Source organism: Clupea harengus, chromosome 4, assembly GCF_900700415.2.
Source record: "Clupea harengus chromosome 4, Ch_v2.0.2, whole genome shotgun sequence".
Lineage (NCBI taxonomy): Eukaryota > Metazoa > Chordata > Actinopteri > Clupeiformes > Clupeidae > Clupea > Clupea harengus.
Genome location: NC_045155.1, coordinates 13,152,598 through 13,294,833, shown reverse-complemented (window position 1 = coordinate 13,294,833; position 142,236 = coordinate 13,152,598). Strand labels below are relative to the sequence as shown.

General features: G+C 44.6%; 7 protein-coding genes and 2 long non-coding RNA genes across 19 annotated transcripts in view; 4 read left to right on the top strand and 5 right to left on the bottom strand.

Annotated features, from left to right (window-relative positions):
- casz1 (castor zinc finger 1) overlaps positions 1-29,334 on the top strand; it is a 182,348-nt gene extending 153,014 nt beyond the window's left edge. For 4 of the 7 annotated variants that reach the window (XM_031566310.2, XM_031566309.2, XM_031566308.2 and 1 more), the window contains 18 exons: positions 456-1,449; positions 3,186-3,251; positions 5,103-5,171; positions 6,295-6,385; positions 9,577-9,741; positions 12,032-12,204; positions 12,977-13,911; positions 17,888-18,023; positions 18,623-18,686; positions 19,657-19,820; positions 20,051-20,173; positions 20,295-20,615; positions 20,719-20,917; positions 21,796-21,967; positions 24,017-24,165; positions 24,449-24,668; positions 25,802-26,167; positions 27,083-29,334. In XM_031566310.2, the coding sequence (XP_031422170.1) occupies positions 456-1,449; positions 3,186-3,251; positions 5,103-5,171; positions 6,295-6,385; positions 9,577-9,741; positions 12,032-12,204; positions 12,977-13,911; positions 17,888-18,023; positions 18,623-18,686; positions 19,657-19,820; positions 20,051-20,173; positions 20,295-20,615; positions 20,719-20,917; positions 21,796-21,967; positions 24,017-24,165; positions 24,449-24,668; positions 25,802-26,167; positions 27,083-28,377 (5,702 nt within the window). In that variant the 3' untranslated portion in view covers positions 28,378-29,334. The remainder of the gene's footprint in view (positions 1-455; positions 1,450-3,185; positions 3,252-5,102; positions 5,172-6,294; positions 6,386-9,576; positions 9,742-12,031; positions 12,205-12,976; positions 13,912-17,887; positions 18,024-18,622; positions 18,687-19,656; positions 19,821-20,050; positions 20,174-20,294; positions 20,616-20,718; positions 20,918-21,795; positions 21,968-24,016; positions 24,166-24,448; positions 24,669-25,801; positions 26,168-27,082) is intronic. The other 3 variants (XM_031566307.2, XM_031566311.2, XM_031566312.2) reach the window with 3 other exon arrangements.
- An 11,969-nt stretch (positions 29,335-41,303) lies between these two features.
- Positions 41,304-97,755, bottom strand: pex14 (peroxisomal biogenesis factor 14). Of its 2 annotated transcripts, XM_012826195.3 has the most exons (10): positions 97,666-97,755; positions 94,484-94,528; positions 71,958-72,042; positions 63,096-63,227; positions 59,477-59,562; positions 55,761-55,863; positions 51,297-51,394; positions 45,559-45,650; positions 43,688-44,156; positions 41,304-42,355 (listed from the first exon to the last, which is right to left on the bottom strand). In XM_012826195.3, the coding sequence occupies exons 1-10, from the start codon at positions 97,699-97,701 to the stop codon at positions 42,350-42,352; spliced, it is 1,152 nt and encodes a 383-aa protein (XP_012681649.2). In that variant the 5' UTR covers positions 97,702-97,755; the 3' UTR covers positions 41,304-42,349. The 2 variants fall into 2 exon arrangements, with proteins under 2 accessions (XP_012681649.2, XP_031422164.1); XM_031566304.2 differs by lacking the exon at positions 41,304-42,355 and having other exon boundaries at positions 43,679-44,156.
- A 309-nt stretch (positions 97,756-98,064) lies between these two features.
- On the top strand, positions 98,065-102,004 carry dffa (DNA fragmentation factor, alpha polypeptide). Its single transcript, XM_012826071.3, has 6 exons — positions 98,065-98,230; positions 98,880-99,038; positions 99,246-99,403; positions 99,762-99,957; positions 100,358-100,482; positions 100,923-102,004. Exons 1-6 carry the CDS (start codon positions 98,137-98,139, stop codon positions 101,133-101,135), a joined length of 945 nt encoding a protein of 314 aa, XP_012681525.2. The 5' UTR covers positions 98,065-98,136; the 3' UTR covers positions 101,136-102,004.
- A 1,295-nt stretch (positions 102,005-103,299) lies between these two features.
- masp2 (MBL associated serine protease 2) lies at positions 103,300-110,922 on the bottom strand. Of its 3 annotated transcripts, none has more exons than XM_012826070.3 (11): positions 110,818-110,922; positions 110,457-110,673; positions 110,176-110,353; positions 109,868-109,999; positions 108,207-108,403; positions 106,011-106,158; positions 105,651-105,769; positions 105,486-105,564; positions 105,211-105,336; positions 105,036-105,110; positions 103,300-104,665 (listed from the first exon to the last, which is right to left on the bottom strand). In XM_012826070.3, exons 1-11 carry the CDS (start codon positions 110,823-110,825, stop codon positions 103,899-103,901), a joined length of 2,046 nt encoding a protein of 681 aa, XP_012681524.1. In that variant the 5' UTR covers positions 110,826-110,922; the 3' UTR covers positions 103,300-103,898. The 3 variants fall into 3 exon arrangements, with proteins under 3 accessions (XP_012681524.1, XP_042563574.1, XP_031422163.1); XM_042707640.1 differs by having other exon boundaries at positions 110,457-110,564; positions 110,713-110,833; XM_031566303.2 differs by lacking the exon at positions 110,818-110,922 and having other exon boundaries at positions 110,160-110,353; positions 110,457-110,607.
- On the top strand, positions 108,484-118,785 carry LOC122132865. Its single transcript, XR_006152379.1, has 4 exons — positions 108,484-109,098; positions 116,562-116,608; positions 116,692-116,738; positions 118,559-118,785. It is a non-coding gene; the product is annotated as an uncharacterized LOC122132865 (long non-coding RNA).
- Positions 118,786-120,860: 2,075 nt separating this feature from the next.
- On the top strand, positions 120,861-123,167 carry LOC116220207. Its single transcript, XR_004163488.2, has 3 exons — positions 120,861-121,031; positions 121,399-121,461; positions 122,299-123,167. It is a non-coding gene; the product is annotated as an uncharacterized LOC116220207 (long non-coding RNA).
- Positions 123,028-124,338, bottom strand: sst7 (somatostatin family member 7). Its single transcript, XM_012826125.3, has 2 exons — positions 124,157-124,338; positions 123,028-123,552 (listed from the first exon to the last, which is right to left on the bottom strand). The coding sequence occupies exons 1-2, from the start codon at positions 124,256-124,258 to the stop codon at positions 123,325-123,327; spliced, it is 330 nt and encodes a 109-aa protein (XP_012681579.1). The 5' UTR covers positions 124,259-124,338; the 3' UTR covers positions 123,028-123,324.
- Positions 124,339-126,880: 2,542 nt separating this feature from the next.
- srm (spermidine synthase) lies at positions 126,881-131,568 on the bottom strand. The gene is made up of 8 exons (XM_012826124.3): positions 131,243-131,568; positions 130,262-130,382; positions 130,060-130,152; positions 129,779-129,932; positions 129,405-129,488; positions 129,064-129,209; positions 128,850-128,972; positions 126,881-128,751 (listed from the first exon to the last, which is right to left on the bottom strand). Exons 1-8 carry the CDS (start codon positions 131,371-131,373, stop codon positions 128,734-128,736), a joined length of 870 nt encoding a protein of 289 aa, XP_012681578.1. The 5' UTR covers positions 131,374-131,568; the 3' UTR covers positions 126,881-128,733.
- A 1,053-nt stretch (positions 131,569-132,621) lies between these two features.
- Positions 132,622-139,097, bottom strand: exosc10 (exosome component 10). 2 transcript variants are annotated; one of them, XM_031566302.2, is made up of 25 exons: positions 138,908-139,097; positions 138,415-138,551; positions 138,121-138,244; positions 137,887-137,991; positions 137,636-137,795; positions 137,440-137,548; positions 137,284-137,359; positions 136,783-136,893; positions 136,442-136,585; positions 136,127-136,317; positions 135,817-135,973; positions 135,545-135,693; positions 135,128-135,178; positions 134,933-135,044; positions 134,777-134,824; positions 134,613-134,691; positions 134,396-134,511; positions 134,214-134,303; positions 134,053-134,121; positions 133,824-133,917; positions 133,657-133,730; positions 133,266-133,503; positions 133,076-133,140; positions 132,902-132,975; positions 132,622-132,803 (listed from the first exon to the last, which is right to left on the bottom strand). In XM_031566302.2, the coding sequence occupies exons 1-25, from the start codon at positions 139,031-139,033 to the stop codon at positions 132,773-132,775; spliced, it is 2,730 nt and encodes a 909-aa protein (XP_031422162.1). In that variant the 5' UTR covers positions 139,034-139,097; the 3' UTR covers positions 132,622-132,772. The 2 variants fall into 2 exon arrangements, with proteins under 2 accessions (XP_031422162.1, XP_012681573.1); XM_012826119.3 differs by having other exon boundaries at positions 134,399-134,511.
- Between the last annotated feature and the right edge of the window lie 3,139 nt (positions 139,098-142,236).

Genomic DNA, 142,236 nt, shown 5'->3' with positions numbered 1-142,236 from the left:
TGACACTCTAAAATCTCCAACTTCATAATTGTTTGATATTAAAAACAGCTTTTAAACCTCACTATATACATGTGTGCAGTATGTGAACACACTGATGTGATACTGTGTGTATGTGTTACTATATTTTGTATAAATATGTATAAATATGGAAACGTTTTGGGAGAGTGAAAAAAAAAAAAAAAAGAACAACACTTAAATAGATGAAGAATAAGAACCTGATTTTCCACCATGTAGTGGGTGAACAGTTCACTGCATTACTGATTAACAGATTTATGAGAGTGATAAAATGTAAAGTATGTGTGTGCATTAATGTATGCATCAGTTGAGAGCCATCTACTTCCGTGATGCCTTAGGAACAAATGAACTCACAGTAGCATATGTTTCCTTTCCTCCCCCTCTCTCTCTCTCTTTCTCTCTCTCTCTCTCTCCGCCTCTCTCGCTTTCTGTGTGTGCAGGGGAGGCGTCCGCCCTCCGCGACTATGCAGCCAACACCATGAACGAGTTCTTGCACATGTTTGGGTATGACGACCAGGTGAGGGACGAGCTGGCCAAAAAGATTAGCTTCGAGAAGCTAAAAGCCGCTACCTCAGACGCCTCCTCCCTCAGCAGTGAGGAGGCCACGCGCCGGGCCCGCTTCTCCAAGTACGAGGAGTACATCCGCAAGCTGAAGGCCGGCGAGACGCTGCCCTGGTCCACGCACTCGCCCAAGCCCGACGAGCTCCACCCCAAGCTGGGGCAGGAGAAGGGGGGTGCCAGCGCCAGCGCCGCCCTTCTGGCCTCCTCCTCCAGCTGCCTCCTGGGCCCCGAGGCCCAGCTGTACCCGGCGAGCGTGGTGGAACCCAAGCAGAACCCGCTGGCGGCAGCGGTGGCTGCGGCGGCGGCCGGGCAGCAGCAGCAGGCCCCCAGCGCCGGTCACGGACACGTCCAGAGCCCGGCCTCGCGGGCCTCCAAATACGACTTCTTCATCCAGAAGCTGAAGATGGGCGAGAGCCTGAGGCAGCAGAATGGTGGTGGCGGCGGCGGCAGTGCTGGCGGAAGTGGCGGCGGCGGCAGCGGCGGAGCCTACAAGCGGCCTTCTAAGTACGACCTGGAGAACGTCAAGTTCCTGCACCTGTTCAAGCCCGGCGAGGGCGCCCAGGACATGGGCGGCGCCATCGCCTTCAAGACAGGCAAAGTGGGGCGCCCGTCCAAGTACGACGTCCGCAACATCCCCAAGCTCATCCCGGGCAAAGAGGGCCCGCCACTCATGCCCAGCATTCTCTCAGCCACGCCGGGAACCCCCGGCACCCCACTGGTCCCCGCGGCAGCAGCCGCCTCGGCAGGCGCGGTGGGCTCCACAGGCCTCTCCGGGGATCAGACAGCTCACCTGGGCTTCAGCACAGCCGACTACCTGAAGTCCAGCTTCTCTAAGACCGACTCCATCACCACTGGAACCATGTCCTCCGTCAAGTAATTATCTTTTTTTTATTATTATTATTTCCGGCCGCTACAGTGTCATAATGTGAGACCATTAGGGACCATAAAGAAACTTTAATTATTGAGTGGAGTTGGGCAAGACCAATTGTCGCTCTTGCACGATGTTAATACATTCATTGGACCGCGGTGCTTCAGCAGAGGGTAAACACATTAATTGGCCAAATATTTTTACTCTCCTCCTGCTCTGTGCAAACTTGAGTTCATAACTTACTCGCGCAACGTTCATTAATATTTTTCAGACACATCACGGTTCCCGGCTTCTCTTCTCTCTCTCTCTCTCTCTCTCTCTCTCTCTCTCTCTCTCTCTCTCTCTCGCTCTCTCATTTCTCCCTGTCTCACTCACTCTCTCTCTTTCTCTCTCTCTCACTCTTTGCCCTCCTGACAGTTTTTTGAGCTCTTTGTTTGCTATCTGGAATTTCCCAGAGTACAGCTAATTTCTCGGCGAGCCCTGCCTCGTGTGCGTGTGAAATGGGGCTCGGTGGCGGTGGAGGATTGGCTAAATGATAAGTTGCGGGGTGTGTGTGTGTATGTGTGCGTGCGGTGGGGGCTGTTTACTCGCCGCGCACCGTGGCAGCTGATTTAGCGTCAGCATCGCAAAGTGACAGACTTCCTCTTTTAGCTGAGGTGTGACAATTCTCCGGTTAATTGCTTTTGAGCCCATGACTGAACCAGTGTCTCTTCGGTGTCAGAGGAGCCTAGGCGAGGCTGCCGCCGCCGCCGCCTGCACTTTAGAAGGAAGTGAGTTTGGCTTAATGAGAAAGGGCTGGCATCGTACCGGAGTACCGCAGCTTCTCACCTCATCTAATGGCCGTCAAATGTCTTGTTCCTGTCATCCCTTTTTGGCCGTTGATTTTTAAGGCACTCGTCCTCGAGGATCACATCCCCCCTAGATCCCCAAAGGTGTACCTGTGTGGATCCATGCGAGGGACAAAAGAGAGACAAAGAACAGGCCAGAGAAAAAACGGGAAAGTGACCAAACGGGAAAGTGACAAAAGGGAGAGATGTTTAGAGCGAAAAAGAGATGGAGAGAATTGAAGGCGAGAGAGAGAGAGAGAGAGAGAGAGAGAGAGCACACGCGAGTCTCTGGCTGTCATAGTTGTGGCCCAAAGAGCCTGATTAACCTGGGGTCACACCCCCACACACCCCACCCCCCCTCCCCGCCGGCGCTGCTCACGTTTGGCCAGCAGTGTGTCAGCCCCCGGGGGATGACCCCTCTCCTCCCACTGCAAGCTGCTGCTCGTCTGCCCCTGTGACAGCGCCGGCTCCCCTGTCACTGCCCCGTGCTCCCGTGAGCCCAGACGGCTGCAGCAGCCACACCCCATCCACCCGTCGCCGTCAGGGCCCATCCCTCAAGCGCCCTGATGAAGGAGAGAGAGAGAGAAAAAAAAGAAAGATCCATTTTCTGGGCTTTTTACCACCCGCGCATATGTGAGCACCCGCAACAAAAGCACAATCCCCATGAATGATTAATAGATCCCCATGCCATTTTATACACCCCCCACTCATGCTTGTTGTGGGGCCATGCATCAAAGTGCCCTCCCCAGCCGCTATCCATTCCCACACGAAAAATATTGTTGCTTCGTGGGAAATGTATATTGATAGCGTGAAGTTTTGAGATGGCCCGTAAGTAAATACTGGTGTCAGTTTGTTTTTTATTAACGATGCCGTTCTCCGCCCTCCGCTATTAATTCTCTCCTCTCTTTTGTTAGGAATGGGCTGCCACCTGAGAAGCCTGTCACAGAGGACGTCAACGTCTACCAGAAATACATCGCCAGGTATGCAAATCCACCGCGGGAGAACATTCCAGAAGCATTTTCTTTTGCTGCCTTCTTTTTTATAATCGAGGATATGTTTTATGTACTGGTGAAGGTACGTGTCAATTTGTTGAGGGAAATTGGTGTGTGCGTGGTCCGTAAATTGTTCAAAACCAAAGGCTTTTACAGCGTGAAGGGAGGATTAGTGTAGTCTATGAAACGCGGAGCAACCAAGTCTCTGTTTTCAGTAAGTGTGTGTAGTGGCACTCCAATCCGTTCAGAAGTGGCCCCCAAAGTAATTTTACACACCATCTCTCACGAGGATGACACTCCCGTGCTAAACGTGCTCCTCACATGCCAAAAGTGTGCTCCTCAGAAGGTCCGTGAGTTTGGAGTCTCCACCACCACCACAAGTTCTTAGTTTTGATTAGCTGTGCTGCCGTGAACACAATCATCTCAATGACAAACCAGCCTTGACCCCCCCCCCCCCTCACACACAAACACACACACACACACATACACCACACCCTTACCATCAGCCCCTTCAGACAAAGGCCTGAGCATGGATCTGAAGTATCAATGGACTCCTCCAGTGTCACCCCCACCCCCACCCCTACCCCCACCCTCTCTATTCATGCCCAACCCCAGCAGAAAGGTGATTATCATTTGTTTATTTATTCGGCTTAAAAGAAAGAGAAACACAATTTGAAAAAAAGAAGGCAAAGTGGCTGTGCCGCTAATGATTACTTTCCCCAGCCGTAACATGAAGGCCACAAATCAAAGACCTGGCAATGACAGACACACACACACACACTTTTCCTTGTGTGTACACACATACACACACACACAAAAACCCCTCCTTGGACTGATTACATTTTGCAAGAAGATTTAATTAAGGAATTTTTAATGAGGCTTCTGCTGGCACTGCCAAGAACTGTTTTGATATTTGCACTGCATAATGCATAAAATTTGTCTAAACATCTCGGCGGTTGATGCGCAGGGAGGCAGTAGATAAGCCCAGATACAGTTTCAATTTCCGCGTTGGGGGGGAAAGAGAGAAGAGGAGAGGTTGGTGGAGGTGGTGGTCGGGGGGGCAGGGGGAGGTGAGGACTCATAAAAAGGGCAAATGTGGCTGAGTACATCTGGGGGGGGGGGGGGGGGGGATGAATAGGTAGGGGGAGGTTCATCAGTCTTCTCCGCTAATGAGCACACACTTATGCTAGAAGCCCATCTTTGTAAACTTGTCGACACCCACCCTTCTACACCCCATCTCCGATTCCCAACCCAACCCCATCATAACCCAACAACCAACCAACCCCCCCCCCCCCCTGAAAAAAAAAGGGGAAAAAGTTCTTTGTTGCCGCCCGCCATCGTAGTTTGATGGTTAAAGGCTCTTCCCCGGTAGTGTTTAGTAGCAGTTTTCCCCCCTTAAATGCTTTCATGCACCCACTACTGCTCTGCACTTTGATCAGCAGGGCCTCCACTGTAACGGGAGATGCGCAGCAATCCCCGTATCACGGCAATATTAATATTTAATCTGCCGCTGAATAGCAGTGGGCCATTAGCCCCCCGACGCGGCAAGTGGGAATTGTCCAGAGGCAAAGTGATACAGCTGGGTGATGAGCAAAGGGGTGGGCCTCAGTCCCAGGGGGTTTGGATGAGTGTGTGCACGAGTGTGTGTGTGTGTGTGTGTGTGTGTGTGGTTATGCAGGGGCTTAGAGGGACTGTACACATCTTGTAGTGTTTGTGTTTCTGTATGTGCGTGTGTGCGTGTGTATCACATCAGCTTTATGGTGGGTGGGGGTATTTTTTGTGTGTGTGTGTGTGTATTAGTGTTATACACTGTACTGGAGCTTCCTTTCTTTCTTTAAGAAGCTGGGAAAATCAACCGAAGCTCCCACTACTCCCCGAGCCTTTCACTACACCAGCAGCTTTTAAAAGGTAGTGGATTTGCCATTCAATTAGCCTAATGAAAAGTCCGTTCAGTGATCTGTTAACCAACAAAAAAAAAGAACAAAATCAAATCATAAAGGAGAAATAAGCCATGGGATAATCCTGGCTACAAGAGAGAACCAGCATGAACATCAGACACACACAAACTCACAAAAAAAATCTATTACTTAGCTGTTTCTTTTTTTTTTTTTTTTTTCCCCTTCCTGTCTGTAGTTCAGCAGATGGTGCTCTTGGCAGCAGCAGTGCAAATGTTTATTTGTATGTTTTTAGCTGTAATTGGAGGTTTTTAACAGTCATCATCGTCAGGGTTATAATCAGCCCTGCAAACACTCAGGAGATGTGCCTCTTTAAACTGCTGCCAATCTGGGGGAGCCCGAGCAAGCGAGTCAGACACCGAGTGGAAGCGATGGGGGATGGGGGGCGGATGTGTGTGTGTGGGAGAGTAGTGCGTGGGAGGGTAGGTGGGGGGGTTGAGCGGGATGAGGGGGGTGGGGGGTGGTGGGGTAGCATGGAGATACACTCAAAGCTCTCTATTAGGCCTCACCTCTCTCTGATTGAAGCAGCCACTGTTAACCTGAAGAGCCAGGCATTGATTTGGCTGAGGCTGACGCGCGGGGGGCCAAATGAATGAATTATGTCAGGGGTTACAGTTTAATAAGAGCCTGCCAAGCAACTGCTTTTGAAAGCCAACGGAACTAATTTGGGGGAGATTGCCGTGACTAGGGTAGAAATCGTAATGGTACGGGTGTTACAGGTGAGCGCGGAGCAGACGCACATACACTTAGTTGTGTATGTGTGTGACTGGGTTTTTTTTTTCTTTTTTTTTCTTTGTTTTCCACGAAAGGGAGGGAAAGTTTGCACGCCCCGAAATATAGAAAAGAACGCGTCACTATCCTTATCCTCCTATTTGGAGAATATTTATGCAGTGGCTATAAATTCAAAGCAGTCTGCTGTGTTACAGCTTATAAACAAAACAAAAAAAACTGTTTTCATTGAGGACTGACATTAGCTATGTTGTACAGTGTGCTGTATGTTTGTTTTATTTTTGTTTTGCTGTGTTCTGTTGCCATGGTACTTGTTAAACGCACATCTCCCTCGCCCTTCCCTCCAGGTTCTCTGGGAGTCAGCACTGCGGGCACGTGCACTGCGCCTACCAGTACAGGGAGCACTACCACTGCATGGACCCAGAGTGCAACTACCAGGTGAGTCTCCTCCACGCCCGGCAGCACACCCTGCTCCTGCCCCCCTGTTTTCAGTCCCAGTACCCCCCCCCCCCCCCGCCTGCTCAGCGCTGGGTCTGTGCTGCTGCTGGTTCCGGCAGCCTCCTCTCTCCTTGGCTCACGTCACCCGTGATAAATGAGATCGTGTCGGCCCGGTAATGCCGGAGTCTTAGCGGCCATGCTTCAGCACCCCTGAACACTTGTCTCCTCTCGCTAACGCTACACGGGCGAAAATTGGGGCGAGGTGTTTCTGCGTGTACCTGGATGATGTACAGACATCTCTATAACTCAGTGAGGGCCCCTGCTGCAGTGGGGAAGGGGAGAAAGAGATAGAGAGAAAGAATGGGAGAGAGAGAGAGAGAGAGAGAGAAAGGGACTTAGAGCACTGTACCAAACAATCCTGTATCATTATGGCACCTGAAGACACACCCTAAGACCTGTATAAAATAAGCACTCAAGGTCGTGTGTATGTGTGTGTGTGTGTGTGTGTGTGTGTGTGTGTGTGTGTGTGTGTGTGTGTGTTTGCCAAACAGGTTATGACTGCTGGCAGTAGGCCAGTCTATAGGCCGGAAAGCCGATTTAAGGCACAGTTGGAGTCAGTTGGACAATTGGCCTTTTATTGTGGGCTAATAGTAAATATGCTGAAAATATGGTTCCTATTCTGGGTAGGTTTTTTTTCTCTCAGAAGACATCTGCTCAAGATCCGGGGCCACCTTTAATCCCCTTTCACATTATTAATCTGCTGGCAGTCCCAGGAGTTGTCATGTAAGGCAGGCGAAAAAAAGCATTAGGCAGATCACAACATGGAGCCAATGTTTGCCTGCACATATGGTGTAAAAGAGCAGGCAAATACAGACAGATTTGTTGAAGAAGTCAAAAATCCTTACAAAACCAAGCGTGTGTGTGTGTGTGTGTGTGTGTGTGTGTGTGTGTGTGTGCGTGAACATGCTTGTGTTTTCTCTCTGTCACTCCTCCCATGTCTGAGCAAAAGCCTCTCTTGTCGTAATCTCCCACTTCAGTTTTTCTAATCATATGATTACATTCGGAGGGGAAGACACGGAGAGAATATTGCCGAGTAAGTCGCAGCAGCTGTCACACAAAATCTGGACAATATTTACTCCTCTCTTTCTGTCTCTCTCTATCTCTCTCTCTCTCTCCCTCAGTCTCTCTCTCTCTTTTTCTCTCTCGCTCTCTCTCATACGCATGCTTTATTTTCACTGAGCTGATGTTCCAGGCCCAATCAATGTGGATGAATGGAACAAATGAGCTCGCCTTCTTTTTTCTTTTTCTTTTTTTTGTTGCAATGGCTTTACTGGGTTTTGTGAATGTGACGTCTGTCCTCTAGTCACCTCCTTATTGACTTATTGAAGCACATGGTGACATGAAACACGTGGCCTAGGAGCCACAGAGGCAAGGCAGAGTTGGGGAGGGGGAGGAGGAGGAGGAGGGGGTTTAGCTGAGGGGAGGAGGGATCATAGAGAGAGGGGATGGGGGTGGGGGTGGGGGTGGTGTGGTGCAGGGGTCCTAGATCAGCAGGCTTTTGGAAGTGATAACTCATGAAATGTTACGTGACCCAGTCCCTGGAATATTATCCCGAGCTGCCAGGCTGTGCTGCGGTGTGGCACGGCATTCAGAGGGCCCCTCTCCTTTCATGGGCTTGTGTTCATCATAGCCACTCTGGTGAGAATCCTAAAATAAGAGTCGCAGGACACTCTTCGCTCTCTCTCCACTCTCCCTCTACTTACGTGGAGGGGAATCTGTCCTGTCCCCCCCCCCAGCCCCCCCCTGAGGTTTGTTCTGTTCTAGCTGAGAGGTTTGCTGATGGGGAGAAATCAAAGTTTAGCACTCCCACTTCTTTCCCACAGAGCTGTGCAAAAAAGAATGATCATACCTAATTTGAGAGATTTGTATTTACTGCTGTTTGTTTGTTTGTTTATTTTCCCACCCCTGCAGAGGTGCAAGATCAGCCCAGCAGCTAGCCAGTAGTTATGTGTGTGTGTATGTGTATTTGTGTGTGTTTTAGTGCCTCTTTTTAGACGTCTCATTTCAGTCATTTCTCTCATCTCCCACTGCAGAAAAAAATGACAGATTTAAGTCAGAATGGGCTCATTGATTTCTGCTTCTCCAGCTCTAGTTCCTGTAACATCAGCTCAAGCCCAATTACAGCAGATTTGGTTCCTCTGGACTCTCCAGAGTGAGATTTTTCATCCCTTTCTTCTCTCTCTCTCTCTCTCTCTCCCTCTCTCTCTTTCTCTTTTCCCAGTCGCCTTGCTTTGTGGTTGGGTTTTAATTTTGCAGAGGGTATCTTGGCGTATTCTCTCATTATTACAGTCTAACCCTGAACGGGGGGAAAAAAACGAAGCTTAATGCTTTAATTAAAAGTGGAATCATATCGCAGCCAGGGAATTAAAAAGAGAAACATTTTTGGTCGGCTTGTTTGTTTGTTGCCTTGTCTCTTTTCCCCCCTCCGCGCACGTTTGCTGAACCATCTGCATGGAACATAATTTTTCAGAAGCCAAGATCATCGAAACTGTGATCTTGCATGTCAAGTGATCCATCTTAATTAAAAGTGTGGGGGGAAAATACAAAATAATACAGATGAGGGCCTAGGATGTTTGTGTGTGTGTGTGTGTGTGTGTGTGTGTGTGTGTGTGTGTGTGTGTGTGTGTGTGTGTGTGTGTGTGTGTGTGTGTGTGTGTGTGAGCGTGTGCGTGTGTGTGTGTGCTTTGTGAGGACTCAGTGTGTGTGCTTTGTGAGGACGTGCTACATTGAGACTCTTTATGCCCAGTCATCTAGACAATATTAAACAGCAGTCATCCAGACTCGTTAAGATTCATATTTTGGGTTCAATAAGATTCATATTTTGGGTTCAATAAGAGACCATCGAGAGAGAGAGAGAGAAAGCGAGAGAGAGAACGAGAGAGAGAAAGAGAGAAGAGAAACACTAGTCACTAAAGAGAATAGGGACTTCTCCTCTGGCTCCCACACTGTGGCTCCATATTGCTGCCAGTTGGCTCCTGTGGTCTGCAGCTGTTGCCAGAGTGTGAAAAAAATCAACCCAAAAGACAATGTGTTGATTATTACCCCACAACTGACACAGATACACACATGCACACATGGATATCAACCTGTTGCTTGTGGTGTGCGTGTGTGTGCGTGTGTGTATTTGACAGAGATTCACCAGTAAGCAGGACGTCATCAGGCACTACAACATGCACAAGAAGCGGGACAACTCCCTGCAGCACGGCTTCATGCGCTTTAGCCCCCTGGACGACTGCAGCGTCTACTACCACGGCTGCCACCTCAACGGCAAGAGTACCCACTACCACTGCATGCAGGTCAGAATCCTGTCACCACACACACATTCCCACACACTTACACACACATACATACACACACACACACACACACACACACACACACACTTAAACACAGACACACAATCCCACACACTTACACACACATAAACACACACACTCATTTACCACCTTATCACTCCCAAAGTAAGTCAGAAATGCCTCCACGTACGTGGTCTCCTCAATTCAAGTTAACATAGTGTTTTGAAATAGGGACACACACTCTCTCAACCACAGTCCACACGCACACACACACACACACACACACACACACACACACACACACACACACACACACACACACACACACACACACACACACACACACTTCCCTGCATTAAAGATGTCAGGGAAGGTTCCACAGTGCAAGTTGCTGTGTCAGAGTGACGGTGCGTCTGGGGGCAAGCAAGGCAGCTTCCTGTCTCAGTGCACTGCTGAGTGCATTTCAAAGGCTTCACACAGGTGCAGCCCAGCTCAGAGTTCAGTGCCTTTACTAGTTGAGTCGTTTGATCTCCGGGCGCTTCACAATGTAGTGTCAAATCTAGTAGCGTCAAACCCGCGCTCAAGTCTGTGAAGATGATAGCGAAGTATCTATATAGGTAACAAGAGAACTGACTTAAAACGAATAAAAAGCTAAAAAAAAAAAAAACCTTTAAAGAGCGTTAAAGATGTTTGACACGGTAGAATCACTGTGTGCTGTTTCTGAGGCGTAGCAGCCCTGGGCAGAGGGGGAGAGAGAGGGAAGAGGGGGACAGGATCTCCTGATGCCAGCCATAAGGCAGGGCAGAGCTGAGCAGAGCACTCAGGCACCAAGAGACACTCTCCGAGGGGGCGCAGGCTCGAGCGAGAGCCCGGCGTTTTAACTGCGCCTATAAAAGGAAAATACAGTTCTTCCACTTTTTCCATTAAGGCTAAATTACCATTTAAGAGCAGTTTTCATTCGTTTGACAAAACGTGTCATAAAGTAAATAAAAGAAAAATTAAAAGGACAGACATAAAGCAGTGCCCTGCTCTCTCTTCTCACTCCCTCCTTCCCTCCCTCCCCTCCTACTCCCCCTCTCTCAGTCTCTCTCTCTCTCTCTCCTTAATTGGCATGGATAAAATTCAGTTAGTTGTTTATACAAACTTAACATTTTTCATCTTTTAGTACCAAGCAGCGAGTTGAAGATTATTTCCCCCACCAGATTTGTTTAATTTTTTTTCACATCTGCTTATTTTCAAGGTGTCATCGCGCCGAGTGCTTTCTCACCGGTGTGCAAAAGCTGCTGCCGCCGCAGATGGCTTGAGATATATTATTTTTTTAACCCCCCCACCCCCCCCAACAGCATAATTGTTATGAGACGTTTCAGCCCTTGTTTTAACGGCACTGAGAACCAGCAGATGTTGGCATCCCTTCTCCTCTGATTTACTAGGAAAGAAAAAAGAAAAAAAAAACTTACGGGAGCGGGTGGCATTTTTTTTGCATCGTTTGACTCAATATGGCCAAGTTGCCATGTTCACACGGTTGAAAAATGCCAGGAGTGATATACAATTGCCAGTTTTAATTCAAACATTTCGTGTGCTTTATTCCCCCACCCACCCACCCCTCCCCTTCTGCTCTTCAACTCTGAGAGCTCTGTTTCAGGCCTCGCAGGCTGCAGGCTCATGGAAGACTTTAAACAAGAGAAAGTGACAATCACTCTGCCCAGCTTCTGGCTCTCTCCTGGCTTGTATCTATCTGGCAAGCTAAGGCTAAAACACTCTTATGTAGCATAAATATGCTTTAAATGTTTTAGTTTAAATGGGGGGAAAAACTTGAACCTGTGTTGACTCCCTCAGTGCTTGCATAACCTGCCCTGGGGGATAAGGCAAGTGTCTTCTATCTTACCCATCAGGTGTATGTAAACGGAGAAAAGTTAAGGTGTAGTGTCTAATGTGTGGCCTGGCGTTCATGTTTCTCAACCTCAATGCCCCTAAAGGAGACAGTTTCGTGTTCATCATTTTATAGGTCACCTGAGACCCATGTTGCGGCACAGAGCTATTTTTGTGTCATTGTTGTGATGTTGTTGACAAGTCCTTGCAGTCTGCAGTCTCCTTCAGCTTCCTGTACCAAGCGCATACACACACACACACAAACACACACACACTCTCTCTCTCTCTCTCCTTCAGCTGTGTCATGGAAAAAACTGACATTCAGACGAACAAACAAACCGACAAACCAAAAAATGATTCTGTGTTGTCAGAGTCACACAGCCACACACTCATCCACACGCACGCTGGTTTTGTCTCCTAGGTGGGATGCAACAAGGTATACACCAGCACCTCTGACGTGATGACCCATGAGAACTTCCACAAGAAGAATGCGCAGCTGATCAACGATGGCTTCCAGAGGTTCCGTGCCACAGAGGACTGTGGGACAGTCCAGTGTCAGTTCTACGGCCAGAAGACCACTCATTTCCACTGCAGGTGAGGGTTGCGCACAAGCACACACACACACACACACACACAAACACACACACACACACACACATGCACAAAAACAGAAACACAAATACTTTATATATATATTCTTTTTATTTGATTTTATCAGAGCTCTTGCTTAAAACAGATCAAATCTGCCGGGGCAAGTACGGTTGTGGATCAGTTCAAGTACAAAGTAGGCTTTGAAACTCATCACCAAATAGATGAGTCACAGGCTGCTATGCTGTGAGAGCACTGCTATACTTAATTTGACCAGTAGTTGGTTGTTTAGGGTTCTCGTTTTTAACTCTCAACCCGAGTCCCCCTTTTTATAACTTCGCACCCCCCCCCTGGGGTGGCCCCCTGCACACTTTGGGAAGCACTGCTGTATGCTGTGCATATGGATCATTATTAGAAGACCCCCCCTAAAGAATATTTTAAAACCAGCTATCACAGTCTAATGCATAGGGCCTCTTTATTGTGTGAGTCTGTGAGGTTTTGTGTGTCTGTGTTGTGTGAGTCTGTGAACAGAAATGTTTGGGTTAGGGGATTGTTTTGATATGTTTATAAACCCAACAAGACCTCTGTGGTCTTTTCAAAATAAAGAGTTGGTTTTTAACAGCTAGTGTCCACTGACTTTGCTCAACCTCAAACTGACATCTTAAAGGAGGACATCTTGGTTGGTCTGGCTAAATAATCTTGAGTGTTGCCAATATGATTTTTTTTTTATCTGTTCTTCACACCAAATCACAACCACAATCCTTCTCTATCCATCCAGGCGTCCCGGCTGCACCTTCACCTTCAAGAACAAGTGTGACATAGAGAAGCACAAGAGCTATCACATCAAGGACGACGCCTACGCCAAGGACGGCTTTAAGAAGTTCTACAAGTACGAGGAGTGCAAGTACGAGGGCTGCGTCTACAGCAAGGCCACCAACCACTTCCACTGCATCCGCTCCGGCTGCGGCTTCACCTTCACCTCCACCAGCCAGATGACCTCGCACAAGCGCAAGCACGAGCGCCGCCACATCCGCTCGGGCGGCATGCTGGGCCTAGGCTCCTCGTCCTCCTTCCTGCTGCCCAAAGAGGAACACGACGACTCCAGCAACGACGACCTCATGGACTTCTCGGCCATCAGCAGCAAGAACTCCAGCCTGAGCGCCTCGCCCACCGCGCAGCAGCAGCAGCAGCAGCAGCAGCATCAGCAGCATCAGCAGCATCAGCAGTCGTCCACCGGCAGCTGCGGCGGTCACTTGATGATGGGGCCCACCACCACCACCGCCGCCTCGGGGGGCGGCGGCAGCATCTTCTCTACCGGGGGCCTGTCCGTCAAGCCCACCGCCTCGCTGCCGCCGGCCAGCCGCATGTCCAGCCTGCTCTCGCAGACGCTGCCCAGCAACATGCCGGTGGCACTGGCGCTGTCCAACCCCTTCTTCCAGCTCATGCCACGGCTGCCGCTGCAGCTACCGCCCTCGGCCGCCTCGAGCCTCATCGCAGCTGCCAGCTCCAGCGCGCACGCCCTGGTCAGTGACTCGCTCGCGCAGAGCTGCCCCGTCTCAGGTATGGATGGCAGCGTCGGAGCCTGCACCCCCACCTCCTCCTACGCCACCTCCTCCATCATGGAGAAGATCTCGGCCAGCAAGGGCCTCATCTCGCCCATGATGGCCCGCCTGGCTGCCGCCGCCCTCAGGCCTGGAGGCCACCCTGACGCAGGTGAGGAATAGGCACGGCACGGCACAACCTCACCAGTCAGCAAACACACACACACACACACACACACACACACACACACACACACACACGCAAACACATCAGCCAGAGTTCTCCACACCCGCAACACCATTCTCACATTGGGTGTTTCCTTACGCAACAGTGGAAGAGCACTCATTCATTCATCCACGTGAGAGAGAGAGAGAGAGAGGAAGAAAGAGATAGAGATAGCGAGAGAGAGAGAGAGATAGCAGCTGTATGTAAATTCACAAACGCTCCAGCAAATCGACCTGATAGAGCAGAACAAAGGAGCCGATGTGTGCCGGACTTTCACTTCACAGAGTGAGACCACAGCCACATCCTGCCCCGTATTCCCCTGCACCTCCCTCATTCCACTCCACTCTGTTGCGCTCACATAGTCTACGCACTGGGCATCAGGGCTATCATGTCAAAGGGGTCAACTACATCTACAATGCAAACACAGTGCTTTCTGAGGCCCGGGTAAGCAAAAGTGTGGTCAGTTCATTTCTTTGATAGACAAAATTCACTTGTTTAAAAAGCATTGTTTATAAAGCCATTTAATAGCATTTAGGACTCGGCAGCCTCTTATCTGGTGTTCAAGGCTTCCTTATGGCACAAAATAGTGGCCGAATAAAGTTACGGTCAGGAATTTGAAACTATACTTATATGTGTTTTATTGGTGACTTTAAACCGGCGAGTATAAAGGCATGAGTGAGAGTGTTTTAGCTGGTGTGTGTGTGTGTAGGGGGGGTGGCTGGTAATGAGATCTTCTTGGGGTGTGTGTCGGGGGGTGGGGGGTGGGGTTAGTCGGCAGCAGGTGGGCTGCAGATTGAGCGGGGATAAGCAGGAGAGTCTGCAGTGGGGTAAAGTGAGGGGGGATTAGGGCCCCGCTGGTATTTTTGGAGAAGGACAGGCCCTGGGAGAGCAGGGCAGCTGCTGAGGGAGGGAGGCGCAGGGCCCCAGCCGCAGCCTGCTCCAGCAGGTAGAGAGGCCTGGAGAGAAAGAGCCGGGGCTGGGGGAGACGGCAGGGAAGAGGCCGGGGTGGGGGGTGGGGACGGGTGTAGGCGCCTGGCGGGTGGGGAAGCAGGCCTGGTGGGAGGCGGTGAAGGTGGATGGTGGGGAGGTGTAGGGAGAGGGAGCGCAGATGGTGCCACTTCCCCTCAGTCGCACTGATCCAGCAGAGGGGGAGCGCAGCGTTCCGTCCCGGCTCCTCTCACAGCCCCTCCCGCTGCCACGCCTCATGTTTAATTTAGCGGCCTCTGAGAACCACCCCGCCTCTTTCCCCCCCCTCCACCTTCACACACACACACACACACACACACACACACACACACACACACACACACACACCTAACACTCAAAACAAACATTCACACGTAGTTAGTCAGAAACCGTCATGCGGCCATTTCTTGTTTTCGCTTGTTTGTCGAGAAAAAAACAGTGTGAACCTATTAGTGTGAATTTAAAGACAGGAAGTGGTTAGCGCATGCGAGGGTAGAGTGCACCAAGACTTCTGTGGGCTAGTTTCAAAGCTCAGGAGAACACGGCGGAGAGACTACAGGACTCAAACCTCGTATTTTTCTAAGTAAGGGGCCAGCGAGCGCGATAATCATCTGGAACTGAAACTATTTCACAAGATCGGCTCCGTCATGCGAGGAGGCTGATTGATGCCGCAGTGCATTGAGGTGTCTTTTTTTTCCCCACTCTTTATTTAATATTAACTGTTTTATCAGTTTCACACCAATTTCCCCTGGAGTGTTTTTTAAAGATTCCAGCTTCTGAAGGGTTGACTAATTGGCGCCACAGTACAAATGATCTTTCACAAGCGTTGCAACTTAGCGGGAGTAATTACACGCTACACTGTTACTCTTGGATAATTTCCAGAAAACGTTGCTTTGAGATCAAACCGCTCCCCCCCCCCCCCCTTTTCTCTCCCTCTCTCTCTTTTTTTTTAATCCCCACGTTTTTTACTTCTTTATTTATTTCATTTCTCCTCCAGCTGTAAGATCGCCAAAGTAGGACTGTGCGGAGGCAGATTGTTAGCCCTGATAAATGTTTTAATGACTTTCCCTCTGCGCGGGGCCGTCGCCTCACCTGCGCGTGGCCTCCGCGCCGTGAGCTGGAGTTGAGAGGCGAGACCAAGGGAGAGAGCTTGTGGGCTCGTGCTCAATTTGATCCCAGCAGTCACGCCGCTAGGGCCCTGGCCCTGCTGGGGATCGGGTGACGCGCGCACGCAGGCGATCTTACCCTGATAATTGGCAGTTCTCTCTGCTTCCATAAGGCTCTCCTCAAAAGGAAGGGTGGATGGGTTTCCGCTGACGTTTTCCTTTTTCTCTCTCTCTCTCTCTCTCTCGCGTTCTTCTTCTTTTTCTTCTTCTTCCTCTTTCTTCAGCTGGTGCTGGGGTGGGAAAGGGAGGGTAGGAGGGTGAAGAGGAGAGGAGGGGAGGGGAGGGGAAGGGAGGGGAAGGGAGGGGAGGAAGGGGAGGGGAGGGGTTGAGAGTGAATCATTAATCAGATGAGGATTACACACCAGACACACAATGGGACTAGCAGCCAGTCTGACACCGACAAAACCCCTCCGCCATTGTCAGGCCAATTTCAGCCCCGAGCTGTGACACCCCGGACACGTCCCCTTTGAGCCCAGATAAACACACACACACATACACACATTCAAAGCCTCTAGACGTGAGGCTTAGAGTCATCCAGCCAGCCAGCCTTCACCTCCTCCAGCAGCATGTGTGTGTGTGTGTGTGTGTGTGTGTGTGTGTGTGTGTGTGCAATCGCGAGCGGAAAAGGCTCCTTCCACACAGCCCCTGCAGGAGAAAGGCAGTGGCCCTCAGAGCCACAGGGGCCAAGGCCAGAGGAACTCTGCGGTGTCCTTGCCTGTCACTGCTCCTCAGCATATCAACCCCCCCCCCCACACACACACACATCCCACAAACAACACAGCCCTCCTATGAAACCAATCACTGCTGATGCACTCAGCACTCTCAGTAAGAGGTTATGCCAGGGACGCCCGTCCACATTCTTCCCCTTTCTTTTTTTAATAAAACACCACTTACTGTCTACCAAAAGCCCTAGCTTTCTCAGCGTAGCCTGAGGACAAATTAATATTTCAATCACTTGGGGATTGTGGAGAAAGCCAGGGAACACATTCCTGTCAGCATTTTTACCCCCTTCTTTATCTTTTCACTCCTCCCTCCCTCAACCCCCCCCCCCCCCCCCCCCCCCCCCCACACACACACACACACACACATACACACACACACACACTCAAATACACACACACTCTCCTGTCCTCACTCACCACATCCACTGAATACCTATTTTGAAAAATCCGATCGAGAGGTCACGCTATTTGAACTGATCTGATTGGCTGTCACCTCCAATCTGACCGACACTGCAGACGCTCCTCTTGGGCATGCTCAATGGCATTGGCCACCGTGCGTTGTCAGGCCAACAAGGACGTGGCGGGTGATGGGAAGGAGGATGGATGGATGGGGCAGGGGGGTGGTGTGTGTGTGTGTGTGTGTGTGTGTGTGTGTGTGTGTGTGTGTGTGTGTGTGTGTGTGTGTGTGTGTGTGTGTGTGTGTGTGTGTGTGTATGGGGGTGGGGGGTGGCCAGTATGAAGCTGCCACTTTCTCTCAGCATTAGCATCCTCTGTAATGGCCGCTTAAGAGGCAGGCCGGCAAATGAGTTGTGACAAGTGCCGCTGCAAAAGGAGTCTTTTTCCCCCATTCCACCCGCCTCTCAATCAAATTTAAAAGCCCTGATGGCCCGACATAATTCCGCCATAATTATCACTCCGAGTATTCCTTCGGCCGGGACAGAAGTCAGATTGGATCTCGTCACGGCGTAATAATGCTGACCAACAATAACTTTGTTGTCTCTGCCCTCTCTCTCTCCCTCCCTCCCTCCCTCCCTCTGTTCCCTCTCTCTCTTCTCTCTGTCTCCTCAGGGAATGGGCTGCCTGCCTTAGCCAACCAGTTCAATCTGGTTCAAGTGAAGCAGGAGCCGCTGGACGGGCCCTCAGGAGCCTCCCATGACTGTGTGCAGGAGCACAGCCTGGACCTGAGCAAGAAAGACCACCACAGGTATGGCCCGTGTTCTGGTGTGTGTATGTGTGTGTGTATGTGTGTGTGTGTGTGTGTGTGTGTGTGTGTGTGTGTGTGTGAGTGATGGGGTGTCCGGGCCAGAAAGATCAATGCCCTGTGTCACTGCTGAGAGCCCTAATGATGGGCCCTGTGTGTCAGCCGGCTGTGGCTCAGCCTGATTTACGGGTGGAATAATGCCGTGTTGTGTTAATTAGCGTGAGTGCTCTTGTTAAAAAACCTTCCCTGCACCAGGTCGGGTGTGCAACCACGGTCAAGGTGGCGGGGATCTGAACTGTGTGATCGGTACCCCAAAAATGTAAAATGTCACAGAATAATGAAAATAAATGAAAAAATAAGCACAATATATTTTTTTCTGTAGTTGCCTAAACAGCATTTGCATATACTGTGTATTTGGTTGTTTGTTTTAATCAGTATCCACCCTTTATATGCATATGGCCCTTCCAGTTCTATAACTGATTTTCAGCAAGCAGTCACTCCTGTTTTCATGTCTTGCATATTCACACACTCTGTGATAAATAATAATATTTACTATTCCCATGCAAATCTTGACTAAACATTGTTCATTTTCCTTGTTCCAGTAATGAATCAAACGGACACCCAGCACCGGCAAATACATCTCTTTTATCCTCACTTATGAATAAGGTAAGATCCATCCATCAAAATGCTTTTCATCCCCAGACAAATTAGCACGCCGTGTTGTGGGATGTGTTTTTTTGTTTATAATGTTTCGACCACTAATAAGATGAGTTTGTATCATTTAAATTTTCCAGCCATTTTTCACCCGCCGTAATTTTGGCCCGCTGCTCACAAATTAATATAATGAACCAGGAGCTGCACGCCATGCCAGATATATAGAGATGTTTGTTTTTTGATGAGCTGTTTTGAACTCAGCAGGCATTTTTTTTCCTCCCTCCCTCCCGTCTTCCCCTTTCTTTCGCCCGTTTGCTCTGTCTTTATTTATGGAGTTTGTAAATTATTTGATTAAAAAGTCAGGTGGGAGGAGGGAAAGAGCAACCGTCACCCTCATTTTTTACCGCGAGTAAACGTTACTGGACGGATATTTAAATGTTGTGTGTTTTGGTGCAGATTAAAATGGACATTGTTTTAATCATACATCTCCCCCCCCGCCCCAACCCTCTCTGACTAATACAAATGTGTGGTGCTGCCTTCCATTACCTTGATGATTTAAGGACGTCTCAGAATTCATTTTTCTTCCGGGTGCCTCACTTAGGCTCCTGGAGCCCTTTCTCTCCCCCTCTGCTCCTGTTGGATACACAGTCAGGAAGCACAAAACAGCTCCAGCGCTAAGCCTTGACAGTGTTCTGGCTTGTGGCATTATGCATCTCACTCAGGCTGTGTCAGTCTATTTGAGGGAGGGGGGGGGGGGGTCACTTGTTTGGAACAACCACATCACAAGAAAAGAAAGCCCGCGCAAGGGGCACATAAAGGACACTTGACGTGTGTGTGTCTGGCTTCAGCCCAGTGGGGCTGATAGGCTGTAAACTTAGGGGGCCTGTGTTTAGCTAAAGCGTCTACTCTGTGACGACAGTAGCAGTGGCAACACGACGAGTGCTAGCGGTAACCGTTGCCTCCTGTTCCCGACACTCTGCAGATGACGCAGGTCAACCCAGGCTTCTTCCACGCCCTGAACCTGAAGACAGAGCTGGAGAACAGCCATGGGACGGACACCTCGGAGGCAGCCCAGTACCTGAGCCGCGTGATGGGCAGGCCCATGCAAGAGAAGCCTGTGGAGCTGTGGAGGACCTACCTGCGCAGGTACAGGAGAGCACAGTGGTCAGGCTATAAGGCTTCACTAGAATGGGAGGAAACAAGACATGTCTTGCTAGAGTCATACATGGTGCAGAGCAAACCAGTAAAACACTGCATTTAGCCAGCAAGGATGTATATAACCTTAGGTGTTAAAACCACATTGTAACTACATTGTTCAGGGACATGGAAATTAGCTCATGATTGTTTTCGCTTGAATCCTCTCTCATATCCTTCAGGTTCGACACGGATGATTACTGTGAGACCCAGTGCGACTTCTTACACAAAGTTCACTTCCACTGCCTGGTGGAAGACTGTGGCGCTCTCTTTAGCACAGTGGATGGAGCCGTCAAGCATGCTAAGTAAGTACCCACCCCTCCACTGTGTTTAGAATATTTTCAACATTTCTAGTTATAATATAACTGTAACTGCAAGATGTAATTTCACTAAAACTAAGGGAACACTGTCCATTTCTTCCTTCAGCTTCCACTTCAGAGCCAACCTGAAGGTGAAGTCCGAGTACCCTTACAGCAACGGGAAGGAGGCCACCGAAGGACCTCAGAGTCAGCTGGCCACCTCCATCTCCATGGCCAACACTCCTCCCATGGATGTCTCGAGCATGGCCACCTCGGGCGGGTACAGCGCCACCACGCCCACCCTCCTGGCCTGGAAGCACCTGACGGGCTCCATCCCCCAGCTGCCCGCCTCCATGCCCAGCCTGCCCGCCTCCTCGCCCCTGGCCACCACCTCACTGGAGAACGCCAAGCCTCAGGTCAAGCCTGGATTCCTGCAGTTCCAGGACAAGTGAGTCACTACATCCAGATCCATATGAATCACTGTGCTGTCACGACGTTTCTTAAAAAACGCAAACCATTCTCGTCCACTGAATGTGCTCTCCTCATTCCAGTGACCCTTGCCTCGCTACGGACTGCAAGTACTCCAACAAGTTCCACTTCCACTGTCTGTTCGGGAACTGCAAGTATGTGTGCAAGACCTCTGGGAAGGCAGAATCCCACTGCTTGGACCACATCAACCCCAACAACAACCTGATCAACGTGCGAGACCAGTTCTCCTACTACTCGCTGCAGTGTCTGTGTCCAAACCAGGTGGGTTCAGGTCCAACCTGAGAGTTATGGCTTACATTTGAAACTTCCAACGAGGCAAGTTACACTTACAGTATAGACCAGGTGCCCTGAAATCATATATAAAAGACCATTTTTTAATTTTGGCTTCTTTAAAACAAATACAATTACCAGGCCCAAAAGTGGAAGGTTATCACATCTATAGTTGTCTATAGTGACAGTCAGGCTAGAAGGAGGGGGGGGGGGGGGGGGGGGGAACATCTAATCTCCACCCCCTTTGCTCCGTGGCCTCGTTTGCAGATAAATGTTTTAAATTAGTTCATCTAGCGCATATATCTCCCAGGATTCTCTCCTAAACATGCCCCGCCTCCCCTTGCCACTCTTGAGACGAGCTCATCCTGTTTGCTCCACTCCTGTGAGACTCTCTGCGTCTCAGCTAACAGATGGTGGTTTAGAGGCAGGTTACAAAGCAAGGAAGGAGCTATGCTCACACACACACACACACACGCAGGCACACGCGCACCGAGATGCCTAGCTAGGAATGAGTTGAGAGAAAGTAACGTTCAACTCTGTGCTTGAATGACTGCAATCACTGAAAGTGTCGTGTCGCAATGTCTTCGCGTTAATGTGCTCTGCAAATAAAACCGAAAAAGGGAGGTAGTCATTAGTAGGCCAGTGGTAATTTAACCTACTTTCACCCAAAGCTGTGCAGTGAAGTGCTAAAATGTGCCACAATGCAATGCATTCATGTCAAAAATCTTTTATTTTTTTTCCATTGGTTAATTTTTGAGGTTAGAAAACAGACGTATTCACTACATGCCTTAGCTGAGTGAGTTACACCCCAGTGGCCTGTTATTGTTAGAGTCCTCACTCATTTTTGGCCTCTCTTTCTTTCTCCACAGCATTGCGAGTTCCGCATGAGGGGCCACTACCACTGTCTGCGTACCGGCTGCTACTTTGTCACCAACATCACCACCAAGCTTCCCTGGCACGTCAAGAAGCACGAGAAGGCTGAGCGGCGGGCAGCCAACGGCTTTAAGTACTTTACCAAGAGAGAGGAGTGCGGCAGGCTAGGTGAGAACTACACCTCCCATAATGCATTATTCCCATCATTCACTTTGCTGTCTGATTGAAGTAGCCAGTCCAAACTCAGTAGCTCTTGCCACACAGCTCTTGTGCACAACGAACTGACCCCACACTGGAAAAGCTCAGAGGGGCATGAAATCAGCCGCGTTCTCACCGTTCCTTCCGACGTGGGAGGCGGAGCGGGAGATGAGCCAGACGAGCTGTGATTCTGGGGGAGGGATGTAAAGCGAACGAAGGAATAAACGAACGAACGAACGCACTCTTTCCACACGCTCCAACTGCCCTGTGAAGCGCTCGCACCCCCCCACACTGAGATGTTAATTGTCACACCCTCACAGACCAACGCACACGGCGCAAAGAAAAACACACCACACACTCACAAACACACACATACATCCACATGCACTTAGCATCTTTTTGCCAACTTTTTTTGGGGTCCCATGTATCCCATTAGTTGCTGACATCTGTTGGCTGGCATCACACCCTTTTAGTATTTAGTAACACCGAAAGTGACACAATCACATCAAACAATGACAGCGTTATTCCAGGTTTCCACTGATTACTGTTTGCGTGTCGCGTGGCCTGGTGGCCTCTGACTTTTAATTGTCAGGGAAGCTCCATTGCATTTCCTGTAAATTAAGTGTGGGGGGGGGGGGGGGTGGACTGGGCCCCGGCTTTTTTGTCATACATTAATACTTCTATATTTATAGTAGGCAATCAAACCAAAGTTGTTTTCTTGGGTATATTTAACCTGTCAGGAATGAGCAATTACACATGTTTGTTAATTACCCAGTCTGTCTGGCACTGTCTGTTTGTGTGCCTGCTCTTTCCCCATTCTCCATCAGCGTCACCACCCGCAAATCTTACAGTGGCGAAAATTAAAGGCTTTTTCTTTTCTTTCTTTTTTCATCCACTAGTTTTTTTTATAAAGAGGGTAGGAATATACGTAGATAAACTTCCTTGGAATCTGGGAATAAACTGCAACCGCAAGTGCAGAAATGGTCTCAAAGGTCTGTGCACTGGGAAGCTTTGCACACTGCTGCCAGTGGTGTCGTTGGAGCACGCTCACAAGAGTGAGAGAGAGAGAGAGAGTGAGAGTGAGAGAGAGAGAGGAGGGAGGAGGGTAAATTACAAAAGCAAGCACTCGAGTCATAAAGAATTGATGGTTCAGCTGGACTCCGACAGCGGTATCCATGGCAGCCACATTAAACAGAGCCCTGGTGATGATGTTACCTAGATCCGGTCTCTCGCACACAGGGCCCCTGATATTTCAGCAGTTACTGCTATTTGCCCAAGTTTGCATGCTGTCAAGTGCACCGACAGTGTGTACAAAAGCAATTTAATGACAACAAGCATTGTGCAGCGCCCCAGCTGCCATGGTAACTGACAAGCCAGCACCTGCCCCACATGTTACTCTTTCGGTTATTTTTAGTGTGCATTATTCATAATAAAATTATTACCAGCTTCCTACGATATTTGATTAGCCTCCACAAAAGCCGGCATTTAATTTGAAAACATATAGCAATTAAAATCTGTACAGCCTCTGCATTAAAAAAGGAGAAGTGGAAGAACAAAAAAGAACAGACGACAATAGATGGCTTTTGAAAAATGAATTTAATATACGAATAATTGTATGTTTACTTTGGTTTGCCTGGTTGTGCATTATTGCCTGGCTGAATGCGAGAATTTATTTATGTAAATTCCAAATTGAATAAAAGATGTCATTGTAATAAAAGAGCACCACAGGTCTAATCTTCAAAAAGTCTTCACTGGCTCAGTGTGACACCGGACTCATCCATATTCCTCCTACGGCCTGGTTCAAAAACCAAGCCAGCCTCGCCAGTGCACCCAGCGCTTATTGTTTTCTGACTACATTTTTGTTCACATCAAACAGGCTGTGCAGTAGGGAACGCATGATAAACTATGTCCTCTTTTGAAGAAGAGCATCTCTGACTGTCTTTTGTTGTTTGTGTGTGTGTGTGTGTGTGTGTGTGTGTGTGTGTGTGTGTGTGTGTGTTTTACATCCTCCTGCACCAGGCTGCAAGTATAACCAGGTGAACAGCCATTTCCACTGCATTCGCGACGGCTGCCAGTTCTCTTTCCTGCTCAAGCACCAGATGACCTCGCACGCCCGTAAGCACATGAGGAGGATGCTGGGAAAGAACTTCGACCGGGTTCCGTCCCAGGTGAGACACCAACGCAGCCATATTTACGGGCTCTTAACATACAGCTTGCCTGGATAAAGAAATGATTAATCAGTCATTCGTCATAGAGACAACTGCTCTCCTATTTTGCCAGATAAGGTGTTTTATAATCCAACCGTATAAGCCTCAAAGTGGCTTCGGTCAGCAGAGCCTCGAGCTCAACCTGTAGCCTCTGTGCCCTCTGATTACGTCTAAGTGTGTGTGACGACACTTGGCTGAAGGCCTCTCTCTGACATCTTCCCCTCCAACCACCACCCCCACATAGATGATGCCCCGGTCCCATCGTCCAGAGGATATGCAGCATATGGCCAACATGGCAATGGGCGGCCAGTCAGGCCTGAGCTCCAGCTTCTCCATGATGGAGGATGGCGACGACTACATGGACTACATGGGCGGAGGCAGCCCGCTGGGCCTCTCCTCCGAGTCGTCCAATCAGGACCGAAGCTGCTCAAGCACCCCTGTGGGCAACGAGAGCTCGCCAGCAGGTAGGTCCCCACACACGGAGCCAACATGGCCGCCAGTCGGCTCGCAGACAGATGCCGTGACTCAAGCGCTTTGCTTTGAGACTAGCCCAAAACGAGAGACTTCCTCGATGAAGCAAACTCCTAAATATTGACGCCCTCAGCATAATTAACATAGCACACAAGCACCGAATCCTTTCTTCAGAGCTTGTGATAAAGATGCAACATGACAGGCTGTCTAAATATACTTGTCATGTTGTTTAGTGGACTTACGTATACCCTCTTACCGGGCTTCTTGAGTGTACACACACACTATTGTAAGAAAGCAGCATCGAGTTTCCTCGGCCATTCCATTATGGATAAACACTCAGGAGTATTTGCTGACCTTCAGTCTTAGATCGGTTAGATATTCTTAAGTCACTATTGTGGTCTCCACTCATGCTAAGTGTTCAGGGCGAAGACGCGTCTTTGCGTTCGTTACCCCCCCTCTCCACTTCGCATTCATTCCCTTGTAGTCGAGAGTCTCATAAAAGTAACCACTTGTCCATGAAACATCAGACCCGCCAAATGTTTTCCACAGTAATGGCATTTATGAAATTATGGGGCAGTAAATTTATTATACGGTTCCCTCCACCTCCTCTCACACATTAATGTCATCCCCTTGGCAACTTCAGAGAGGAGGCTGAGCAGGCTGACAATGAGTGCAGAAAAAACACAGATCTGGTGCATTTCTTTCTCTCTCTCTTTGTGTGTCTTCTCTTTCATTGTTTTCCTCTGGTAAATGCAGATTGATGTGGTTAAACTCAGGGCTTTGATTCTTTGATTCTACTTTATGAAAAAGCAAATTCTAGTGAGCTAGTCTTCTTTCACTGAATGATTTTTTTTCTACACTGTCATCGTTTTGTTTCAAAATGTTGTTCTTCCATTCTCACCATTGTTGCTTTTGGCTGTTGCTTGGGTTTTGTTGTCATCTGGCTCGCTTTATTTCATTATTTTATCTTTCCCTCCCCTTTTTTACCTCCCATTCCTGTGTGTGTGTGTGTGTGTGTGTGTGTGTGTGTGTGTGTGTGTGTGTGTGTGTGTGTACACTGTGCACCTGTCTGTCTTGTGTCCCCTCCTCCTCCTCCTCCACCACCTGGACAACCTGTCTCCTGTAGGACCAGGCTGCCAGGCTCCTGCTTCCACTGCCCCAGCCGACACTTCCGCTCCCCCACACGCCCCTCAGCCACCTCCTCCACCTCCTCTTCCTCTTCCTCCGCTACCTCCTCCACTGCCCTCTCAGGCTTCTCAAGCCCCACTCCAGTCTCCGACGCTCTCCTCCTTCCCTCCGGCCCTGCTGCGGCCGCCCCTCCCCTCCCTTCCATACCTCCTGTCTCCATCCTGTCTGTCCTACTCTCTGCTCAGCGCCTCTCTTGGAGCCACACGGAGTGTTGTCATGCCAACCAACACACCAGCTTTCAGCCCCATCATTGCCACTCCGTCTCCGGTTAAAAATGACGTCCCTATAGTGCAGGATGCTGCAGGTACTTATGCCGTCAAAACTGACCCAAACACCGCAGCAGCCACTGTCAGATGTAGACTTTTCACTCCAGCCATGTTGACGCTTAGCGTAGCACCAGCACTGCCCTGAGTCATTTTACTTCTCATCTTTATAACGACAACAGTATGTTTTATTTGAAGTAACACATGAGCTGTCACATTCATAAACACTTTCATTTCTGGTGTAGGATTTTTTTTTGTAAGGGGGCTCCTAGACATCTGCACGTGCAGGCAATTTGTCTGTTTGTTTAGCTCGTATTTTCCTTTCCTCTCCAGGCGAGGTGACACCTTACCTTCCATTAAGCAAATGCCATTAGACCCAGTTAGTAATGGAAGGTAGTTACAGCACGGCGGTGATGAGGCAGTATATTACACACCTGCCATCAGGTCCCGGGCCCTTGGGTTAGCCTCCATTAGCCGCCTGCTTTAAAAGGGGCCCCTATTTTAATCATGCTAAAGTTTTATCGAGGCCTCGGATTCTCGCCGGGCCAGAACAAGGATCACATCATTAGCACTGACCTCAGGCTGTTCACTGAAGCGTGCCCTTCCCATAAAGCACTGGGGTTTAGAGGTGCGTCAGGTTCCAGGGCTACTCCTGCCTCTGTTGTGTAAGCTGTAGACACCCGTTAAAATGTCAAGCTCTTATTATCGTTATTATTACCAGTGACTAATATTCACTGAAGGTTTTGCTCCTGTGTCACTGTGGTATAAAAAATGTTAAAAGGCTTATGTCACAAACAGACCTAAGAAAGAGTCTGGATTAACCAGATTAATACGTGTGAGTGAGGCTATGCCTTACAGATCTAATTTGGGTGTTTTTGCTCACTTACTTGTAGTCTGCTTGGGTTGACTGACTGTTGGGTCATTATGTCTCTCTCTCCTTCTCACACCATCTCCAGGCAACACCATCTCCATCCCCACGGCGCAAGGCGCGAAGAAGCGCTTCTGGATCATCGAGGACATGTCGCCCTTTGGCAAGCGGCGCAAGACGGCCTCCTCGCGGAAGATGCTGGACGAGGGCATGATGCTGGAGGGCTTCCGCCGCTACGACTTGTACGAGGACTGCAAGGACCCCGGCTGCCAGTTCTCGCTGAAGGTCACGCACTACCACTGCACGCGCGAGAACTGCGGCTACAAGTTCTGCGGCCGCACGCACATGTACAAGCACGCGCAGCACCACGACCGCGTGGACAACCTGGTGCTGGACGACTTCAAGCGCTTCAAGTCGTCGCTCAGTTGCAACTTCGCCGACTGCCAGTTCTCCGGCAACAGCACGCACTTCCACTGCCTGCGCTGCGGCTTCCGCTGCACCGACAGCACCAAGGTGACGGCGCACCGCAAGCACCACGGCAAGCAGGACGTGATTACCGCCGCCGGCTTCTGCCAGTTCAGCTCCAGCGCCGACTGCGAGGTGGCCGACTGCAAGTACAAGCTCAAGTGCTCACACTTCCACTGCACCTACCCCGAGTGCAAGCACACCGTGGTGGGCATGTCGCAGATGGACTCCCACAAGCGCAAGCACGAGAAGCAGGAGCGAGGAGAGCTGCCCGCCGCCTCGCCTATCCAGGAGGTCAGCCACCACGCTGGAGCCGCAGGCGGGGGAATGGGAGGGCTGGCGATGCCCCCGGTGCCCGTCAGCATGCACTCTGCATCTTCAGGAATGCAGGGGCTGGCTCATGGCCCATCAGGCCCCATGTACCTCCCCTCAGCCGGGGCGGCCAGCGAGTACGAGCACCACCCCGGCTCCGGCATCAGCCTGGACGGCTCGCTCAACCTGGGCACAGACGCCAGCAGCTCGCTCTTCTTTCTGAAAAACGCTGTCGGCCTGGGTCTCAACGACTCGCTGGACCTGAGCAAGAAGATGAGCCACCACGAGAGCCTGGGCATGGCCCCTGGATCCAGCGCGGCGGCAGCAGCTGGCACCGGGCCAATGGGCCTCGGAGCCACCGCACGGGGCCAAGACGACACCTCCGGCATGTCCGGGGAGGCCGAGGACGACCTGTCTCCAGAGGAAGAGCCCATGGCAGAGGAAGAGGAGGAGGAGGAAGATGAGGAGGAACGGGAAGACGAACTGAACACCGACTCCTACGAAGACTCCATGCCGGGCCACGATGGCGAGAAGGACAACGGCGAGAGTTTTGCGGCTTCCACCAATCACGCCGAAAGTTCGCAGCAGGACAAGGATGAGCCATGAGACCCGCCGTACTGTACCAGCGCTGGGGAAGAGCCGCCTCGACAACTAACTATGAACAAACGAGAAACGCAAATGAAAGTGGCCTCATTTATCATGGTTAGCAACATTGCAGATGACAACAAAACAACTACATAAAAAACGTGAAGGCCTAAAAATGATTTATTATGATGTTTACAAGATGACCAATATTATTAATTTAATTATGCATTAAAAAATGAACACAGAAACAGGCAGATGAGGCCCTCTTTTACACATGGCTGGCAGTGTAAACCGTTTCCTACACATCAGTCTTTTTCGTGTGCGTGCATGTTTGACTAATTTATTTCTTTTCTTTTTTTTGTTTGTTTTGTTTTTTACTTTTTTTGTGTGTGGAAAAAATTAGGAAAAAGAAAACTAACAAAAACAAAATCTATCTATCTCTCTATATATATATATATATATCTATATACTGTAGTTGTGTGTGGACATTGATATACAATTTTTTGTGAAGCAGTCATCACATGAACTGCAGGACCCTTATACCTAATAAAAAAGGGAAATAACTCAGTACAAAAGTACAAAATACTGTACACTGACGGAAAATGAATTCAAGAGAATGTGCTCAAAAGAACTGATTTCAACTATTGTTGTTGTTATTCTATAATGACTTATTTATCAGTGAAGTTGCAGGGGCCTGCATGTGCGCTTTTGGCTCGTACATCTCTCCATTGACCCTTTTTGCAGGGGGACATTTTTTGTGTGTTTTTGTTTCTTTATTTGTTCCTGGTTCATTCACTCACACGCTCATAATGGTCAGTTGTTATACTGTAGGTTCCATTCCATGTGGACAGTTGACTCCCCGTCACCTTCAGTCCAAACAGAGACCAGTAACTGCGGCCAGGGAACTCAGACCTCAAAGCCCAGATGGCGGTGTATACAGCTTTCCAGCACATTATATTATGGTTGTACACACGAGAAGAAAAAAAGACAGACACCAAAAGCTCATTTTTCAACATTCAGATTTTAGTTTTTTGTTCATTCAGATTGTTATTGTTTTTTTTTTTGTTTGTTTCATTTTGTTTGTGTGTTTTTTAAAGATACTTTTTCTTGTGTTAAGGACCCTGTTGGCATTGCGTATGGTTAGTGCACTTTTATAGATGAGAAAAGCTAAAACAAAACGCATATTCAGACAAATGTTTTGTTACCATTTGCATTATTTGCTTTATTTTAATTTTTTTGTTTTCTTTCTCTTTTTTGGCGGCATTTTCCAGTTGCACATGCATGACCAGTTGATGCTGCAATTTTATCTTGCTGATTTGATGGGTGTGCGGACATGGGGTGAGCTAGCAGGGGTGGAGTGTAAAGGGAGAGAGAGAGAGAGAGAGAGAACACGTTGGTGCTACCTGCCCAGTCACTATAAACAGGGGGTTACTGGAGGCCTTGTGGTTTTCAGGATCCATGTGGACTCAAGTAGCCATCCGCATGAAGGACCTGTGAGGTCTGAATGTAGAGGAAGATAAGACAAGAGAGGGGAGGAGAAAAAAAAACGTAGACGGTGTTGTTTCTTTTCTTGTTCCTTTTTTAAAAATGAGATTTTGTAGCACGAGAGGAAAAAAAATGAAACAAACTGGAGGACATGGCTTCCTTTTTTCAGAAGCCTCATGTGATTACTTACAAGTGGACGAGGCTTCGCCACAGGACTGTCTTCGTGCGGCCCCAACTGACTAACTTGTGGAGAGACAGCACGTCTCAAAAGACATGCTAAAGGACACTCGAGCACGGGGGTTGGGAAAACATGTTTGAAATGTACAGACAGAAAACAATGTGTTGATGACAATTTTTGTTGTTTTCTCCTTACCATGGCTGTGGTTGAGCTCCAATTATAATGGTTTTATTTAATATTTATGTGACCTTGCAATGATAAAAAAAAAACAATTAGGGTGTTTTTTGCACTTTTTAGGTTCATTTTTACTTTATGAGAAAAAGAAATATGGCAAACATCTTTTAACAGGGAACTTTTTGCTTCATGATGTTGTTTTAGCTCACTTTGCGTTGATGCACAAATAGTTGTTAGTGTGACGAAGAACTCCTGTTCTGTGTTTTATTTAAAGAAAAAAAAATAAGGACTGATTTTATTTGCTTCCGTGATTGGATGAACTCAATAAGGAAAAAGGCACGCCAGAACCTGGGTGCCCTAATGACTAACACTAATGAGAGCTGTGATTGAAATGAGTTCTAGGCAGAGGAAATGATTACAGTGCTCAGATAGAACCAAATTACAACAAAAAATATTTGTAGCCCAGCCTCAGTTTGAAATGAATGACTGTATAAGATGAAGAAAAAGGGACAAAATAAATAAAAAATTGTGGCAAGGAAATTATGATTAATTATTTCTTAAACATGGCTTTGAAAAGAACTATCAGAATAGAGGTAATTAAATGTGTAGATGATTATCTTCAAGATACTGTTTCGAGAGGGGGAAAGGTTGTATAGTATTTTCTTCTGTAAAAACTATATATGAACAAAATGCTCTTTGATGAAAAGCTTCCTTTAAAATAATAAAAAGGAGAAATAAAGAATAAAAAGTCAAAAATGGAAAAAAAAGTACCAGTATAGTTTGCTTGTGTGTGTGAACTCTTTTTGTATCAATACTCCCAAAAACAGTGGAGCCCTTGACCCTGTAGCACTGACACACAGCAACGAGGCTCAGTTTATCCTCTACTGTTCATCATTTCCTCAGACCATTTTAATGTCACCTACACCATATGGGGTATATGGGGTCACTACTGGGTGGTTCTGGTTGGTTTAACACCATCAACACCATTTGGTTTTATTTGTCATTGTTTTGTGTGTGTTCTTTTTTTTTTCAATTATATTTAATTGGATTATTTGTTGACATTTCTCTCTGGCATGAATCCTTTCTAGGCGTTATTTTCGCTCTGTCCTTGAGTGCAAGACGGAGCTTTTGTTTGTTTTGTTTTTCAGATTCAAACAAAAAAAAACCTGTTGAAATGGCTATTTGGCTGGGAGATACGTTGTGCACTTGAATACAATTTATGTGTGTAAAATAGCAGGATTTGTAAAAAGTCAAAAAATAAAGAAAATCTAATTATTATAACAACCCATGTTCTCATGAATGTTTAGCCAAAGTGTGCCATGGTATTAAACCAGGGCTGCTACACACAGTTCCTCTATATGAAAACACAGGGGCCTAGACAACCCTCCCTCTCTCCAGGCTTAACCCGGCGTCAGAGTAGGTAGAGCCAACCCCAGTTCCTGCTGCTGCTGCTGCTGCTGGGTGACACTCACCAGGCCTTCCCCTGGGTGACAGAATAGAATGAGAGGGAGAGCAGTCCCCTCCACACTGAAGTGGCACAGACAGGAACAACAGAGTTCTGCTGCTACTGTAGCTAAGAGCATGTGTTAAAGAAGACTACTGGTGCTAGTCTCCACACAGAAGCCCTGTTAGCTCTCCCAGTTTTCCCTATTCACTACAGTGACTAACTCATGACATAACCTGGGTTTTCATTGTTGGGTTAAGCCTTTTGTGTGTGTTTTTGTGTATTCAGGGCAATTATAGTCTATTGAGGAACTGTGATATCTCTCAAGAGTATTGGCTAGGGTTACGTTTTTTTTCTTCTCTCTTTCAATCCTTAGCCTTTTCTCCCTTATCTATGGAGGTCAGGAGTGGAGATCATTTCTGGTGCAGGTTTAATCTGTTTATCTGGAGAGGGATGGTTGGATTTTGTCCATGCACTCCATGCACCCCCCCACCCCCACCCCCACCCCCCTCCCTCCAAGCCAGCCACTGAGAAACCACACAATGGCCAGAGTAGCCGTCTGCCTACAGCTGTTCATGTTCTCCCTCCTCCTCCGCTTCCTTCTGATGTTTTTTTAAAGAAAAAAAGAAAGGGGGAAAAAAAACGACTGAAGGCATCACCATCTGTCTGCCAGCTGGCATCCTGTATGTAATCTCACCAAGGGAAAAAAGTAGAAATAAATAAAAAATAAATAAAAACATGAAAATTATATTACACAAAAACCAGACGGACACGACCTCCAAATCCTTCTTAGACTGCTGCTGAAAGCCCTGATCATTTGACTATTTGAATTAATGAAGAGACAACAAAGATGACAAAAAGAAAAAACACCAGATTATCTGCACTCTATTAAGGCAAGGCAGGTTTATTTATATATCCCATACACATTGGTAATTCAAAGTGCTTTACAAATGAGCAGTAAAAAAAGAAAATACTTAATTAAAAAAGGTAAAGTGCATTAAAACAAGAAAACTATTTTTTTTTTTTAAAGAGTGCATTAGATCAGCTAAAAGAACAGAAAAAGTGGAGTGCATTTGATCAGATAATAAGCATCTGAGAACAGTCTAGATTTGAAACTGGCTACAGTTGGAGCACCTTTGATGTCATCAGGAAGTTGGTTCCAGAGCTGAGCTAGAAGCTGCTTCACCATGTTTAATTCTGACAGTGGGTACTACCAACAAATTTCTCTCCAGTGATCTGAGAGGTCTAGCAGTTGTCTACTGCTGAAACATATCTGAGAGGTCTTTTGGTCCTGTCCCATTTAGTGATTTAGAAACAAGCAGCAGTGCTTTCAAGTCAATTCTGTGACTTACTGTAAGTCAGTGTAAGTACTTAACTATCAGAGAAATGCGATCACTTCTTTTGGTTTTTGTAAGAACTCTAGCAGTTGCATTTTAAACAAGTTGGAGTTGTTTGATGACTTTTTAGGAAGTTCTGTGAAAAGACCTTTTGTGTCAAGATTATCAAAAAATAATAAGATTATTTCAGTTTTGTCCTTATTTAGGGGAAGGACATTTTGAGACCAGCTGCTAATTTGGTCAATACATTGACAAAGACATTCCAAGGGACCAAAGTCGTTAGGTGAGAGGGCTAGGCAAATGTGGGTGTCATTAGCATAGTTATGATAAGAAATCTTATTTTCTTTAATGATGGCATAGCAGAAGCATGTACAGGTTTAATAATAAAGGTCCCAAAATCGACCCCTGGGGTACACCAGCAGGGATCAAGGATGTTGGTGTTTATGTATAGTTTCCAATGGCTACATAGAAGCTAATGTTTTGGAAGTATAATCTGAGCCACTTGATAACCATACCTGAATATCCAAACAAATGTTCCAGGTTGTGTAGAAATATGTTATGATCAACAGTGTCGAAGGCTGCTCTAAGGTCCAATAACACTAGGACTGATGGTTTGCCTGAATCAGTCTTAACACGTATGTCATTTAAAGTCTTAATGAGGCCTGTTTCAGAGAAATGAAGACAGACTTTTTTATATGGAGTGTTTATATATCAGCATTTGAGACGTATATTGTTTTACATATTTCACAATGCCTACATAAAGGTTAAAACTTTCAGACAAAACACAAGCGTTTAACCATTCCTGTAATTTTGCCCATGAATAAGACAGCAAGTGAAGACCTTGTGATTCCTTACAACACATTTGCTACACGCTGCCACAATGCACCTGTTCTTCCAACATGATGAATGCGTCCAGATGGATGAAGTGCAGTTTTAGCCAGTCTCTCTGTGTTTTATTTACTGGTTTTCCTGCATGACTTGATTTCCACTCAATAAAACATGAGGGGGTGGGGGGGGGTTGTTGGCAACTAGGCCACAAGCCAGTTTGTCGACCAGTTTCTCATTTCCTTTCTCAATCTCAGCCATTAAATGACTTCTCCAAAGTCTTTCGTTAACAAAGGGGAGTTTGTTGCTTGCCGTTAAGACACACGAGGCTCTGAGCTCCCAGGGCTGCGTGCAGTGTGTGGCAGTGGGGAACGGGAGGGATCCGGCCCCGTCCTCACGTGTGCCAGGTTGACGTGCCAGGTTGACGTGCCAGGAACAGGTTGCGAGAGGGATGGCAGCAGTCAGCGCTGGGAGAAGGCGACAGGTGTGCGATGCATATGTTTGAGCCGCTGTAGTCACATGGCAGCTACATGGCAGACTAAGACACAAACAGACCAAGTGCTCGTTAATGGCATCTTATCTTGAGTCCACACTCAGTGGTGGGTTGGAAATGGGGGGGGGCTTCTTTGAAAAGTGACAGCAGACATTCCACAAAGTTTACCCAATCAAAGGACTCCGTGCAGGAGGCATTAACAGTTCTTTGAGGGAACAGCGCAGGCTACCAAAATAGAGTTTGATATTACTTAAAAGCTCAGTGGGCTGCTTTCGAAAAAGAAAAAAAATGGTTTGCTTTTTTTCCACCCCACACCGACTCCTTCTAATTCTTATTCATTTCCAGTCACTTCTATGGGGCATGTGGGTTCAGTTCAGGGAAGCCACGGTCACAGTACAAAAAAGGACACCTCGATACTATTGGCTGCAGCTGTTGTCTGAATGAAAAATTAACTTCAAGGACCTCAAAGGAAAAAAAAGCACATCGGACTCCCATGCAGCCAATTTAACATTAACAAGACTTTATTGGCTGTGTCACATTTAAGCACCACTACATGCTTGGCTTGTTGGGAAAATATTCATTCACTCTGACATACAATATCTTTAAATGTCAATTACTCTATATATGGGGGAAATCTATTATTAAAATGCACTGCCCGTCGAGAAAGTCATTGCTGTCTTGAAATAAATACGTTTGTTTGTCTCACTTAACCTAAAAGTTTAAAATCTGCTCATGACACAGTGTCAAATGTATTTATTTACACGGATGTCATGATAGGAGCTAAAACAAATGTGAGCTAGTAACTCTTTAAGAATTTCACAGCATGCCCAACTAGTGACACAAAGACACCATCACTGCCTCATGAAACACATATAATAGAATTTTGCGAGAATGTTTTTGATTGTGGTGGCTGACAGACTGGTTATTTCCATTTGTGGCATTCAGTTCAGACACAAAGCCATATATATGGATATATTTAGAATAATTTGGTAACCCTTTTTTCCAAAATAAATAAAGACCTTTTGTGGAAAGGAAAATCTGTAGATTATTTATATGAGCTTGTATTTAATTTGACTTTATTTACATGTAGTATTTATGATGGTGGTAAGTGCTTCCAAGAACTACTTCAAGCTTATGTTTAGACAGAAGTGTTTTAAAGGTGGCTGCTCTAGGAAGAGGTATTTTGAAGGGATACTTAATGACTGCACAACATTAATTTGTTCAGAGTTGGGTGGTGAGTTAGTCAACAAAGCCCAGACATAATTAAAGTTTGGTTTCAATAAATTTAATTAACAAGTTAGCAGTCATTAATAAACATTATACAATTCTCCATTGTATTTACTATACTGTTGTCTTTGTGGAATTGTACCTGTTAAGAATTGTATTATATCAGCTCTGTATTTCAAACACACACACACACACACACACACACTGTGTGTGTTTCCAGATCTTAATCCATACATGTCTATGGCAAAGGCTATATTCAACTTTTGTTGAAAACCTGTAGATATAATGTCTGAGGGTCTATCTAGGATCTAGGGATCTATGACCTCAATCATTTGATAACACCACTTTACAAGTTACGTGTTACTTTCACGTATACTTCAAGTTTTTAATATTTCTTGATAAATTCACAACTCCAAAAACAACTTGCTTTATTGCTCCAGCACGCATCAAGTTTACCTCCTTTTCTAAATGAGCCATCCACAGGCTTGGACAAGACCTTCCGGAAGCATACAAACAAGATGCGAGTGGCAACAAGCACTGAGCGCATAAAACTGTTAATCTGCTCTGGCCCACATCCAAGGGCCCATTACGATTCCAGCAGTTTGTTTAAAAACCCAACGAGTAGTCTCGGGAGCGAGAGATACAGAGATAGAGAGAGAGAGCGATGGTAGGGAAGAGAAGATTTCAGCACTTTACAGCCCACTCCAGAAGAGGAGCGCTGGGAGCGACGAGCACAGCGCTCTGGGGCTCCAGAGAGAGGAGAGGGGAGCTAGAGCAGGGCTGACTGCGCAGGCTCGTGTACAGCACACTCAAGCAGGGCCCATTTCTCTGGCATCAGAGGGGATTCTTAAGTGCGAGGCTGTAAATTTGGGTAATTTGACATGATTCATGGGGGCTTGGGGGGTGGGGTTGGATCATTGTTGAGTGAGGGGAAGCCAGGCAGATTTGCAGAGAATAAACTAAAATGGCGCGGCATGCTCTAAGGCAGGGTGATGGCGGAAGGCCTGACAGTGAGGGAAGAAGCTATTAGACACACACACACACACACACACGCATACATACATACACACACACTTGGCATCCAGGCTTGGTGAGGGACAAGTACGGAGGCTTGAGAGGCTCTGTGAAGTGCACGTGTGAACCTGAAATCCGATGTCATGTACCCAGCATGGGGGGAAAAAGCAATCCAACAGAGAGATGAGATGGCACGGAAGGAAAAGGTTTCAGAACCTCTCTTTAGGAGCACCTAGGACATACCGTACTACAGCACATTCCATTCTATTCGTGTGCTCCCTTAAATCCCATCTAAATGTTCAACGGAATGGTTATCAAACAGGAAAATGTTTATGTAGTGATCACACATTCCTATTTGAGTTTAATAGATGACTTTTAAAATCACAAGGGCAAAAGAACCTCCGGCTCCTACCCCACGGCAAGCCGAAGGGGCTCAGGCTTTAAAAGAACTCTTCTGTCAGAACTCCAGTGCTGTGGGGACATGCCGTCTCTCTCCCCCTCTCCACTTATCTCCTGTTATTGCCAGCAGCATTAACTGGAGAGAATGACTGAATGTCCAAAAGGAGCCCTGTGCACAGGGGTCATGCTAAATAAGGAGAGAGGCCCTTTAAAATGCCCCCTTTTGGGGGGCCACAGCTGTGCCTCCTTAACACACAAACACACACGAAAACAGAGCGCCAACAGGTGTGTTGGTGCTTGTGCTAATCTTCCACATTATGGTTGCCGATAGGACCCACCGGGCTGTCGTTCTCTCACTTAAAACTCAGTAAGTTAATAGGGAATACATCAGCAACGTGACATTTGCAGCATGGGAGGAAGGAAGGCGAGGGTTGGGAAGATTCTAGCGATGCTAATAATAGAAAATGTGCACCATTGACTGTGGTTTTCTGTTACCAGAGGAATTTTGCGAGTACTCCTCTCCTTCCAAAGTGGAGGTTAAGAGTGCACAGAGGGATTTTGGGATTGGGTTTTTTTTTTCCCCACTCTCCCTCTGAGGGCTCGGAAAATGTGGATTGTGTTTCGCTGTGACAATCCAGGCCATGTCCGGAGGACAAGGTCAACGAATGTGCATCCCCACCACCCCCGCAAAAACCTTAACCCAGCATTGCTCGCTCTCTCGCTCCGCCACCAAACCACCGCCTGACCATGCATGCTATCTCCACTACAGACAAGAGGCGGTTGAAACAGAGCGCAGCAGACGAGGGATTGCTCATTCTGTGCTCCTCTATCTCACGTCTCTCCTGTTCACATTCTTCACACTCGACAATTTAAAGGCAATTTTAAGAATGCAGGTCGTTTTAGCTGGCAACACAAATTGAAGGATCCCCCGACAGTCGTTTTGTCAGTCATATTTCACAGCCATTATCTGATCTAGTTCCCAGGATCTATTGGGAAACAAGTTAAGTGGAATTACACAGGTGTGTGGGAGAGGCAGTTGGTGACCATATACTGTACTTATTTCCTAAGGCTGAAACGACATTCCATTCGCTGATATGTGAAGTTTTTCTTCCATTTTGAGCAGCGTTGGAGCAGCATTACGAGCATAGATATTACTGTAATCCCACTATTAGACTCTCATTAGGCCTCATGGAAACGTAGGGCCTGTTGACTTCAGGGTTGTGCCTGAACAGTGGAGAAATATGGTTTGCTACCTTGAACACCACAAGTACTCTGGGGATACCTTTTTTACATGTGTGTAAATGTGGAGTTTGTGCAGGAAGTCAGAGAGAAAAAGAAAGATAATGTGACAGAGACAGAGGAGATTCAAAAGAGAGATGCACATTAATTTTAATCCCCTCAAGACACTTTCCTTTTTTTTCTGCCGTTCCCAGCAACCGCCACTATCCACCCAACCCCCTCCCTTTCCTTTCCTTCCCTTCACCTCCCTTTCCCTCCCCTCCTCTCCTGGCCGAAGGCATGCTTCAGGTGCTCCGCACATGGGCCCGCGATTTGTCTAATTTGCACAAAGACCGGCGAGCCTCGCACCTGTTGCCTCAGCGATGCCTGCAGTGGTGGGGCGCTCAACAGGCTGACGAGCGCCCTTGGATAATCCATTCTTCTCACAATGGCAACGGCGGCTGCTGCTGCTCTCCACCGGTGCGGGACAAGGGCATTTTTCTCCTGCCGAGTTTCTCATATCCGCCACGGCTCTGATGCCTCATTACTGGGGCAATTCATAAATATTGTCTCCAGTATTACCACTTCCAGGGGCTCTCAGCTTCCAGAGAGATTTATTAACCTCTTTTCACGGCCTGCTATTGTTTTTTTTCCCTCCACTCACCCTTCAACCACTATCCCTTCATCATTTTCTACTTTTCTTTTTTTAGCCCCCTCCGAACACTAGTACCATCTTTTTTCTCCCATTTCCACGCAAGTAGAAAAAAAAAAAGCACATCGCTTTGAATGGGGCAGCTATGCCACTGTTTCCTGTGCCACAACGGCAAGCACATATTTGTTCCATTTAGAGTTGAAATGGGGCCAGGAGGACATGGGGTGACAGAGGCGGCACTGTGGAGGAGAAATGTGATCCCACTTGATTGTGGAGAGTTTATGTAACGAGTGATGACAAAGTGCTTTATGACTTGTGTGGTGTTGCTGCCACTGAGGCCTGCCGAGGCCTTATATGGGCAAGCGCTGGTGACCTTGGCCCAAAGCGCTCTTGCATTCTCACCTCGGAGATGTCTGCAGGTCTGCTGCCTAGCCCCGATGGCAAAGCGAGCACCTTTCGTTCCAACAGCATAAAAATGGACTTCAATGCAGACGTCTGGTTAAGCGGTCACGGTCAAAGTTTGGCGTGACTTGCCTGTTTGCGGACCAGTGTTTTGAATTTTCCCTGTGGTTTCGATGATCGTATCTCAGGGTCTCCCCATGAGGTCAGCACAGGAAACACTGAGGTGCTCCACACACAGTCACACACACACACACAGTCACACACACACCAAGAGAGAGCCAAATCAGAGCCCTTCCAACTGAACTCAACACACCCGGTTCTTATCTCGACGCGGAAAGGGAAATGGTGTTTCACTAGCTCATTCCGCCAATGTCATCCCTGCCCTTTCCTATGCAAAGGCGCTCAGGCATAAGGAAACTGCCCAGGCTGTATGTCCTTAACCAGGTCTAGAGAATCACTGCTCTTCCAGAACCAGATGGTAAACATTGCTGAGGAACAGCGGGTCTACAGATTGAGGGCCCCAGATTCACTAATCCCGCCGCCCCAATCCCTTAAGGCTATGGCTGCATGTTGCCAACAAAGGCAGGTGGATAGGGGATGCCTGGGATAACCGCCCTCTGCATCGATCCAAGGGAGACACTCAGCCTCCCTAACCTGCTGAGTGCTCAGTTCGTGACTAACAATGGAGCTTCTCTGCCCCACGGCGTCAATACGCCAGGCGCTATCGAGTGCTCCTCGTTTAGCACGGCGATTGATGGGGCTAAAACGGCCCCGGCACCAGGAACATGGCAGTGCGCAAACACCGGCCTTCCCTCGCCTCAACTCGCCAAGTGAAGCTCACCTGCTAGTGCACTTCATTTCCGTTCGCTTCCCCATCAGTCTCACTCACTCGCCCTCCTGGTTAATTGTTAGGGCCAGCTGGAGATAGTATTGCCCAGATGACTGACTGAATGGCTGCTGGGCTGGCCGGCCTCCTCAAAATGGAGATAAGAATTGGAGATTAGGGCAGACAGGGCTTTCTGGGCAGGAGTGCACTGCTGGTCCCACAAGACACTAAATGATGTACAAGTGCATTTATTACAGCTGGGCCTATAAATCTCAGGTTGGCCTGAACTCCAGGGAGAGGTTAATGGATTACAAAGGGATGCGGTATCGAACCTTCAAGAAGTTTATACACACCATCAATATGTGCAACGCTATTGATCATTTGGACCTTGACAGACAAATTAAATTCATAAACATGATAATGCACTGGAATATTCGGACTGCTTACTACAGGGGATTGGTGTTTTTTTATTTTTTTTATTTTAAAGACTGCAGTTTTAGGATCAAGGTTTATCGATTGAAATTCTCTTAATAGAGATCCCACTGAAAACGCCACGAGGAGTGCTGATTCAGAGTAAACATGTGCGCGTTAAGGCGACAAAGTTAAAACATGCACAGCGAACGGCCCCTCTAAACAGGAGTCAATTCTGCTATCTGTGAAAATCTTGTTTTGGCTGCAGTGTTGCTAAATGGCGTACATTATTTTCGGCCTGTTTTTTCTCTCCCTGGATAAATATTCAGACATTAAAGATTCATGAATACTAATGCACAGAGCAAGATGATGGCTTTTTTTTTTCTTTTTCACTAGGTTGCATATGAGTGCATAAATGCAGTGCATATGATGCTTACGCCCACAGATACAAACACGCGCACACACACACACACACATGTAAAATTGTGTATACTGTGCACTACATAATGGCTGGTCCTGTATCTTTATTGTACATGAATAAATGGCAAACTGACAAACACACTGGTGTGCTTTGTGTTGAATTTATTACAAGTACATTATTTACATGTTTTCTGATATTTCGTAATTGCAGCACACATCAGCTGGGTACATTTTCTTGATAATGAACAGTAGCCAAATAGGCAATTTTAAGGGCGCCATTACAACATATAGAAGGTCTCACCCTACGATGCGAGAACAGACAAAAACACACACACACACACACACACACACACACACACACAACCAACCAACCAAGCAAGCATTCATTCATTCATTCACACGCAAATGCATACACACACAGTGACAATCATACATACACCCACTCACTCACTTACGCACAGTCTCTCTCTCTCACACACACACACACACACACACACACACACACACACACACACAAACACACAGTTCTCTCAGTCTCCCTCCATTCGGGGGTAAGAGTGATGGCTGGATCTTTACACCCCTCTCGAGTCATTGTGGTCCCCCACCTACGTCTCAGTCAAAATGATTTACCTTGGTCGCTTCATAATCTTTTACTATTTCGGATCAATAACAATCCATTAGAAAATTAAAACAACTTTCGCTGGCATTACTGTATGTCGTGAGCGTGCATGGCTTTATCCTCGTCACCGTGACAATGGGTCTGAGAGAGAGAGAGACAGAGAGAAAGAGAGAGAGAGAGTGGGAGAGGGGCTGTGTGGGATGAAGCTTCACCTGTCTCTGTCCTAATCGTGTTACTTTGAAGGCCATTTGTTAAAAGTGAAAATGCCACAACAGGGCCTACACGCCAATTCCTACTTGTGGAGCTTTCTCACTCACTCTCTCTCTCTTTCTCTCTCTCTCTCTCACACACTCTCTCTTCACCTTTCCTCTCCTTCACTCTTTCCTTCTTTTCTTTCTGTTCATCATCTGCTGAGGGGGGGGGGGGGGAGTAATTGGGTTAGTTAAGTATTCATACGTTAGCCTTCATTTACATCAGGGGGTGTCAACCCCCACGCCTACCCCTCCTGAACTCCTTTACGAGGCCCAAATCCGAGTGCGAGGAAAAGCAGAACTGTCAGCTCTGCCACAGCAAACATCCATTGTTTTACACGGTTTAATTACGAAACCCCAGCACTGTTTCATGTTAAGATTATTCACTGTGGGAGGCCCATATAATTTGGACTGGAGGGTTTGTCGTGTAATATAATATCATATAACAGGCTTTCGGTATTAGATTTCCGATTTGAGCCTCCTTGACATTTCAAGCTGCATGAACTAATACATCTGTTATTTGTTGATCATTTGATTATTAACAGACTTCATAAACCAAATCAGCCCGCCCTGCTGGAGACCGCCGGGACGCAGCGGAGCCGCCAGCCGCTGCTCTCCTCAGCCCTGTGTGCGGAGAGAGAGAGGGGGGAGAGAGAGAGGGAGGGAGGGAGAAAAAGGAGCCCATAAAAAATAGCATTTATCTTCGGCTCACTCCTACAGTGTGTGTGTCTGTGTGTGTGTATGCTCCAATTATTGTGGGGCGCACACACACACACACACACACACACACACACATACACAGTCAACCTGCCCCCATCATCCCCGCTCCCGCTCCCTACCTAAACAATAACACAAAAGACAAAACAAAAATCCCTGACGGAAATCTCTGGGATGTTATTTTTTGCGGTCCTCAGAAAGCGGAAAAATGCCTACTGGACTACAGACATTAGAGACAGTTCACTGCAGACTGGTGATGCAGGTCACCAACAATATGTGATGATATCTTTTGTATGTGTCCCACCCTTATGTTACTACTACAAGCGTTGAAAAAACAACCTGGGCTGTGTGCCCTTTCACGGAGCGAAGTGACATGTACATTTAATCTTTGGTGTCCATCTTTAGACGTTATATATATATATATATATATATATATATATATATATGTATATAGCCCCTTCAGTCTGTGTGAGACATTACAGTTGTTCTACTAGCAGAGTATAATTGTTACATTTCGAGTAGACAGCATTAGTAATTACAGATCATAAGGTGAGTCAAGATGGTAAGCAGTTCACACTCCAGGCACGTGCGCACCAAGAGCGATCAGTGAGACACTCAAACCACCGCGAAACTAAAAACAAACCGAGGGTTCAGTGTTGATCTGACTGTTGAACTGAAACATGTTCTTTTTTTTTTTTTCTCCAGTCTGTTTGTCTCTCTCTCTCATTCATACTCTGGGCTGAATTCCACAGTGTACGTTTCTTGCCCCAACTTGCAATAACTCTGTACTGTTATGGAAACAGCGTGACTTAATAATAATAATAATAATAAAAAAAAAGGATTTTAAAAGAAAAGAAAAGGAGAAGAGGATGTCGAGCCACGGCTCCTAAAAAGGACGGAAGGCGGGATTGGTTTCGCTGCTCTCTCTCCTCTGACACACTGAGTGTGTGAGGAGGACGAGGGTAGGCCAGTCTGGGAGACACACATACACACTTAAATCGAAAGCGGAGCAGAGGGGTGGGTAAACCGTCGCGTTATGGCATGTGTTCGTCTTTGAATGTGAGAATGCGAGAGTATGTATGTATGTATGTATGTATGTATGTATGTATGTATGTATGTATGTATGTATGTGTGTGTGTATGCGCGTGTGTGTGTGTGTGTGTGTGTGTGTGTGTGTGTGTGTGTGTGTGTGTGTGTGTGTGTGTGTGTGTGTGTGTGTGTGTGGGTGTTCTAGTCCACCTCGCTCTCGTTGCTGGCTCCCTCCGGGCGCCGGAGCTTGTCCACCTGCTCGTGGAACTGTCCGTCCCCTCCCCTCCTGTCCTCTGTCTGCACGTTCAGGCTCTCCTCTTCGTCGGCCCGGGTAACATCGTCCTCCTCCTCTTCATCATCCTCCTCCTCCTCTTCCTCCTCCTCCTCCCTCTTCTCCTCCTCACCCTGCACCTCCATGCGGACCTGGTCCTTGAGGTCCAGCGGGAGCATGGCGCCCAGGCCGGGCTCCCCGTTGAGGGCGTGGGAGCCCGAGGGGGTGGGCAGAGAGCTGTGGGGGTCTTTGACCGGGGAGGAGCCGGCAGACTCGTTGCTGACGGGGGAGATGTCGCTGCTGCTGTTGGTGTGGTTGGCCGACGTCGGGTTGGACATGGAGGCCTGCTTCAGCGGGATCTGCCAGGAGGGGATCTTCGGGACTGACGGGGACGCTGGGAACTGTCTCCTGGGGGGGGAGGGGGTAGAGAGGGGAGCGTTAGGATGAAAGGGATGAGAGAGACACACATCTCAACATGTTACTTCATTTTTTTTATAGTTGTATGTCTGTTATTTTATATGGAACTTGGCGTCTGAAATAAAGATTTATATATAACCCTCAGGTGCTGTCAATGGAATCGTGCCCCAAAAGAACTTAAAACATTCTGAATCGTCGGAAACATAAAGATCAGAGAAACAAACACAGCAAAAGTGGCAGGTGGATTTACAATCATGACACAACAGTGTGCCTTTCCCAGGAGATGAGGGCAGAGCTAACAGAAAAAACTCTTGGTTCTGTCCTGAGCATTGGTCAGAATAATAATCAAAGCTAAATCAGTGTGTAGTGTAAACCTTATCGCTAAACTCCAACTTCTGAAATTAGGAATTGTAGACATACGTCTTGAATTGTCACAATCTCTCCTTTTTAAGCCGACCTTTTATTTCATCTCTCCCATGTTGTTGGCAATTACAAGGGACTACACCAGATGCCTAATACACCTGGTGGAGATGTGAGGCCACATATAAGCAGCTAAAGTAAGTCTTCAACAAAGTTAGCATCACTCCTTAGAGATCAATAGCTAGATAGCGGTGTATTTGATTTGAAAAGCATGCTTGATAACAGATGGTGTTTCGTTGTCTGCATCTCACTATTTAACCCCTATGCAAAGGTATTAGACAAATAACAACGTTATTTAGAAAGGCAGAGACAGATTTGAAAAAATTCAGAGTACAAAATTGCACCAAATGAAGAGCTATTATCTGTGTGATTTTTTTTTTTTGCAGATGTATACAACTACTTAGATCTTAATTTGCATGACATACATAATCAAATGAATATTAATGACAGCGAGAGAGAAAATGTGTTTTCTAGCAGTGAGGGGACCTGTTGGGCGTACAGCAGGGCTCATTAACCAGTAATGAGCCGGTTCCACTGACATGACCTGCTGAAGGGGGAAATGTGACAGCTCCAGATCAAAATGTTTCAAACGCAGTTATCTGCTAAAACATCCATGAAGAAATACAAACACAGCCGCAGTGTGCCAAGATGGAAGTCACGTGACGTCGATTAAAGTCCCCGGCTATGCAAATTCCCCAACTGCAAAAAACAGCACCAGAACGCCACGGCACACAGCTTGACTTCTCAATTTGATCATTTTGTCCTTTTGACTGAGTATTTGAGAACTGCCTTTAATGCCTGCAGATAGTTTAGAGGTACATGGTGTTTGTTTAAAGACACTCACCATGGAATGAGTTGTTGTGGCACAGAGTGCGTGTACTTACAAGTGCAAATATGTTCCGCAAAGACTTTGACTCTTTCCCCCATTAAGGGTAAGCGGAGTAGACTACTGAATGTTGAATGGCCCTCATACCTGCTCAGGAGAAGGCCTTTGAGGGATACTATCTCGGACTTCAGCTCGCTAATGGTCTGGGACTCCAGCATGCGGTTAGTGGTGGAGGAGGCCTGCAGAGGAGGGAGAGAGGGAGAGAGACAGAGACAGAGAGAGATCTTCAAACAAACACATTTCTCTTCCACTTAAGTCATCAGCTCTTGTTCACAGTAATGAGTGAACGTTATATGGAAATAGGAAATCACATCATGATGGGAAGGAATAGCATTCACCTGAAGGGGGAACCTGTTTGTAAATCAGACGTGGTCACTTTGTACAGAAAGAGCCTTTGACTAAGTTGATGTGTAGCTATGGCGAAATGGTACAATGTTGAATGCATGTGGGGCTTCACAGCATGTGCTTAATGATGGCACGCTAATGGCAAAAGCTGATGCAACAATGCAAAAGGAGATGAACCCAACACACACATAGAAAAATTAGGCCGTTTTCCTCTGACATTCGCGGTGTCAAGCTCACTCTGTGTCATGGAAAAAAACAGGGAGAATACAATTGAGCCTTTCAGCTTGGTTTTCTGACGTGGAGGATCTTCCCATAAAAAGCACGGAGAAAGAGCCAAGTGGGCATTAATCATGACGCTTTTACATATTTTTCCATATTTCCGACTGCTGATTTGAGCAGGACAGGGGCGTTTGATAAGAGGTCTCCCTCACAACAATGGCAGCATTCATTTGGCACCTACAACTGAAAGGGGAGGGGGGAGGGTTATTAAAAGGGAACGTTATCACGTACTGCCTGGCATGGGATGAATTGCCAAAGGGAGTGATGGCCAATTGAAGTGGCCTCCAAACATTTGAATGGCAAATTACCTTTAAAAATCCATCTATGCATTTTTCCCATTCTTAACTGTATTTTTAAGGACAGATGGCCTAATGAGGTCATTGAACAATGACAGGTGACCACGATCAAGAAAAAACGAAGACGGCAAAAAAAAAAAACACACTGTCTGGCTCTTGATCTTGGTGAAGTGCAGCTCTTTTAGTGTCTGTTTCACCGGGTTGTCTTTTTCAGCCGTCTGCTCATAGCCAGGGATGGTCCACAGCGGCGCTTGTGTGTTTTTGAGAAACTACTCTTTAATTCAACGGCCCGGAGAGAGGCTAGCTCGCAGACAAACGTTTGCCAGGATTATGGGAAGGCTCTTGGGTGTGGCCCCGAGATCACTGCGAGAGTGTAAGTAAACCAACAACACCCCACTAGGGATACCTGATGTTTTGAACCGTCCGCGCATGAACAAACAAGCCTCCTCCCAACCCAAAGCCCCCCCCCCTGTGCTGTCGCAGGGCATCCAGGGGGATGAGAGAGAGAGAGAGACAAAAACAATGGAAGTGGGAGAAAGAAAAATAAAAGTGTAATTAAGAAACCCAGACTCACTAGAGGCAGCTAGTTAGGAACCACAGACCCCCCTATTGAGTGGAAGGGGGAGCTGGGGGGGGACTTGGACTCTTGTGCATGTAATTTAATCTAAAGGAAATTAATTGAATCACATCTGAAAGGGATCAGACTCATTTACAGTGGAAAGAGGGGGCTTTGGAGTGGGGTGTGTATGTGTGTTTGGGGTGGGGTGGAGAGAAAAGAGGTTGAAGTTTCACTTTCCTATCGGCTACTAAACCCCTTCTGATAAGGTCCTGTGTGTGAGAGCGTGAGTGTGTGTGTGTGTGTGTGTGTGTTGGGAGGGGCGGTCTCTTTCTTGGGCCCATCTGATCTAACCTGTGTGCATTACGCCTGATGAAGACACTCTTATTACAGGCTTCCCCTCATTACAGCCTTCTTAATCCCCCAACTCCCCAAGGCACCCACATAATACGGCTGGAATGTGCTTCTTACTCACTCCACCTTTGGATCCAAAAAAATTAATTGCTTCAGAGGCAGAGGCTTACACTTCCCGAACATAAAATCAAAATAAGAAAAGGGGAAAAGAAAGAGTAAAGATCTTAGACTGCAGGTACATCCCTCCATGGGTACTGCTGCTGCTCCTGCCACTTTCTCAGGTTCAGGTAACACCCTCTCTCCCAGTGCTGTCACTTGCGATCATGCAAACACACGGCGGGCCAACAGCCATTAAAGCCTCACAGGTTCTGAGCTCAAACCTTGGCCTGGCGCTAACGGGAGCATTCATCCGGTTGAGTGCGGTTACTGGTTTGTGCGATCGGGGGTGGTGGGGTGTTTGGTGGGGTCAACGGCGTTTGCCGCCCTGCACGCGGCTCCTGCTTGGCCTGGTAATTACTAAGGGAGACAGAGGACGGCCCTGTAGCGCGCGGGTGTAATCCAAACACGCACAGGCTTCAGAACAGGGCCCGGAGACAGCCAGACACCGAATACATTAAAGCCTTCCAACGCCTGCAGACCATTAGCGCCCCGATAATATCTTAACAAGCAGGAATAAAAAAAAAAAACGTCTGAATGCAAATTAATTCAGTTACTTGCACTGATAATATTCCCCACCACTTGTACAAGAAAAAAAAATGGAGCATGTATATTTATGGTGGAATCGGCTTCAAAATAAATCCCCCGGGAGGGTTTTGAGTGAAAACACTAGAACAATTTATTTCAGTCTATTTATTCGCCATCCCAGTGGCAGAGCTCTCCTACTACAAATTGAACAGTTCCTAATCTTTCATGTGCAGCCGCTAATAGAGCGGACTATCACTGAATTTAAACAGCGGAGCAATTAAAGCAAACGAGTCGAGATCTGTGAACGAGAGAAGGAAAAAAAAAACGGAAATGAACACTTTTTCCTTGCATGTATAACATCCTGAAATAAATTAATTTAGCCAGAACGACTGCAAACTCTGCCTCGGGAATTAACATTAACAAGTGATACTGAACCAGGGAATTCCACGATGCGAAGATTAGATGCTAACAGAAGATGTGACACAGCTTGGAGCCCATGCTATATGAGCATGTAAATGTCTCGTCGGCGATCCGGGTGCGTTTCACCACAGCTAACCCAGTGAACACACTGTAATTCGGTGGTTTGGGACTATAAGAAATGTTTACTTAGCTGCTGAGGAAACAGAAGTTGCCATGTGTTTTGGGTTAAAGGCACATTTCCGTGTTACAGGCTTTAATTGCCGAGAGCAGCGTGCTTTAGCACTGCAAGAAGGAGGGGGGAGAGAGAAAAAAAAACCAGAAAGCCAGAACAGAGAGAGAAAGAGAGAAAGAGAGAGAGAGAGAGAGAGAGAGAGAGAGGAAAAAACAGCAAATCAAAATGATAAGTAGCTCAGCGGCTCAACATATGTTTTTAATCGGTTGCCCTAGACCTGAAAACAATTTTCCAATTTCCCATATGGCTTGAGACAACAGAGGCCGGCATCTCACAGAAAATTTAAGATCAACAGTATGGCCATAAAGCAGAGTTTATGATTTGTTTAATGGGTGTTTTGATGTGAAGTATACTTTTTATAAACTAGTGCCGTCCAACAAGGCACTCATGGCAAATGAGAGTGACACGCTTTAATTCAATTTCTCCCTTTTTGTTTTTTTTGCTGTTTGTTGTTGATGGCCCTCTTTTGACTTTGAAGGGAGGCGATAGTCAAATAAGAAATAAGTTGGTGAAAACTAAAGTGTACTCAACAATAGACGGCTGAAGAACCCTGTTCCTTGACGTTTGATTAGAGGCCTGCCTTGTTCACTGATGCGGAGCGAGCTTTTTGCCGAGTCAGGGAGTACGGATAAAGGGACATAGGGAAAGGGACTAGGAGGAGGCGCTGAATAGTGAGTCGGCAGTTTTGATAAACTTCAGAGGGAACAGAAAAAAAAGAGAAAGAGGGTGGGGGAAGGATTCATATTTTTCTCCCGCAATTGCGCTTGAAGGCAGATGTGTTCGCATATGCTTTCCCGCAGGATCCAGATGCTACATTCAAACACCCATGTGCTTAACAAGCTGTGGACATAAAACATTATCTGAGTTGCAATTCAAAAGCCCCCCACCCCCGTTTTGCTGGCACCGATTACAATAAAACGATTTACCATGGTGTTAGAAGATACTAAGCGAGTAGGGCTTCAACACTAAAACGTACAGACACAAACCGTGATGCCCAATTTTTCCCTCAGATGCAGACAATGCTTTATGGATTACAGACACAGGCATTTAAAGAGGTAGTGAAGCACATATAGTCATGATGAGGACTGTAATGAGAGGTAATGAACAACCAAATGGCTGAACGGTGAAGCGGTGGCAGGAGAGAAACTTGATGTAGTGCCATGAATGACAAACACAACCAAGCAGATGATAGCACAACATGAAACAGGTGCTGTCTTAATCGGAGACAACTTTTTTTAAGAAAGACCTTATTTGAACACATTTTGGAAATCCCTGTTCTAACTCATTGTATTGTAGTGTTGTACATCTCTCTGACCCAGTGACTGGAGCAATTAGTACAATAACAGTGGAACCGCAGTGATACCTCAGTAACGTTGCTTTGGTCAACTGTGTTACATGTATAACTCCGAAGTGCCAATAGAACTAGTGAAGAACTACTCTTGATTACTGCCCTAAAGAGACAGAGAGACCGAGAAAACGAATGGTGGCTAAAGTGCACCCCGACAGCAGTAGCGATCACACTAGATGTTAGACAGCTTTGGGGATTGACAAGTCAAATTGATGGGTGAGGTGGAAACCAAGAGGAAGCCGAGGAAGGGGAGTCTCTAATCTCTGCAGTCTTAAACACACAGCAGCTGATATAAGAGATCAGATGTGTGGTTTCTATGGGAGACGAGTTTGCGAAAGGAGCCCTCAGATCCAAGCTGCCAGGCAGGAAACACGCTGGCCTCAAAGAGCCTCCTAAAAGACAAGCCTGCTGGTGGCTTGGGCCTGTTGCTGGGAAAGTCAGGCCCTTTCGGAAGCCAGCAACCACACCTACACGGAGTCCTCCATTCCATCCCCTCGCATATGATGCCTGGGCACAGGATCAGTGTTAATGCCACTTGCAGTGTGAAAGGGGAAATTGGCCAATCGCTTCAGCGATGTTGGGGCTTCTCGGAGGTCCTGCCTCAATTGGAGAGTGTGAGAGTGGAAAGAGCTCCAAAGGCAGAAAATATGAGATTCCTTCCAGCCAAGTCATGAATCTACTTTTACATAACAGAGCCAACAAAAAAAAAAAAAATAGGCGGTGGCAGGATGCAGCATGATGCCATCGGGGAATGTCTGAGATTAGCACAGTAAGGAATGTGACCGATCCATAGTGGGAGACTCGCTCACCTCAATAGAGCAGCCGTGACTTAAAACACACTGATTTTGATCATGAGAATGTGCAAGGAAAGGAATGCCTCTCATTTTTGTACTCTGGTGATACATATTTGTAAGGCAGGGCCAGTGTCATGTGCGAGACAGCAAGTGAAAATATGCAGACGTGTCAAGGAAAAAGGAACGAATATGATACAAATCTTCCTAGGCAAAGGCTCTTGCTGTATTTCAACCTGGCATCTCAGTTTTACAGACCAGACATGAAACTTCATGTTGCTCAAATGACGTCAGTCAGCATAGTCTAGATCAGGAAAATCTACCTGTAGTGAAGAGGTGTGTAGAACCATAGTATTGAGTGCAAAGTTTTTTCCTCTGAAAGCAAAGTGTAAAACTGTGTGAAGGATAATAGATACAACAAAAAAAGAATGAGGGTGTGTGTGCGTGTGTGTGTGTGCGTGTGTGTGGCAGCGGAGGGTCGTACAGTGAGTGTGTAATTGAGAGGGAGGGCCGTGGATACCTGACAGGTGGTCATCTCATTAGACAGCTCCTGGATCTTCTGTTGCTGCTGCACCAGCAGCTCCTGTACTGAGGCCAGGGTCATCTGCAGCTGGGTGACTGAACGAACACACATGCGAGCACACACGCACGCACACACACACACACACACGCATGCACACACAGGCACGCACGAACACATGCACACACACACACACACACACACACACAAACACGCACGCACGCACGGACAAGAGAGAGAGAAAACCAAGCATAAGGTGAATATGAGAGACCATATTAAAATCTGGATACAGACAAAGTTGTGAGCCACCTTAATGCTCATTTTGGACAAAAGCGTGATAAATGACCACACCGCTGATGAACTGAATCGCTCTAGCAGCTGCACCCTTGTCAACAGCAATCCAACAGAGCTCTGCTGTTTTGCTGCATCCAGAGTTATTCAGGTTTTCAAAAGGCACATTTTTCTCCAATTACCTTCAGCTCCAGCAAACTCCTGTGATTTGATTTGCACCTCTGTCAGTAATGTAATGGATACGTACATAGGCAACGGAACAGAGATTAATCACTACTGTCTGATCTTCTATTAAATCACAGTCTATAAACTTCCATTAGCTGTCTAAACATGGGTTTCAGATGCATCTCCAATGCTTCAAACAACCAACAAGGCAGAAAAAAATAAAAACCTGCCTCCCTCTTCTTTGGGGCGGAATGAGGGGGCCCAGACTAAGCGTCCTCGCTAATCTCAATAAATGCTGCCCTTCCATTTTGTTTTTCTTTCACTGACTCGCTTCCACTTTGAAGATTGAATTATATGTTTAAGGGTTGGGATGGCACTGCTGGGAGTGGAAGCAAAAGGCAATAAGATGGGGAGAACCCGGGCTATCGGGTGGGTGTATCATTTCAGATCGCGGGGAGCCTGTGGCCGGCTGGCTACTCTGGCCCCCCCGCCCCCCCACCCCACCTCCCCTACTGATTCCAGTCACACACGCATTCCCAAACAATGCATTAAGTTTCCCCTGCTGATTATGTTACAGAAAACCAATAAAAGGTGCCTATAAATCATGCTTGGCAAAAAGTGTTAAGTCTAATTGGATTAGCATCAACAGATATTAGAGCTGTCGACTGTTGGCTACGTAAACACTCTGTTACTGGCACGCCCCTCGACCCTTACAACCTCCCCCCCTGTTCCCTACCCCACGACTCCCAGGGTCTGCTGGGGGAGAATGGGGTCTTTCAAACACAAGGTAACACACATGAGGAACACTATCTGTCGGGCTGCTGCAGCCAGCTCATGCCACAGCTCGCCCCGTGGCAGCAGCGCCGTGACAGCTGTTGGGTAGGCAGGAGGGCTGAGCTGCAGAGTGGGTGGATGGAGGAGCAGGAGGAGCAGGAGGAGGACTCTGGGTCTGGCTAAGGGTGTGAGACACAGGGATAAGAGGGAGGGGATATTGGTCAGGCTGGTAACAGCTATCAGGAACTGACGGATCATTTTGTTTATTGTTGAAAGTGTGCGATCATCTTCAAATATCTTGGAAACCACAAGACACACACAGCATTAAACTAGTAATACTAGTTCATTTAACCCATCAGAATTGCTGCTGCCATAGATAGGCCGTTCAAATGCATGCGTGATGTTCTTCCAAGAACTAGGTGTGTGGTTCAATATTTACCCTGCTCCTTAGAGCAAAAAAAAAAAAAGAAAGAAAAAAGGTCCTGGAGACATGTTTTCAAACGCTCACCGTGAGTGACAGACACTGTCTGGCCCCTGGCCGCAGTTGAAACAAATGCTCTCTTTGTAGGAGCACGGAGGCAGAGGGTGAATTTGAGATGCTGTGTGAGTGGCCTCCCAGCTGCTGTGCGGTGGCTGTGTGTGTGAGTGAGTGTGTGAGTGTGTGTGTGTGTGTGTGTGTGTGTGTGTATGTGTGAGAGTGTGTGTGTGTGTGTGTGTGTGTATTTGTGTGAGAGAGTGTGTGTGTGTGTGAGTGAGTGAGTGTGTGTGTGTGTGTGTGTGTGTGTGTATGTGTGAGAGTGTGTGTGTGTGTGTGTGTGTATTTGTGTGAGAGAGTGAGTGTGTGTGTGTGTGTGAGAGCATGTGTGTGTGTGTGTGTGAGAGCATGTGTGTGTGTGTGTGTGTGTATTCAGTAAATTATTCAGTAAATACCACCACATAATGTACACTACATATGTCCGGGCCCTGTCTCTGTCTTTAATGGCCAGCTGGTCACCAATATGCTCCTTCAGGCCGACAAAAGGGGGCCCAGAACAGCCGCCGCAATTCCATCACGATCCAGTTTGTGCCGCTGAAGGGCTTCCAAGATCCATTCATTAGCTGTCTGTGTGTGAAGTTGGGGGTGGGGGGGGGGCCATAATGGGAGTCAAGGCCCACTCGGAGCCGGCCACCGCATTCAAAGGAATACATCACTTCAGTGCGTTCGGTGGCGGAAAAACACATGAACTTTAACAAGGGGCTCGGGCAATTGGCAGAGAGGCAGTCCGCGACTATTACTCACGTTGTGAGGAGAGGAGAGGGGAGAGGAGAGCCGAGGAGAGGAGGGGGTGTGGGGGGCTCTCACTGTAATTGCAACCCTCTCCCAACTGCTAACTGAAACAGTCATTAACTACAATAGCAGCCTTGGCTACTGCAGCCACAGCAAATTATATCAGCGGCGTGACGGACCGACTCAGGCAAGGTAGGCTTTTTCCGCGAGGAAATTCTCGCAGGGGAGTGACAGGGTTATTTTTTGTCCTCTGGGCAAGTTTGAGAGGTAGGGGGGAAAGGCCAAGAGAATTGGACAAAGAGTCGAGTGAGACAATAAACAATGCCCGAGGTTACACTCTTCAAAAGGTAATAAAGAGAGAAAGAGAGAACCATGTTCACAGAGGAAATCTCCCATTTTTTGCATATGTGGAACACAAAAAATAACAATGCTATGACTCAGTGTCTCATTTGTTAATCAGATAGTGGAAGCCACACCGAGCCTTGCACGCCATGCAACACACACACACACACACACACACACACACACACACAAATACCCTCTCCAAAGGCATCGCACAATAGACTTGTGAGATTAAATTCAAATACTGAAGATACTGAAATGCCACTTTATCTTCAGCTAGTCTGAAAACTCTCCCCCCCCCCCCCCCACCCCTCATAGAATGATGATTTAAAAGGTGTATTAAAACACGGCGGAATGGATGACTATGCTGGCAACTGGCAATGTCCTTTGCCAACTTAATTGTGCATTCGATTTGCTTATTTTGCAACCCAGGGCCTCGTAAAACAATGGCTGTGTTGTGAGCACACCAGAGAGAGCATGACGGACAACGATATTCACACAGCCTGGATAAAACATGGGGTTTGTTTCCTCTGTTCGCCAGTCTTATGAGTCAACAATTACCTTTGCATTCACAAACTGTGGCCAACTGTAGACAAAACACAAGGGCTTTTCTAGATCTCAATATAGATTCTACCATATTCCATGGAGTCGTTGACAACATGGGATTACAGTAATAAACATGAATAAATAGAAAACACAAAAGCAACACTTTGAATATTTCAATTCGTATTACAGTATTCTCTCTGTGAGTCACAAACTGAAGGGGTGGCTTAGCAAAGTGGCGTGTTGATATCCCTCTTGGCTGTGGCACAAGGCATACGCCAAGGCAAGGCAGGGGGTGGGGGTGGGGGGGTGGGGATGACGACACAGCAGTGTTTCTGTCCTCCGCTGCAGCACTAACGAGACAAAGTTTCTTTGGGTGAGAAATGTCCCGCGTTCAGCTTTCATGCTTCCCGGCTTGTTTAATTACAAGGCGGGGGAAGCAGAGGGGGGCCGGGGGGGGGAGGGATGCTGGGGGTGGCAGGGGGGGTTGGTGGCAGAGGAGGTGTGCGTCCCTCACAGTCAGGCGGGCTGAAATTCCTCACCTGTCCGACTACAGAAGACGCACCTGTCACCACACATACTTAATCACCACCACAATCCCAGCCCCTCTTGCACAAACATACACGCACGTGCGCCCACTAAGAGCGCGCACACACACAAACATGTCCAACATACACAAGTACAAGCACACACACACACACACACACACACACACACACACACACACACACACACACACACACACACACACACACACACACACACACACACACACACACACACACACACACTTCCACACCAGAAATTAAAATGAACTTTCTCGCCATGGAGTTTAGGGGGTGTGGGGGTGGTATATAAAAAAAAAAATGCTGTCATTTCTCTCGCCCTCATTAATATTCTGAGGTTAAGAGCTTTTCAGCGAAACGTAATTAATTGAGGCTGAGCTGACAGTAAACAACCAATTTCAAATTAAAGCAAAATGACAGCGGCGTCATTTGTAAAATGTGAGCAGATTTTGGCGACAGATAAATGAAGGAAAATGTTAAGGAGGGAGGAAAAGTGATGAAGATATTAATCTTCACCTGTCTGTGTCAGCGTGCCACTCATCTCCGCCATGCTGGCCTCCATGCGCTGCAGCTGCTTCTTGTCCTCGCGGCTGCCCATAATGAGGGGAAGGATGTACTTCTGCAATTAAAGACATGACACACCATTACAATTCCCCACAGAAAGCAGAGTGGAGGGGGGGGAGAGCTCGGTGAGGGGTGGAAGGAGGAAAGGAGGAGGAGGAGGAGGAGGGCATGGGTAGTCATCTCTGAAACGTCTGAGAAAAAGGGACAAAGGGGTTAAGACCAACAAGTGAGTGACCGGTTTTCCTCCGCCAACACACAGGACTGATAAATTAGGTACAAGGGTTTTGGGGAGGCGGGCGGCATATTTGGAACTAACTCACCCCAGTGGTAAAAAAACAAAGCAAAGCAAAACAAGGAGAGCTTTCCACAAGATCTGTGGCTCGCCGGAAAAACTGATTCAGTCTACATGATGTATTTATTCTGTGGAATATCAGAGACGGATGGGGAACGGACAACTGGAAGGGAATATGAGAGAGGGAGAAACCGCCAGAGTTTGGCTTCAGTGTGGAATTGTCTTAGATCCTTTTCGGATTTAAGACACAAAATCTGACAGACAGAATATTGGTCATGGTTAGTCTAACAACGATTTGACGTGACAGAATGGTTAGTGCGAGACTCTCTGTGTGTGTCTCTGTGTGTGTCTCTGTGTGTGTGTGTGTCTCTGTGTGTGTGTGTGTCTCTGTGTGTGTTTGTGTCTCTGTGTGTGTTTGTGTCTCTGTGTGTGTGTCTGTGTGTGTGTGTCTGTGTCTGTGTGTGTGTGTGTGTGTGTGTGTGTGTGTCTGTGTCTGTGTCTGTGTGTGTGTGTGTGTCTGTGTGTGTGTGTGTGTGTGTGTGTGTGTGTGTGTGTGTCTGTGTGGCTAGTACAATGCCAATGACCGAGAGTCAGGCCATGTCAGTCAACCTATCCTCTTGAAACTGAACCCAGAGAGGAAGGAGCCTAATGCTGAGGGTCTACCCCACCCAGGGTGGCTCAAACAGGGCAGAGTTCACAGGAGAATGTGGATTATGTGGTTTATTCAACAAAATAACCATGTCACCAGTAATGCAACTTGTGGGATCCACCACAATGGTGCTGACATGCATCGTATACTCTGAATAGCAGAGATGTTAGTTAGTGTTTACTGTCTGCTATAGAACTGCTGTCGAATATCATAAAGCTGCCGAAAAGATTCTGAAGTAGTGCATGTCTGTATGTCTTTCTCTCCTCGTCCTTCCCTTCTCCTCTTCTCCTTTTCTTCCTCCTCCTCCTCCTCCTCCTCCTCCTCCACCGCCTCATCTCAAGCCTTGGTGGCAAGTCTCGTGGTTTTCTCACTTCATTCAGCGCAATTTGACTCAATAGCTGCCATCCAGGCCAAGACTGAAGCAATGGGGCGTGACTCTGGGTTCAACTTCATTAGGCCTTTCTGCCCACAGCCTGGCGCATCCATTAGAACATGTCACCTTCTGCAGACAATTGCTTGTCAGAGCAAAGCCTTGAGCAACAACGCTTTCATACATGCAGTCTGAGTAGCCAGGTTGGCAGCCACTTCCACCCTTCTGCTCCTTAAAAATCGCCCACCACTTAAATAGTGTCTGTCAAGAAAAACACTAGACAGCCAAGCAGCCAAGTGTCTGGTTTTTGTTTGTTTGTTTGTTTATTTATTTTGTGGCACAAGGGACAGGGCAAAAACCAATGCAAGTCCTACTTAATGAGCCGCCCATCAGCTAGTTTTGCAGCTTCACCTTTTCCTAAAATCACAAAACACTCTCTAACGTTTCTTGTGACGTCGTCCGTACATTTTCGTTGTCGTTTGCTTTTTGTCTGTGCTTAAAGAGTGCATGTTAAAACAGCCACGACAACAGTCAAAACGTGGAGACACTGTGGCAGACAGACCCGTGGTATGAACAAACAACCCCGCGGGAGGCAGTCTCTCAGTGGAGCAGTTGGCCTGGGCAGCTTTTTCACAGCCAAGCCAGCGTTGTTAACACCAGGAGAAGTAATAAACACTTTTAAGTTGAAAAAGATTAAATAAGTGTCAACACCGTCATAATTAATAAGTTGGCCGCTGTGAGCGCGCTGGTGAACGGCGTCCCTATAGCATAAATAAAGTATGCGGGCGCGAGAGGGGGGCGAGCGGGGCATATGGCACGACCGGTGCCACTCTGGTGACATGACAGCAGCCAGTGGGTTCACGCCGGGGAATCCCACCTCCCATACCTCCACGGGCATGCGCCGACCACACCGCAGAGGGCTCAGGGGGACGGGACCCGGATGGAGGATGATAGACAGACAGGGTGTGAAAGAGAGTGCGAGAGAGAGAAAAGGGGAGTGAGAGTGAGAGAGAGAGAGTGTGAGTGAGTGAATGAATGAATGAATGAATGAACGGGTTGGTGATGAGCACAAGAGGACGAGATATAAAATATGAGAGATAAGGAAGGAATGCAAACTGATAGAAGCCAAAAATTGCTTTAAAAATGGATCTTAGAGAGAATACACAAAAAAAGGCCCAAAATGGTTCTCTAGGTTTGATTGTTTCTTCTTTTTTTTTGTAAACAATCATTGTTAAAATGATTTCCCCCCCATCCCGTCTCGCAGCGGGTCAGTGACAGCCGAGCCCAGCACTGGTCTCTGCGCTCTGGTGTTCCTGCCCCTGCCTCTGCCCGGCTACCGCCTCACTCTTGCCTGGCCAGGGCAGGCTGCCACGATGCCTTTACAGGCCAAGGCAGCAACAGCAGGCTGGGGGCCACAGCGACTGAAGTGGGTCGAGCGGCGGTTCTAGCAGGCACTCACCCGCAGCCTGACGCCAAGCCTGCCTGCACGCCCGCAATGCCACATAAAGCGCCAGGAGCCCGCTCCACTGCTCATGACGTCATGGGAGTGCTGTTATCCAGCGACAGTCTCAAACTCACACGCGCACACACACACACACACACACACACACACACACACACACACACACACACACACACACACACACACACACACACACACACACACGTTTGGTCATCTGAGGATAGGGGAGTTGCGGATGGTTAATACGCTCAACTCTGAGCCACCTATAAAACACACTAATCGACTCCACATGCCACTCTGCGGTCGGGGTGGGATTAGTGTCAGTGGGAAAGCAGGCCCAAGCGCGCACGGGGCCCAACGCACCGCACACCCGCTCAGGCCTGCTCGCCACTGCCTCCGGGCCTGACGAACGCACAGGCCAGCAGAAAAACATTCTACGTACATACATCAAAGGGACACGTGCCAGGGCTCTGACGGAAACTCTGCCTTTCTTCTTGTTTTTTCTTTAATTTTTTTTAAAGGGGGTGGGCAGAAAAAAAGTAAGGATTAGGGGTTTGTTGAGGAAAGGGAGTTAGGTTGGGATGAGGTCATGTTCATGACGCACACCAGCGTAGCCTTAGCTACCAGAGACGGGGGTGATCTTCACTGCACATTTGGACAAAAAAGCCGACTCTACTCGGTCAACTTTGGAGACACATACAGGCAGACACAACAACAATGAAAACATAACTTTCCTCAAGGGGGACAAAGACAGCATACTACTAAACTGTGTGGTGTAAAGCACGCTCCTCAACAGGCTACTGAGCACAGCTGCTAAAACTGACAAGCCTGTTCCCGTGTTACAATCTCTTGCGTGGACCCAGGAGACATTGATGGGAGGGGGGTGTTGACCTACCCGGTACAGGTGATGGAAGCCAAAGGCCATGCCAGCCATGATGATGGCCAGGGCCCCGTAGTCTCTCCATCTGTAGCCTGGAGCACCTGTAGGAGGACACAGACACAAACAACAACAGATGAGCACTACGCCTCATATTATTCCTTCTTAAAGATGACAAGAACTCAAGCAAGTTGTCAAACTTGCACCAGTTATTAAAACCGCTGCCAGCTAAACAGGATTCTACAGGGGGGGACAAGGGGGTTGGGTGTAAATGAAAAATGCAGATGCTACATTTATTTTACTCATAGTAGGCTGCGCTTTATACCGCACCGAGCAAGACCGTAACCTCCCTCCGAGAATGTCAAGAGGATTTAATTTGCGGTAGGTTTAAAAAAAAAAAAAAAAAGGTTTCTGTTCAAAACTGTCAAAACCGTTCGGTTGAAATTAATTGCAATGGATGTCAGATGAATCATGACAGGTTTTGCATTCAGACACAAAAAGCTGTTTGCAGACCAAAGAAAATAATGCCTGCGTGATGTACTGCATAAGGCTTTAGCTTCTTCTGCACCTGCTGTAAACGTTACGTGAGGAGGTTGCGTGTGTTTGAGTCAACATGAGGAGTTTAGTCATGGCCGTGGAAATCCCCTGCAAAAAAAAAAACTCCCATTTCATTTCATTTTTTTATTCTCTTTTCTTGTTCTCGTTTACTAGAGATGTCAGTAGCAGGTGTTAATGAAAGTTCAGTTAGAGAAGGTTATAGTCATGAGGATCGTCTCCACTTTAGCACAGTCACTAACAGCGTAGTACATGCTAGGAAATGCAAACCACATCAAAACCCTCTCACATCCCCTCTGCGCTCACCCTCATTCTCTATACAAGGTTTACCTAGCAAAAACAGAGAGAGAGAGAGACAGAGAGACAGAGAGAGAAAGAAAAAGAAAGAAAGAAAAAAAGAACCAAACCTGCCTTCAATATAAAAAAAAGTAAGCAACTCCCTGGGCACAAAGTGACAGCAGACATTTGCTTAACAGACAAGCCAGTCTGACTGGACTCACACGAGATACAAAGCAGGCCCTAACACCTGTGCATACCTTGCACCTGAACAGGGCACTGCCAGGAAACCAGAAATGATGTTGAGAAAAACAAATTAAGTGTGCTAAAACACACTTGTGTAGACAGTGTGAATGATGCTAATCAAGCTCAAAGGCTGTGTCCTGCTTGTTAGGAAATAAGCTGTTGTTTACCGACATTTTTGTCCAGACTATAAAACCTTACTAACTGAAGATTTCACACAGATCTGTTATGCAACATGCATTACTTAGCAACTAGTGAGAAATTAGGCAAGAGTATGTATGGTATGACAAAGCTCTTCAGGCCAGATACACTTTTTAAGTAGAAGAGCACTCGGAGAGCCCAGACCACCACCAAGGCCAAATGCCCCATATCGCAATGTTAACAAAAGTGAAAAATAATTTTGAGGATCCGCCCAATGATTCAGATCCGCTCCCAAACGTAATGGGTTCTTCCTTGGCCCATGGCAACACTCTTCCACTAAGTTTCATGGAAATCAGGTCAGTAGGTTTTGCCTAATCCTGCTGACAAGCAGACAGTCAAAAAGACAAACAAACTGCACCGAAAACATAACAGCCCTGGTGGAGGTAATAATGGTGTATCTAGACATTGGCCAAACTAAGATAATTTTTTTTTTCATTTCCTTTCATTGAGGCAAATCATGTTCCTTGCGCTTTGAGGAAAACAAGTCACCACGGTCGATTTAGCAGCTGATTAAATTTTTGAAGACACTCATGCGATTTGACACGCAAATAAAATTCTGAAGTCATTCCCTTCTCTGTACTTTCAAGGTGAGGCCAGGTGATGTTCCTTGCCTCGGGGCATTTGCACATCCACGGCATATTCAGGAATGAACTCCCAAATACTCCAACGCCAAGTTCCTCATCAGATTCTGTTATTTCAGACCAGACGGTAAACAAGCATTTACTGAATGTTTCAAGCTGCTCTGGAACGGCATGTTCAATACAGGATGAGCTCTGGCATGCGGAGGTTGAGGACTTTCACAGGACATTCCATTGATTCAGGCCTCAATTTTACTGTGGGCTTTGCTGCCATTTTATTACTTAAACATACACCAAGCTGGGAAGTAAACAGACTTGTAGGAAATAACACCTGCTTAAAGCCAAGATAAGCTGCAGGACCTAAAGAGGGTTTAAGACGATGATCGGCTTTAAGGTGTAATGCAAGTTTACAGCTAAGATGTGCCAATGTTTCCAGATCCTTTGGGGTGGTTGACAAGCTGCTACTGCTGCTGCTGCTGCTGCTGCTACTGGAGTGGCCTTGGGAGGAAAGCACAGTTGGGGGGGAGGTGTCCGAGTCCTTGAGGAGGATGGCCGTTACCCAGTACACCAGGAGGCCATCCTGGCCCAGCCTAGCCAAGCTCATCCCAGTCCAACTCCCATTTCCCCCCCCACCCCCACCAACCCCTCTCCATCTCGCCCCCTCTCGGGGGCTGCTTTTTATTTGGTCACTTAAGGTGTGAGGCTGGGCAGTCCATTCCCCCCGATTTTCCAATCTCCTCTCAAATTTATTGGGTTCAGAAGAGGCCTTACTGTCCTTCCGCGGGTTGAAAATAGAGATCAGAGTATCCATTACTCCGACAGAGATGGATGCGGGTCCCCGTGCATCGTCCCCGTAACAAGGACATCAAAGAGAGGTGGCCCCCTCTTTTCAGCGTGACCCCCGTACAAGAATCGCTGCACTCACCTCATTATGCACTTCTCTTATAGCCGTTTTGATATAAAACCCCCCACTATAGTCGGGCTGGAGCCTAACTACATGGCCATCCCATCAACATCACTTTCATTACAAAACATGAGATGCTGGGGAGTCAAGGACGGTGCAGTAATAAATGAGGGTGGAATACATCTGGAATCATTGTCATACGGGTTAAGCATTATGCGGACTTCATTCTGCATTGGTAAATCAGGCGGCAGTGCCGGCCGGGCGGCTCATAACCTGGCGTGGTAATAAAGATACTGGTCGGCCAGGCCCTTCTCTGTGTGGCCTCGAGAGAGAGAGAGAGAGAGAGAGAGAGAGAGAGAGAGAGAGAGAGAGAGAGAGAGAGAGAGAGAGAGAGAGAGAGAGAGAGAGGGGGGGGGGGGGGGGGGGGGGGGGGGGGGAGGGAGAGGGGATTGCTGCAGATCGGTGTGATGGAGTAGTCAGGATATCACATGGCCCACATTGTCATAGAGAGTCAGCCAGGAATTAATTACAGGCCACAGCGCTGGGGCTATGTGTTACAATAACCCCTGCTTTAGAAACTGGTAGGGAGAGAGTTACTGTATGCATTTACTGTAAATATGGCGATGAATCGAGAGACTGCGGAGCAGACTGAAGCAGTGAATTATAACCAGGGTTAGTCTGTTTAGTCTGTTCTAGGCTAAACTAAATGTGCGCAATTGCATACTTCCATTCATGGTGCTGGCAAAAATGACCTGTTCTAACGCATTAGGGGCTCTTTGGTGGAGGACCGCTTCTTTGGTCTCTCCCCACAGTCACAGTAAATCACTGGGGGAGGTGAAAGCGCTGGGGTGCAAGTGGAGTTGAGCAGAAGGGCACTCACTGTGTGGTATGGGGACCAGCTGGGAGGGGTGCAGGACGTGGGGGGGGCCCAGGGGGGAGGGGACCAGGGCCAGCGGCTCCTCCGTGAAGCCTGAGCGCTGGATGGCCACTTCCACCTCTTCATCCGTTAGACCTGCCCAGGGTGACAAAAAACAAGGAAGCATGCACCATCAGATACCACAGTACTTTACACAGTTTCACAGATGGTTTTATCAATAGAGTTGCACAGGGTTGACCAAAAAAAAGACTGCATTCTGTTACCGCAAAACACAGCAGATTGTTCGGTTGAAAAAAAAGTCAAATTAGTTCCAAGGGGGGCCTCCTATAGCTATGTGCACTCGGGCTACTATCCATCTGTCTTAATGAGAATGGAGGTTGATTGAAATATCCTGCCACTCCCTCGACCCGTAATAGAGCTTGTTTGCTCAGCACCTTACACTACGCATCAAGTGCTTACAGTAACAGAACAGTAACCGTCCCTGAGACAACAGAGGATGTGGTATGTGGACATCCAGGAAGCACACTTGTCTGAGACGATCTGAACGGAGCCCTCTGCTCCACGGGGCCAAGTCTAGCAGAATTGAGGCAGTCCACCTCCAACGCTATATTTCCCAGGTGGAGTGCTCATAAACCCAAGCCAGCAAAATGCATTATTTTAATTTCTTCATTGTAATGTAAATGTATTACATAATTTTGCAAATGCCAATATAATTTAATCTTCAGATCTTTTTTTTATAATGATTTTAGGGATGATTAAATTGCACAGAAGCTCCCTGCTGGAACATGAGAGAATGGGAGGGATCTAATATTAACATTTCCTTTTGTGCAAAGATGAGGCTTTATGTTTCCAAAGCCAGCGCTGAGTCACTGGTGTCTTTTTCTTCCTTATTTGACATCAGTAAGTAAACAAGTAATGATATCCACGGGTGACTGAAACAAACTCCATTACGGCTCTATTTCGCCGCTCCTAGCAAGAAAATCCTGAGAGGGAGCTTCAGATAGAAAGCAACACATTAAATGAACTACATTTCTCTGAGTATTTAGGAGTTAGCTGGCTTCAAAGCAGCCTTTTTTCTTCAGTATAATGCACCAGTTAAAGACGCATCACATCACATCAATTCTGCTGCCCTGACCTTCTGTTTGGCCAGGCGAGCGCTGGAGGTCTGTCACTTCAGCCTTTATTTATTTAGCTACACACCTAACTGAGTGGGCTTTCCCTCTTCATGCTGCCTTTCTCCTCTGTCAGAGACCCGCTAAAAGAGCTGTTTACTACAGACGCTCCCAAGGGCTTTCGGACCATTCAATTCAGGGCAGCTCTCAAGCTCAAGCGGGGGGAAAAAAGCTGAGGATTTGCTCAAATTGAGATGTTTAGAAGAAGCAGGGGAGAAAAAAAAAAAGACAAGACAGACGTTTCGCCTCACACACAGAGGTGCACAGGCGCGCGCACACACACACACACACACACACACACACACACACACACACACACACACACACACACACACACCTCCACCTGCCCACTGTAATAAACCCATCAGACACAGAGCAGCCGCTGGTGCCCATGTGTTTCAGCAGGCCGCAGGCAGCCCAGGGGAAGGCGAGGGGGGATTTCCAGGCTGAGCCTCCAGGCTGCCGAGACAGACACCTGAAGCACGCCACCGCCGGGTTTCCGGATCAGCACGCGTCCTCGGGGACACACACTGTTGAACTCCACCAAATGCCGATGTCGGTGATAATGATGACGGAACGTGGCGGTTGCTTGGTTAAACAAGGGTTAAAATGAGCGCCGTGGAGAAGGGAGAGCATGTGTTCCTGTAAAGGTGTGGAGGGGAGGGATCATTCCCTGTTCGGCTGTGGCCCGGCGCTCCAGCACAAGGGCATTAATGTAATTTATACACCTCCACCATTTTCATTAAAATGAGCATTTAGTCACTTTTATCACTCTGGCAGAAAAATCCTGAGGTTAAGGTCAAAGCCACAAGGAGGGTCCTTTTATAAGCCAGGGGAGAGGGGGAGAAAAAATACCGTTTTACAGTTACACACCAACCTGGAGGCCTCTCGGGGACTAAAATGGCCATGAAAATTGTTGAATAATTTAGGGCAAATATTGGCCAGCCTGTCTTGCATGGCAGTCAAGGGTGCCAGGAACCAGGCGAGTCCGTTTGCTGAGCTGGCGCAGTCGGTCTGCACTCGCCCGTCCAATAAGCAATAACGTGTCCCTGGACCCATCCATTCATCTCACCACAGTAGACTTGGTGGTGGCAGAGTATTGAGTGAGACATGGATGCTCCCCCGTTCTTACCGCATAGCAAACATACCCCTGGGAACTTCACATTTCCTACTTTCACCTTGCAATGTGAGAGCCCCTGTCTTTTTCTTTCTTTTTAACCTTGTTTTCTTGAAGTGCGTTAACAAAGAAAATGTATGCGCACTTTGTGTGTTTGGATGTATGTGGTGCACCAGCTACAAAAGGCTTTTGCTACAGATAAAACAAACCTAATGCATGCAGATTCATTGAAAAAATGTATTTTTTTCTTTTCAAAATAAAGCTCTGGCACAATGTTTTTTTTTTTGCTCTGATCTCTTTATTAAGACAACTGTGGTGTTGAAATGAAAGGCCCTTTTGAGATGCATTTTGAAACAACAAAGACAGTGAGGTGAACCCCCAAGTTTTACATATTAAAGGAAAAAACGGCACTCGTGAAAGAAAACCCTGAAATTTATTACGGTTTCCCAAACCTGTGGAGTGACCCTTCAGACCCCCATTTCAGATCGACCCGCTAAAGGATGATTGCCCCACCCCTCTAGCTTGAGACATAAATTATATCTAATGACGACACCGTAAAAAAAAAAAAAAAAGAACAATAATGGAAAGCTATTCTGTATTTCATTATACTGTATTATTTGGTGCACCTGATACACGCAGAGCCTGTTTATGAGTCACCGTATTAGCAGATGCTCAGCCCTAGCATTTGCTTTGACCTTGCCATTCTCATTGGGGCATGAAATTACGGTGGTGGCACCTCGATATTACAGCTATAAATACTGTAAACTGCATATCTGGGCTACGTTTTCTATTGTCTTTCAACATAAACCTGATCGGTATTTATTTAAAGGAAAACCCATTGCTCGTCGCGTTATTTACAGCTCTATTTTCAAAGACCTTCTCTGCTGTTTTCTTTTTTTCCCCTCTTTCACTTCTCTCTTTTTTTTCTCTAAGGCAAGGAGGTGACACGGTCAGCCATAAAAAAAGCATTTCTCCAATTCTGGCTCTTCTGAACTTTATGGGTTAAGAACAAGCTCGAACAACCAATTATAAAATTGCTTACTAAAATATTTTGGGTGCTAAAAGGTGAATGCTGTTTTACTGTCCTACAAGGACTGAATTATTAAGTTGTCCTTGAGTGAAAATTACTTACATTTTGAATATGAAATTGTGGGTTGGAGGGGGGGGGGGGGGGGATATAATATAATAATAATGTCAGGGGTCATAAATAGATGGAGGTCAATGGGTTATGGAGCGGCTGAAATGCAACTTTGGCCCGTTTCTCATGCAGGCGTTCGTATGGTGAGATTTCACATGTCAGGTTTGTGTCCCCGGGAAAGGTGTGGGGGCCACCGCACAATTGCCTGCCCTAAATAATGACCACTCTCATAGCTTATTCATTTATGTATTAAAAAAAGCAGACTCTGCTCTCATTTCCCTGCTTTATCGCCTTCCTGTTGATGACAAAGTGGGCAGAGAGCCGGGGCTAGGTGGCGCCGTGGAGTAATTTATAACCACATCAATCCCTTTGCCTTCCACGCAGGCCTTGGTCATTGCCATTTTTGTCCGAGAGGTGAGTCAAATAACCTCCCTTGCAAACATCAGCCCATTAATATCGGGGATGATGAACCATACCCTTACCTTCATACCGTAAGCGCGTTGTTCGACCAACTGATGGCCACTGATGGCCCTGATGGCCTTCCATCATTACTGAGCACCGCATAGAGGGGAGGCACTGAGAGGACTGCTGGGGTCACAAGTGCCATACCCACATACAGGTCAGGACTATCAGATTTTGGGTTTAGGTCCAAAGTCCCCTTGTTACAGCAGGATGGCAAAAGTAGCACTTTTCTAGCACTGAAAGACCAGATCAGATTTGATTTTTCAGTCTAAAGTCTGACGTTGTGATACAAAATGACACAGCTTCACAAATATCTGGAGAACCACTGATGATCCACTGATAAAAATGAATGTGACCTACACCCAGGTCACATGCGATGCCAGCTGCATGCAAAACATGCACTTGCGTTTGAGACATCGCAAATGAAACTTCTTGTTTTGAGACATCATTTCACACTGACAGGAGGACGGTCTCCTAATCAAAGCGACGCAAACAGCAAAAGTGTATGGAAAGCTGGAGGAAAAAAGGTAATTGTCAATTCATGGTGTGAAATTATCCGTTTACATAACATTAGCACATATTTGGTGCGTGCGTATCGAAACCAATCACGTATCCCCTTGAAGGAAGCGGGGTAGGACACGACGGACAGGAGAGGTATCCTCCAGTACAGATTGGAGCAGAATAGTGCGTGTAAATAATAATATCTGGAGGAGAGATTATTGTGTAAAGAATTGGCAACATGTAATCAAAGTGTGTCCCATTTTCCTCTTCATCAGCGACACCCTGCACCCCACCCCACATACACACACACATACACACTCACAGAACCCTATTGCTCCCCCACCACAGCATCTTCTCGGGCTATCGGAGGAATCCAATTTAAATTCCTCTCCACCAGGAGATGGTATTGTTTTATTTTATGTGAGCTTTGACATTTCTAGCGGTTAAAGCTGAGTAAAATCAGGAAATATTTACATAAAATTGACATTAAAGTGAATTAGAAATTAAGATGGACGGTATATTTGTGCCACTGACTCTGTGGAGACAGTGGTGGGGGAGTTAAGGGTGGTGGCGGGGGTGGTTGTGATTGCTTTGGGGTGTGATTGCAGGGGTGCTCAGGGGGTCAGACTGCTGAGAGCAGAGCGTGCCAGAACAGTGGGTTTATGACGAAAAAATGACAGTGACACTTGTGTATCTGTAGGGGCATATGTGGCTCACAGGAAGACGTTCCATTATGCGGAATCATATGGTGAAAGAGGACAAACAAAACCAGAAGCATCCTCCCCAGTCGGTAATGGCCGGAGACATGTGTAAATACATAATTCATAGCATGGTTCAGCTAAAAGACATTACATCAGCCTTAACAGATCCAGAGTTAAGGCTGAATGAAGTAAGTCCAGCTTATGCTCTCCACAGCCTGTGGCCACCTAAAAGTTTTTGGAATCCTATATGCAGCAAGAAGAACATGCATAAACAAAACAGAATTAGTTCCGTGGTTCATTTTGTATTGGGTTCTGATTACTGTGACCTTGGCCTAACCCTAAACCTAATTAATGGGTATTAGCCATAAACAGGGAAAATTAAAGGTCACCCTCATAATCATCAAGCTGTCGTTTCTTGGTACTGTATTTAAGGCATGCCTTTAATGTGGAGTGCACCAAAAATCAAACTGAATTTCGACTTGAAATAAATTACATTAACTCATTCAGACGTCTGCGAGGAAAACATGTCAGAAGAGGCTGGGATAGACTGCTTGCGTGACGCTGGTTAAAGAAAAAAAATTACATGGGATTTAATAAAGTGAAATTGGCTTAAGATTAGTCAGCACTTTGCCTAGAAGATTAGTTTCCCGCCTCCCCTTCAATTTGCCCGAGCTGTGATACAAAGTGATATAACACAGTGACATAATTGCATTGTTCAAGGTGAGGCTCTTGTAGCGGTGGCCTTCTGCTGACACAAGGCTATTTTCACAGAACATGCAAATGTATGGGGCCGTTCACCCTACAGCACAGACGTGCTATTCAAAGCTGTCTGGGGCACAAGATCATCAGCATAGCCCCCCTGCATGCATGTGCAGTGCCACTGACCACAGCCGAGGCACTGAGTCACTCCTACATGCCATGAGAACTGAGCAAACAGCTCTTCTCATTGCACAAACATATCCCCTGTGACGTACTTTCAAGTTGGTGCTTTTTACTGCACAGGGTTTCAGGTAAATTGTAAAGTGTATTATAATAGAGGTTTTAAATATGTAATTTAAGCTTAAAACACCACTGACAAAATTCTGCTTAAAAAGATCTGACCGTGGTTCTGTCCTCCGTGTGCCTCTCTTGGCAGTGTTTGGCTGCCATCAGGCATAGTTCACTGAAATGGCCCGAGAAGTGGGAATGTCACATGAAAGTCAGCCTCGCGATGGATGGAAAGCTCCATCTTCCAGAATTACTGACGGCATGGAAAGAAGTAATCAAATGATATTTCAAGAGCCGAAATGAATTCTCTGGCCCCGGCAGCTGTAAACAGCGATCAACTCACAGTTGTATCAATAACCTCACGGTTACAAGGTCTGGTAATTAAAAGGCTAGTGACCTGGAAAGTGTGCCCTCATTCGAAGATCTCCAAATGTCCATATATATAAAAAATAAATTACAAAAACACCACTGCTCACAACACCAAATTGGAATGGCAATAGAATGTGCCTCACCCTTCAAAACGTATAGATCTATTGACGCTCTCTAATGCCCCAGGGGTGACATTGTTTTGATGGTCCTGGGTGCACGGTGCTTCTCAATCATGTCTATCCCGGCCATATATTCAGATCTAAGTGAGTTTTAAAAATGAAACTGTGATGCATTCTCTCTAATCTCACAATAAAAGCTGTCAGATCTGGATGAAGTCGCCAGAAATAAGTGTCTGTGGATTTTATTGCAGCAGACTAAATTACACTCGTTTTGCTGCAACCGGGGGAAACTATTTCAGACAAGCTCTTACTAAGAGGAGAAGAATACAAGATGCAACACCACTAAAATGGTCAAAATCTCAGACATTTACTTTATTTTTGTGAACTCTCTCAGTGTTGTATTAGGTGTCCCTTTAGTAACTTTACCAGTAGGTTACAGCTTGGGTCTAACCCCAGTACGATCCAATTGATGAAAATAATATAGCAAACATTCGATTTGAACATTTGAGGACTGGCCAACAGGCCCCAGTGTGGAGAGAGACACCTTTGTGCTGTTTATGTTTGTTATGTCTTTTCCCTGCCCTCAGTTTGTACATGTGCACCCATATGTTGCTCTTGAACCCACTTGACTGGGGAAATTGACCTATTAAAATGTAGCAGCATGCTGGCATATAAATATTTAATGAGCTAATAGAGCCCTTGGAGGAAAACATTTTAGAACGATTTTTCATGCATCCTTCTGTTTTTTAACATACGTATAACCTGATAATGTTTGTAACAGAAGACGATGTTAACGGAAAACACTTAGGCTAGAGGAAACCTAAAGACCATCGTTTCATGTAAACCTATTATATATTCAACTTGGGCAAACGCAGCTCTGAATTATAAATAAAGCAAGAATTGTTGCTAACGAGAGACGTGGATCAGGGGGGAAATTCTCAAAAGATATGGGGAGTCATAATACACCACTCACGTGAATGATAGCAGCCGGCAACAATAGATTTCGTCTCCCATTTCCTCCACTGATCATGGAGCTTTTAGGCTCACTTTTCACAACGCCACTGCCGCAATGCTCGAGGCCCAAGTCTCCGGGCATTTTGCGATTAATTAGTCCCAGACGTATACAACTGTTACAGCAAAGGATCGGAAAAAAGAAGAGAAAATATGATTCTTTTATACAAAAAGACAAATGTGTGTGTGTGTGTTGAAGCACATGAGAAGAACGAGCTGGATACAAAGCGAGTTTAAAACAAACATCCCCCACACAGAGATGACACCCAGATTATCCATGTCGACCTGAGCACGGGGAAGGAGGCCAATTTGGAAACTGGAGGGCTTCACTCCTCCGAGAGGAGCTCATTGCACTTAATGGATTACAAATAGTCTAATCATAACAAATGATTAGAGTGGCCTGGTTTGCAAAAGCATGAAAATTTGCATTTTGATGGAAGCTAATGTTAAATATGTGACCCTGGCCGTCCTGAATGGAAAAAGTCTTGGTAAAGATGGGGCATGAAATGTATTTACTACTCTGAAATAAAGAGACTGAATAATTTTCCGGTTAGATGTGGTTCACTATTTATAAAGCACAGCCACTGACAGCCTGGTGCACAGATATTTTTAGCCAAAATATTTATGATCACAGCAAAGCAGTCATCTGGTCGATATGGCCTAACTCTCCACAGCACGCCCTGCTATATTTATGATAACAGCTAAATTAAGTAAAAGTCTTAAAATGCTGGGAGGTACCATAATTGACAGCTCCAGCGAAAGTGCAAACAGGGTTTGTCAATATTAATTTTCTGTTTGCCAAAGAAGCATCCCAACTGGTGGGTCATTTATCCATGGGATCATGCTCTCTGCAGCTGAATCGACCTGTACCTCCCCCTCCCCCCGACCAGGATATTGACCTTTGACCCCTGCAGGCAAATGACCTCAGAGGTGAACATTCAAGGCGAATCTGATGTTGTCTGTGTCTCCCTCTCAAAACAAGCATTGTGCAGCAGAGGGTGTGTGTGTGTGTGTGTGTGTGTCTCCACTGGTTTAGACGTGAAAACAGACAGGAATAACAGCACTCGGAAGCAGAGTTGTTGGAAGAGTGGGAACGTTGAAAGAGGGGTTCACAGAAGAGTGGCGTGTTGAAAGAAGTGCACTGTGGAAACTCCCTGTGCTTTGTCAAAGCACAAGCATACTAGGGCCGGGAATAGCTCAACACAACGATCAACAATCGGGGATGAAAACTCACAAAACAAAATGCTCTTTGTCCTAGCCCATCAAACATCGCAACAATGGATCTCACCTTTCTTCTTCAAGAAAGCTTTTCGGGTGGCCACGGGACTCTGACGAACTTTCTGGTTCTGCAAAAATTTAACTGCTGTTGCAATCTGTGGGGGAGAGAGAAACACAAGGCTATTTAACTCACATTTTTTCGCAAAATGTATCCACACACTGCACTCAGAAGCAATTAATGGGAACGTCTGTCTCACATGTCATAAAATAAGCCACGCTCTCTCTTATAAAACACGAGTACATTAGCTGATTTGATTGCTTAGAGCTCGGTGAAAAAGTTCCTTCATTGTGCGGAATAGGAAGAGAGCAGACCACCTAGCCACTTTAGAGATAAATCTAGGGAATGTGCGAATCAGCAGTTATAAAATTAGCCCATCAAGGTTTGCTGAACAAATGGAGGATGGAGTTTAATTTACCATTATCCTCTTTAAGACAAACTCCAAATCTTAAGTGAGCGCTGGTGAAAATCCATACTTAATGCAGACGTGGCCGTCTGGATCTAATAGCTGCAGAATACCTGCCTGGAAAGAAAAAAACAGTCCGGCCAGTCTTAAGGACGAAAATGCATTATGATCAAATCACTGGGTCTCGTGCTACGTAATGACTAAGTAATAATGCAGCAGGAAATTAAATATGGCCAGAACACGTGTAGTTTTAAGTGCCTAGCGTTCATCGATTCGGCCATGTTTTCCTTGAGGTCCACCTTAATTTGCCACTTAAAACACTCTTTTCCACGAATTAAGAAGGGAGGGGGAAAAAGAAAAACACCCAACCTCGAACACCATTAAATGTGGAGTTTGAAGAGGGTGTGGTGAGGGAGGGGGGCTTTGAAGTGGTGCTTTTAAAATCGAGATCAACATGAAATAACATCGAGCAGGCTGGATGGGGAAGAAACGCACACTCAGGCCCTGGCACTAAGATAAGTCGTTATCGCACCTGTGGTCCCCGTGATTCAATTGTAAAAGTCATCCCTCTAATAGGTTGAAAGGTTTTGATTACTGTTCTTTTCTTTAAGCGAGCCCCCCAAAAAAGAAAGACATAAAGAAAAGAGAGAAAGAAAGTGATTGAGCGCACTGTCTCTGGTAATTCATTTTGGGTAATGCATTGCATATACTAAGGACCTGTTTCAATCCAAAAGAATTGCATTTTGAAAATCGGCTGAGGAGAATATATAATAGAGAGACTGAGTGAAGGGGGCTGAAGGGCCATATAATTCTTCAGCGGCAAATCAAGACAAAGTGGGTTAGGGGACATGGTTTTGCCATCAAAACGTATGATAAAGATATACCGATCAGTTTAAGAAGAAGCAGGATTTCCTAGGCTTTTGTAGCATAAATAGAAGGTGGGGGAGGATCAAAGCTTACTTTAATGCTGCTTGCAAAAAAAATAAAAAGTCTATCACAGGGCAAGTCCAAAACAGAAATCACCATGTGTTAACCTTATTAAAATTATTCAATTCATATGCCCAGTATGGACCTCCCCTAAATGAATATCAAACAAACACACACAGACTCGCACGCAACACAAAACACTCAATACATCTGAGGCCACTGCGTTCGGGTGTCACCATGACATTACGGTGACCTTTGAAGTGCATAAGGGTTACACAAGGGGTGTGGAAATTCCTGGATCTCTATATGCTGAAGGCACATTAAGCCCAGTCACCCGGAACCTTCATTGTGACAAGCAGATGAGAGCGTTTGCCTGGCGAACCCCCCTCACCCCTTCACCCCCCCCACCCCTTCAGTTTCCCTGGCGGATGTTTGAGGAGAGCCAGTTACAGTAAAAAACAGCAGACCTCAACTATCTGTTTCAAAAGAATGATGACACTTTGAGAGAGCTTCAAACACATGGATCCATTCTGGTAAGAGTAATGGAAAACAGCACTGGGTGAGAACCATGAGGGAAGCACAAAAATGTTTTTGCAAGCTTAAAGTAATGGTCAAAAAAAAAAAGCACAGTACTTGCATTGAGAAGGCAGGGATTGTTTTTCTGTTATTCTGTTTGGATGGATAGGATCCCTTAAGTTGTAACTATCAAGGTTCAACAATGTGATTAAAGTTCAAGCTATAGAAGGGCTAATATTAAATAAAATCAACATTTTTTTAGAAACTTAATAAATAACCAACCAGAAAACTGAAAAAGAAAAAAGATTAAAAAAAGGCAAATCAATACCCAAGATCTATGAAGTATTAAAAACACTTCTACAAAATATTAAATCCTAGACAGATGAGGCAATGTCCATTTATTTTTCAGGGTTGCTTCTGATCTTCAGGGAGCACAAAAGTGCTTTTCTTTGCAGATGACATAGCCAGCTCTCCCCAAGTCCCATCCAGACATCTCAATCAATTATAACCACATTGCCCAGATTTTAGTCTTATCCAGTTATTGACTTATAGATCACCCGCTTGTAGTGTAAGGTAGCGCACAATGGTGCTTTTAAAGGAGGGGGCTGCATCACTATATGTCAGTACAAGGCACATTTGGTTTGACAGGCTAAATATCAACTTAAATTAAAAAGCCTGGTGTATGTTGCCTTGCTGAATACCAGTAAATAACTCTTTGTTAATCAACCATTATTTTCTAATGTTTCTTGTAAGGCTAAAATTGCTAATGCACTGAAAGTGCTCCCGGGTCCTAACCGATAATCTTTGCAAATAAGATGACTGTTAAAGTGTCAGGTGTAACCGAAAAAGTGGCGAAAACTCAATCATAGGCGAAGACAAACATTACCCATCGCGCCTGGAGACAGGCAAGTTGATGAGCAGACAAGATCTTGGGAGTCCTGGTGTGCCATTATCGGATTTGAATTGGATGGTGCACTTTTCTTGACACTCGTCCTAAGTTCCGTACCAAAATTGAGGCTGGGGTGACTCGTTAACGCGCTGAATTCGATCTGCCCCACTATGTCTGACTGCAGTAAGGAAGCAGCCATGATGGTAAGCTGCAGCAGATGTCCCCCTTCAAGTTATTAGGTTACGAGATGTAGAAGAGTAACATTTAGGACTTCACTCTTACAACCTTGGTTTTGGTAAATCTATTCAGAGCAGAATTATAAACATGTCCTCCGCCAAAATATCTACCAGCTAAGATCGAAATGAATAGCAAAAATGTACACTAATACATGTTCACAAAAGTTGTTTGTCACATCTTCTTGAAGACTTACTACAAAAGTGTGTTTCCAGTTAGAGATTTCCTCTCTCTGGCGAGGGCATGTGATGTTTGACTGTACGAATATACGCGCTGTAAAATAAATTTTGAGCCATAAAAGATAAAAGGGAAGTCTTGCTTAGAAACCCTGCCATAGAACTGCCACATATGAAAGGGAAGACGTCCGGAATGACTTTGCCTTGGGGTCAAGCAGGGCCAACCGGAGCCAACTGGGGAGTATTCATTTCTTCACTAAAGACATAGTGTGTTCTGCAAAAGATCGGCAGATCAGCTCAAAAGGCTTGACCTCTCAGGAAAAAAACTTCACCAAAGATATGATGGCATGTCATTTCATTGAGCTCCTGGGTCTCTTCATTCTTTTTTTTTTTTTTTTTACTTTGAAAACATGCTAAACTACATGATTACTAACTAGAGAACAGATTCATTTTAAAGCATGACTGTATTAGCACATATAAACTAATGATGATGAAAATGGCTTTGGGGTATGACTCAACCTTAGAAACATGGCATCAACAATCCATGGAACTCTGCTCAATAGCATTTTACAACAATATTCTGGCCAACTTGCAGACAATTTCAATGTTGCTAGAACATTGTGCAGAAAATAAACTGTATTTAAACAAAGAACATTTTTAAAAGAAATTTGTGTTCATAACTACAATAAGTGAGGGAGATTGAACTACTTAGGCCTATCTTCTAGTTAGCAACACCAATTCAACATTGTTTCTGCTCGTACACCCGAGCTGTGAGAGCTCTATTACAGCAAATCTTCAGTGGCACAAAAGGTAAGGTTATGCATTTGTTAGTGATAATGACCGCTCTTTCGGAGAGAAAGAGAGAAGGGGGGAACCAGCGGGGGGGGGCGGGGGGGGCATCAACAGAGGAAGCTAAAAGGAAATCATTAGCAAGTCTAGGATCCAGTCTCAGTGTGAATCAATTCATTTCAAATTGCCCTGTACATTTGTGGAGAAGCACCAGTGATATAATAAAAGGCTAATAGACATGGTGGAAATTGTGTTACATTGGCTCTCAAATTTCGCCCAAACAACAGTTGTGGAGGAGAAGTGGTAAATGTAGGAGGGTGGGGGAAGGGTGGGGTCGGACAGGGTAAAAAGGGTAAGAAGAATTAAGCTCTATATTAATTAGCTGCTTTCTGGTTGATCCTACGGTGGTGAGTGGTGGTTTCGGAGATGCTCTGATAGCTCCCTAACACCAAAGCCCGTGAAATGGAATGTGGTTCTGATGCAATTAGGTGCTTCCTCTTAGCCTGAGTCTGACTCCGCACAGGAGTAATCTTTTAAAGGTGCACAGGAGTAATCTTTTAAAGGTACACCTTTAAAGGCCCTGCTAATTATGACATCTCCTCCACTTTGGGGCAACCTTTAGTGAGGGGGGCAGGTCCTCTGGGGAGCCACAGGGGAAAATGACACGCCAGTTGGAGCGCAGGAGCCACTGAGCAAGCCTCTGTGTGTGTGTGTGTGTGTGTGTGTGTGTGTGTGTGTGTGTGTGTGTGTGTGTGTGTGTGTGTGTGTGTGTGTGTGTGTGTGTGTGTGTGTGTGTGTGTGTGTGTGTGTGTGTGTGTGTGTGTGTGTATGTGTGTGTGTGTGTATGTTTGTGTGCGTGTGTATGTGTGAGTAGATAGATTGACAGTCGCAGTGGAGAAATGATGCCTGTGTGACAGTGGTGAAACAGAGTAGTCTTCATATTCCTCACCAGTGGCACTGAGACCTTTTCCAAACCATCCACTCTGTTTGTCTAAGTCCTGGTTTCTCTGTGTGAACTGCAAGAAAAGTCTGTCAACAACGACTTCAAAAAAGCAAAATGTGAAAAGGGCCTGGAAAAAAAATCAGGCCGAGATATCAGTCTACCCAGCTTTCTTTACAGAGTCAAATCTACTTTTAAAAAGGTCACAAATATGATGCATGGGTATATGCAAAAAAAATTCCATTACTAATGACAAAGTATAAACACTTTTCCGGGTAGTCGCTCTATATTGAACGGCGAGGACCCAACAACAGATGGGCCAGCTGATATTCAAATCACGTTGGTGGCAATTTTTATTGAATGCTCTGAACTTCTGAAAGTAAAGGTCAGAAAGAACATTTCTGTGCACTGAAAAAAAAAAAGCAGATGGAAAACTTCATTGACGTTTTGCTCTGCAAAGGTTTAAAAATAACAGACAGCACCGCGTGTGTGACAACACTGGCCCCCGTGGGCAAAAAGCTACGAAACATGACATCAACTGCACGTTATGCAATTTTTACTGGATCCGGAGAAAATGGATACACATGCTCTCGCACACACACACACTTTTTCTCCCGAACAAATAAATGTTCAGAGGGCATTTTCTTCCCATAAGCTTTTCCTTCTTTAGGTCAATCAACAGACCCATAACACACACACACAGACAAACACCCCAAGCCAGAGACGTAGTGTTAGTGTTAGTGTGTGTGTGTGTGTGTGTGTGTGTGTGAGTGAGTGCGCGTACGTGCGTATGGCAAGTCAGTCAGCATGAAGCTTCGCCATGGGTCTGAGATAGCTGTCCATCAGCAGCAGAAGTAGCAGGGAGCCCTGCCAGATCAGCCCCGTGCTCCCCCTCCTTCCCTCCCTCAGTAAGAGCCCAGTCAGTGAACCCACAACCAGACAGGCTTATGCCTTCACAGCCTGAGCTCCCAATCTGTAATTGTAAGGCTAGCTATTTTCCGATTACAGACATGCAATAATTCCTCTTAAAAAGTAAATCAATAGAACAAGTTAAGTACAGCACTTTTTTTTTTTGTCTGGAAACGCTTCTGTTAACGTAGATTAATCTTGAGTCATAATCCTAACTAGCCTATAAATTGTGCTAATATCATGGCGGGCTGTTTCATTTGATCTACCCCACTTCCCCCCCCACCCTCTCGTCGTCGTCAGTATGAGAACTGGGCCTGTTCGCGTCAAAGAGTCTTATGTCAGCTGGTTACTGAGAAGGTGCCCATTGCGGTACTGATATAGGAAAAAATATCAATATTTAATCGACAGTCGAGAGAGACAGAGACAGAGACACAGAGAGAGAGAGAGACAGCCTAAACTGTTTAGAGATACTTTCGGGGTCTTTACAGCGGTGTCACTTTCTGTCGTTTAGTTGAGACAAAAAGGGCCGGTACCGTGCTGCCAAGGCTCTGGCCCTGTCAGGAATAACAGACGTGCAGGGGCAAAGGGGGCCATATTGAATGCTCCTCTTTACAAACTAATTATTTATAGCGCATAGAGTTTGAATGAGTCTCAAGCCTCCAAATACACTTTCCCGGAAAACAAGTGACAAATACCGCCACTTACTCCTGACCGAAAAGGGAAGATCAACAGCAGGGGTGATCCGTTCCCAGAGGGAAGGCCACGGCCTCCAACTAAGTGTCTGCCTCGCCGTTTCAGCCATCTTCTCACGTCCAGTGCACAGCCAGCGGGGACTGTCTTGCCACTACGTCTGCATTCAGGTAAAAAGAGCTAAACACAGGGGTATGGGAGCCCTCGCGCCGGGGAAAGGTCAACAGGGATTAAACTGGAGCACCAGCACAGAACAGGAACAGTTGCACTTTGTGATACAGTGAACACACATACAAGCTGCATACTCACATACCCCTCACTTGCTCACACACAAATACACACACACACACACACACACACACACACACACACACACACACACTTACTTTACTCAGCCACCACAAATATTCTAGCAGCAATCCAGTAATGGATACTTCCTCAGCTCCTCGATTGGTCAAAATGTTTTCATACTATAATTTAATTCAGAAACACTTTTACAAAGCAAGAGTAATCAATTTTAATTAGTTGATTTTTTTTTTTCAATCGCATAAAATTTAATGTACTGCCATCGATCTCCTTTGTTCTTTAATGCAGTGCCGCTTTCCTGTAATGTGAAGCTTTGCTGTTCTTTTTTTCCTTTTTTTTTTCTTTAGAGTCAATGATGACATTCAGTGACAGGCTGGTCCACAAGTCTCAGAGCTGTGAAGAGGGCAGGGCCAAAGCACACACACACACACACACACACACACACACACACACACACACACACACACACACACACACACACACACACACACACACACACACACACACACACACACACACACACACACACACACACACACACACACACACACAAGATGAGACACAGAGAGAACAGGGACAGAGACAAATAGACAGAGGGAAACACACGCGCACACACACACACACACACACACACACACACACACACACACACGCACGCACACACGCACGCACACACGCACACACACACAGAGACAAATAAACAACTCCTTATTGTTAAGAGATTATCATTACCCTATCAATAAACAACAGAGAGCCATCATTTTCTCCTTACAGTGCGAACAGAAAGGCACATATTTAAACAGGCAAATGAGTGGCCTACCTTCCCACTATTGTTTGATGCAAGATATGCAAAAGATACAAGTACAGCACAGATACAACAACAAGGATGGGCTTCAGAGCAAAAACATACAAGCCAGTGACTAACCACATAATCATGAATAATAGACTTGGAAGGAGTGCCCAGATAGTGCACAGATAAACAAAATGGCAATCTTTTGGCTGGCACTGGGTCCTTGTCCTTCATAGGAATGAGAGGGGGGGGGGGGGGGGGAGACTATGACCCGTCACATCCAATTAGCTGATTGAGGCAAAACGCAAAGAGCACCAATGGCGACAACGTGGAGCTGGTGTCCGAGCAACGCACCGCACACAAGTTGTGTTACGCAGACCAGAGGAGAGCCTCACTGTCACAAGCAACTAATACTGACAGGGTCTCTCTCACTCTACCCTTCTCACTCACTCTATCTATCTATCTATCTATCTATCCATCCATCTACCTATCTCTCTCTCTTTCGGTCTTCCTCTCACTCCCTCTCTCTTGAAACTGAACAGAATACATGCACACAGAAGTGGTAATACAGAATGACTATAAGCTCAATGTGACAGTCAGTTGCACAGACACTTGCATTCCCACACTCACTCACTCACACTCACACTGACACACACTCTCTCTCTCTCTCTCTCTCTCTTTCTCACGTGCTCGTGCTCACACACACACACACACACACAGAGACACAAAAAGTGGAGTGGAAATTGGTGGTGGGCACACAACCGTCCTGGCACCAGTGTTTTTGGGCACGCCAGTACAGCTGCCTCCTCATAACCAAATCGGCTAATAGCCGTGCGGCATGCTGGTGGGAGGAGAGGAGAGCCTGCCAGTGATCAATTGATCCACTCGGCGCACGCGATGTGACACTGGGTAGAGAAGCCCACGCCGCCAGGAGACAGATTGTGACATTCTGGTGACATTATCTTCTCAAGATTCCTTCTCATTCGATATCTGAGGATGCTAATCACGCGTCTTGGATCAACAGTTTTGCCATCTTCAAAAGGCGAAGAAATAGTGGCATGACCCACATGGAGGATGACCCTCTCTGGAGCCACAGTGTAGAGAAGGGGAAGGAGCACAGAGAGAGAGAGAGAGAGAGAGAGAGAGAGAGAGAGAGAGAGAGAGAGAGAAAATGAAAGAGAGGGGAAGACAAAGAGGAGTAAGAAAGAAACTGAGAGAACTAACAGCATGTGGGAGAAGCGAGAGAGAGAAAAACTGAAAGAGAGAAAGAAAGTGACAAGAGAGAAAGAGAGAGAGAGCGAGCAAGCAGAAGAGACAGACAGAAGACAAGCCCCGTGATGACAAGAGGGGGGGGACGGTCACAGAAGATGAATATCGCCATCTACTGGAGGGCTGCAGCGGAGCAGTGTGCGCGCGCTGGTGGGGAGGCGGGTAGCGGCCTCCTGGATCCCCGTCTCTAAGTACGAGCTGTCAGAGGTGATTAGGCAGTGGCGGAGACGCCGGACCTCACGTTCTGAAGCGCTGCTCAGTGGAAAATCACCAGCTCAGGATCAGGGCAGGGCCTACACACAGACACACTCACAGACACACAAACACACACACACACACTCTGGGCTCCCACTCCAGCCCAGACTGCCTCTAACCCTCTGCAACCACTGGTGGCACACACACAAAAGATAATTCCACGGCCTATGTCAGCAGATCAGAGGTCTAAATCTGCCATGTTTTTGGTTGTTCGGAAATCTTCACTTTATAAATGTGATGTAGCTGTGGTGTTGGAAAAGGGCCTGACCTTGGGGGGGGGGGGGGAGAGCAGTTGAATTTACACAGCTTGCAGTTGGGCCAGGGTGATTCAGGCCTGGTTTCAGGCTCTGTGGGGCTGATCAGAATCCCACACGGTCCAGCCCGGCATTAGTATCAATCACAGCGCACATTTTCAATCATCACTTTAAAACCAAACCATATTCATCTCCCGAAATGTCCGAGATGAGCTGAATTCCACATTTATACTGATTTACGCCTGTTGACAGAGAAACAAACATCGCTGTGACTTAACTGCGCCCATAGAATTTGAAAAATGCCTGTCTGTTAAAAGGATCATCTTTTCCACTGCGTTCAGCCAGAATCTACAGGTTTTACTGCATACTTGCCCAGAGCAAGAGGTGCCACCCAGCCACGTACGCTCCCAAACTCAGGAGATATAAATCTGATGGGAGGGCTTCACCCAAAACTGCATTCCTATGCAATTATCAAGCTGACGCAACAGCAAAAACAATCCCTCGTGTAATTAGTGAAAAATAGGGCTTGTACCTCGGGCCACGCAAACAGGTTGAAGAATCAAACACTCATGTGTTTCTCCTTATGATTCAGTGTTTAAGGGAAGCTCAATGCACGCGGGTTTAAGTGGAAATAGTTCTACCTCAGTGCATGACTACCTCTGCAAATGTGAAGGTTCCTTTGTGGTTGAAATGTCGCTCTGACCGTAACTGCTAACTAAATATTCTTTGTACATGTGTGTGTGTGTGCTTCGTCTCTTAAATATGCGATTTTGTGGGTCAAAGGTGACACTAGGGACCTCCAGCATTAACTTAGGCCTGATGCTTTAGAAGGATTTCCGGACAGATGCACACAACATCTCTGTCTGAGCCCCTGGCACCTAGCGTTGTTTGTGCCCCCCCCTCCCAAATATGGTTAGCTTCTGTTTCGTGCAACTGTTGGATGTGTGATATACGCCTCCTCTGTCAGTGGGCACAGACACATCCTGGAGATCTGGTTGGAGACATCTGCGGAGACAAATGGACAACATCCGCAGCACCTAATGGCTCGGGAAGACTTTCCTAGAATACTGTTTTCTGTACCTGATTTCCACACTTAGTCTGCATGTTAGGTATACAATTTTAGGTAATCAGTAAAGTGTCATCAGGAGTCAAGTTTTTTTTTCAGGGAAACCGTTGTCTTTATTTTTCAGTGGAGGTTAGCTCAGTTTACAAACACGGTGCATCAAAATCCAACATGACTGATATACTAACATAAGTTTCTCCTTGCTTAAAGACTACATTATATACTTTTAGATTAACGTAATATTTGTTGCAGACAGAATGCAAGGCAAAGCCTCAGAGTGCTCCTGGGGGTCTGTAGTGCAGTGAAGGTGTGTCATGCGTATGTGCGTTGTGTGGAGCTGATGTGGGGGGTGGGGTGGGGTGGAAGTGGCAGTGAGTGGGTTCCAGGGGAGAGTGGGCCACGTTTGGGAACAGAAGCCCCTCCAATGTGACCGCAAGGGTGCATGAGAGCAAAGGGGCTGAGCTGGCAGCAGAGGGAGGGGTGGAGGGGGCAGCTGGTGACAGACCCACACCTGTTCTGACATTCTCTGCCGACCTTGACTCTGAAAAACACATGACAATGCCACTCTCCGCATTCCCAGGGGACAGGCACATTCAGGCAAGGCCCCTCTTTCCTTTTTCTCTCCCCACCCCCACCTTCCCCACCACCAGCAGAAGCACCATGTCCCTCACCCTGATCACCTAAAAGTTCCCTTCCACACATGGAGAGAGAGCGAAGACAGAAAGTAGAAACAATATATGTGTGTGTGTGTGTGTCTTTGAGAGAGAGAGAGAGAGATATTTAACCAGGGAAAATCTGAGAAGAGAAGACCCTCACGTGCATGGTAGGTTAGAGTAGAGGCATGTGATAATAATGCACCATGTACAGTAGTGAATGCTGGTTAGAGGTTTTTCAAGAACACGAGTGTGACAATATTTAGTAACCCAGAGAAACACAATGCCGTTACTATATTTAAATATCAGCTGCAATTCTAAATCCGTGAACCATACAGCCATTTGAACTTTTCCACATCTGAATGGTAGGGCTGAACTAAATACCAGAAGCAGAAGAACTTTTACCAAAACAAACAAGCAAACATACATGTACTTCTCGGCAATGTGCCGTTTAGTAACGACTGGTGGTTCACAAGGCCTCATTTTCTCACACACTCGCCTTCCTTTCAGTCTAGTTTCTGTGAAGCCACACTGACACCTCACAGCTTTTCTTGCATCTGAGCTATAAAACACACAACAAAAAAACAAATAAACGGAAACATGCACAAATTCAAGAAGCGATCGCAAACCAAAAGAGCACACAGAGTTAAAACAGCAGTTAAAACAGAAACGAAAAACTAAACTAACCATGAAGCCTTATCTCAAGCTGATAAAAAAAAAAAGACCCACACACACTAGACACCCTATCAGTCAGACAGTAGGGCAGGGCGAGTCAGATCAGGAACTTGTGTCGTCCAGACATCAGATAATTGCAGTGCCAGTCACAAGGGGACCCTCTGTGTGTGTGTGTGTGTGTGTGTGTGTGTGTGTGTGTGTGTTTGAGGGTTATCGTGTAACTGCATTTGTCACCTGGCCTAGAATCACATGTCGACCCGCTCATGGCCCTGTTGTTACCTGCCGCACAAAGTACAGCACAGGACAGCACAGGACAGCACAGCACAGCACAGCACAGCACAGCACAGCGCCAAGGCCACAAATCCTCTGCCAGATAGCTCCACCTGTGCTGCCTTCCGAGAGTGTGGAGGCCTGAGACACATCTCTGTGTCAGTTTTAATGTATCCACCTCTCTCATACACACACACACACACACACACACACACACACACACACACACACACACACACACACACACACACACACACACACACACACACACACACACACACACACACACACACACACACACACACACACACACACACACACACACACACACTAAAACACACAAGAGCTCAATGTCCTCCACTCCTGAGAGCGAACAGGCCGGCCGAAGATGAGATCTTGCCCTGGGAAGCGGGACAGTGTGAGGTGCTGCAGCTGCGCTGGCTTGGCTCTGCCGGCCTGCCCGAGCGGAGACAGCCCCTATGCTGCAGCGCAGAGCAGCAGGTGAGCACGCGGCAGTCTCCAGCAGCCCCTAGTGCTCAAGCAGGAGGCAGCAACAGGTGACACATAAATAGGCTGGGGGCGAGGGGGTGCACAGCTAGAGCGTACAGTATGAATATTAATACAGTTGAATTCAATAGAGTGAGTCCTAAGGGACAGCACATCACAAGGATCCACGCTGGACGCTGGGCAGTCCAGATGGGTGGTCAACTTCACTCATGTGACGAGCATGGCCATCCAGGCAGCCCGTATACCAAAAAAAAAAAAACTCCCTGCAAAGGGAGCTGCAAAGTTTCACTCCATCTTCAATGACGTCCTTCTTTTCTTTTCTTCCAGCCCAAGTTGCCACCCCCACCCCCCACCACACCGTGCAGTGGAGCTGGTATCATTCCTGCTTGACAGAGCACCACGCTCCCCCTGATAGGCCTGATAAAGCCATAATCTCGGGTTGCCACACAGTGCAAAACATAAACCCAATTAGCATCTCCCCTTCATTCGTTTTCATCAAACTAGCAAAAACTGACAAGTATTAATTAATATCTGTTACATGTTATTTTTTCCCCCTCTTTTAGCAAGGCAGAGCGACAGGGTGGTGGGTGGTGAGGGAGAAGCAATTAGTAGAACAAAATAATCAAAATAGTATGTTTCAAAAAGCACTGATAAATGTCCTGCGAGGGCCCGACTAAATGTAAGAAGTGTAATATATTCTTGCTGTCATATTCCATTAAACTGCTATTACAGGCCTGAAAGAACTATTAGTCACTGCATTATTAATAACATTAATGTATTTACATTTTTAGTGTACAAGCCGCTTTTTCCGGCAATAATTTATGAACTTGACTTCAGATATTTTATAATGTTCGCCCCCACAACCATGTACAGTCTTTTGAGCTTAGTATTGATTATGAAAAACTGCGAGAATTTTTATGTTTGGATCCCTTCCCCCTCCACCTCTCTCTTAATGTATTGGAGAGGGGGGCCTTTGCATTAGGGGACTGAAATAAAGTGCATTTACATCTGAAGCAGAACTTCATAATTTACATGGCAACATTTATTAAGGGTGACAAATGAGGGTTTGGGCCACTCCATGCTTTTCCACAATGCAGCACTCACTCAATCCATGCACAGTAAATTACGGCAGGCCTAGTGAGTGCTGGTGCAAATGATTGTGTTATATTTATGCTGCACATGTATGACTCCTGGGAGGTTAGCACTCGCACTGTGGAGAGACTGTTTACCAAAGAGCCTAGAGTGACTGTGGATGTGTTTGTGTGTGTGTGTGCATATGTCTGCATGTGTTCTTGCACTGCAAATACTTTGAATTTATTGCTTGGTATAAAAGTTGTGTGGAAGTGACTGGTGGCGCATGCAGAGTGGAAGAGGACTTTCTGCTTCTTGACTACTCAGAAGAGGCACAGAAGATGGCATGGTAGAACATTAGGAGGTCCAAGCAAGATATGACTTGTATGCTAGTAGGTGAAATACTAGGGATCATTTCTGGACATAATTACAACAGAGCACTGTAATAGAGCTATGCAGAGCACTGAAATAGAGTATTAGCTAGACCTTAAAGTTCCTGACAGGCCATTCTGGTCTCTCCCTGTAAGTAGCAATCGAAGAACAATGAAATCCACCTTAGAAGGCACAGTACAAAGAAATTCCCTTAAACCCTTAAGTCAAACAATCCTCTAAGAAATGAGAAATAAAAGTCTCATTCATGAATAAATGACTTCCCTCGTTCCCCCGCTAATGTTCCTCAACCGATAACCACCATAAGCCAGCGTGTAATGTTCAATAATTATAGAGAGAAGCATTTTGCACTGCTGTAGTTACAAACGCACCATGGGAATCCCACCATTTAAACAAATAACTAGCGCTGCAGGGGAGTTGGTAGATGAATTAACTGCTAATAACTTACTGGGACGCCAGATAAAGAACATTTTCCACGTGTCAATTACAAATCAGTTTTTCTATGATTTCTAGACTTCTGAAAATATTCACAAGCTGTAAAAGAGAAAACAAGGAAAATAAATAAATAATACAAATTCCCACACGGTGGAGGAGGGGGGAGGCGTGTTGCATTTACATCGCTTTGCAGAGGTTTTCATCTTTCCCTCTTTTTTCTAGGCTTTGTTTTGATCAAGCAGGAGTGAGGGGGGGGGGACAAAAATATCATCGGGCTGCGCGGGTCTTTTTTGTCTCATTTGGTGTGAAAGGCTCGAGCCTTGGCTCACCGGCCTCCTGGCCACCGCTGACGCTCCCCAGCCTGCTGCTTGCGGGGCCCTGTGCAGCTTCAATCACAACTCCTCTTCATTAAAATCACATGGCCCCTGCCAAAACCAGAAGAGACACCGGCAACCGCAAAAAAAAGAAAGGACTTAAAAAAGAAAAATCAGATGCTAGGTGTCTCAGTACCTGAATTACCATAGTCATTTACTTAATAAAGGCAGGCCTGTTTCCTGTCAATCAGTGGCTGTCGCGTCCCTCATTTGCGGTGGTGAAAACGCCGGAGTAATTGCTTCTTATACTAATCAACACAACTTGGGTAATTATGCCTTGAAAGTGACATTGGTGGTTTGGGGGGTGGGGGGTTGGCTGTGAGGTGATGTGAACAGGCCTGACAGTAAAGGCATCTCTCGTGCAGCCCTGAGACTACGAGTCACACCGCGGACCAGTCTCTCCTCCTCGCGACGCGCCTCCAACATACAAAGGAGGGCGAAAGGGGGAAACTTTATATCAGACACAAGTAATTACAAAGTGCCAGACTGGTTGGAAATGGCCATTCAGCACCGAATCCTTTCCCAGGCGTGTTAGGAAAATAAACACAGCGAGGGCTGTAATTAAAATGGTGTCATATTTCCGTCATCTGAGGAAAATGCATAATGACACAGTTCAAGCAGGCTACGGAGAAGAAAAAAATGGGAAATTATAGATCTGTAGTTGACATATTGTTTATATTAATGTATTTGCTAGGATTAAAAATGATGCAGAATTGTGTAAGTACAAATTAAATTTTATTGAATTTGGCATAATCATAGACTTCAAATGACAGTCGGACAAAAAGGGAAAAAAAGGGAGCTTTCCCTTAAAAGTGGCTGGAATGGCTGTGGACATCGAAAGGCATCCCCTCGAGACAAGATTGAAATTCCCAGGCTTGCATCACACCCACTGCTCCGGGGTCAAACATCGAACACACCACCACCACTAGGGCGAACGGGATGGATCAGGCGTTGGCTCCCTTTAAGCAAACAGTTCAGAGCTCCCAGAGAATCTTTTCCTCACTGAGAAGGAACTGGTAAGAGTCACAGACAAAACCTTTGCTTTGCGTCTGTAGCGCCCATGCCAAGAGGGTACCAAGACGAGTGCTTGTAAAAAAGCAGCTGTACAAAGGAACGAGCCTGCAGAACAGACCAGAAACATCAGCCCTTAGCGATCACGACTAATCAGGGTTGAGGTGTATGGCTTTAAATAGGCGTTGCGGTTTGAACTGTTGTTACTGTTGATATATCACCTCAGGTGCATGCTGGCTGCCATCCTCACAGGGGAGAGAGATTCTGTATTTGTGTCAACTGCTGAGTGATTGATAACATCCCTCTTCCAAAACCTCTGTCGGGCTGATACATGCTGGAAGACTTTTATTTGGACTGGATTTTAGACTGGATTTTAAGGGTTCAAGGAGCTTCATTCATCCACTGAGAGCCCAAATCTCCTGAAGAGGAGAGGAGAAGGGAAGTAGACAGAATCTGTTCCCAGCCTGGCAGTGACAGTGGCAGAAAACAGTGAATCAGCCGGGAAACGGTACAGACACACGGCCCCCTGAATCACCCTCAGGACCGCTCGGGCTGATGGCTTTTGACTCGTCTGACAAATTTAATTGGACCTTCCCAAGGGGGCTTCCGACATTCTGTTCACAGGGTCACGTGTTCCAAGGGACAAACCCGCCAAGTAAACCATCCAGACCCCGTCGCAAGAAATGCTTAGATGGGGGTTATAGGCTCTGTAGAAGACAAATAACCGTCTTCTCTGCTGTTTCAGGCCCTCAAGCCTTAAGGGCTACAATGTCCTCTACAGCCCAACCCTCTGAACACCTGCTGGGCTGCATTTGCCATCTGGAGATGAGGAAGTCCTGGTGGTTCCAGGATTTCTCTTCTTCTCACTGCTCTGCTGCGACAATCAGGTCTTCCCCACATTCCCCCAACAATCAGGTCTTCTCCTGCACATTTAGGCCATTTAGTGAACCAAGGCACTGAAGTCACAAGAGTGGTGCAAAGGTTACGCAGTGCAAATATGGGGTAGGATACTCTGAAGCCCATCACTATGAGTCAGCTGCATGTGTAAGTAGAGGCTGATGTCTTTGGCTGACAGAGATGTAGTGTAAAGTAGTCTGCCCTAGGCACCTTCAGTGGTCGTCTAAACAGAATTGGTGGGTCAAAGGCATGCTTTACTTTGTGATTAGAGATAAAACTGCCACTCATTATTTCATGGGTTCTAGGGTGTCTGGACAAGGGAACATCAATTCACCAGTTTATCATGTGCAAAACATATAAATTCAGAAGTGAACAATGTCTTCTCTAAAGCAATATTCTGATGTCCTCAAGGCTTTGGGGCTATTTCATCTGAGAACCATTACAGTCCTGGTTGTAGGGTCTGAGTAGTAACTGTCAGTTTAAACTGCGGAGAAAAATGAGCATATTTACATTCTGAAAATCAAATACAGGCTGACCTTGGAGTAAGTATGTGCAATATGTCAGATCACAGCATTCAAAACACAGATGACCAATACGTCACTGTTAGTGCGGAGGGCAACCTCAGGACCTTCACCTCGGCTTAATGTGGAGTTCATTTGATTCATTTTAAATCTCCCCTAGAGCATGTGTAATTGCACAGACTCTCAAGAGTGCTTTGCAACACTTTGCAATGTAGATTTTCTGGGCAGACATCTCTTTCCAGAAAAAAGTAGTGTTCACCCAGTTGTAAAGATTTGGGAAATATAATTTACATGAGTGAAACAATAATGGAAAGACTAAAAATGTTCACATAATAAACTGTTATCTATTATTGTTGGGTATAACCAACCCATATCATTTTCTGTTCACAGTACCTTAAAAGCCACGTCACATGACTATAGAAACTATCCCTACCTTATTTAAAATGAAAAATTACTAAAGACAATTCACTTTGCACCTAACTAATTAACACCAAACTATAGGCTACAACTTGCTCTATTCTATTCTCTAAGTTTCTATGTTATTCTCTCCTGCCACTAAATTATCGACTTGGGCATACTACCTCAGCTGTGTCTTCATGCTAGAAAGGGCTTTCTGCACTGCAGGCGAGTCAGTGTGCAGATTATGAATGAAAATTGTCCCTGCAGTATGAAATGAGGGAAGAAATGGCCTTTTCATGTGGGAAGATGTCCGGCCGTAAATCTGCTAAATTGTGCCTCTGGGGAGCAGGCCCTGGTGATCTGGTCCAACAGAACACATCAGAGAGAGAAACCACAGAATAATGAAATCTGGGGCGCAGTCGCCTTTATCGACTCATCCTTTTCAAAGAGCAAGGGAACATTCCGGAGACATTGTCAACATCAAAAAGAGCAGCATTTGCCAAGTACAGAAAAGAATAAATACAGTAATTCAGTAACTCAGAATGACATCACAAAGTGAGAGATGAAATGTGAGAATACCTAGTGGACCAATAATTTGGTCTCTGACTATTTTTTCCACCAAGTTCAAAAAGAAATCATATGAATACAGCTTTGCGTCACTGCGCAGTCATACAATTAATCATATTTTATTCCAGTAAACACAGACCAGTTCTTGACAGAATTACGTTTAAAGGGGAATTTACAACAAACAAAAAAAGAACGGGTAAATGAGGCTCAAAAGTCAAAGACAAAGAAAAAAAAAGCCTTTGGTGATTCACCTCCAATGTGGCATGATGACTTTAAAAGTGCAACCTGCACTGAAACAAGAAGTCCAAGCTGCCGCACTGCAAACTCATTTTCTCAGGCCGGGTCGTTGGCGGACCTCAAGAAAAGTGCACAGAGCACGCACGATAAATCTGACGTGAAATCATAATCATAAAAGCAATTAGCTGACCCTGCTCGGCTCGTCCTTGGACATGACAGAGAGAATTCATACGGAGACCTCTAAGGAGGCAGGAGTGGGGGGGAGAGGGATGAGAGGAGAGAGAAAGAGAGAGAGAGAGAGGGGAGGGTAGGCGAGGAAAAAGTGCAACACAGCAACAATAAAACAGCAGGCCCTTCCTGTGTCATTAACCATCGACTCCAAGAGCTCAACAACACATCATTAGGCTGGACTCAAGCGCCATGCAGCCTCCTCTCTAACCGTACTCAGGTGTCTCTCTGGCTCACCGTCTCATATAGACAGAAGAAGCTAGTTTACCTACTGGACTCGACAGGGCCAGGGCCACAACAAGGACATGACAACACAGTGCAATCCTATAGTTTGACAGATAGCTACAGAAGACAATGGACACAAATCTGTTGAGTTCCTTACGCTTATGGAAAAACGCTTTTGTAAAACACACATACACCTTTAAAATACTAGACTGACATCGCTCTATTTGTGGTCATTTAAAAGAACATTATTAAAATTGACATTTAAATGAAATCATTTAGCAGTCACCTTTTCCCATAGTAGCATACTGTACAGATAAGGTATCTCTCATTTATGTACATTTGTATAGGCTACACCTCACGACCACGTCAGCACCTCACTCTACCAACTCCCAAAAAGAAAATGTAATCTCCCAGAGATATAAATAGACGCTCCTACAACTTCAAAGATACATTTTTAGTGATAGTTATAGCGACTTGATAAAAAGAGAGTGATAACAACAATGAGAAATTAAGAAGAAGAAATTAATTAATTATGTGTAATGCAACAAAATGCATATAAAAATATTTTTTTTAAATCTCGCACACAGATTACCCTCATATTGTTATTACAGAGGGTTGAACTACTCGCTGCCACCTAGCGACTGTGACCATGAAATATGTGTGAGCTTCATGCCCCCGTGCCAGCAGTAACTCTCCTTTACTGCAGACAGCTCCAATAAAGGACTACAATTACAATTAAAGTAATGAGCAAAAAGGAATACAAAAAAAAGGAAAAGGCCCAAGCAAGGTTCCCTTGACAGAGTAAATTGCAGTCTAGTTTCCGACAGATTCAGAAGAAGCCTTTTTGGAGTCGTTACTGTGCTGCGCTCACTGAATAATTAACTTTTCTGAAACCCCGAAATGACAACAAAAGTAAAACACCGTCTCTCGGCACTTGCTACAGTCCTATTCATGAACCATGAGAGCACAGGAGAGGAGGAGCACTGTCAGCTTTTATTGTTAAGGGCCCATCAGAGGCCTGATATTGAGTTACAGAGAGAGAGAAAGAGTGAGAGAGCGAGAACGAGAGAGAGCGAGAGAGACCCCCTCCCCCCCGAGATGGTATTTTATTTTCAAAAAACGACCAGATAAGCAACAGATGGCTTTTGTGACTTCAGGGCCAGGAATGACAGCAAAGAGGGAAGAAAGGGGGAAAATGAACTGGGTGGGAGAAAGACAATATGATGGAATGAGGGTGCGTGCTTGAGAGAAAGACAGAGAGAGGATGTCTAAGTGTAGGAGAAAGGGAGAGAGCGAGTTCTCCTGAGTGATGCCACTGGCTGCAGCGTTAATGTTGGCATCTTGTCAGCCAGCCCCCGATTTCTAAGCTTGGTGCAGTTTTTCCTTCCCCCCCCCCCACCCCCACCCCTCTCCTCTACCTCTGCCTCCTCCTTCTCCTCCACTGTGGTGGTGATAGCAGAGGGAGCTCCGGAAATTCAGAGACTGCTGAGCCAAAACAGATCACTTCAAAGCGCCTTATTTAACGCTCGCTAAATTTTTCATCACAGTCGCTTAATATCCTGGGGAAGGGGGAGCTTTTGAAGTTGCTGCGAGACCGGGATGTTCTTGCTCCTCCCCTCCAGCCCCCCACACCAACCTCCACCCCCCCTCCCCCACCCGCTAACCACCTCCAAACACCAAGCCTGAGTTTCTCCTCTCCCTCAGCCTGAACTAAACCAACCCTGCCCCCCCCCCACCGCCCAGTCTGAACCTCAGTCCTTCTATCGGAGGTTGGACGGTGAAGGTGTGTGGAGTCGACCCAGAGCGCCAGGCCAACCTTGTTGCCAGTCCCGCTGAGGCACCTGCTACCAAGGCAACACTACCCAGCAGCAGTCTTCTCACACACACACACACACACACACACACACACACACAGGCGTATGCACACATGCATGCACACGAGCACATGAGGGAATAGTATGCCATGGAGCCAGAGATGATCAATAATGCATGAACTATTTTCAAACACACAGACAGGGTTAAAAGGTCTGTTTGGTGTTTTCATTCCTAAAATGAGTAGCGCGGTGTCTTTGAAGATCCTGGGGGGCTGCCCAGGTACTGCCATTTACCCACAGACAAGCAGCAATTACAAACCAGATAAATATATACACAGAACAGCTTGTTTGTCAGGGCCCGGGGTCATGAGACACTGGAGAAGGAGAGCCAAGTAGAGTGAATGAGAGAACGAGAGAACGAGAGAACGAGAGAGGGGAACAGAGGATGCAGGAACAGACACTGGGGGTGAGGGACAGGGGTTAAGAACAGCAAGAGGAGAATAAAGAGAGCAACAGACAGCCAGGGAGTGCGTGAATGAGTGAGTGTAAGAACAAGAATGAAACCAAAAGGTGTGTGTATATGTATACGTGATGGTGTGACTGGACAACCGCCCTGTAGGCAAGAACTCGAGAGGGGACTGTCTGATGGCTGGGTGGTGTGGTGTAGCACTCTTGTGTTTGGAGGTTCGGGTCTAAACCTTCTGGCGTGCAGTGGAGCCGGCAGCCTTTTGCGCCTCCCCAACCAAACGCAGCCTCACGCCACCCAGGAGCAGCAACACACTGGCTGAGCACACTGACGGGCCAAGGTGAGTCAGAACCTGTTAAAGTGACTGGTGTCCCCTGCCTGTCACACTCACACACTCTCACTCACACAAACACACATACACTCAAGCATACAAGCCCTGAGTCTCCCTTCAACCCCGCCACTGGTCCCCTTCCTCTCATCCAGATAAAATCCTTTCAGACACAAATTTCAATTATTCACCTCCTCCAAATAATGCCTTGTGACATGAATTATCCCGCAATGTAATAATCCACTTAACTGGGAAAGAGCAGCTCATCAGAAAGAGAAAAGGGGGAGAAAAGAGAAGGCGAGTCCTCGACCAGCTACCGACAGTAGAAGGCTTAATAATCTACATTTTTTACGCTGCTAAGGAGCGAGCTTGAAACATCGCTAGACGTGACGCATGGCGTGAAATTACATTGACACAGGGAACAATAGCACAGTTAATTACCCAAAGATGACAAAGATGTCATCAACACGATCAACACAATGCAAGCAGAGCCTTCAGATTTGTCTTGAAATTAGAAAATCATGTGGTAGGCTGTGGTTTCAGTTAAGACTGTAAAGTAAATATGGGAAGGCAAAGAGTCATACCCGTCAATTTCCAGCACACAACCAATTTTGCCATATTCTTAGATGGCTAAACCGCTTGTATACTCTTTTCAATGCAATTATACTGATGTAGTCCATATTACTGACTATTAAATTAGATATGATTTCTATCCAGAGCCTAAAGGTAGGACCTATCCAAGCCTGGACCACAAGGCCCATCTGAGGGTCATACTGAGGTAATAATAAGCCATTCGTTTTTGTTCCTGTTATGTTTAGTTTTTGCGGTAAAAATGCTTAAAATTTTTCTGAGATAAATTTCAGTACAATACTTAAACCATAACTAGGTTCAGAGGTGAATATGCAGACACAAAACACATAATCCTATTCTCAACGGAAAATTATGTTTCAAACCAAGCCTTTTATATTCTTTTACATTCACATACACTCTTTACACATTACCCCATCCATACAGTCAAGAGTCTAATGTCGTACTACAAATAAAATACAGGCCTTACCAATGCTTCCCGCGTAGGGGCGTCCTCTCTGATGGATGAGCCATTCTGAAACAAAGTGTAAGCTTGCATTAGAGCGCCATCTATGGGTACAATATAAAATAGTATATGAAGTAGCAAGGCCTCTTCCAATGCATTGGAGACACACAGATCTTTTTACACCTAACAGAAGACCATAGTTTTCCAGCTATGCAACACATGTATGAATCAATTTGGAACTAATCGGGACACTGACATCAAGCAAAACACACAGCATGCTTGGCAAACATACAGAGGCGGGCATGGAAAAGAGAATGTGTCCTAAATGGCAGTCAAGGGTAAACAGCCACCTGCTGGAGCAAATCTGAACACATGACATCCTAACATTATTACCAGGAAAATAGCACAGAGGTAATTTGTGCGATGCTTCCGTTCAGCATGCGCCATGTCTGTCTGAGAGGCTTAATTGAATATGGTAACCCACTGACCGTCGCCACAACACAGCCGCAGACGTTTCAGATAAAGCCTGAAGACGGATAATACCAGGTGAATTGAATATGCTTCACTTTAATACCGTTTTACAACTTCCCTTTGCCTGGCTATTTGGCCCACCTGCTGTCTCCTGCCATGGCTTCATCCCCCCACCCCCCTCTGCTCATGTTTCACAACACAGGCTTTCTTGTTCTGCCTGACCTTGATGGGGCCTATTTGTAGGGACTGACCATTTATTGTTTTGTGTTTGATTTGTCCCATGTTAGATAATAGGCACATATTTTGTTTCATACATAGGCTATTTCAATTGTGTAAGAGGAAAATTTGAGAATAGAAGACCTTTTTTTTTCAAACAGATATTATTTTGCTTTTGTGTGTGTGTCTTTGTGTGTGTATATGTGTGTGTTTGTTTAATTAGGTAAGGTTTCGGTAAGGTTTCTTTGGTTTCAGCACTTTGTTGGGATTTGAAGTCATGATCCCAGGCATCTTTCCCCCTGCTGAAACTGCAACAGGATACATGACTACAAACAAGAAAGGCTATTCCGTTCTGAAGTCAAGCTCTGCGGCACAGATGAACTCTCATGTTGAGCACATCCACTTGGGTTGCAAGAATCCTGGTGAGCTATTTCCACAGGGGCAGCGCACATTGAAACACAAGACTGGTATCAAACCAACAACTAAAAACAGAATCCTTCTGGATTGCTGAATAATTAACAGAAAGATAATTTGCTGTAGTCTCTGCTTTCAGACAGCTGAGTTTACCAGTCTGTAATTAGTGCTTTTTAGATGACAACTGTCCCGGACTTGAACCCAAGATCCAACCACAGGCATTCGACAGAGGAAGTCCCTCTAGCCTGGGTTCAAAGCCATCCTAATGGGGGGGAAAACACTATAAATTGATTGTCATTCCATAGAGTTAATCCTCTATTATATGTTCAGTGCCAAAACAGAGTGTCTTTTTCAGTAAGGGATGGCAATACAAATTAGTGTCCCTGCAGAAGGTACATTGTCAAAAGTTATTATGGTGAAATAGGCTATAGTGTAGTGGTAACATGATTTGTTCATGTCTGGCAATGGACATAAGATACATAAATCTAGACATGGATACCGCTCAAGACTTGGACAAAACTGCTCAAGATTTGGAAATGTGATGAAGGCCTAGTATTAGAAGACCTGTAGGGCATTATCTAGATCAGAGTTTTTGAAGGACAACAACACTTAATAATGCTGACAGACTGTGGTATCATCTTTACAATATTTGTTTGGTTTGTCAGGTGACAGCTGGCATCCTCTTGTACCTCAACAGAGCAGACTCAATTATCTGAAATTCACACCAAAACTCTGAATGCCTGCCAGTCTTTCCGAATCTACGAGCTGGCCTTTGAGTTAGCTATTCACTATGTAGTTCTGTTGTTGGGGTCAGGCCACCCAGCGAAAATGTAAGAAAAGCCTTCACAGCACAAAATTGCCAACTATATCTTAAAAAGTCACGATTTACCATGCTAATAAGCTTTTTTTATCAGTGTAAACTGTGCTGTTGTTGGTTTTTGCATAGCTTTTAGGTAACTTTCAAAATATAAAGTTGTGGGGTAGGCTAAATATAAGAAATATATTGAATAAGTAAATAATGAAGTATGTTACTGAGATGTGTTTTTACTCTGGAAAAACTGTGAAATAAACCAGAGGGCACTAAGAAAATACAGATTAAAAACAGATTTTTGGTTGGGAAGTTATCAAACAGTAGTTTATGGGTTTCATAAATTAAATGAAAACTAAATGACTCCAAAATATTGTATACTGACTGAAATAATACATTCCAGTAAAATATAAGGCTCAGACAGAGGCTGCACGTTAGCCTAGCAGTGTATGTTGTTGAATGGTCAATGTGTCTTGTGTTGAGTTTGTGTGTTGAGTTTGTCAATACTGGACAATACTATAGCCTTGACAGAACCTTATCTTAGACAGTTACCTTACGGGTTTACTCATTAACTTTCACACTATACACATAAGGGGGTCATTGCTGGCTGGCATGACGTTGTAAAGTACAAGTTAAGCCTTTTTCGACATTTCCGACTTGAGGGCTAAAATAACAGTTCGGTAATCTCAGCCACGAGCTGGAAAACATCAAGTTGACATAGGCTAGACAATGTAGACTTAACTTACAAACTGATCCGTCAACTGTCAACTAACTGAGACATCACCTGCACGGTGAAAGCTCGTGACTCACGAGATAATATGAAACAAATCTAATGCATTGCTTACTGACAACGTTTATATCAGGCCTACAATGTGCATCTGGGTTAGTGACCCTTGAAAGCTGGCCAACACAGCACGCCTTGCAGGACCTAGTTTGTTAGCCCCCGACTGAAAGCTAGCCAGAGCGTTACCCCTTACAGCTAGCTGGCTGAATAATGTTAGCAGAAACAATGCTCTGAACACTACTCAGAATTAAACATTTTTTGAAGTTGCACGGCAGTTGTTTAATGTATAAACGATAAAGATAGTGTCGTTATTAAAAGTTAATTTTAAGTAAGCATACAGTGCATGGCCTGCACCTGTCAATGACGTTCGTTAGCAGAGGCTAAAACTTTTTCAAGACAGGTGAAAACAATAGACGCTGTCCCTGAGCAAACTAAAGGAAACACTGTGGTGACCCAGGCCTATCAGAAAATTAGAGCTTGCCACGCTGAATGACACCAAACGTTGTAGACTACCTGTATTTGGTGTTCAGGCTGTTCAGAGGATGCCATCTTCTTCAGTGTACAGCTAGCTAGCTAACTACACACAATAGGTAATCATCTACACTGGCCTGACAGTCTAAACTAGTAGATCCTGATCAGCAGTTCACAAACAAGGAAGTGGCACACTCATGTCAACAGTCTAGTTTTTTCAGCTGTGTTGTAGAGTAACATTGGTGCTCAATTAAAACCCTATGCTCTGTTAATTTCAACGTCAACGTTATAATAACATTTACGACTGTACTGGACATTACCCGGTCATAGAGCGTTAGCTTACTCGCTAGCTATGCTGTCTATCTCACTGCATTTCCCATGATTCTAGTGGCAAGCCTGTTTTAACATATCGAGGGAAACTGTACAGGGGCTTACAACAGCATGATACATTAGCTGGATTTTTCTTTCTCTCTTAGTCGTACAGAAAACATAGTTTAAAAGTCAATAACAGCAATGGCAGAAGTTAAACCCTGTAAAGTCTGCAACTTTAGCCGTCAGAAATCCTACGGACTAGTGGTGTCTTCATTAGATCAACTCAAAGTGAAAGGTAAGAGAACGCTGACTCAGTCCGAAGAATGTGATAACGATAATACCAGCCAAGAAAGTTAAAACACGAAAGGTCACACCAAATAAAAAATGGACTAATTGCTTTGTTGTATATTACATCTCACATCACGGCTCTCCGTCTATTCTTTGTTGTATAGTAATATAACGTAAGCCAAATAACTTATCTATCACTTTGGAACTGGCATTTCAGCCAACATCGGTTTAAGTTTGGCCTAGATATTGTAGGGTATCACCATGGGTTTTTGATGCACATCATTTAGCTAGATTGAGGAAAGGACCGGCATTGGCACATGCAATGCCATGTGGAGTGACATTTCGAAACGCAGGGTGATCCATCCTCAGTTCGTGTTCTGGCTTGCTTGGGCGAAGCAAGACCTCAGATTGTTCAGTGCTTTTCATTCCTAGCATGCTGTTCTCCGGGCGTGAGGAAACACATTTTGCCTGAAATATTATTGCAAACCAGTGAAAGTTAACTGAAAGACTAAGGTTGGTGTCAGATGTACTTATGTATAGGCTACATCCACACATAAATGCAATCATCCTATAGCCTATGTAACGAAGGAGAGTAGCATTCCTTTCCAGTGGACTACCTGTTCCATCGTTGACTAATTTCTCATTCCAACCACCAGGAGGTGAAACTTTAGGAATCGCCCCCGAAAAGCCCGTCTCTGTGGTGCTTGAAGATGATGGAACTATTGTGGAAGATGATGCATATTTTCTGTGCTTACCTTCCAACACGAAGTTCATGCTATTGCATGGGAAAGAAGCTTGGGGCCCTACAAATAAAAGTAAGCAGGCTGTTTCAAACTTGATAAGGCCAACACTAAATATTCACTTGATATTTAAGTGTTGCTTGTTTTCTGTTACAGCTTGGATAAATTGATACTTCATTAGTTGGTATATTAGAAAGCAGTATGGTTTTAACACAACAGGTTTCAGCTTTCAAATTGAAAACCCCCTGAGGTACAGTGCATACATTCTCCTTCTCTTCACAGTTGACGGTGGCACTGCTTGGTTAAGCAGAGAATCCGTAGCTCTGGATGGTGATGAAGTGGATATGATGTTCAGTGGAACAGACACCTGGCAGAGTCTGGCTGCACAGCTGAAGCAGGACCTTGCCAGCATCATTCTGTTGTCCGATTCACAGCTCCAGGTACATTTACTGCCCCCGCATACAGCAAAGATTCAGTCCTGATTGTCTCAGGTGCCGTCATGGTGTGTCACATTGCAGCAGAAGGCTAACCTATGACTCATTTCAACTTAAAAAAAATTTAGATTACTTCACTGACTGTTTTTTACTTCCAAGAGTCTGCCCCTTTTCCTGTACATTGGTGCTTCACACTTTATCTTACAGTAACAAAACTGACGTTCTCATTTCGGTCATTGTGTGTCTATATGAAAGCAACACACAGTGTATACATGCATGTATACATACACGTATACATACCGTAGGCAGCAACAGCAACATGCTATTGCTGTAACCGCCGCCTGTGATGTGTTTGTGATCACAGACTCTGATGGATGTACCATGTGCCAACCTGGCCTCAGCCCTGGGCTTTCAGCAGAAGAAGGCCCAGGCCCTGCAGGACACACTACAGACCGTTCTGGACCGGAGAGAGGAGAGCAGGCAGTCCAAGGAGCTGTTGCAGCTTTACCTCAAGACTGTGGAAAGCGAGCGAGAGCAAGAGGCCAGCCAGGAGGCTGGAGGTTGGTTTTTTCTCGTTTTTCTAAAATACAATATCAGTTTCTCTACCAGTACTCTTCCTTTATAAATACATTGCTGACGATGCAGTAGAAGTAGTCTGTGGTTAAGCTACTGTTCCCTGCATGGGTGTGCCAGAAGATTTGGGATGACGCAGAATAATTGGTGGATTATTTTCACTGGACATACTTTTGGGAGCCACTGGGTGGCATCGCTGTGGCAGACCGACAAAAGGAGACTGATAAGTTTGGTGATGTCACTCCAGTGATACAGACAGTTTTTGTAGAGGCAAAGTTAATTTTATTCGTCGTCTTCTGAATTAGGCAGTCACCTTGTAAAATTGTAAACATTTACATCTACTCTGGAACTGGACCTCCATTTTTATCATTTTATCCACCTTGACAGGTGATGTTATGGATGAGACTGATGGGATGGAGGTGGACTCAGGCTCAGGGTTTATGTCCAGGACTCTGATGGTCTTGAAAGGCAAAACGAGCCCAGAAACACGGCTCTCCAACCAAGAACTGCAGGCAAGTAGCACATACATGACACTGCCCTACCAGTTATTAGTCTTCGAGTAATGTAGTAGTGTTATTCTGTAGGCCAGGGGCTCATAAAATGTATTAATTTAAATAAATGTATGAGCTCTTAATTATTAGAATAGACAACAAATGAATATGGCCAAAGCCAATATGCACTATATTGTGATATCCACTGGATGGCGCTGTTGCACTGCAGACCTAAGCATTAACACTCAAAGCAAGATGACGTCTATTGGCTTTTAGGGAATTAAACTGATGTTCAATAACTTGGATGCAGGTAGTGGCAGTTGATTCCTGTCCAAGAGATGCCATGTACTGCTTTTCAAGTCCAGACCAAATTGTAGTAGTTGAGTATGTAACGAGAGTATGTAAACTTCAAACATGTGAGTCATAACCTGATTTGCCTGTGTGATTTGTGGCTGCTGCAGATGGTCGTAAACAAGGGTGCTGCCTCCATGGAGCAGGTGCTGGGCTTGGAGGCAGACAGGACGGCCACCCTGGTGCAGGCCTGCGAGGCTGAGTTGGAGGGTCGCCTCCAGCAAGTTCAAGCTCTCAAGTCTCTCAGCGCTCAGTCCCAACAGGCGAGCGACGCGTTAACAACAGAGGACACAAACCAGTCCCAAGCCAAACGCAGCAAATAGAGTAGGAGAGAGAGGTGGAAGAGGTGCACACAACTCTTAATGATGTCAAGAGGAACCGTGCAGCAAGGATAATTGTGGCTGACCAAATGTGTGTTATCAGGGACAAAGATCTTTGTCTTATTTTATTTTATTTTTTTACTGCAAGGAGTTGTTTGATAAAAATATTTTTACATTACGTTTTGACCTGCCAGGGTTGTTAATAGAATTGTTGTTGGAATATTTTTGATAAAGAGAGAAATTCACCATTTGTCAATTTCATCAGATAAAACCCCAAATCTACCTTTAAAAATATATATAATTAGTCCACCCTTAGAGGATTAGGCAAGAGGAAAATCACTGCTTCCTGAAATGAGTGCAGGTGGGAGGTGTTTCACAGGGCCAATTCCTGTCGTTGACTCATAATATTCCATATTTATCCAGGATTGGAACTCACAATACACCTGCTCTTTTCTGGTGTGAGTCACAGATTTGAGCCCATAAAAGGCAAAGTAATTTCCTGCTGTTGTTCTTATTTCCCTCGTTTGTGACCTCATCAGCTGCCCAACAGTAAGGAACACGTAGAACTGAGTGGTTCTCCCTCACTTACGGCACCAAGATCTTGGTCCTTTCATGTTGCGGCAGTTTGATTCGAAATAAGTTGATGTTTAGTAAATTATAGAAATGCCTATAAGCAACACCAACTTACATGGCATGTAGTCAAAACTTACTGAGGTCTATTACATGGAAATGGAGTTCAGACCCTATCATGTCTATGCAAATGTCAGCAGAGCAATGTTAAGGCTTTCTGAATACTAAGTCATTTGTTACCATTAGTTATGGATTTGTTTTTGTATATGTTGTACTGTTTTAATAAAAATGTATACCCTGGAGTAGGTTTTGTCCGTTAGGCTCAAATTGTTGGCAAAATGTTGTAACTTGTGTTTATGATCACTAGGAATATAGAGACCTAAATATCTGTTAAATCTCAATTAAACTAAAAATTTGCAAAGAATATTCACAATTATTAATTCATTGTAAAATATGAATAGTGAGGAAGCTGATTTTTCTTTATGTGCTACGTCTGAATCTTTACAAAACAGCAGCACTTGAGAGATACAAGTCATGTCTTAAACTAAATAGATTACATGTATTTAAAGATTACATGTATTTCACACACACAGAGAGAGAGAGAGAGACTGGTAGACACTAGTTTACTTCAGACTTTCTCTAATGATGAAAACACTGTGGTAAAGAACATGCTCGTCTTGCGTGGAAAGACACTGCACTGTATTGGGTCTGCCTGATTAAAGATATAGGGCTTCCTCTTGAGGTGTCTGTTGTTCTCAGCACTGTAAAGAGCCCTCATCAGTTCTGATTGGAGTTGGAGTGGCCACTGCTCTACTGATGGGACTGACATGAAAGGATGTTGTGCCAGGTCTGGGGAAGCCACTGCAGATGATGAACACATCCACGCACCACACAACTTTAAAAATGCATTGCATGATTTGGTACATCCAGGAAGCATGGTTCCTCAGTTCATTGGCTCAGTGGCTGAGAGGTTTATGGGTTTTTAAAAGGAAGCCGACCATCAGCCACACAGGAGATTTTACTGACAATGTTCTGGTAATGGTTCTCATAGTGTGCACAGTTCCCGTTGGATTTGATGTCTTCCTCAAAGGAAGACATTAATAGCTTTTTTGCTCAAGGATTGATTTCTGTGTACAGAATATGATATGTCACTCAATATCCTCTTTTCACATTTCATAAACTTTAGGACTGTATTTGACTGGAAAACACTAGATATAACACATCTTCACATGCATCTACACTTACTTATGGTTTAGTGACGTGCAAAAAGATCAGGCTTAGGGGGGGAAATATTGTCTCTGAATGTCACAATAATGTCATACGCTGAGCCGATGAACACACTTGCCAGCATTGTCACTAGACTGTTTCTACCCTTGGGGCAAGCAAGCCAACTGTGAGCAACATTTGTTGCACAAACAAGCAACAAAGGCTTCTGTGTTCCCCCATTTATGCTCTTTGTGCTTTTAGACTCCTCCAAGAACAATAACCACTAAATAGCCTGTCTTTCTCTGCTTAAAGGGAAAACATTATCACTCTGCCTCAAAAAAATTACTGAAGCGTTACTATGCCAATATCTTAATAACAACAAGGCTATTGATGTGATTACTATATGTTTATGAAGACAAGGTGAAAATATTTCCAAGAGTGAGCATGGCATGAGAATTTCTGATGGGACACATGAGAGTCAGGGTTGGAGATCACTGGGAGACTGCAGGTCCAAAATGACAGTGAAGAGGCAATTACACGAGAGAGGAGAAACCTTTAACGGGTGTTTAGATAGAAGGAGACACTGGTGGTGCTGAGATCAGTTCCATTATGCATGAGGGGTAAATGACTGCACATCACGGATCAGGGGTCTAGAGACCACGCGGCGGCTCATTTGACTTTTAAACAACACCTCTGCATCAACACCCCCACCCCCACCCCCGTTCACATCAACGCATTCAAAGAGCAACAAGTGGCTCTTAGTTGTGCTTAAGTTCTTAGCAGGAATGATTGTTTCCTACAGCAGGTTCTGGGAATTAATCCACTTACATGTAAAGCAACCACTGACATGTTCTCATGGAGTACCATAATCCCATGCAGTATATAAACCCTGGTAGCGTAGCACAGGGAATTAGAAAATACTTGTTTCAATGTTTCAATTTTGCTTTCCCTTTTTTAACAGATTACATGCATGAAATATACCACAAAATGTCATATGTTCTTATCCATGGTGTCCTCTATCCAGGAGAGGTAATTGCTAACTTTGGTGTAGGCCCCATAGTAGCCGGCCTGAGCACAACCGTGACCCCATGAGACGATGCCACCCACAAACCAGCTGCTAGTGAGGCTGTCCTGAAAAACAAAAGCTCCTCCACTGTCACCCTGACAGGAATCCCTGCCACCGTCAGGTAGGCCGGCGCATATCATGTTCTCAGTCACAGTTAGTTTCTTATCTTCAAATGCATCATATTTAGCTTTACAAACCCCATGGTCAACCACGGGTAGGTGAGTGTATTGGAGGTATAAGCTGTTGCGAGCTGAGCTTGACACTCCCCACCCAGACACTTTACCCATCTCATCTGTCTTCAGGGTGTATCGCTTATCTCTGCCCGGCAGACAAACGGGCATGACCATGTCATTGATAGGTACCCTCTTCTGCAGCTTGATCAGGGCAATGTCATTGTTGAAGTCCACCCCGTGGTGATAGTCTGGGTGGATAAAGACCTTCTCTGGTAGGCCTTCCACCGCCTCTCGGTCGTTGCGTTTCACCATGCCCATCTTCACGTTTAGACTGGAGACGTCGCCGTAATCCTGTACGACGTGGGCGGCTGTCAGGATCCATTGGTCGCTGAGGAGGGCTGCCCCACCCTGCATACGGCCCCTCATTATGACCAAGACCTGCCAAGGGATCTCTGTCTTCTGTACTGTCTCACCACCAATGATCCTCTCCAGAGGCACATATGTTGGCTTGCCACAGACTGCAAAAGATCATGAAACTTTAAATCAGTATAGGACAACTGATGCAAAGGTGTTGTTATTGTAAAATCTACCTCATTCTCATGCAATTGTAATGCTGGGTGACAAATGAGGGGTTGTATTTGAGGGGTTATAGGGATGTGACTTGTGTGACTTCAGTTTAAAGGCACTGTGTTTAGTTTTTAGTGGCATCAAGTGGTGAGGTTGCTTAAAGGTAATGAAAAGATAATTATGAATACTATATTTCATTTCTACTAATAGATGCCACTAAAAACTACACACTGTACTTATAATGTATATCACGTCAGCGCCCTTTTTTCACACAAGCTTTTTTCACACGAGGAAGCAGAAGAGATAAGTTTAATCACTTACTGGGTACACACTCAGGAGGTTTGTTGCCACCAGATGAGTCTTTCCAGAAACCATCATGGTCACAAGTATAGATTTCTTGGAAACACAGGAGTGCGAAAGTGAGATGCTATTCTTATACCTCAACCGCGTCATCTGAATTGTTTTTCATGCTTCTAGAATGCTTTTAGATGCTCACCGTTCATTCCATTTGTCATCGTATAGAATGGCGCGTTACATGTGTACTTAGCAACAGACATGTAGGTGGTTTGGGTGTATGTGCCAGCTCCATTTAGAATTTCGTTAGGAATTCCACAGTCAATAACTTCAAAAACAAAATGAATACATCTGTTTATTAATTGCACTTTATTATATGTGACCTTACCTGAGACTTAAATTAGCTACAGTCATTATTACATCATATTCTTCATTCTTATAATGGATAATATATATATTGCTGTGTTAATGACTCACGGGTGCAGATGGGCATTTCAGCATTCCAGGTGCCATCTTTTTGGCAACCTGCTTGGTATGATTCCAAATATTCTGTACCCTGAGGAAAACAGGAGTTATTTTATTTGAAGAACAAAAATACAATTAACAGTCTTGATGGTCACATCATAAATTCAATTCAGTTACCAGTTTTAATTCATAACCAGTTTCACAACGGAGGCTGAAAGTATTTGTGAAGATGTACTCAGGCTGCTGGGGGTCAATGCGAGCATGGGCAGGAATCACTGGGTTTGGGCATGACACAGCTGTGTGTGAAATCCAGAAGTAAGATGAAAGTTATTAAATGGTCTACACATGTTCAGCCTCTCTTGGTATATGGTGCAACATGGTAGAAGTGTTCACTCTGTCGTAGATACAATGGAGGAAAATGTTCATTTAAACTTAATTCAGATATCATCAAAAAAACATTGAGCAATGAATCACAGAGAATGTTCTTTTTATTGTTTATCATTTATCTACCCCTGCAACAGTCACAACTCGTCATACCTTTACTGGTGTATTTGATCTTCCAGCCCCTGTTTTTTCCTGAATCGTCTGTCTTGAATATCACATGCACCTCATGATTATTAGTCTCTATCCTACTAGGAGCCGTGGTTCCACAGAATGGGCCATACTCCCGTGAACCTGCTGTGATCTGGACACCCACAGAGCAAGAAACCACACACACACACACACACACACACACACACAAAAACAGAATGAGAAGAGCAAAACAGACCACTCAATGTATGCAAGCAACAGCACAGCCATACATCTCAGGGGAGAGAGCGAGGCGAGGGAGACCAGCAAGCCTCATCAGCGAGCATGAGGTAGAATACATTGTTTATTTATTAGCCTTCAGCTCACTGATTGGTGTGTTTTTACAGAGTGCCCCTGTGTCTATCGTGATGAACCACGCTTTGCTGCTGAAGAGGCTGCTGTAGGTATAGGGGCGACATGAATTACACCTGGAAGTCCTGTCTGATTTATTAGGTCATTCATCTGATTATGCACAGTGAAAGAATGGCCACACACAGTCTGGGAAAACAATCATTATTTTTGAGGCAGGACCCCATAATGAGATGAAAACAGTTTAATTTCAGTTGAGGTTAGTTCAATTAACCCAGACCTTGTTGGCAGCTATCCATAAGCATTACGTACTAATACGGTTTTTATTGTATCAGATGGAGTATGTTGAAGGTCATGACCAGTGATCATGCGTTCCCTTCAGAAGAATACCCCTAGTGAGACCTTGCATCTGCCTTGCTGGACTCAAGCCCACTGCTGCTACTCATAAATAAGGGAATGCTAAGCAGGTGCCTGGTATCCCATCAAAACTAAAAGAAGCCTATGTTCTCCTCTGTGACTATCATATGTTGGACAGCGAAGGAACACTATGGCAGAGGCAAACAAAGACCTGCTTTCACTGAGAACACCACAAGCTCCAGCACAGGGAAGCAAGATAGGGGATGCCGAGGGTGCTCAAGACAGGTCAGTTTGCAAGCCTAAAGCACATTGTTGAACCAAAACGTTCAGTATGAGACTAAGACTGCAATCTGGCACTGAGTTCTCCAAGGGCAAGCTGACATGTAGCCCAGTCTATGACAAATGTTAACCACTGTGGTCACTGTGCAGCTATACTCCATTCATGTAAATTTTTCTTCAATGGCTTTCAGTAGATCTGTCATTTGTAACTTCATTAATATCAACCTAACCTCATATCTTCATATGTCTTTAATGATGAAAAAAATGATGCCCCCAATATCCCCATGATGGCTTAACAGACTGTGGTTTCAACTCCTCAAGCAATTTGGGCTACCATATCATTTATGGCACAATCATTCAAACACACTGGTCATGAGTGCAGCTAGAACTTAGATTTCCATACAGCTAGGATACCGCCCTATGGTGGTCCTCTAGTTATTTTTGAACCGAGGTGTAATTCTTCTACCAGTTGTTCATGAGCTATTTACATTTTTTCATCAAAAATCACACACTCTCCTTAATGTCTGTGAATTTGAATTGATACACTATCTAGGGTAGAGTAATCAATTAAGCTGACAGGTTATATACCCTGTGGTCTTTCTTTCTTTCTTTACGGTCTTGACCATAAACCAACAAAATAGTAATCTATTATCCCACATGCCAATATAGTATTTGTAAAAGTAAAGCATTTTTTCTTGAGCCCCAGGGCCTTGCGTGCACGAATAATGTTTCATAGATATAAAACAGCACTAACAGTGTGCTATTACGATAATTTAGAGTAAATAACACTGTTCGAAAATTCACTTACAGGAAGACTACATGTAAAGATTTCATGGTTGTGCACAACATAATTGAGACCTGTAAAATGAAAATAGTTTTTTTTCTGGGTCCATTTCGCAGAGTGAAAACATACTCTCTGAGTAAGAGACAAGATTACAGCCTGAACAGCAAAGTAGAGAGGCTTTCAACATGATAAAACCTGCACAACGTCTATCACATGCCAAGACCTACCATGGGTGGAGTCACTCACTGATGACACTCACTCACTGATGACACTCACTCACTGAGTAATAACACAAGGAAGTCCTTATTTGGTAGTACCCTCTAACGTCAGAAATGGCCCTGTTTCCCCGAGTCTGACAGTGATTTTCTAGCTACAGTTATTTTGACAGCTGCCAGTATCCATGAGATTCCCTGTCAACAATGCATTGCACAAACCTTTAGGATGTCATATGGACACGGGACCTCTGGGTGCATCTCCACATCAAAAGGTTCCTGGAATTCCAGGGTCAGGTTGAAGCCCTCGAGCAGGAGTATGGTGTAGTCACAGTGGCTGAGCTTGGGGTAGAAGCTTGGAAAGTCTGGGCTGGTGAACTCCCCTGACGTCTGTGTCAGCAACTGGCCAGCACACTGAACTGCAGAAGTCACACAAACACACATGCACACACAAACCCACAATTAGACTAACTCCCCCTGAGACAAGTCATTAATGTAATTCCAGACAAATAGACACATCAATTTAAGTCCTATCTGCTTCTCAGATACATCACCATGAGGAGCAAACCATGAGTACATTTTATTGGAATTTATGCCTAAATGATGAACATACAAGAAGTTCACAAATGGATGGATCCATCTGAAGAGGGCAGAGTTCTGGTAATTCATATAATTAAGGACATTTAAACAGGGGTCGTCATCTCTATCTATTCATCTCCCGATATGACGTGACGCCACTTTTTTCCTCAACAAGCAAAGAATAACAATTACCAGGAACGTCCGGGATGGTAATTGTGATTAATTACCCTGCCTCGGCGCACCATTACAGCTGCAAACAGGTATCAATTTTCTGCTGCACTGCGGAGCACGACTCCCTCAGGCAGCCGCGATAATTAACCCAAAGTCTTGCTGACTGACAGAGATCAACTGCTTTATTCGGCGGCCCGCCTGTCTGCAGTCTGCTAACCAGGACTCCCGCTATTGTGCGACCAGCGTCTGCCTCTTCCAGATGCAGGCCGGGATACCAGTGCTCTATTCACAACTACTTCAGCGCTTTTGAGATAGAGACGCGATGAAAAAGAGATCATTAGATTTTCTTTCCAAGTCAAACACGGTAAGCATGCCTTCCTCAAAAGTCCATTGAAGCCGACACCGTCAGTTTCTGCACTTGCTTATTACGCTATATTCTTTTTGAACACACTGTCAGCTGATGGAAACCTATAATTTACCCAGTGCTGCTATTTCCCCAAGAGCGGACGTTCTGCATTTCGTACACAACTCTTAACATCTCAATCAGCTGTGGAGGAGCGGAGAGAACCTCAGAACATAGTTGGTACGAGAGCAAAAGGAAATTATTGAGCGCAGTTGTGCGACCAGAAGCATAAGATGAATGTACTATTATTTATGAAAAGCACTGACGTTGTTCGTTGAGTCTACCATGAGGGTGCAACAAAAACAAACTCAAGCACATGGGTTTTTGTCTATTTAAATGGAGTAAAGTTCAGAGTACAAAGTTAATCAGACACTGACCTTCAACTTCAGGCAGATCCACAGTCTACTTTATTGGTCAACATGTAACATTTCTCAACATGTAAGGCTACATATTCCTCATTCCCAAACACCAGTGCTACTCATGAGGAGAGAATAAAACACTGCTTAATTAAACCAAACAATCATTTATTTTTGTACATTATTGTATTACATATTAATAATCACAGGTACAATAATTCAACATTCAAAGGAACATACCAAAAGTATCCCATCTAATCAATAGTCAGTTTATCCATATTGCATGATCAAACTCTAACCTTTCTGTGCGGCATGTTAGAAGTGAAATTATTTAGAGGCTGTCTGCTCTGTTTTCCTCTGTGTATTACCCTTACCATTGCAGGTTTTCTGGTTTGGATGGAGTTGGTATCCCATTCTGCAAGAGCAGAAATAGCCACCAACATAATTGTGACAATAATGATCACACACTGGCTCTCCATCCACTGTGCTCAAGCACTCATTGATATCTGCCAAAAAACACCAGAGATGTCACTTAACACCAAAACAGGGTAAAGCACCGCTCATGTACATTAGTGCACAGGGGGTATTTGGTATGGAAATATCAGTGGTGCCAAATATAGATTAATGCTGGGAGATAGGTTGGCTTTTATTTGCCCATTCTCTTACATCTTGGCAGAAATACCTTCAGTGGTGTAAATAGCCTGGAAGCCAGGGAATTCTGCCTCGTTGGAGAAGTCGGATCTAAAAACAACTGACATGGTGTTCTTTGCTGAGTACAGTGCCGTGTTCTTGGGGGCGTCGTCGTAATCTTTCTCCTCCTCGCCGCAAAAGCGGACAGCCTCACTGCCCTCTGAAAAGATCTTATTTTAACAAGGAAAGACATTACTGGTTTTTGCGAGATATGTCATCGTAAAGCAGGAATCTCTACCCTCCTATCAATTACAACTTAGAGCCATAGAGTACCTGAACATAGTCATATTCACACAGGTAGGAGGGTTCCAGGCTGAAGGTGGAAAAGTAAAGCTTGATCCTGTGGCCCTCTGGAGCAGTTATGTTCCAGACAGTGAGATCCTTGTTGGGGTAGGCGTCAGGAAAGTTGGGGGAGGTGAAGGTACCATACAGGCCCGTTAGATCCACACTCAGGCCCAGGGGAAGCAGGCTGAGTACAGTCAGAACAACACTGCAACAGAGAGAATCGGACATGGAGATAAATACTCACCATACAGAAAAATACCCGCCATGGAGTATGCCGTTTATACCAAGAGCTAGTGACTGCCCCGGATGAAAAGTGTCCTGGTCACAACAAAACTCCTTAGAGGTATACCTATACATGATTGTTTCAGCGGAGAATCAGGTAAATGCAATGCAGCTTTCTGCTGGGAAGTTTAGGACTGGCCACATTTGATCAATATTGCACTTTGGGTCAGTGAACCACTGAGCAAGCAGTTACAGGAAAGCCCCCATTTGGTCAACATATCAACAAATTGAATTACAGCCTGAAAGGTTTGTGTGTTGCTTAAAAATATATATATATATATTCTACTACTCTTCATGAATTTCACATTATAATAGTAATGTATATGAATTAGAACTGACAGTTGGATGAGTAACTAATTTATTAATTTTGGTCTCTTTCTGGGAACTAACCCCTCAGGCTAATCTAGGTATTGTGTACTATAAGATACTATATATATACTTATGAATTATAATATACTATTAATGTGTGTTATGTTCAATGACGATAGGGGTTTAATCTATTTTTTTTAAATGAACATACTTTTGTAAATATTTCATAGAGTCTGAGTCTTAATCCCTCTATTCATGCTTGTCCTTTTATGTTCTGCCTTTGTTCTTCCAATATGACATTCTGTGGTTTCCATAGACAAAGCTTCTGGTTTCTCCTCAAAAGTAGAACAGAGAAGTAAGTAGTAGCTTGTTAGGTGGAAAAAGGCATTTCGGTAAATGTGTGAATCATTCACAAATTACATCTGAATTGCAAAACTGTTTGCGTACAAAAGAGCTGAATACTACTGAGACAACTTTGTGAGACACACACACACACATCTGATTTGAAACTGCCTCCTGAATCGGTTAATTGTTTCTGACGGTGAGACTGTAATCACTGAGAGGTGTGATGTCAATGTGCAAATGTGAGGAGTGAATGCGGAGCCCTGGATGCATTTGCACCCTTAAAAAGAAATGACGCTTTTTTTTTTACTTGAGAGTTTGGGGGGCACATGGGGTTGTTTTCGGCAACCCAGTTAGCTGGTGGGGAGAGGAAGAGTTAGGAGCGGATGGAGCACCTCCGACAGGCAATCAGGACAGGTATTTGGGATGAATGGACCCCAGATTGCATCACTGGAAAACAAAAGGGGGTGAGCTGAAAGCCCTGCACCAAATGATGTAGCAATTATGTTTAGAGCAGAGTTCATTCTGAACGCCTTTTGTATGGCCTACGCACATTCATTTACACCTTGTGATGCGAGATGAAATGGAATTTCAGCTGTCGTTTGAAAGAGGTGGCTTTTAGAGAGAGTGAATTAAGCCATAAATGTGCCACAAGCAAGCTTTTAATAAGCATCCCCATTTCCGCTACACCACACTGGTAATGGCTGAGATTCACAGGGAATTATAATAATTATCTGCAAAAACGACAATGGTAATTTTCTGTCACAAATGCCCTAGGCGCATGGGCCCGTCTCACACACTGGAGTGACCTCCACTCAACTCCTGCCTGGTGGAAGGGTCACGGGTTGCAGTGGCTCCGTTGGAGTGTGTTCTTAGGAGAATGCGATGTCTCGATGATTACTTTAATGAGGTTTTTCAGGCAGCCTCCGTTTGGGAGCATTTAGCGTGCTGTGGCAGTCGTATCACATCCAGGAAAGAGAGTAATCAAGGATCACCACCAGGAAGGTAATTTTAAGTGACCGTCGATTGCCCCATTTGGCAGTTTGGGGAACACAGCAATTAGATGCATGCAAAGCTCAAAGAAACCATTACTGGTTTCAATTGGCCTCTGGTTTCGTTTGCTGCCCTGTGCAATTCAGCAGGTAATAATTTTATATAGTGTATCTTTACACAACTTCATTGGCATGTGTTCACACACAGACTCAAAGGGTGAAGCAGAGGCAGTCTAAAACTTTCTCTCAGGTTAATGAAGCAAACATTTTCAAGTGTTGAAACAGGAAGTCAATTTGGTTAAATAAACATTAGAGCCTAATGATTCTTCAGGGATAGCCCACATGCATATGCATCTATGTAAATGAACACGTTCCTGCTGTCATTTGTCTCTGTGACGTGACACCGCCATCATCTCTGTTTGCCTGCTCTCATTCACAGCTTTCACTACACATAGTCATTTTGTGACCTAGGCTTCATCAGAGAAGTCCAAATGCTAATTCTCTCCAATAAAACATGAGACGAGGACCTCACAGTGATAATCTCATTTCAGGAGGAAACAGGGAGACAAAAAGATAAGGAAGGTTCCCCTGTCAGAAAATGCATATCTGTCTATTTCGATCTTAATCAGCCAAGACGAGGGGGATTAAGAATAACATGTCAATGCTGCCCAGTGTTGACTATGACAAAGGTGCCTTACTTTGACGTCGTTGTATCGAGGTAATGGGTTATAAAAGAATGTCCTGTGAAATTCTCAGCCCTGTCAGTACTCATACTGACAGATATGATGTTCCCGCGGATGTTAAAGCCAAGCGAATAGACATCCTGAGACAAGAAGTGCTAATGATCAAATTCAAGGAGACAATAAGGGAAAGGAACAATTTACCTGGGTTTTATTTATGCGTCACAAGCACTCCAAATATGCATCAGAAACAAAAATCAAAAGGGACGGTACCTTGAGAGCAGTGGAGAGCCCTTCAATGACTCTAATGGTTCTAATTGTAAAAACATGACTCACGGCTTGATTAGACCAGTCTCCCACCTGATTGGGATCCTGAGATATCTGACAAAAAATGAAAAGCTTAGCGGTGTACTCATAACAGGATCCAAGTATGAATATAATTTTTTTTCAAATACTGGACATTGAATATTGTATTGGCTCTGTTACCTGTGTCTGATGAAGGACCTCAGTATGCTTGTTGTTATGGATGTGGAGAGGGAAAGGCAACCACATTGTTTTAAAGACCAGTGTTGGTACAAGATGTTCCATTGAGACCTGTCCAACACCGGGTACGCACACACATGACCACACACACGACACACATACCTACATGAGCACACACACATTCATGGAAGGACACACGCACACACACAAACCTGCACATGCACACACACACCCACACACGTAGACTCACACACATTCTGGAATCAGGGACTATGAGTCAACCATATAGCCTCCACTGCCTTTTGAGCTATTTTATACTGATTGCTGTCTGGGCTAAAAGATAATGAAGAGCCTCCACTAAAAGAAGCCAGCAAGTCATTAGCCAGACTGTACACCGCTTTGGAACAAATAAAGTCCAGAAATGCATGGACAATGGGGTTTTGATGTCAAGTGGAAGCTCCCAGAGAGGATCACTAACACAGAGGAAAAGGATGTGAACAGGGCAGAACGAATGGCAAAGACACTTGTGACACTGGCGACAGATGCAGCCATGCAGAAAACTAGATGTTGCTCCCACGCCAACCTTATATATTCTACACCCTCTTACAGTTGATCTCTCAGAGGTACAAAGCATTATAAAAACTGTCATGCCGTCAGTGGTGGAAGAGGTATTCAGATCCTTTGCTTAAGTTAAATAAATAGCAAAATTAGCTGTTAGACATTCATACTGCTTTTTGTAAGACGTCAGAAGCCAAAAGGGTTTGAAACCATTGGTTTAATCTTTAACAATGTGTTAAAGTAAGTGAAACAGACTAAAAACTGGTATTCAAAAACAACATTATTGTCAGTAGTATTATAACCAGTTATCCCCCAAGGCAAAACACACTTACCCCAACACTCTATGAACACCTAATGGGAAAAGCTTGGATGTTTTGTTGGCCCACAGACTTTTACTTAATGGAACATCACCTTTTTCTCACAGTCGATCACGATACATTGTGTGACACCTCAGGACCAGATAGCAGTGGCCTGTCCTGACAAACAGAATCAATAGAATGACCTCAGGATTCACAGTGTTCACGGTAGACCAATTCTTTAGTTCCATTGTGTCCAACACAAAGTCAGATGACATCACTACTAATACAAAACATCTGACCCTAATTGCAGGACCTGTGGACTTGTCACTGAGCTAAAAGCCAAGGCCAAAGGTCCAGAGTCAATTTAAAGGAACTATCCTTAAACAGAATTGCTTCGGTGATAATAATAATAATAATAAAAAAATGTACTGCATTAAAAAAACCTCACCTGTCATTCTGTAGATAATAATATCTGGTGGCCATACCCAATCAATTTCTATAGGCATGACGGTATACACAAATCTATCAAGTTTAGCCTAATGTTGCTGTTTGGCTCTAATTAAAAGGGCCCCATACAGCATGACTGAATGTGTTAACAATGTCCAACTGTGACTCATTCTAAGAAAACAGCAAACACATGCATACTTTCAGTGTTAATTTTCAGGAAGTCACTGGGGATGGCACATCATTTAGGATGTCTATTCAAGGCTGCTGTGTTGAGGAGTGACGATAGTGACAAGTGTGGAAATATGAGTGATGGTCCCTCTTGTAGGCCTATGGCACGTAACGTGGGCGCATCTGGGGGTAATTGTGAGCCGCGTGAGATGATTACACCTGACAGCGACCACGGCAAGAAGATGAAAACCAGGGCGATGGAGAACTCGGTCCAGGTGGAAAGCCGCATTCCGCTCCGGTTAGACCCCAAAAAACAAACGATAGCCTTATTACGGTTGATAAATTGATGCCAAATCCCGTGCATTGAAGTTCACCTCTGACGTCAGCTGGCCATTACTCTTTCAATTTAGCCCTTGATGCCTCTTTTCACAGATTAAAGTCCCCATGTGGCCCTTTCCACGTAACCACGGCTCTCTGACAATTCAGACAATTCGGTGCCATGACACAGAGCGCGACACTCATCCGTGATTGGGAGTGAGGAGGCAATGATGAGAGATGGTGCACAGGTGCCGCACTCACAGATGCTGTCTCTACATTAACATTCGTTCCATCAGCGATACAAAGAAAGATTATTGTGTAACGCCAGCACAGATTACATACAACAGGATGCTGGAGCCCACCTCCATCCTGCTGTGAGAATTACTTTCTAGGGGTTGGTTCGTGCAAACAAGCTCACAAAAGCACTCTTCCTCCAGCCCGGGTTTTGAATGCTCTTTGAGCAAATTCAATTTTGAGCTCTCACCGACGTAAAACAATAATTAAGAGAATTGAGGTAAATTAATTGCCAGGATGTTGTCTATTGGTCTTTTTTCAAAGTTTAATCATCAAATGCCTGTTTGAATGCGAACAAAAACAATGAAAGAAAACACAGTACCTCATTAAGAATAAATGTGCCTTCAACATGATAAGATCTTGGGTTGGACCACTAAACACTAAACGCTAAATTGTGGAGTGCACCATCTGCTAACCATTATTTAAAATGTGAAACAAACAGGATATGCGTTACGGTGTATTATACATTATGGTGTATAAAAACATAATTTATGATGAGGCAATTAGGTCACCATGACTAGATATAACTGTTTTGAGAAATGTTGGCATTTTCACTATGTACTATAAAGAATATATCTCCATACTAAAAAGTCACAGGTGCATATAACAAACCTTTCATTGAAGACATATTAAAATATAGCCTGTAACCTTAATATTAAATGTATGAAATTTACCAACAAGAGAAATTCTTATCATGGTCCATTGGAAATTCTTACAATATGGTGTTAACTGAGTTTGAATGAAAATTCTATTCTAACACTGTAGATAGTTGTAGATTCTTGGCAATAGAAATGACTGTGTGAAGAATGATAACATGGCTTTTTGTAGTGTGGCAAGGTATCTTCATATTCTCTACCATGGCAACAACCTCATTATTTGTCTCAGTCTCCTTTAAACCTGGCTTAATGTTATTCTTTTCAGTACACAAGACGAGGGCTCTGATTGAAACATTTGTAAGACACTTACAGGTCAGTACCACACACTTTAACAAGATAGTCAATATTGTCTGTGTTGGCTTCTTCTCATCGGAGTCCATTTCCTCTAATTGCAGCAGAGAGATGACAAGACCAGGAGAGCCCCTCAGATTCACCCTCACAGGTAATCAGCCGGGTAATGCCACCACACACACTCGGCTTGTTAGCCAGTCCTCAAATGGGTCTGTGGAGGAATTGTGCTGCAGAAAAGCATTAGTCAAGCAACTGTTATTGTCTTAAATCTAATGAAAGAATAGTAAAAAAAAAAAAGTCTATTTGTTGAGTGCTTTTTTCAGTAAACATATTTGTCATCTCACAGTGCAGTAATTGTTACATTCTAGTAATGGAGAATTAAGGGCTACTACTGCTGTGTAATAAATCCGTGGCAGTCAAAAATTGTGGATATTTAATAATGACATTACTAAACATCAACCAAGGATGAGCAAGTCACACAGAGAGAAATTGTCATTGTGTCAGCTACTCTGAGAATGGTGATGGGCATGTTGATAGTGTGTTTAACATGTGTCAGTAAATTACAATAATTTCTACATGGCAATTAGGGATCAATCAATAATCCCACACAGCACATCCCCATAACATGGGCAGACAGAGAATATAATTGTGTGTCCATGTGTTGACAAGAACATTGAGCAGGCAAAAGTTTAATTTAGTGAAATTGTGGAAAATGGCAAGAGTTAAAAAACTGACAAGTTCATGCATTTGAGGTTCAGTTCAGTGGCAAATAGGAAGTCAGGGCCCCTTGTCCCCTCATTACTCTGTCTCTTACAAATCCTGTCCCTTCCCCCTAAAGAGGCACCCACTGAAATGGGGCAGGGTCTCTATGGTTACGGGCATGCACCATCCCTTCCTGAAGCCCGTAACATCTTATTTCCTCAGTCATAGTGGCTTTGAAAGACGAGGGAGGGATAATGATATGCTTTTAGACAGCGCTTACTAGCCAAACAATCACAGCACCACGCACCAGCTCTCATTAGTTCCTGCAGAAAACTAAAAATGTATTACTCTAGTGGCCGTAAGCTGCACAGCTTAATGTATCATTCCAAATGACTAGTTGAGTGGGAAGAGGAAACTGTAAAGTCTGGCCTGGTTTACACATAGGGTGACCAGGTGTCCCGCTTTGCGTTGGACTCCACAGCATTTTGACCCTTTCTCCCGCAACCTGCATATTGAGATAATGTCCTGCATTTTTATTGGTCATTTGGTTTTTAATTGTCAGAAATAAAAACACATGGATACGTTCTTTTACCTGCCCAGCACATGACCCGCTAATGCTGTTGCGGTATAGTTTCCAGCTCTCCCGCTATCTGACCATGCTATTCATCCAAAAGAGATTTTGGTTTAATATAAAGATTTGCATTGAAATGGTTTTAGTTTATTTTGTGCCTTATTTATGTTGTAGTTGGATTTGGTCAGGAGTATAACTTATGATGCCTGCCGCTTTGCTTCGTGACAGCTGCCTTTAATAGGGCCTGACATGTTATGTTGCAAAATGACTGTGCCTTTGGGATGAAAGAACAGCACTGTGCTCATCACATCTTCCATACAGCAAAAGCTACAGCCTGTATTTTTTAGGGCCTAATCGGTGTGCTGTGGATTTGACTAGAGGACAAAGTGTGGGTGTTTACGAGCTGAAAGGCAGAGTACAAATGTTTCTTATTCCATCAGATAGACATCATATAAAAGTGTTAGGTTATTTTGTTTAGTTGTTTCACCTTACGAGATCCGTTGTCATCTCTTGTCAAATCTGACAGGTTTTCTAGGACAGCACAGCACAGCACGATACACACTGTATAAGCTATGGCGGACATTGGTTTTGAGCAATGTGTGTCAAGCTTGACTTACTCCCACACATTGTAGTTCAACACAACATGAGTCACATGTTCTCCCACACACTCCATGTTCTGCCCCTCTTTTCCCCATAAGACCACAGACTGACTGGGGCGGCCTCGTCAAGAGACAAAGCTATGGTGGGCTAGGCTGGAAGGTGTGGGTGAGAGCCTGGTGAGGGAGTCCCCACCACCCCCTTCCTACCCTGCTGTGTGATGGAGGGTAATGACCTCTTTGTGAAATGACTCAAATAAATCAAATGAATCTAAAATGGAAATTCTATCACTAGTGGCACTGTTGATCTTTTTTCTCGTTCTTTTATTTATTACATGACATTTCATTTCTTGTTTTTGTTTAAGAGGAAGGGTGGGGGTGGGGGTGGGGGTGAAATGTCTGAAGCTACTCACCCATGATGTGTTTGTGTGTTTGTTTGCCCCAGACAACCCATCTAAAATGTCACAACTAAAGAAATGTACTATGACTGACATTGATGAATGGCCTTGCCTATGGCTATCGGCATCTGTGGCTAGTCTGAAAATTCGGAACTAATGAAGTGCAACTTTGCTTGGGTGCACAGGGAGTTTGTGTTCTCACTGTTTCAACAACATCACTGAGATCTTTTACTTAAGAAACGGAGACTCCAGCAGTGAAGTCAGTGATGACAGAGCCATAAGTCAAAAATGTGCCCAAAGACAAGTGAAACAGAGAACATTTGCGTAAATAAACAGCAAAGCCCTGCCATTCAATAATGTTTTAATGTTACTCAATCTAGTTCTTTATTAAGTGAAATTCATGGCTTGAGGGAATTTCATTTCACCTCTCCTAAATGTCACGACACTCCCTTCTTCGATTACTCCTTGTATATTTTCTGATGAAATCATTACCTTGTAATAACATTGTTATTTTTGTTTCAGGTCTGCATGCACACACATAGCCCAGAGAATGTGTGAGAGAGGGACCGGCAGAGAGAGAGAGAGAGAGAGAGAGAGAGAGAGAGAGAGAGAGAGAGAGAGAGAGAGAGAGAGAGAGAGATTACGTATGAATAAGCTGTCCATGGCCATGCCCTCCCTTTTCACACATCCTCATCAAGGAGAGGTTTCAGAAAGTGAAGTGTGATCATTCCCATTACCAAGGGCTACTCTAAGACAGATTGACATTTGCCTTTTATGTGCATTAGGGACCACAAGGTAAATCCTGTCACACTAAGCTCACATGGCTGAAAGAAGGTGACACACCTGTGAAACGGCCAAGATCACACACGTTAATTGCAGGTAGGGTTACAAAGAGCAGCAAAATCATGTGAAATCAGTCAGAAAATGTATAGTAAATTGCTGGTCAGTGTTGCCCTCTAGTCCCAAACCTGTGTTCAATTTTTAAGTGTTTAAATCAGCAAACCAATATTGTACCCGTAATTATTAGCAATCAACTAAGGCCAATACTGAGTAGTGCTGTTTTTTTTTCAGATGAGGTTTTTATCAATACATGTACGTCTCCTGATCAAATATCTACTTTCAGCTGTAGCTGCACCGTGACGACAGACTGAATCTGTGTTCTTTGGCTCAGGGCTGCTATCATTGTCATCATACACCAGTCATTTTCAAGCTCAGCTGGCTGTTTCACACGCGTGCAATGAGCTATATGGATCCAACAGGACTGATCACAGTTGTTCCATTTTTCATGCAGTCCAGCTTTTGGGGTAAATCATGATTTGTTTTCTCTCCATTATTGAACACCTGATTGATTCTGTGACATTTTCGGCCCCCCACCCCCAATATTTTTTAATTATGGTTGTTGAAACACAACTCCCATTGATTTCATTCTTTCTGAGCACGAGTCAGACTGACATAAATGTATACTTACGTATGGGCCATTTGCCCTTCGATTTAAAAAAATATTTGTTGGTCGGAGAAATCAAAATCCTAAAGAAAGCAAACCATTAGCAAAGAGGTCCAAGCAATACTCTTGAGGAAATGAAAAGGGATATTCTTACATATGCAGCTTGTTAGCTTAACCCTAGTTAACTCTGCACTGGAAGTGGCTTTGAGAAGATGTAAGGGATGCAAGTGACTCAAATGCGAGACGTGCGTCATAGTGCACTCCAGATTTATCAGCATATTCCAAATATGGCCTGCATGGTAGCCTCAGCAGAGCTGAAAGGTCTTTCTTTCAGCAAACCCAAAGACAAAGAAGATAGAAAACCTAAGTCATGTGACTTTCTTTGTTGCTATGTCCTTATCACAATTTGATTCTAACCATTGTTCAGGTATGTGTAGTTTTGTGCAGTCAGTGCCATGCTGCAAATGTAAGTTGACTGTTTGTGAAAACATGGTTTGTCTTTGGAATTAAGGGGAAAGAGTTTAAGATGACATGCCGTATACCTGACCGTGGGAACGCTTGGAGTAGAATGACTTTATTGTGGACTTCAAGATCTATGACTTTGAGACAAGTGGTATGCCAAAAAAGCGCATCAAAATACCAGTTGGAGCATTGTGCCCCTTGGTATTCATAACCTGACCTGCGCTGGGGGAGTCTGAGAGGTGAAAATTGAACAGCTGGCGGCCAGGGTGAGGTGAGAGCAGATTATTATCCTCAACAGAGCTGTAGCTCTGACCAATGGCCAATAAATTCACAAAGCAATGTGTGTTACGGTGAAGCAAAGCCACATCCATTAAAGCCACATTAGAGCGCACATGCTGTGCTGCATTTTTTCTTACCTAAACAAAGTCTTTCAGGTTTTCATCTATGTTATTACTCTACCTGAAACAGGTTTCTATTTTATAGTAATTTTATATCCAGCTGTTGTCATTTTTTAACCACTGCCTAAGAGTAGATTTCTGCAAAACCTACGTATATATGTTTAAAATGCTACCAGGAAATAGGTATTCAGATTTTCTCCTATTTTCCCACTATAAAATGTAATCTTTGAATCTTTACAGAATGGAGCCACATTCATCAGCAATATTATTGATTGAAATTGATCACCCTCTGGCATCAAAATGGTATGTGTATTACATCTTGTATAGAGTTACAAGAATTCCATCATGTATATGTGACATTTTCAAACCTAAAAAAATATGCAGGTGGTTTTTCAAACTGATCTAGGCAATGTTGTAGACTTTGAGTCTGAAAGGCAAACTACTGACATATTCTGCTGTGGGTAGAGAGTGTCAGAAAAGCTCTCCCATAGTTGAATAGTCACTAATTCATAACTCAGTGGCACTGAGCAAATGCCATCTGAATGAAATCTGAATGATGGCAAATTGTGAACAAATCTGCTCACTCAGAATTCATATTTATTTATGAGATTAAATAAAAATGGCCAAATTCATGTTTGCTGTAAAATCGGCATCCATCCCATAGTGTCAGAGCCAACCTTTTGTGCGTTACAATGACGGAGGTTAGTATTTAACTTATATGGTACAATGCATCGTTAAACTATCATCTGAATTACGACTGTTTCTCAAAATTATTGTACCAACATTATACTATGCAGGCTAAGTTTGGACCATGGTAGTTCAAACAAACCTGGTTAATGACGTAGGCCTAGTGTAGCATATGGAGTGGCACATCTGCGTATTTTAATGAGGGGCAAATCACTGAGACTTTGGATACCTCAGTTTTTAAAAAAAATATCTTTCCCCCCATATTCCTGGGTCATCTAGCATATTCATTTGCCCATGTAGTCTTGCCTCGTAACATTGCTGTCTGCATTCAGTGAACTTTTATAGGTCTTATTTACGTTGAACAGTTGTCTATTCTGGTATTTACAAATAAACACAAAATCGGCCAGAGCTCTGGTTCTCAGTAGGCTGACATGCGTTGTTTCACATTCAAAGGTTGCACCTTGGTAGACCAAGACCAGAAGTAAGTGTGCATAATTACCATTGACTGTGTAAAACATACACCATATCCCTTCCCTACAACATGAAAATATATATTGGCTATATATATTGGAATATAATATGACCTATACTGTATATATAATATATAATAGGCTATATATGTCCGAGTGACTGAGCAGAGGTGCAGCATCTTGCATTACTGTCTGTAGGTGTGTGAATTCACCTCACATACTCGTTTCTGCAAATGGGCCTTTTATTCATTTTTTGTTTAAGCAGAGTTGTATAAGGGTGGTTAAGAAACTATATCAACCAGGAACAGGAATACGTTTAATAATGATTCATTTGGACACCAATAACCAATAACACGCTAACTTTTTGAATTGCAACTATACTTTTGGGAAACATACCCCTGTGTGGACCTTTTTATGATAAAGGTAAAGGTCAGGTATTTAGCAAAGGCTTTTGTCCAAAGTGACTTACAAAGGCATCCTATAGGAGCCGGGAATTGATGGGCCAACGGGCGGCGACGATAGCCACTGTACCCCCTAACACCCCCTTATGCAGACCAAATTATGAGAGCACTTGTGCAAGAAGTCCTCCCAATACTTCTGGCTACCACTAATTTGAGTATAGTAAGCTGCAAAAACGATCATAAGAACGTCAGATAAAAATCTCACTGAGAGTGGGGTACTATTGTGACAACAAAGAGAAATGAGACAGATCTTGTCAAAAACAAATGTATTAGCCATGCTTTATTGTATCCTTCTCTTTGGATGTATCCATAAACAAATAAATACATAAATAAATAGAATCATCAGTATTTCAACAAACAGCGTGTGTCAGTTAAGTCCATTCCGACCTTCCCAATGACAGTGCGGATGCTATGTACAGCTGAGGTCTATCACAGTTCATAATTTATCTTTTCTGTGTGGAGGCGTGAAGTTTGGCTGGGGCTCACATTAGGATGGGATGGGGGGGTGGGGGGTGGGCATTAGGGGCTTTTGATGTTGTCTGGATCTGTTAGCAGGATGTGAAGGTTTTCCAGAAGAAATTCTTGCAGGGGGCTTTGCGGTCGCGTTGTGGCAGCTGTGATAACCGGTTGTAGACGGCTCTCTCCTCCAGACGAGACTCCAGTGGTTCCTCCAGGTCCAGCGGTGCCTCGTCCCCAGGAAGCATGTTGCTTTCCACCCCATCGAGCAAGCCCGAGACCAGCTTCAGAATCAGCTCCTTGCGCTCTTTGCTTAGTTCCTAGAGATTGAGCACCAGTTAGAGGACTTACTAAAAAGCATAAACTGATTGATGGAATTATTTTGCATATTTTCTCTCTAAAGGGTACAATTGCTGAAGTAGCTAAATTGTCCAGTGATTATTGCAGAATTCCCAGTGAGATTTAAACATTAATAGACAATATCTATGAGAGAGATAGATAACACATTACTGAGTAATCCGTTCTAGAAACATACCTGGTATTATATTTTAGTTTATTAGGAATACATATTTCATACTTAATACTTTGATATTTAATTATTGTAGTTTATACTTGTAGAATGACGTTTTAATAATATAGTATATATAATATAGTATAGTATAATATAGTATGTTTTTGGCTGTTGCAAAAAGTGATTAACATATTTGAATAACATTTCTCACCATGATGCATGCCCGAGGAGTTGGAATAGGGTGCTATCTACACTTTTCACTATCAGTATAAGTCACATTATATCAGCATTCACACCTGACATTCCCCACAAATTGTATCCAACAATAATCCAAAATAATATAACAAAACATTCTAGACTATAATAACAAAAACAGCAACAACAACAATCTAATAATAAATAATAATACTCACTCTGGCATGTGCTGGGCTCCTCTCGTCAACAGGAAGCACGGCGGCTGCCCTGATGCTGTACAACACAAGCATGAGAGACACTAAGCTGGCCAGAAGCTGCATGTTGCAGTGCAAAGGGACAGATGACAGGCACAGAGAAGCAGAGAAAAGACAGAGAAACAGAGACTCACAGACAGACAGACAGAGAGAAGGACGGAGAGAAAGAGAGAATGACAGCTGAATCAAGGTGAAGTTCAGAGGGAGATGCCTGTTGGTAAGTCACCAGCTCTGCTGATTCAACTGATGGCGAGTCTTGGGCTTCAGCTCCAGGTGCCACACTTATATAGCGCCCTCTCAGTCTGCTACTGACGCAGGGGATGGTGGATGTGGGGCGGGGGTGGTAGGGGTGGGGGTGTGGGGTGCTAGTGATGATGGTGTTTGTGGTGGTGTAGAGAAGGAGGTGGCTGAGGGGAAAGGATAGGGACAAACTAAGCCATTGAATAGGTAACCTTCTCAGGAACTGCATTGTGCTGGGTAATTGCGTAAAACATACCACATACGTCACAAACCTAAAACTGGTGCTGAAATCAAGACGCGAAAATACCGGTTATGGTACACTGTGCTTTAACTCATAAAATGCTCAATTTAACAGCTAAATGAAAATTGTTTTCTAAAAATACGTAAGGCACACTTCTCATACAACACTGACACTGGTTCAGCATGATCATTCATTTGCAATCATTTTTGCATCTGAAATACTTCCTGGAAAGTGACTAATGAAATACACACACACACCACCCCACCAAAGTCAACAGGTAACATGAAAATATATATAATAACAATGTAATTATCACATAATGACAAAATTACCTCAGGCACAACGAAACCGGCAAAAGCCACGCTCCTCCTGTATTGTAATTAATTAGTCAGGTGAAATTTTGCAGAAAAAATTTTCATGACAATCTTATAAAAGTAAGTCAAGTCAAAGAATCACCGTGTGACACATGAGAATTTTCATGAGAAATAAACTGGGGGGAAACACTAGGAGGGATGTCTTTTTAACATGTGCGATGAAATGTACCAATTTCTTCTCATGTTCAACTGTTAAAAGGCATGTAGGCCAGATAGTGATACTGCTTTCTTGAAAGATCAGTCAGTTAACTTCAACATTTCTAGTCATTCTAAAAGCAAGGCGGAATCATCTCATCAGAGGAGATGAAAAAATAAGAGACACTGCCTTCAATAATCATTTATTAGAGATCTGATAATATTCAGTGATCAAATCCTGCAGGTGCAGACACACAAGTAGGTCATGAGGCACGGCGTCATAACTCTATACAGTAAATTACTGAATACATTCCGCAGAGATAAATTAAGCTCACAAGAATAAAGCTGCACCCAATTTAGAGATGAAAGCATTTCTCCTGGAGAGCATTGCTAAATGAAGTCGCTGCTGAATGCCTACCATTCAAGTAAAATGTGTCTGTTCGTCAGCGACATTAAAGTACGTAGAATATTTTAAGGTTGATTTAGGTAACTTGGTTGGAACACACATTGGGACGCCCACTCACTACAGCTAAAACGTGACTGTTCAGGTATGCACGCACACTCTCACACAACTGCAATCCTGTCAGTTTGAGTCTAAGAAACGATATTTTTCAAAGTGGATATGACTTGAGTTAAATTATAGGGCCCGTGCGGTTGAAGATTTCGTGGTATAAACGCAATGACCTGCGCATTAACATAGGCGTCGCACTCCTTGATAAACTTCGAACGCAAAAAACGATGCACGTACATTTTTAAATCTAGTCGCTCTGACGTAGGTTACACGATGTTGTGTTATTCCAAGGATAACCACTTGTAGGCTGGCTGAATACATTATTTCTTAATCAGGCCTCTTTTGCCTATGTAAATTAGAGAGCGTTTAGAAATTAATTTTTAAAAAGAAAACTTTTCTCTACTCAATTAATGGCATGATTTTTAGATCGACTCTGTCAACCCAGTGGGCGTGAGACGCACAATCTGATCCTTCTACACTCGCACGGAGAGCATCTGGGAAGCATCGCGGAGCCTACGACAGTTTGGACTACTCCTGTCAAAGTACACGGACGCTGGTTGCCATCTTGTGGATGAAAATCACTTTAGAGCGAGCCGTCACTGCACCATCTCACAGCCCTGAGCCTCTTACGTGCCAACGGAACATCTAATCAATAGCTGGGTGTCCGTCCAACTTTTTAATTCGAATTTTGACCACTCTAAATCGAAGAAGAAATCGACTCGCCAGAGGGGAGCGGATTCGGGCAGGCTATAATGCGACTAAGAATGATAGAAACATTTGTATATATATGAAATGTTTGCCCTGACAACCTTACGTTTTAAACCCACGGCTGTTCACGACTCCTACCTTGATTGAGAGAGCGTCCATCTTTAATTCGCACAACATAGCGTATGGAAATGTGCTTACGCTCGCATTTCTTTTAACCAGATTTTCCTAAATGCGCTTAAAAATATGCGAATGAGTTGGATGAAAACTCCACTTGTGTCTGAGTCTGTTATACAAATTAAAAATGGACACTCTCCAAATCAAGGGAGGAGTTGTGAACAGTTGTGGGTCAAAAAGTTTAGTTTGTCAGGGCAACTTAATGGAAACACGTAATAAAATTTCAAAACAATTATTCGTAGGCTACAACTTAAGATAGGCCAACTACTGGAATTATAAAAAGAAACGCGATAAGCAACGAAGCATTCAATTTTACTGCTTTTTATTTGAAAATCTTCCCAGGACTCCACATTATAAACTTGATAATAGCAATCATGGCCGATTAAGCGATAAATACAGGTCAACCTGTAAAGACACATCAGTGATGTATGTACACACCAGATACTGAGGGGGTGGGGGAAGGGTAGGAATTCCAGTTGCTTTATTTGAACAGCACTGATTGACTAAATAGTTTCCTTGCACAACTTGCTTGATGTTTCAGTAAGCCCCATAGTGTCAACATACTCCACAGGTTCAGTTTTCCTTTAACAATTCACATGATAAACACAGTTGCATTGTTGCTCATGTTTGACATTCAGACCCTTCACTAAGGCTTATATCAATGACATCACAGTGAGGAATCATTAAATGCACTGTAGTGGTGACCTCTGTTAAACAATTCAGCCTATCCTCTGGTCATCACAATTAGGCATTGACTAGTTTTGTGGGGACCCATGAATTTCAAAGCATAGCTAAAACACCACTGATAAATCTCTCTCACTCACACACACACACACACACACACACACACACACACACACACACACACACACACACACACACACACACACACACACACAGAGAATGTCAGTAGGCATCAAGTTACATACTCAGTTTGTTCCCATGGTTAAGCTGCATATTTAGTACCTTATTCAAATCCAGTTATAGCACATAGAATAACAGTAATGTTCCTGACAGTCTTTTGTCCCCATAATAAATGTAGCCATTTGGTTCAACTATCACACTGACCGCAAAATTCCTTCCTCTTTGTCAGGCTGTTCAATGGCATATTCCACACTGTAAAATACACACTAACAATTCTCCTATCCATAAAATACATGGCATATTTTGTCGATCACAGGCTATAGATTTAAGACTTGATTGGCAAATCAGCAATGCCATACCTGCCCACCTCTTTTGATTAGCTGGGTTTCCATCCAACTCATTTGCACATGTTAAGCACATTTATGAAAATTCGGCTAAAAGAACAAACCCCTTACGAATAAACCCATTTCCATCAACCGCTGTCGCTTAATAGCGTAACCTATGAGATAACAGAGTTAATCCACCCCCCTTCAGTGAATCGATTTCTTATTTGACTTAGATGATTTTATAAGAATTTCTATTCCACTCAGGAATTCATATTTGAATGGTCAAAATTTGTATTAAAATGTTGGATGGAAACCCAGCTAATATGGCTGACGAAACAATATTAAAATAAGATTATGTTTATTTCTAACATGAATCGCTGTCTTTGTACCATCCATGTCTGCATAATGACGCTATAAAGTCTCAATGGCTTATGTCGGTTATAGAGAAATCAATAGCATATAAAGTAAAGTTTTACCGTCTTCATCATTGGGGAATGTGCCATGTATGTAATAGTATTAAGACAAATTTTAATCTGAGATTGCTTCTACTGTGTCGAGTTAGGATATTACTATTGTCAGAATGAAAAATTATCTCTGCACTACTTTCATACTAGCAGAAATTAAATTATGTTTTCAGAAAAAATTTAAAACATAATTTTGACTGTAAATAGTCGGGTGTGTTGGAGACTGTGAACAAAAACCACGAACAAAAATAGCCTAAATGGGAAGAAATGTGCAAGGCTGGAAGGAAGCACTGGAAGGATTTGCAACTGTCTGAAAACACAGAGTTCCCCCGCGGAGGCCATTATCACAGCTGTCGTATGTTACGTGGGGCCTGCCTTGGGTCCTTGTCAGTAGCGAGCTCGGACAGCGTCTGGGTGAGCGGAGGTACTGCAGTGGTGGTGTGGGTTTGGTTCTGTGGTCACAGAGGGCTGAGTGGGAGAGAGTGGCTGTCCATGTGCACACACTTACGACTCATAAAGTACCTACGGAGGAAATACCAACAAAAAAAAAGAGGATGGAGAAACATGAGGCATGGTTCACAGGATAAAGCAGGATAAGGTGGATTCATCCCTCACTTTACCTTCCGGGCGAACTCTGGGAGGATGAAAGCAGCTTTGTGGATTTCAGGGTTGTAATATTTCAAGCTCAGGCTTTCCACCTCCTCTCTGGTCATTTCTCGTACAGGCTCTCTGAAATTTGTTTCCTGTGGACCAAAAAGTTCCTCATTAAACATTTTCAGTTATTTTACACGTATAACGAGAATGGATTTGTCTCAAATAGACGTTGACACTCACAGCGTTTTTACTGCACAGCATGAAGCCAATTTGGCCACTTGGGTAGGTGGGAATGGTGCAGTAAGCGTAATCCACTACAGGGAAAAGGGTCTTGCAAAAGGTCTGCATCTCTTTAATCAGCTCCAAATGGAGCCATTGACACTCTCCTGTGAAGAAAAACAATGCAAAACTGTGTTGGTGCTGTATTACAAAGCCTACTCAGAATTATTTTTTTATCATGACATATGAAGTACATCAGTTCAAAAATGGAAATGTGTTGAAAACTAATTTCAGTCACACACCAATAACACAAAACTAAGCATAAAGCATGTACAACTGCCCATGTGTACTGAATAAATCACCTTGGCAACAGAGAATTCCACCGTCCCGTAGAGCTGTCTTCATAAGTTGGTAGTAAGACTCCTTGAACAAACTTTCTGCAGGACCTGTGTCATTAAAAACAAGATTCCAAACAAATGAATAGGTTACGGAGAACTGTCTAGCAAACTGAGCGTATCCAATGTCCTCTTTCAAGAAGCATGACTGAGTGGTTAAGTGAGGCAACTTAAAACAATAAGCCAAACCTGTTCTGTAGGTTGTTAAACTGTATGAGGTGATCTGTGGTTGTTTTGTGAGGCTCAGTGATAAACAGAAACTTGGACTAGAGTGAACTTGTTCTGAAAACATAAGACATTTCTTTTGGGTGGAGATGCCATTACTGAGAAACTTCTCTCACCAACGGGGTCAGATGAATCAGTAATGATGACATCAAAGGCGTCTTGGTTCTGTTTCATAAACTCAAAGCCATCCCCCACATGCAGGGTGAGTTTGGGACTGAAGAAGCCCTTTGCCATTCCAGGGAGGTACTTCTTGGACACAGTGATTACATCCTACCAGAAGGACAGGCCAATACGGTACTGATGATCACACTATGGAAGTGACAATTCCACATAATACTTGATGGCAAATGAGATGACCAGTGTTGCTGCAGTCTTTGAATGAAGCTGGGTGGATTACCTCATCAATCTCACACTGGACCACAGACTCCACCAGAGGGTGCTTAACGGCCTCCCTCAAAACACCACCATCCCCTCCACCAATAATCAGGACCTGAAAAAGAGACAGTCATTCATCTACCTGCAACCACATACACTTTTTAAAGATGTAACATTTCTAACCTCAAGGATGGTATGACCACACACGGGTAAAGCACAGGTACCTTCTTGGGGCAAGGGTGACAGCACAAGGGTAGGTTGGCAATCATCTCTTGGTATGAAAACTCATCTCTCTCTGTGCACTGGATAACCCCATCCAAAATCAAGACATTCCCATACGTTTTGCTGAAGACAGGACAAGAACATTGTACATGAATGACACAAAGGCTAAACATGTTCTGAGAACAGAGTTCATCTGGAATTGACAAGCATGAGTAGTTTATACCAGCCCACAGTGTGCAACTATCCCCAACTAGAACGGTGTCAAGATCAAAAACTATGTCAGTTACTCAGCTAAAGTTAACATTATATATAGCTGGGAAAACTGACGGAAGGGACAGGTGCCCTGTTAAATGTCGCATGCTTTGACACAGATGTCACAACTCGCTGCGGCTTCTTAATGTCCAATCACAGCTAGCAGCTATATTTTATGATGTGTAGCGGTGAACTTAAATCATACGTTCCTAATTAAACATGATTAGAAAAGACAATCCATGGAAATTACACAAAAAACCCGCTAAGCAACTAATTTGTTTATCTTCACCTTGATAATTAAGTTAACTTCAACTAGATTAGCTGTAAAACGAAACGTTAGCCAACTGACAGATTAACGCTGTTAGCTAATGATGACTAGCAAGACAACAGCTGTACATCAAGTAAATTAGATTTCGCTTGCTAGCAAGAACACAAGTATACGTTCACAAAATCAGAATAATGCGCTATCCCTCCTTGCTTACTTTAAGGAAAGCTAATGTTTGCTAGATAAGCTTCACAGCCGTCCTCCAAATATTACAAGGCAAGTCATTAAGTGTAGAAGAGCTAGTGCTAACGTTACTGCACTGACTGCCATACAAATCAAAGCAGAAATGTTAGTTGTATTGCTAACTAGCTTCCCAGCTACTACCTCTGTCGTTTTACATGTACTCCAAGTATTGGTTTCTATTCAAGAACAATATCAAATGTTTGGTTCAAACGAGAGGACCAACCTTTTAAACACCATGACATCCTGAAATTTAGATTTTTTATGATACAGAACCTCTTCGACTTGAAGACTCATTGCTTGTCCTGGCCATAGTGTACACGTTTCTGTGAACCATCCGTCCTTAATGCTGTCCATTCTCTACAGTCTAAAATGCAAAGAATATATAGCTATATAGCTATGTTTGATAGACCGTGTAACACCACAAATGCCCAGAATCAGCAAGGGGTACACTGCAAGAATCTTTACCACCGACAAACACGTTGGGCGTACTCTTGGGTACAACCTAAATGTAGGTATACCCCCGACGAATGGTAGAGCACATACGCAACATACTAGAGTCGAATTGACCAATAGATTACTGAAGCGGAAACCCGGTGAAGGTTAGGTTGAATTGTTACTGTCTATGGAAGCCCACGTGAGAGCGCCAGCTAAAGAGTCGTTTAAAAGTTGTTAATTTAGTAGAAAAGGGTGGACTTTCAATTACGCGTTACGCCATATCTGAAATTAATACAAAAGAAAACACGTGGTGGATGTCCACGTTTTCATCTGTAAGGCTAAAGCTGTCTACAGGTGGTTTGTAGTAATGACAGGTATAATTTATTGTCAGTCATTGAATTTGTCACCAGAAGGTATACATAAAAATGAGACAGGACTTCGTTTATGAAATCTCAGTAGAAGCTCGCTGATGTGCAAGGGATAAAGTATAATCCAGTGAACAGTACCGGAAAATAAATCCCGACAGGACTACAGTGGAATTCTGCGTCGGAGTCCTGTTTGTCCTGTCGCGATTTCTACGAGCTCTACATTCTACGACTGAATTAAACACAATTTATACTTATGTCGCCGACACTTTTGAAATGGTCGCCGACAGAAATTACGTCATGGTCGACACTTTTAAGTCGCTTGGAAGTGTCGGCTACATGGAGAAATTTCTACTGGCGCTGATGTCGTCACAGTGGCGTAACTTAGTTACAACGGGCCCCAGTGCAGGCTATTATAACGGGCCCTTGTCAGTGGCATAAGATAGATATGATGATTCACGTGCAAGCTAGTTAGCCTACTAGTCATGAGGCATGAGGCGCACACACACACCATAGGCGAATATATACTGTATATCAACAATGTGTTGGATTTTACGGTCGAATTAGTGAATCTGAATTAGTTACAGTACATTTCAATATAAATATCTGGTGTTATGTAGCGGCAGTCCAGATGCAATGGAGCATTCTAATATGGTTCCCAGTTTTGAAACAGGAAATTACAACTAGATGGTGGTAAATGTAACAGTTCACGTATACTGTTTTATCAAACATTGTATATACATTAACTAGTTAATTAATAAAGAGTCCTGTATCGTATCGGTGTAAAGAATAAACAGACAGATGAAGAAACCCCAACATTTTATTTTAAAATCAATTAATGAATTGCTTCATATAGATGAAGCATGTTAATTATTGTTCACCACCAGATGGTAAACAACAGGCAGAACAAGATAAATCATGCATTAAAAAAAACAACAACTGGTAGGAATGGTCTATCTCTTGGGCCAGTTGTGACGGAATCCACTGCAATAGAAGGGGAAAAACAACCAAACATGAATATGATGCCAAATAAAATAAAAAAAACAGTTCTAAACAATTATATGGATACTACAATCCATTACCGGTTAGATTTGCCAGCCATGTATGACATACTCCTGCCTCCGACTGCACCTTGTTTATTTCCTTTAGGATTTTTCTATAACAAAAATGACATCCAGTATTTAGTCTGCTCCTTTATGTAATATACTTTGCATACCTTGCACAAATGTAAATTCTACTTGTAACAGAAGAAGTACCTTTCTATTAGGATCATGAACCTCTTGGTTTGGGTCAAACTGTGCTGAATCCTTCCCTTTTCCCCCTGGTGGAAAAATGTGTATGTTGACTTGTGAAACATGTATTCTCTGTATTCATTAAGAGCAAAATTACAGGGGCTGCAACTCTATAAACCACATGCTCTCTGTTAACTTAGATAAAACCACATACCAGAGAAAACCTTGAAATTTGACTTGCTGTAGTCAAAGGGAGTGAAGGATTTGGGTTCGGCAGCCTGTTGGGTGTCTGCATTCTGCGATGCTTTCTTGGCTTTCGCCTTGGCAACAGGAACTGAATGAACGTCGCCCGGTATGTCTGCAGGTTTGAGGAGCTTTGAGCTAGGTTTAGGGGTTTCCTCGCTGACGTCGCTGTTAACTCTCTCCCGCTTTCCTCCGGTTTGTCCAGCCTCCTGGAAACAGGGGTAGAGAATCCAATTTATAATAACCATAAATTGTAAGTCATAACTTTTTTTTGCTAAATGATATTAAATAAGCTAAAATAAGGTAATTCTGATCCATTGCAACGTATGTACTTTTTAGTAATAGGAAGGTAGTTCACTCACCAATGCCTGTTGCCGAACAGTAGCAACGTTTTGAAGTGATTCTTGGTAACTCTTCTTGGTCTTTTTTCGTTCCTCTGTAAAGAGAATGAAAATCACACTCAGAATTGTATCATTGGTCGGTAAAGGAATGTGAGGTGGTTTGCACTTTTTCTTGGAAATACTCATACCTTTTTCTTTTCTCGCCTGCTCCCTGGCCTTCTGCTTCTCCTGGGCCTCTTTTTGCTGTTGTTCAATACTCCGAAGCTTCCATCTGTTGTGGATCTAAAGAAAGGCAAAAGAGGACAGAACATTTTCAAGATGAATTCTACATAAATAAGCAATACCACATTGCACAGTCACATTAGGCAGTTTAGGTACCAAGTAAATCAGAAATGACAAAGAAAAACATCCGCATACCTCATACACCTTTGATGATGGGTCATATTTAGCATTTTCTGAAATGTGTATATTTTTCGAGGGCAAATACTACAACAAAAACAAAAAAACAAACAAAATTAGCACGGAACTAATGAACAAGATCATGTCTTTTTGATACATCTTAACAGATGACATATTACCATTCTGAAGGGGTTTTCAAATGACTCCATGATTCTGTGGGCTTTCTGCTGTGCCACAGTTAGGTGATCAGACACCTTTACAGCCACATCCTTCAACATAACATTTCAGAGATAAATTGTTACATCTTCAGTTAATGAGTATGGTTGCATACATCTTGTGAGAGATTAATGTTTGATACGACTACCTCAAACAGTGTGATTTTAGCTAAAGTCACGAGTCCAGCCAGGGCTTGTATATCAGCTTCATCTTGATCTTCATCTTCAGAGAAAAGGATTCCACGTTTAATGGGGGTCTCTGCTATATGGGGAAGGAGGAGAAGGAACTCACTCACATATCTCAGGATAATTGCAAAATGGCCGACGAACAGAGCACGGGCAAGAGGCACATCCCAACCATACCTTGCAGAGACAGATCAACCAAGTCACCTTCCGACACGTGGGATGTATCATGAGGAGAAAATAGGGAGGACTCCAGAGGCTACAGATGACACAGCAACACCAAGTCATTTATCGTGTGAATGTTTAACATACAAAAATACATCAACAATTTTCACACCACAAACCTTTCTTTTAGGGGTGATCACTTTCTTTTTTTCAGCGACTATTTCAGCCTGCAAGAGTAGAAGGGTTGAATAAGTGTTACGTGAATAACTTAGCAGTAAAACCTGAAATGTAACCTTGAGGTGGTCAAGCTTAGGATTTCTGTGAAGGAGCCCTACCTTGAGAAGTGGCATTTCTCTGGCTTGCTTCATCAGCTGGTGCAGCTCGTTAATCTGCTGGCGGACCATGGGTGGGACGGGGTTGCAGCAGGCAATGATGCCCTGTGGTTCTCTGGAAATGTTTCCCGGATGTTAGCTGATTGTCCTAACTTTTATAATTCTCAGCTGAAAAAGGAGTGAGTGGGGAACACTTACTTTGGCAACTCCTCCGAAATCTTCAACAGCATGTGATTTGGCAAAAGATAGCTGAAAACAAAACCAAAACAAAAAAATGAACCACACAGAAGACTTAGCGTAACCACTAAGGATAGGCATCATTCTTTCAAAATTGACAATACTGGGTAAGTATCAAGTACATGGCAATAGCTACTACAATCTAACTCTCATTTTTTTTCTGGATGTTTCCCTGTAAAGGACACCGTTCACCATCACAACATGGACAAGAGCTGCCTGGATATTTGGGAAATGGAAAATTATTTCCCATCCACGGAAAATACAACACAAAACAAGTTGTTCATTTATGACTTTCAATTTCACTAAATTGACAAACCAATTCCTCTCGCTACAAACAAGACTGATAAGACAACAGGTTGGAAAATGGTGAAAACAAACCCAGTGCTCTCATCCTCCGCTCTGGCCAGCCTATCCCTCCATCCATACAAAAGCCTGAAGGCAGTCAGTTGCTGCGTGTTAAAAGCCCTCTTCTGCTTCTTGTACATATCAATGTAGGACTCCTCTGTGAAGATTGGCTTCGTGTATTTCTATGATGGACAAAAAGAAAAATAACCATCAGTACCACAAATCACTACACTACTTATTCACAAAGGATAGACCTGAGAACTCCCACTAGAACTGTGGACAGGGGCAATCTTTCAGGGCTTCACCTTTAAAGAGATCTCTCTGCTCCTGTGCCAGACTGCTTGCAAGACGGAAGGCAGACCCTTTCCAATGTCCAGCAGGTCTGCTCTCAGCCGGTCGTAGACGTACAGGAGGTAGTGAGTGTCCTCCCTGGCATACTGAAACATCTCTTCTGGCAAAGGCCTACAAGTCAAAGACAAAGCCCTCCCATCAGAAAACAGTTTGGCAGTAGTAACAGTAACAAAGTGCAATCACACTTAAAGCTGATCACCAGTAAGAAATGGTGAATAGACACAATGTAGGGGCTTCGAAGCAGGCAAAGGAGGACCTCTTTACCGAATTCTCCAGTCAGCCAGCTGGTAGCGTTTGTCTGAGTCAACGTTGCAGAACAACTTCAGGAGATGATCCAATGAGTTCCTACCAAGGTTGAGGGTACGTGATGCCTGATGTGTGTCAAACAGGTTAACAACATAGAGGCCAAAGTCTTTTTGTAGCCACTCGATGTCTGAGTCTGCCCCATGGAAAACCTGAAAGGAACCATAAACATTTTATAAACATAGAATTGTATTTTAATGTCACAAATGCTTGACTAAGTCCTATGTATGTGTGTATAATTAACCATGTTTCCCTAAACTTCTGTTTCACAATTACCTTGACAATGTTGGGATCTGTGAAACACTCATTCAGGACATACATTTCGCTGCGCAGTTCCAAGGTATCTACGAGGAAGTCTTCATCCCTTGTTGAAATTTGCATCAAGCAGGTTATACCCAGAAAACTCCTATAAGAATGGTGCTAAAAAAGAGAACAGCTATGAGATACTATTCAAAGACATATATCCATTTCTGAAAAGCCCTTTCTTTTTTGAGCAGCACAGGGTTCTGTCCATATGACACTCATAATGTCCAAACATCTAGAATACCAACTGTCAGAAACATCTAGAATAACAACTGTCAGGAGTTCTTATATGACTACTTGTCTTGTATCAGTACCTCCAAATCCACTGCAAATTCAGTGGTCTTGCACAGCTTCTCATTCAAGGCGACTAGATCATCCAACGTGTCGATGAAGTGGCAGTTAGTCTCATCCAAGGGTTTGTACATCTATGATGTGCAACACAGCCAAAAGTGTTAGCAAACAACCAGGTGTTAGGAATGCAGGATCTGATAATTAACTAAACTGTCAGGCCAAGGTAATATGCACTCAATGCATGGGGTTACTACACACAATGGAGGTATTTGGGGGTGAGATCAGAGAGGTCTTCTGATATGATCCCATCTGGCCAAAATTTGCAGATTTGATCATTTTAGAGTGTTTTCTGCCTTACAGATGAATCATACAGAATATAAGAAATTGTTAATCTATTTATAGGATCTCCCTCACTCTCGTCATCTCATATATAAATATATATACATACATATTTCCTTGCTCTTCTTAATATCAGCAGCAACATTTAAGACTTAAAAAAGCATAAATAGAAATAAAAAAAGTACCTGAGGCTCTGGTCTACATGCTACATTCTCTGACATGGTCAGATGCTCCAGCTCATATCGGTATGGATGCGAGAACCTGTGAGAATTCATGTTAAATAATGATCATCATGTTTCTATCATTTGAAAAACCAATTCAACCAAGTGAGCATGTCTTACATGTCCTCCATGTACTCCTGTGTTCTCTGTTGGTGGATGAAGTCTGCCAAGGCTGCAGGGACGTCCAAATCCTCTGGCCGCTGCTTGTGAAGGTGTTTATTAGTGAAATCTGAAAGAGAGGAGCAGTTCAACAGGGTCATGTACAGTCAGCCTAAAACAAAAGGATTGTTATTCAGGAGGGCTTCAGTATACTCACATGTGGGCAGAGGTACCGTTGCATTGGGCTTCACAAAGATTTTGGGGATGAAAGGTGTGTTGCTGTTGTCGACTTTGTCTTTAAACCGCATCTGGGGCCGCTGGACATTTTTGGCATGCAGGAGTCTGAATGTCTGAGGGCTGTGACCAGAACCACTTCCCTGTGATGTAAAGAACAGCCATGAGTCTCCTTTATCATTGTATGATACATTTTTAGGGTATGATGCTTCCCTGGTGTCATGCTAATCTCACCTTGCGATTCCAGCTGGAGACAACTATTTTGGGAGGCTGATAGCCAACTGGCATGACTGGCTGTTGGGTCCTGTTCACCCCTCCAGCCTCATCGAGCAAAATACCCTTTAAATAAAAAATTAAAAAACAGGTCAGCCTTTATCAATTCAGTCTCTACTGTAATGCACTGAAAGCAAACTGAGGCAGAACTCTTGTGTGTTGTATAGTGACTGCATGGGTTCACAGATAACCTACCACTTTCTCCAGAATCAAATCATTGGCATCAACTACCAGATCAAATCGATCGTCTAGTCCAGTCAGTTTGTTGCGGTCTCTTAAGTGAGACCTACAGCCATGGTGCTGCATAAGCTGACTCATACTGGTATAAAAAAAGAACAAAAAAAAACACCCTTTAATGTACACACTACGCAAATAACACAACCATATCCCTTTAAACTCTATTGCATGCCAGTATCTGTAACTTTTGATGAGCCTTTAACATGTAAGCATGCAACAGGTTGTTACAGTGGTGACTTGTTACATGCTTACCAATGTAGAATCCTGTCCCCTTGGGTACCGCAGAACTCCTGGAATCCTGGGAAGCTTCTGTATAAATCATATTCATCTCCAGCTTGAGGCAGAGCTGCAGAGGCTTTTGTGGCTGCGACGACAGTGCCCAAGCCATGCTGTTGAAACACATCGTTTTCTTTTATTAATCAGGGTAATGCACGGATAGTTGTGCTGATGACATTATTAAGTATTAACCGTGATTGACAAGACATTTAGCAAAGTTAGCTGACCGCCATAAGCTTGTATGTTGCAAGATAGACGCGATACACTTTGCGATGGAATTTACGTGAATTTGTTTTACTGATGGTAAGACTAAATGTTTAGTGTTGTTGACATGACAAGAGACTAAAGAATAATCGAACAAACGTAACATTTGCATTGCTAGCTAGCTAGCTATTGCCATCCACGTTGTCTCCCACAAGCTGGGCTTTGGTGTCAACACTGCATGAGCGATTAAAACTGTTGGCCATACCTTGACAAATAAATCGACATCTTTAAATCCTGGACAAAACTCCTTTGATTCTGCCTCCAAATCGTCGTTTAATGTGGAATTACCACTTTGTTTGTCTCTGCCAGCACTACTCGTGGAGGCGGCCATGTTTCTGCGCTGAAATCGCGAGAGACGGGACTTCACCAAGCTCAGAACTGCGCAACCTGGAAGGAATAGACGCGCCTTGACAGAGAACATTTTTTTTCAGAAGTAGAGAAATTGTTGTATAGATGACTGGATGCAGGGATTATGTGTTTGTGACAAAAGTCCCGAATTATCCACCTTAGGTCGCATCTTTAAAATCGAAGTGATGTACGGGTATGTGTTTCGAGGTTTATCATTTATAATGGCACATTTTCTTCCGGAAGCGGGTAACCTTTCCGATTTATTCAGTGAGTCATAATCAGCCATAGGCCTACAACGTTATGCTTCAGTTACATATATGTGATGTAAGTTCACAACCACACCACCATAATCTTTTAATTAAAGGCTACTTTTCATCTCAGTAGGTTGTTGCTGGAAGTGATATGAGTATAATTAAAATGTTACTGAAAAAAACCCTACAGCAGATGACAAGGAAAATATCTGAAGGCTTATTGTGAAGGAGACTACCGCAATTTCCTTGTTTTGGCAAACAGGACTGGCTCTGGTGACTTTTAATATGCACCAGATAAACTTGAAATCCTCATAAGCATTACTCATATACGACCAAACTATTTCTGACAAGATTCATAACCTCATCACCATTCAAACATCATGAAGGTTTTTGTCCTCATGATAAAGGCCCCGGTTGGCCTGTGCAGTAATATAACCCTGTATTCAAAGACATATATACATTTCTGAAATGGCCTTCCTTCTTTGAGCAGCATAGGCCTCTGTCCATATGACATTCATCATGTCCAAACATCTAGAATAATAGCAGTCAGAAACATCTAGAATGACAACTGTCAGAACTTTTTATATGACTACTTGTCTTGTATCAGTACCTCGAAATCCACTGCAAATGTAGTGGTCTTGCACAGCTTCTAATTCAAAGCGACTACATCATCCAACGTGTCAATTAAATGGCAGTCTCAGCCAAGGGTTTGTTCATCAAAAGTGATACCAAATTGACGAAAAAACACCAAGTTGGAAGGTTTAAGCGTGTCTACACTTCATGGGACAGAAGAATGCATTAGAGTGGTAAATATTGCGGAAAATGATTAATCTGACTCCAATATCATCAAGCAGTATATAAGCTAGTGGCACAGTAATGTATGGCACACGTTAAACGGATGGTTTATGGATGAACAGTTTATTACTACAATAAAAGGTAGGCTAAGCTTAAATGTTACAAGTATCAACCAAACTGAAAGTAGGTACAACTGTAAAAAGATAACAATTGAATAAACAGGTTGGATGTCAATAAAACCAAATACACTTGAATGACTAAATAAACGTGGTAAACCATGAATGCATCAAATGTAAAAAAAATTTTTTTAAAAACTGTTGATGAAACTGTCTGCTGATAAAATGCCATCAATTTGCAAGTCTGGGAGTCCACTGTGATTTAATCACATTTAGAGTGTTTTCTGCCTTACAGATGAACCATACAGAATACGAAAATCTCTCTTATCTCTCTCTCTCTCTAAATACAGTTGCAATCCAAATTATTCAACCCCCCTTGCACATTAGGTTTATTGGCAAAATATACAATCACAAAAAAACAAATTACACAAGAACTGTTTAAGTAGTTCAATGAATAGTAGTTCAACCAATATTACAAGGGTTTTTATCCAAATTCAACACAAAATGCTCCTTTGTATGACTACTGCAGTCTCAAAATTATTCAACCCCTTCACGACAAGCATCTTCAGTACTTAGTAGAGCACCCTTTTGCTGTTATGACCTGCTGCAAACGTGATGCATAGCCAGACACCAGCTTCTGACAGCGTTCCTGAGGAATCTTAGCCCATTCCTCATGCAATGGCCTCCAGTTCAGTAATATTCTTGGGTGTGCGTTTTGCAACCGCCTTCTTCAAATCCCACCAGAGAATTGCGATGGGGTTCAAGTCAGGCGACTGTGACGGCCACTCTATAATCTTCCATTTTTTTCTTCTGAAACCAAGCCTTGGTGGACTTTGAGGTTGGGATCATTGTCCTGTTGGAAGGTCCAATGACGCCCAAGCTTCAGCTTCATCACAAGTGGCATGACGTTTTTTCCTAATAGTGGGGCAGATAACCTGAACAATTGTGCATTATGTGATAAAAGCGTGAAATTTGGTACACATATAGCCAAAGACTTTCCGAAAGAATGTAGATATCTTCAACTCATTTTCAACATGGCGGCCGTAGCAGCCATTATTCAAGATGGCCGCCGGTGCAAGAGTTTTCAGATCAATTTTCTTTTATTATGGGATATAATATGAATAAGTTAAATTTAGTCATCATACATACTTTTTGGAAGTTTATACATAAAAAACATATTTAACATCAATACAAATTCAAGATGGTAGCCATGATTAGCATTCAATTTGTAATAGCAATACAATTCTGTATATTGCATATGATTTGTATGATTTCCATATTGAATCATACATTTTGTGATGCAGAATTAAAATCAATAATGTTACATTAGCCCAGAATCTTTTTTTGTTGTGTGGCTCATCAAATCACTGCAGCAGCTCTGAACATTTTGCAGCATCGGGCTTATAACCAGTATTGCCAAACACAGACTGATGGGGTTCCTCTAAACTTTGAAGCGTGGCGTCAACAGAGAGTGGTAAACACCCCACAATTTCAGAACTGGTCAATTGTGCTTGAGCTAGAGCTGCTAATGTTGGTCTTTGTGCGGTCACTACGAGAGGCATCTTTATCCATGTACCTTGATGCCCTCATAGAACTGGCCAAATGGTTTAATATTATGGACCATACACATTACGCCATATGGATTCCAGTTCACCTGAGAGACATGGCTGAGCTCCCAAGGATACATCCAAGCATAGCTCAAGAATTCCATACGGGCAACTTTACTGTCCAAGAGAGTAAGAGGGTGTTTTCCTTTTGGTACTAGAAAATGTTTTTGATGCCTAGCAGCCCATGAAATCTCCTGAGAAGGCACGTGCTCTTCCTGTGTTTCATGCATTGACTGGCTGTGACACAGTATCAAGCTTTGCTGGTCATGGGAAAAAGACTGCATGAGCTGTATGGGCTGTCTTTCCAGAGCTTACAAATGCCCTGTTAGAGCTATGTTCCGCCCTACATGACATTCCACAGGAGGTAATGGCAACAATAGAAAGGTTTATCATCCTGCTCTATGACCGAACCAGCAC

What these genes read in the sequence shown, in the direction of transcription:
- dffa (XM_012826071.3), top strand. Translation starts at nt 98,137, where the DNA reads ATGGCAGAAGTTAAACCCTGTAAAGTCTGCAACTTTAGCCGTCAGAAA. An exon ending in AGATCAACTCAAAGTGAAAG is followed by an intron (nt 98,231 to 98,879) that starts GTAAGAGAACGC and finishes TCCAACCACCAG; the next exon opens with GAGGTGAAACTTTAGGAATC. An exon ending in TGTCCGATTCACAGCTCCAG is followed by an intron (nt 99,404 to 99,761) that starts GTACATTTACTG and finishes TTGTGATCACAG; the next exon opens with ACTCTGATGGATGTACCATG.
- masp2 (XM_012826070.3), bottom strand. An exon ending in GTCCATATGACATCCTAAAG is followed by an intron (nt 106,159 to 108,206) that starts GTTTGTGCAATG and finishes GTGGGTGTCCAG; the next exon opens with ATCACAGCAGGTTCACGGGA. An exon ending in ACCTCCTGAGTGTGTACCCA is followed by an intron (nt 104,666 to 105,035) that starts GTAAGTGATTAA and finishes GATCTTTTGCAG; the next exon opens with TCTGTGGCAAGCCAACATAT.
- sst7 (XM_012826125.3), bottom strand. Translation starts at nt 124,258, where the DNA reads ATGCAGCTTCTGGCCAGCTTAGTGTCTCTCATGCTTGTGTTGTACAGC. An exon ending in GGAGCCCAGCACATGCCAGA is followed by an intron (nt 123,553 to 124,156) that starts GTGAGTATTATT and finishes CTCAATCTCTAG; the next exon opens with GAACTAAGCAAAGAGCGCAA.
- pex14 (XM_031566304.2), bottom strand. Translation starts at nt 97,701, where the DNA reads ATGGCATCCTCTGAACAGCCTGAACACCAAATACAG. An exon ending in GCTTCCATCACCTGTACCGG is followed by an intron (nt 55,864 to 59,476) that starts GTAGGTCAACAC and finishes CTTTAATTGCAG; the next exon opens with AAGTACATCCTTCCCCTCAT. An exon ending in ATGAGATGACCACCTGTCAG is followed by an intron (nt 45,651 to 51,296) that starts GTATCCACGGCC and finishes CCTCCTCTGCAG; the next exon opens with GCCTCCTCCACCACTAACCG.
- exosc10 (XM_031566302.2), bottom strand. Translation starts at nt 139,033, where the DNA reads ATGGCCGCCTCCACGAGTAGTGCTGGCAGAGACAAACAAAGTGGTAAT. An exon ending in AATTTGCAGTGGATTTGGAG is followed by an intron (nt 136,586 to 136,782) that starts GTACTGATACAA and finishes TCTCTTTTTTAG; the next exon opens with CACCATTCTTATAGGAGTTT. An exon ending in GCGGAGGATGAGAGCACTGG is followed by an intron (nt 135,179 to 135,544) that starts GTTTGTTTTCAC and finishes TTTTGTTTTCAG; the next exon opens with CTATCTTTTGCCAAATCACA.
- srm (XM_012826124.3), bottom strand. Translation starts at nt 131,373, where the DNA reads ATGGACAGCATTAAGGACGGATGGTTCACAGAAACGTGTACACTATGG. An exon ending in TGGAATTCTCTGTTGCCAAG is followed by an intron (nt 129,210 to 129,404) that starts GTGATTTATTCA and finishes TTTTCTTCACAG; the next exon opens with GAGAGTGTCAATGGCTCCAT. An exon ending in TGCTGTGCAGTAAAAACGCT is followed by an intron (nt 128,973 to 129,063) that starts GTGAGTGTCAAC and finishes TTTGGTCCACAG; the next exon opens with GAAACAAATTTCAGAGAGCC.